This window comes from Malania oleifera, chromosome 1 (genome assembly GCF_029873635.1).
Source record: "Malania oleifera isolate guangnan ecotype guangnan chromosome 1, ASM2987363v1, whole genome shotgun sequence".
Classification (NCBI taxonomy): Eukaryota; Viridiplantae; Streptophyta; class Magnoliopsida; order Santalales; family Ximeniaceae; genus Malania; species Malania oleifera.
In genome coordinates this window covers 123923638-124067816 of record NC_080417.1, presented here as the reverse complement: position 1 = coordinate 124067816, position 144179 = coordinate 123923638, and the positions used below count along the sequence as shown (strand labels likewise).

The window sequence follows — 144179 nt, the reverse complement described above, 5'->3', positions numbered from 1 at the left end:
TCCGATCCTTATGTTTGGAGAGGGAAAATTAGAAAGCATTAATACAAATTTATTCAGTTCAAGAGATCTCTCTCGTTTTGAATCTTTCTTTCTATTCCAAACATTAGAGTGTGACGATTGAAATTCTGAGGAAGCCCAAGGAAGCTCGTCGGAGGGAGAGCTTGTAAAGGTTCCACATAGACACTAAGCACACTAGTGGGAAACGAAAGATTACCTGCTACAGCTTCGTTCAAAGTTACAGAAAGAGATCAGGAAAAGGTAATAAATTTGCTATTAATTAATTTTCCTTTTCCCTTTGTCACTCTAATCTCAGTGTTGAGTCTAGTAAGGATTCGTGAGAAATTGGTATTAGAAGGAACCAACGTATTGCTGAAGGGTTTATAGCAACAAGACATAATGTGCACCATATCTGTTCATTATCAAAGAGTTGCGTTAGCGGAAATCCATGTAAAGCAAAAAATTCAAACATTTCATCAACCGGTATATTCAGCATCGTGAGTATCCTCCAGCTATCTCTGAAGTCGACAAGAGAACCATTTGCAGATTGGTAATGTTTCAATTTACAGTCTCCTTGTACTTAAATAGGCAAGAAGATAAGCCAGATAAGCCAACAGTCAATTGCAAAGACCTAGTTTTTCTTCTTTTATTTATTTATTTATTATTATTATTATTATTATTATTATTATTATTATTATTATTATTATTATTTTTACGAAAATTTTAAATTTATTGATAGCCTTCACTTATAGCAGAGGAAAATCGTGGTTACAAACAAGCCACAAGGGATTTAGAAAAAAAAATACTAGCAAAATCATCCTAGGCAACAAAACCAATACACGCCTAACAAAACTTGTACCGATATCCAACTAAAACAAACTAAATAAGACCATATGGATAAAAAAAAACAAACATAAATAAAAATAAAATACCTGTAAACTGATATTAATTACTTGCAAAACAAAAATCTGAGGAAAACATAAGAGGGCCAAATGATGACATTTAAAAACGAATTCTTGGAATACTCATCTTGTCCATATGAATTAGACCTTTCATTTTACTCTGCAACACATCGTCTACAAAATATCTCTTCGTGTTGCTTCCCTTACCTTGATGAATCATGTAATCCGTATTGACTTTTTGAGTCCGATCTCTGTTTTGATACTGACAAAACATAAGCTTCTTATGTGTGTATTTAGCATTTGAACATGTTCATATTTTATATCACACATAAGGGACAGATTAATGGAAGGTGGATCTTAAAGTTTATATCTTGTGACGTATTCCATGGATAATAGATGAGCAAAAGAAGAAAGAAGAAGACAGTTAATTTTATTGTAATTGCATTTGGTATCCTGGTCTGTAATCATTGCATCTCATGCATGGTAAGGATTGAATTCTTAAAGGTTGTAGATAGACCCTAGGGACCCTACACCTTCACAAAAAACCTTTTTCTAAATAGATAAGATCTTACAAAGGTTTTCAAAATAATTTAAGGTAAAAAATAGGGCTTACAAAGACTTGGTTGACCGATGTCGGTTTTCTAGGTTTATTAAAAAAGCCCCGGTTGATCGAACCCTTCTAGTTATAATCAGCTCAGTTGACCGAACACTCCGTAGGCCAGAAAGTCAATTATTTGACTTGGTTTAGGCGACCGACCTATATATATATATATATATATATATATATATATATATATATATATATATATATGTTTTTTTGGATTACGCACCGGGTATCCACGTGTCCGTTTTACGGTCCACATGACTAATCCTGCGCCCCTTGAAGTTGACCCCACAACTCCAAAGGGAGGGTAAATTCAGGAGTTCAAGGGCGGAAATGAGTCCAGGAGGGTTTGAACACCTGACCTCATGAGAGGCACTCCCGCAGCCCACACTACCACCTGAACCACACCCTGGGGGTGACCGACCTATATTTGAACTAATCCTCCATGGTCAATCGAACCTTAAAACTGACTTTCTTTACCTACACCGGCCAACCGAATCTTTAGTTAAAAATCACCTTGGGCACCCAACCTTCAAAGACCGGTAGACCGAACAGTTGGTCAGGCGACCAAACCTACGAAGGCTTGGAAAATTGCTTTAGCTCGGTCGACCGACACTATCTATGGTCAACCGAATGCTTAAAATTTCAAAAGCATTTGTGAGTGCTTGACCGACCGACCAAAAGCCTGGGTCGACAAGACCTCTCAGGTTGGCTAGAATCAACTGCGGCAATTAGGGGTAAAACGCAAATTAAACAAATTCTAAAATTCCCTCCGTCTCCCAAACGATAAAAAATCATGGGAATTCTATATATAACCCCTCAGTACTCCAGATTAAAAGAGTGATTAGCAAAACATTCTCTCTCAAATTTTTGTGCTTCCATTGCTTATAAAAACTATTTTCCAAGCTTATTTTATGCACTCTTTGAATCCTTGTTGCATAAATCATTCCCGGAGAGTAACTCTTTGTACTACGGATTTGTAAAATCTTTGCAACTTTGAGAGAGATTAAAATTCTTGTATTGAGTGCTCATTCATATTGTGGGTAAAAGCTTAAACTCTCATCTTGCATAGTTTCTTTGAATATCTTTCTTGAGAGTTTGTGTAAAGACCCGAAAAATAATAATAACAAAGTAATAAGGAAAAAGGGAAATTTGGTTTGGTACAGGATCAAATCGTCGTCGACGGTTTGGGGGAGTCTCAAGAAAACCATCAATGGTTTTGAGTGTGTATGGTTTAGTGAGGCCAAATCGTCAACGGTTTTAGCAAGCTTAGGAAAACCGTCGACGATTTCGATTTACTGAGGGTCATAAAAGGTAAAAACGCTGTAAAACAGTTTGGTTAAAGACCAAACCATCGACGATTTCGCTGGAGACAGTAGCCTATAAATAAAACTTAAGTTCATTTTTTTGAAAAATTTCTCTCATACTCTCTCTCTCTCTTCTAGGGCTGCAGCTCTCACTCTCTCTCTCCTCAATTTTCTCTCTAATATTAGCCCCAAACAGCTGATAGACATCATTCTAGGATCCTGGAGTCAATTCTTAGCAGATTAACCGGAGCAGATTTATAGTTCAGGGATCCTAGGCACCACTCTAGGAATCAGGTAGGGGGAATAAATTATGTCAAGAATTTTGAAAATTAACTGATTAATTTAAAGCATTGAATATGAAAATATTGTATATAATTTTCTAACTTATCAGACATATGAAAATAGTGGTTTTGGATTATCATATATTTTTCTAGGTAATTATTTTATTATGAAATATTAGTTAAAATTTGTGTGGCATGAGAAATGGTTTTGTTTCTGTACAATAAACATATGAGAATATTTTATGATGAAATGTAATTTATACTGGTTTATGAGAAATATTGAAAATACGGCAGATATTGTGAAATGATGAAATATGATTTTATATTAGAATATGTGATGATGATTTTATACCGAAATACAAACATGATATTTTTGATACTGAGATATGTGATGACAGTATTATACCGAAAAATGAAATGATAGAAATGACAGTTTTTATACTGAGATATGGAAATGAGAATCTTGATGGACCAGTGATGTACATGAGAGCACGGTATGGTTGCTAGTGAATGAGTTAGTGCAACCACACTACTCAGGGAGAGTGTTGGTATTGGAAGTCGATTGGGTCTGCAGAGAGATGTTGACCACCCCTGGGTCCAGACCAGGTTGCGGTAGACCAATCGTACTACAAACGCGTACAATTTGACTTAGCCTCGTAGGCTAACCATGATTAAGTCCCACCTTTGGGTCGCACAACCCGGTCATGTGTGGTTATTACATGACGGTGATATAAGAATGTCCACTCAAGTTGGTTCCTCATTACAGACATGATGATTCTACATTAACAAACATGTTGTGTTTCATACATAGAGAAACTTATTGAGCATGAGCATTTTTTTTTAACAAAATTATATGATTGCAAATATATATGGTTATGAATACAATTTTCATGATTTTTCAATTAAATTAATTATTAAATGAATGTGTTATGATACATTAAAACTCATGTTGCCACACACTAACAATAATTTACTCCATCTTACTGAGAGGTGTCTCACCCCTATAATCTTAACATTTTAGGAAATACCAGAAATCAAGCCTAGGGAGCTCTAGGGCGGGATCTAAGAGGTGTTATTTAAAGAAAGTACCGGGGAGATATTGTTATGTATATAGGCAGATATGTTTTGTCTAGAGGATATGTAAAAAAATATTTTAGGGGAGTTAATTATGTAATTATGATGGTATTAGAAGTCTGGTATTGTGCTTTGGATTACATGTATATATATGATTCCGCTGCTTAGTTTATCATGAGAGATAGACAGGTCACCCTGGTACCCCATTTTGGGTTGGGGTGTGGTTATGGTATGGTATTAGAGATATATGATTATTATTAAAAAAAAAAAAATCGAGGTGTTACAGTGTGGTATCAGAGCATGATTATAGTAGTATTTACAGGGTTGTTACAATTTGCTTAAAGAATTTTCCCATTTTATTTCATATTGATAAATATCGTTGAGAAAATCTCATTTGCTTTTGAGTCTTTTGCATCCTCATTGCAAGATTTAAGAGCTAATCTTTGTGATTATTGCTAAATATTATTTCTTCAATATCTAATATCTCCTGCACTTGCTTTTGAAAATAACCTTTTAGAGAAATTTTTTTTCAAAGCACTAGATCTTTGAAGTGTTATTAATATACATATTGTGGTTATTCAAAGATCAATATCTCTCACATATTTCATATACATCTTTGAAGAGATATTTGCACATATTCTCTACCGAGCATTAAATCTTTATCATATTTGAGTGCATTTGTTGTATTGTGCTTATTGGTGTACTTATCTGCTTATTGTTAGAAGCATTGTATTGAACATGAAATTTATACTGGTTGTATTCTCGACGTGTGATCATCAGAAGAGGATTGCATTGGCCTAAGATGTGCACCTGATTGCTTAGACCCGATTAAGAAAGCACTAGATAGTTCAGACCTGGTTAGGAGGACCTGTTGCACCGTAAGGTGTGATTGTAAAGGTTATGGTCAACCCTGTTAATGTGACCTGAGGTAATACCTAGCCCAGTAAGGAAAGGAGGTTTGTAATCTGTGCCGCTCCACCCATAAGTGAGCAAAGCATTTAGTGTAATCCTCTTGCTTCTAAGCTTGAGGTGGGGACGTATCGTGTGTTGCTTTCTTTTTCCCTTAACTCTTTAATTTTTGCACATGTATGTTTAATTATATACTATGCTGATTGCCTTACATACATACTTAATTTGTTGGGAAATACTGAGATTGAAATATCTTTTTTTTATATTTGCTCAGGTTAATATTGTTGGGTAATTGGTATTCACTTGGATAGACCCCAGGTTGTGATATACTACTTGTGAACTTGAACATAACCTAGAAGAATTTTTAAAATCTCCAATTCACCCCCTCTCTTGGGATCACACCAATTCCAACAATCCGCCATGTAAATTACCTTCTCTAAATTGGTGCTTTATAGAGAACTAAAGGTCTTGTAGCTCCTCCTCTAACAATTCCCAAAAGTCCCATAAGTACCAGGAAGGGCAAATTCCAGATGTGATCCATCCCACCACCAATTTCGAGTTGCTTTCAATACAAATATTCTAATATCTCAACTCTTTACAGAGCCGAATATCACTAGTAAGAGCCTGCAAGTCCACTCCATTATTTGTACCTAACTCAAATTTTTTAGAGAAAGCGACCTTAATATTACCCAAAGAGTCGCAGATGATACCACCACCACCACACAAACTCAGATTTTCTCTACAAGAGCCATCAATATTTAGCTTCAACCACCCTACATGAGGCTTTTCCCAAACTACTTTTTGAGGAGTTTTGACCTTTGGTGTTATCGTTTTCACTTGGAACTTTTCCAATAAATTCTTATTAATAGAAGGTAGAGAACCTTTCAAACCTTCTGCAATTTTAGCAAGCCAAAACCTCATCGATAACCAAACTGCATTCCCCAACTCATACTTATCTTCCATGCGGGCTTTACAACGTCTGAGACAAAGTCTCCAAGAAATTATAGTAGGTAACAAACTGATGATCGTACCTTTTTGGATTGATTTTTTGGCATATCTGAACCATCTACTAATTTTCACCCTCCAAGGTTCATCATCAAAGTTTAGAATTCCCAAGACATGCACTGCTCTCTTCCAAACCATACTTGTGATGAGACCCGTACCCAAAATATGATTGAGGAATTCCTTCTTTTTATCCATGCAGTAGTTGCAACATGATACCATATCGATTCGCAATTTCCGCACTCTCTCATCTAGAGGAAGACATTGGAACATGACTTTCCATATACACATCGATACTTAGGTAGAATTATATGCCATACCCACTCCATCCACGGGTACTACTCCCATTTAATTCTTATCACCTCCCAAGCCGAGGCAGTTGAAAATTTTCCATTTATGGAAGGCTTCCAAATAAACACATCAGGCCCCAATTTGTGCTTTATAGACGACAACAAAATCTCATATGTTTTGGGGACCCCTATCAAATCTTTCAGCATATCAGTATCCCAATTCTTCGAACAACAATCATGAATCTTAAACTCAGGATATTGGACCGTATAGGGATTTTTCCAAGTGAATATTTACAGTGTGGAGGATTCTTTCAAGCGAATATTTTCATTTCTTTTCTTTAATATTCTCCAAGTTCCAAACTGGACCTTAAGGAAGGTACTCCATTATTATATTAACCATAATTGTAAAACGCCTTGAGAATGTATATACTAGTAGGTTTTTACATCCCTCATTCACACTTAATTACATTAATTAGCTTGCAAACAAATGTAAGATTGATAGAGTATTAAACCAGGACCAACACTCTAATATGAACAAATAAGACCAAATGTTCATAACAATTGTATATCATAAAATTGCAAATACAAACAAAAGTTATTTGATTAATACACGTTACTAAAATGACACCCTAATGATACTATAAGTAGATATTTTTCCTTTTTAGCAACTCATGTGCAATAAAATAAAAAGGCATGGGGCCACCCATAAAAAGAAATTATTAGGTATACCAAGTGTACCCCCTAGCATCCTGATGGTATTCTGGGACTAATATAATTTTATCTTGTGTATGGTTCGTTAGGCAAACAATAAATAAATTATACTTGCCAAATTAAATTATAAAATAGATATATGGTGAAATCATATATGTTTTGGTGCACCACTCAAAATACTAGGTGGTACACTTTTTGTATATAATATGGTGCACCAGTCAACATACTAGGTGGTACACCTTTTGTACCTAATATTTTCTCATCTAGGAGGCCGCAAAAATATGAAAGTACAAATTGTCAAACATGTCCGCTTAATAGAAAGACAGAGTACAAAACACCAAAGGTAGAATTAGTTCCCTTGGTAAAATCATAGAATACAAAGTACAAGAGGATGAATCAATGTACTTGGTAATAATAATATGACTAGGTATAAAAGGCCATAAAGGCTTACTTGGCAAAGTGGTATGCAAAAGGCTAATGGGCTCTCTTAGTACAATAATTAGGTACAAAAGGTCAAATATGTCCACTTGACGATATGCCCATGTACAATAGGAAAATTAGTCCATCCGATATAGTGGCTAGATACAAAATGCAAATAGGTCCATTCGGTAGAATGGTCAAGTACAAAAATATAATATTTTGAATAGATTCACATGGTAAAATGATCAAGTGAAAAAATATAAAGAGCCAAATAGGTTACTAAGCTGAATGACCAAGTATAAAAGGTAGAATAAGCTTATAAGACATAATAGACAAGTATAATAGACCAAAAAGTTCACTTGAAAGAATAAAGTACAAAATGTTAAGTCGGTCTAAATAAAATAATCAAGTAAAAAAGTATAAAAGGCCAAGTAAGTCCACTTGGTAAAATGACCCAAATACAAAAGTATAAAAATTTATATAGGTACATCTAGTAGAATGCCAAATCCAAAAGGTCAAGTACATTTCATGAAATGGCCATGTACAAAGAGTCATAAAACCTATTTGGTAAAAATGTCGAGTAAAAAAAGCTACTTGAAAATAATATATCTCTACACAAAAATAAACGCCACACTAGCTTATACGTTAGTGCATCCCTATCGTATTCTTTAATTTCTCTTTCTATTTTTTTTTTGTAACAAAAAAAATTATTTATAGACATCTCCAACGCTATTAAAATCCAAAAAAAATTGTAAAATGTGTATCATGCATATCTTTCAAAAGATGTACAATATTTTTTTTTGAAAAAAAAATATTTAACAAAATCTACCAAGCCAAATGTAAGAAGGAAGGAACCATGGTTGACAAAGAATTCCCCTTTGGGTCTAAAGTCATAGGACTTAGGTCTTGGACAGTGCAAACTCCAAAGCATAGCAAGAGTTCAAATCCTCATGGTTGCTCAAGGAGTATGAAGAGGTAAAATTTGAGTAGGTAAGTACTAGTTTGTCTCCAATTAATTGCATAATCTAGTCCTAAACACTACTTCTATATAACATATAAGTCTTTAAGGTCCTTCAAAAGGTAATTAAAATTTGATTCAGGATAAATTCTAACAAGATTTAAGAAATAAAATGAAAAATATTAAAAAAATATACTTCCTATTTTTACTTTTTTGTAGTAATATAAAGAGAGACTAAACCCAAAAGCAAAACTAAGTCTTAGGCTTAGTTTGATCACCTGTGACTTTTTAGACAGATCTTTTAAAAAGAAGTTTATTAAAAGAAATTTTTTAATATTATTTTAAAAACGTTTGACTTCTCTGTGAAAAAAAGGAGTTTTTAAAAGAAAAAACTAACCTTGAGTGTTTAGTAAAAAAGTTACACAAGTATTTTAAATGATTAAAATAGATATGCATTTTTAGGAAATATGATTAATGCATTAATAGTTATTAATATTTGAAAAAAATTAAGGACTCGAATGGAATTGAATACAGAGAAAAAGTTAACTTTCAACTTTTAAAAGTTTCAAATCTGTAACTTTTAAAAAATTACAGAAATACTAAAAGCCAACTTTTGGAAATTTGAAAAATTATTTACTAGGTTGAGCAAATTCGATTAAATTATTTTGTTATTTTTTAAATTTGGATATTTCAGTATGGATTTTGTAGGTTTTTGATTATTCAGTATTTAGTTTGGTATAAGCCTTATTGTATTCAACTAACCAAATTAATATACAAATATATAACATTTTAAAAAATTATCATTCAGTATATATGCATCGTATGCGCAAATGCTAATTTATATATTTGGTATATATATAAAGTTTTGTTAATCCATTAGGAAGTAGGAATGCTCAAATATCCAATAACCATTAATGCATTTTCATAATTAATTTGGTGTGAATCATATTTTGTTATGTTACCACGCATCAGCAAAACTTAAAGACCTTCAAATGGTTCTTAGAATTTGAAACTTTTATATTAAAGATTTCTGTTAAATTTTAATAAGATTTAGACCCTGTTTGGAATATATAATTATTAAAGTAAAGAAATGAAAATATAAAAGAATTCTCATTTTCTAATTTGGTTATTAAGGAAAATGAGAAAGAAAATAAAATATATATCAAATCTATAAACAAAAATTTGATTTTACACATTATTAATATTTTTTTAAACTTTTTTTGTCATATTAAAACAAACTTTTATTTTTTATAATAATTAATAGAAAAAAAATATATATATATAAAAAAGAGTTTCCTCCTTATTTTCTTTTTCATTCTTTTTCCTACATAGAATCCTAATCTAAACGGATCCTTAGGAAATGAAGAGAACATATAAGAAAATACATTTTTTATTTTACCTGTTTATAGTAATATAAGGAGAGACTAAGTCCAAAAACAGGAAAAATAAAATAAAAATAAACCTAAACAAAAAGTGTAAATAACTCTTCTAATTGTAATAAGGCTTTTAAAAGTAGTTGGGAGAATTCGTTGTGATTCATTTTTTATCTCATAACTCTTTTAACTGCCATAAGTCCTGACGCCGCCACTGCCCCATAACACGGGGATATGCCGACGCCGCCACCGCCCCATAACACGGGGTTATGTGGCAACTCTCTTACCATCACCGGCTAATATTTGATAGACTTCGTAATCCAGTAAAAGTAAACGAGAATATTTTGAAACTCTCATACTTATGAGGTAGTTTTTTTCTAAATATGGAAAGTAAAGCCTAACGTGAAGTAGGATTATAATTTGAATCGTTTTATGTTGGCCAATCCATTCATATGTAAAGCTACATATATGCGTGTACAAGCGTGTTAGTGTTTTAAAATCCTTAACTAGTTAAGTTATTGTTGAATTTTGTGGAGTGTAGTTGTGTTCGATCTGGATAATGACCCGACTTTTTTTTAATGAGAGATTTTTATTTTAAGGCTTAATCCATGGAGGGAAGGATTGAGCCGTAAGGCCCAAGCCGCAGCGGTCATGGACTAAGCGGCCCAAGTTGCACTCGTGAGGGTTGCCCAGGGGAAAATTTTTTGGGCTTGTTTTGTAGCCCATTTGGAACCCTATGCGCAACAAATAAAACGATTATTTTTTGGGTAATAAGGTCAAGCCGTCACACTTCGCAAGAGAGAGAGAGAGAGAGAGAGAGAGAGTATTGTACCGCTGCACTCTCTATATTTCTTTCCTAATAATAGTGAAATCCCTACAATTCCGTAGACATAGGAAAAATTGCTGAACTACATAAATACTGTCTTGTGCATGTGATTGATTTTTTTTTACGTGTATTCTTTCTCTATTTTGTTTCTTACATGTTTCGAGAATTTGTTGTTAATTCCCAACAGTTAGTAGTGTGTATCACTTATTAGCTGATTTAAATTGTATTGATCCGCAAGAGCTTTTGGAGATTTATAGCATCCTATCATATGTTTTTTAAAACTAAAACAACTCAATATTTTGTTGACATCGTACATTGATAGATTTACAATATAGTAAAAGTAAACAAGAGTATTTTGAAGTCACTTGTATTTATGTGTTTATGAGGTAATGTTCTATAAATATGAAAAACGATAATTAACATGAAGTGGATTTGTGTTTCTAGTAACGTTCATACACGAGTTACATATGCATAACAATTGAGCCAAACTAGTGTTACACTTTTTAAAATCCTAAACTATTTTAGTCAGTAATGTATATCACTTCTCTGTGAACCTAAACTATATAGATCCATAGGAGGTGCTATCAGAGATTTATAGCAACCTATCATGTACTTTTTTTGATAACTAAAACAACTCAACTAGTAAGCTAACATCGTACATTGATAGACATATATATAGTAACAGTAAACGAGGGTATTTTTCTTATAATCGTTATATTTATGTGTTTATGAGGTAGCCTTTTCAAATATAGAAAGTGATAAACTAACATGAAGTGGATTCATATTTCTAGTCATTTTATATTGATTAATGTCGCTATGTTCATATATATGTCGATTACATATTCATATCATAACAATTCAGCCCAACTGGCATATCACTATTTAAATCCTAAACTATTTAAGACAATAAAGTATATCACTTTTTAGCCGATTTAAACTATACAGATCCACAAGAAGTGCTATCGGAGATTTATAGCAGCTTATCATGTATTTTGGCCAATTTTACAATACATTGTGTTGGATGGACAAACCAATTAATTAACCTTAACATTATTTTTATTAATCCTCCTCCCCTTAAAATCTCTAATCTAGGTTTACTTGGGTTGAGAATTGAAGTGTGAGCTTTTGTTCATGGTGAGCCTTTCAAAACATTAAAGGGATTAGGACGTGATTACGCGCCTAGTTTTGGTTAGATTAACAAGCGGACAATGCATTTATGGTGCCTTGCAGTGTGAGTCTCCCTTATGACCAAGACCCTACATTCTATAAAGAGGTTGAAAAATAAGTTGTTCTTTGTTGGATAGGGAGAAGGACTAAGGTGTATATATACTTTGAGTAGAATGATCGATCTTGAATCTCACACTATCATCCGGAGAGTCTATTAGAGAAGAATGTCGAAGAGGTTTTGAAAGAAACAAGACTACCCATATAGAGATGTCAATTAAGTAGTCTTGGATCAATAAATCCAACTCTTTATACATATAGTTCTTGGGTGGTTAATATTAGGCTATTAAAAATTAAAAAAATTACAAAATTGGGTATGATGCATGCCTTCTAAAAGTGTATAATAGAATTTTTTTAATATTTGAAAAAAATTACAAAGCTAAATCTACCAAAAAAATAAAAAATTCTTTATCATATCTCCATTACCCAGAGCGCCCACTCGTCCCTACCCAAGCTCCTTAAAATATGAGAAACACACTTCCCATTTTTTTTTTTATTAGTAATATAAAGTGGGACTAAGCTTAAAAGTAGATCCTAAACTATTTAAATCAGTAGTGAATATCACCTATCAGTCGATCTAAACTATATTGATCCACAAGAGCTATCAGAGATTTACAGAATCCTATCATATACTTTTGATAACTAAAACAACTCACTGTTTTGTTGACATCATATTGATAGACTTTGCAATGTAGTAAGAGTACGCAAGAGTATTTTGAAGTCACACATATTTACGTGTTTATGGGGTAGCTTTTTCTAGATATGAAAAATGATAAATAACATAAAATGGATTCATATTTATAGCAACCTTCATACATCAAGTACACATACATAACAATCCATCCAAACTAGTGTTTCACATTTTAAAATCCTAAACTATTTTAGTTGATAATGTGTATCGCTTCTTACTAGACCTAAAGTATATGCTCCACAGAGGTGCTATCAGAGACTCATAGCGGCCTATCATGTACTTTTGATAATTGCAACAACTTGACTAGTGAGCTAACATCATACATTGATAGACTTTAGACTACACACACACACACACAAGCTACCTCATAAACACATAAATATGAGCAATGATAAAAAAAAAAAAAATACTCTCGTTTATTCTTACTTTGTGTATATGTGTATGTGTATGTGTGTATAAATAAAATGGTAACTAACTTTAAGTGGATTCATATTTATAGTCTTTTTATATTGACTGATGTTGCTAGGTCCATATGTCGATTGCATATACCTAACAATTCAGCCCAACTAATGTGTCACTATTTAAAATCCTGAACTATTTAAATCGATAATGTATATCACTTTTCAGCCAATCTAAATTATACAAATCTGCAAGAAGTGCTATCAGATACTTATAGCAACTATTTATGTGCTTTGCTCAATTTTATGATATATTGTGTTGGATGGGCAAATCAATTAACCTTAAAATTATTTTTATTAATCCTCCTCCCCTTATATAATGTAGGTTTGCTTGGGTTGAGAATAGAACTATAAGCTTTTGTTCATGTTCAACTTTTCAAAACATTAAAGGAATTAGGATGTGATTAGGTGTGTAGTTTTGGTAAGACTAACAAGCAAACAATGTATTTATGGTGCCTTGCAATGTGAGCCCCACTTATGAGCAAGACCCTAAATTCTATAAAGAGGTTGAAAAATAAATTGTTCTTTGTTAGATAGAAAGAAGGACCAAGGTGTATATATAGTTTGAGTGAAATCATCAATCTTGAATCTCATATTGCCATCCTGAGAGTCTATTAGAGAAGGACGTCGAAGAGGTTTTGAAAGAAAAAAAGGCTACCCACATAGAGATGTCAATTAAGTGGTCCTTGGATCAATAAATCCAACCCTTTATATATAGTTCTTGGGCAGTGAAGAATTGCACTCAAATGAGGCTGAGATTGGGCAAGAGCATGTGCCTACATCTCCAACAAAATTAAAAAAAAAAAAACAGAGCAACAACAGTGAAGTAATTAATAAACTATCTGTTAGCTTTACTGTAATCGCAAGAGGGGGGTGAATTGGTATTTTAAAATTAATCCCCAAGGTCAATCAACTAGCAACAGTATTACACAAACTTAAGATCAATCTAGTGTGAATAAAATAAATCAATATATATTCAACGAAAATTAAGCTGCACAAGTAATCTAATTAGGCATGCACAATAAAGTAGTAAAGAGAAATGACACCAGATATGTTATCGAGGTTCAGCAAACTACCTACGTCCCCGCCTTGGCTCACAAGTACAAGGATTACACTAAGGCTCACTTAACGGGTGGAGCAGCACCTATAAACAACCAGGTCAATTAGCACTGGGCTAACCTCAACCTTTACAATCAATCCTTCTGAACTGGATTAACACCTCTTCAGGCGACGCCTGGAATACAACCAATTTTCAATACAAGATGCATACAAATATTATACTTCTCAATCAAGCAAATTTGTACCAGTAATAATCAAAACACACCAGTAATGTAAGAATAATAAGCTCAATGATGTATATGTACAATCAACACTCAAAGTAATGACTATCTCAATTCAAGCACAAGAGTGTATTAACAAGTTAATCTTTGAAACTATGTAAAGATGAAAATCTCAATCATAGTTTAGGGTTTTAAAGATTTGTATCAAGAGTAATTAGAATATCTCAAAAATATTTTCTCAATATCAAAGCACAAAGAGATATTCAAAGATGAGCTTGTAAAAGGATTTTTGCACACACAAAAATACAAGCTCAATGAGTCGTGCAATAATAATGCAACACACACAGATTTATTAAATAAAATCGGGAGGAAAAACCTAACTAAACCCTCAATCTGAAAATCAAATATGCAAAAAACAAATGAGGGTTTTTAGCACACTAGAACAATGAATAAACACTCACAAGGCTTGATTTCTCAAAAGAATGGTAGTATATGAGTGTATAGGGTTTGTATGAAGAAGTAGAGCTTAGGAAATTTCAGATGATTTTTTAAAGGAATTTGGAGAATCTTGTTTTGGGGTTTTTCATTCCAAAAATAATTTTAACCTTTTTGAAATAACTTTTGACCTTATAAAAATATTTTTCAAGTATTTTAAAAGATATCTAGATCCAAGTAATTAACCTAAGAGCTTCAGAAATACTTACATGAAACCTAGTTTACAATACTCATTATAAACTAACTAGGTCTGATCCATCAATATAGGGAAGAAGCTAGAAGGAGTGAACTTCATGGTGATCCATAATATAGGGAAGACAATAGTGTGACGGATTTTTTTTGCTAGTGAAGGAGAAATGGGAAACAATGTCATCTACGAAGAACAACATCTTTTACCACGTTCTCTGAAAGGTATCCTTTGGATGGATCGATTGGGTCTCACTTCCTTTCGTCATTAGTTTAACCTCTCGATTTTTGTTTGGTAGGTTTAGATTTTTTTTTAATTTCTTGATTTTATTTTATTTTATTATTTTTATTTTTGATAGACCTGTTTAGATTTGTTTCTTAATTAGCTTTGTTTGGATTTGTAGTCCTGTTTTGGTTGGTTGTTGGTGTTTTTTTTGAGAGGCCTTTAATTTTTTTATCTGTAATCTTCCAATGCTTGTCTTGTAACCATAGTGTTTCTCCGCCAAAAGTGAGGGCATATTAATAAATAAATGGAGGTGCCGCCCTCCTTATAAAAAATATATATATAGTTCTTCATATCCTTAAGCTTGATCTTCATCCAAACTTTACTTCAATAGCTATCTTTGATATGCTTGTTGTAACGACAAGAAGAATAATGGTATTTAAATAATAAAGAGGGAGGAAAATGGAAACAGTAACAGAAGGAGCCAGTCAACTTCGATGACGTTGCACTTTGGGATGCAATGATCCGAGAAAATTTATCAGGTCCTCATCGACAAACATAGGGGATTCGTCGACGAGGGTACAACAGAGCCTCGTCGACGAAGACAAGTTTCGTCGATGAGAAGATACTGAGAACTATTTTCTAAACTCTGAAATTTGTCGACGAGGAGATGGTGTTCGTTGACGAACCTCCTTCGTGACCTCGTCGACGGGATGACGTGGCTCGTCGACGAAAGCTGCAATATAAATAGTACTAAACTCATTTTCTTGCACAGAAAACTCACCGAAACCCTCTTTATCTCTCCTCCTTACGGTTCCTCCCCCTTCTCTCTTTGATTCCGGCCCCATTGGTCGTCGGATCGACGATCTGAGGCCACCACGATGTTCCTGGGGAAGTTCTCTTCAAGTCTGCAGGAGCAGATCGTCGGTGGGACGAAGTTGAATTTCATCCCAGATTCAGGGTAAGAAAATTTTGTTGAAATTTGACTTTTCAGCAGTTGTAGGAAATGCTGTAGACGTAGAAATAGTAATATTTTGTTCTAGGATATATGGATTTTAGGGTGTTGAGTGGAGAACCCTATAAGTGTAGGACCCGTCATGGTAAGGGAAATATGCTATGTTAGGCAGCTTTAGAATGATTTTTAGTATGAAATGTACATTTTTACCATGTTATTATTCACAGCAGAACTTTATACAGTTTAACAATTATGAATAATATGTTTTACATTACTGTGTGGCTTGAGAATATAGATATAGTACAGAAGCATGCTTTATAGTATTTTTCAGAGTTATGTTTTACAGAATATTCAGACAGTGGATATGTTTTATAGTAATTACAGAATACCATGATTATATAGTTTACAATACCATGACATACAGTTTTACAGTTCATTTCTACAGTTGATACAAATATAGTTTATCATTGTCGCGACGTCCCGGGAGTGCGTGTGCCCCGAGCGGCGAAATTAAAAATCAATTTTAATATGGTGTGGAAAAACATGGATGTCGGAGTCGCCACTAACCTTTAGTGCGGTTAGAACACATGATTACAACCCCGTTAGGGGTAGAATCAGTCTACATTACCAGAGTTGGGGTCGGGAGTTCGGTTACGCGAGGGGAAGGTACTAGCACCCCCTACGCGCCCGTTCTTACGAACGGTACCTAATTAATTTGAAATTATCCCTAAGTTAATCTAATAATTCTTCAAATTACTCCTATTTTATGAATTTATAAATAAATGTGAAAAATAAATAAATAAATAAAGATAATATATACATATATAATCCCTCAGAGCTTAGGATACGTGAAGCCCAAAGGCTCATACCCCCGCAATAAAATCATAGGGATTATAAAATCAAAATTATTTAAGAAAATACGCTCCCGCATTTTAAAATTGTAAATAAAAGTTTTATAGGAAAATATTAGTATGGGAGGTTTTAATAATAGATATAATAATTTAACATAATAAATAAATAAAAAAAATAGTAATAAACTAGAATATTAGGATACCAAAATACGTACTAATCAACATATATATAGAAGCTAAAATATCTAACATACCAATAATAGTAGAATATAAACAATAATATAGACTAAGATAATGAGCAAATATTAAAATACTACATGTGCGTTATAAACAAAAATACTTAAACATACCATAATACACATAATTACGATAATAATAATAAATATCCACAAATAATATAATACGTAATAGATTACTATAATACTATATATACTAAACATACCATATAATAGCATGATACCAAAACACCAAAAATATTACCTAAAATATTAAACTTATCATAATAATTAATACCTTGTATATTACCATACTAAAAATATAATAATAATATATAATATTACCTAAAATGCTATATTACTAAATGTACACGGTCACCTAAAATACTAAATTAAATGTATAATGCTACTTACAATTCTAAGTTGCTAAATATAAATATCATTTATTCAAATAAATATTATAGCATTAAAAATTCCACAACAATGTTATGAACACGACAAAATGATAATACAATCGTATACAAGAAATAAATAAATAATAAACAATAATGAACATCAATATATACGCAATAGCAATATAAAGTAAATTAAATAAAACACTACTCAAAACCCTAATAACGTGAAATAGCCAAAACCCTAAAATAAAACAATAACCCAAAACCCTAAATGGTCGTATTATGAAAATAATGTAAATAATCAAGAATCCTAGATGTGCATAAATATTACAATCATAAATAATAAACAAAATCCCTAAATACCGTATGAACAATAAATATGACAAATATCCTAAATACATCAAAAGGCCTAAATAATGTCTACACGATAAAACATCCTAAATAATATGTAACAATAAAAATAAGTATATTACAATGATTACAAAACAAAAAAAAAAGGAAAAAGAACCCCAAACATTAGATATTAGAACAAATAAAACAATAATAATACAATATATATACAAAATAACATTAAGAAGAAAAAAATATATATAAACAAATTACAAAAACATCACTCGTGCATGTGTGTGTTTGTGTGTGTGTGGACAAGTTGTCCAAGAGATGAAACTCAAAGAAATTAATAAAATCAGTAAATATTAACAAGGGAGAGTTAGAAACAATCGAGTAAGGTTTCAGATTGATCAGATAAGAAATCACCGCTCGATTGGCTTCATCTAGTTGAATGCGCATACACCGACGATTCCACTGCTGCGGCGGTGAGACAGCTGTGTAATAAATTAAAATGAAATTGTAAAACTCAAAATAATAATCTGAATGGTGAGAATTAATATAAAAGGGTCAGAAACAACTTGATAAAATTTTGCATTGATCGGATAAGAAATCGCCACTCGATTGCCTTCGTCTAGTTGAATGCGCAGACGCCGATAACTCCACTGCTGCGGCGGTGATACGACTTTGCAAGAAATTAACACAAAGGGAGAAAACTCAAAAGACGAATCTGAACGGTGAAAATTAAGAAAAAAGGGTTAGAAAAGACCTCGTAAAGTTTCACATTGATCAGATAAGAAATCACCGCTCGATTGGCTTCGTCTAGTTGAATGCGCAGATGCCGATGACTCCACTGCTGCGGCGGTGATACGGATGTGCAAGAAATTAACACAAAGGGAGAAAATTCAAAAAAAGAATCTGAACGGTGAAAATTAATAAGAAAGGGTTAGAAACGACCGTGTAAAATTTTGCATTGATCGGATAAGAAATCGCCGCTCGATTGGCTTCGTCCAGTTGGATGCGCAGACGCTAATGACTCCACTGCTGCGGCGGTGATACGGCTGTGCAAGACATTAACACAAAGGGAGAAAACGCAAAAGAAGAATCTGAACGGTGAAAAGTAAGATGAAAGGGTTAGGAAAGAGCTCATAAAGTTTCGCATTAATCGGATAAGAAATCGTTGCTCGATTGGTTTCATCTAGTTGACTGCGCAAATGCCAACGACTCCATTGCCGCCGCACGAGACTGCAAGGTAAGGTTTTTCTTTCTTTGGTCTGTGCCTCCTCCCCTTTGGCTTGGCTATGCCCCCCTTTAATAAAAAAAAAATTCTGTAAACCCTAAAAAAAACTTCCTTTTTGATTTTATTTTTCTTTTTCTTTTCTTTTTTTTTGCTTTTACTATTATGGTAATAATGAAAATAGTAATAGTAATAATAATTATTATAATAATAATAATAAAATCAATAAGGTAATAATAATAATAATAATAAATAATTGTAGTAAAAGTAAAAATAATAAAGATACTATCAATAAAATAATAATAATAAGACTAGTAATAATAATAATACTAATAGTAATAGTAAAAATGACAATAAAATAATAATAATAATAATAATTATAGCAAAAAATAAAAATAAAAATAAAAATGAAGTAATAATAACAATGTAAATAATAATAATAATAATAATAATAATAATAATAATAATAATAATAATCATATCGGGCCTGGGTAAAAATGGGGTGTCTACAATCATAATGTCATGGTTAATACAATTATTACAGACTCATGGTAAAACAGATAGTTATATATAAAGATGTATTATATAGTATCAGACCCTGATGGATCATTATAGATACATTTTACAGAGCACGGTACCGTTATTATATATAGTATATAGTGCAACCACCTATTTAGATAATACGTGGTAAGTAGGTTGATCAAATGCCCACGTGTGGACAGGCTCCCCATTAGATGTGGGTTAAGGAGGGCTGATCAGACTGATGGAGTATAGTGGTTTACTCTGATCGGCCAGCCAGGATAGATCCCGCCTACGGGCCGCACAACCCTGTTATGAGGGGTTAAATCATAACATACAGTTATCCATCCAGGGAAGTTTTCAGCTATTATTATGTATGTATAGTTTCACAGAAACAGGGAATATACGTATATATATATATATATATATATATATATTGTTAAAAGTATTATGTATACAAACCTAAAATACAGATATGTTAAGCAACATGGGAAAGGTGGTGGTTATATTATTTGTACTATATTTACAAATTCAGTTATATATGATTATATAGAAACAGATCTTCATAGTATTGTAACTTATTTGCCACATACTAGCAATAGCATATTTCGTCTTACTGAGTGTCGTCTCATCCCATTACCTTAACATTTTTCAGGTGATCCAGGTAGGTGAGCAGATTAGGCTCGCAGGTAGAGGGGCTTCAGTACTGTCCTGTCAATAGAGTGAGTATTTTTGGGAGTATTTATGTATAACCCTAGCCCAGTTGAGGGCATTTTGGGAAATAATCATATATGTATATTTTGGGAAACATTTTAGTACTATGGTATTGTATATTTTCTTGATTCTGTTTATATGAATTTCGCTTCTCGCAGCTTAGGTTGATGGTTTGGTTTAATCTAGTAGGTATCAGAGCATTATAAATTTCACAGTATAAAAAATAAATAAATCAGAACTAGAAAATAAATAGCAGGTCGTTACAGTTTGGTATCGGAGCCTAGGTTCCTAGGTTCTATAAACTTTAGAGTGCAGCGGAAGCAATACCAGAGTATAGGAAAGGATTTGAGGTTTGTTCTGTGGTCTGGGTACAGGATTACCATGGTGGTTTCTGTGTTTTTACTGGGGTGACGATTTCAGAAAAACCATAGTAAACTATTGTTAGGTCGTGTGTTTAGGTGACAGAATTGGATATTGAGTTAAGGTCAGGGAAGGTAGTTAATTTTGAATTGGTATAGAATAGGTCTGTGTAGGAGATAAGGTGCTTAAATGTGTTTCTTATTTTTAGGATGAACCCAGGAAGTAGTGGCACGAATGCTGGGGGAAATAGGCCAGGACCTTCCAGCATAGGAGGTGGAGATACTGATGTCGTACTACGTAGCGTCACCCAACAGGTGATAGCTGAGATGGTCAGGAGCTTTGGGGAGCGTGGCTGTTCAATCGAGTAGTTTACGCGGATGAAGTCCCCATCCTTTGCTAGAGGAGATGACTCGATTGTAGCTGAGAATTAGTCCAAGGCATCGAAGAGACGTTGGCTGTGCTTCCTTGTTCGGATGAGCAGTAGTGTTAGTAGAATTTAAACTGACACGGGAGGCGAAGCTCTAGTGGAGATCAGCGCGATTGATAGAGGAGAAGAGGCCGATTCCAGTACCAGTGACATGGGACAGATTCAAGGAGCTGTTCTTCAAGCGATATTTTCCTTCTATCATTTGGAGCTTGAAGGCAGCATAGTTTATACATCTGGTACAGGGGCAGATGACCGTATCCCAGTACGCAGCTCAGTTTATTGAGTTGCCGCGTTTTGCTCCACATCTGCACCTGATGAAGAGAAAAAGGCAAGAAAGTTTGAAGAGGGACTGAGGCGGAATTTGTTTGAGCAGGTGATTGGCTTCAAAGCTCAGACATTTACGGAGGTTGTAGACAGAGCTGCGATCATTGAGAGTGGTATATAGAGGGATATAGCGGCTCAGAGTCAGAGGAAGAGGCTTGCGCCTCGGGGCTTTCATGTTGGCTCTAGTAGGGGTCCATGGAGAGGAGGTCGCGACAGGGGAGATTAGAGGCAGATGGTAGGACCTCGTGAGAATCAAGGTGCGCCAATTTTCCCGATATGTCAGACGTGTGGGAGACGTCATTTGGGGGAGTGCCGAACAAGGAGAGATGTGTGCTATTGCTGTGGGAGACCCGGCCACATGGCACATGCATGCTCAGGTCCACCAGACCGGGTCCCAGTTCCCAGGCTCTATTGGAGAGGATATCAGGCGCCTCGTGGAGGTCAGTAGAGGAATGTGGCCCCGACGAGGGTTTACGAGTTGATGCCGGGTGATGCTGAGGCTGCTACGGATGTGGTGACAAGTACTTTTACTATTTTATCACATTCCGTTATTATTTTATTTGATTCAGGTGCTACTTATTCATTTGTCTCTGCATCCTATGCTAAATTATTTGGAAGTGAGACCCAATTATTAGATATAGAATTGTCAATAGCTACACTGTCAGGGTTAGTGATACGATGTTGGAGAGTGCTCAGAGGTTATCCTATAGAAATTCAGGGGAAAGTGCTACCAGCAGACCTGATTGTGTTTGAAATATGTGGGTTTGATGTAATACTGGGTATGGATTGGTTGGCCGTTAATCACGCCAGTATTGATTATTCTCAGAAGGAAGTAATTTTCAGACCCCCAAGTGAGAAAGAATTTAGGTTTACTAGTTCACGAGTACATGTGCCGTCGCAGTTGGTATCCGCTATACAGGCAAGCAGATTACTCTGGGACAGAAGTTAAGGATTTGTGGCTTTTATAAAGGAAGCGTTAGAAAATGAATTGAAGCTCGACAGTACCCCAGTTGTGCGGGAATTTCTAGATGTATTTCCAAAGGAGCTGTTAGGGTTGCCTCCCGAACGCGAGGTGGATTTTTCCATAGATTTACCTTTAGGGATGACACCGATTTCTAAGGTTCCTTACCATATGGCTCCAGCTGAATTGGGAGAATTGAAGAATCAATTGCAAGACTTGCTGAATAGGGGATTTATACAACCCAGTGTATCGTTATGTGGAGCTCCAATGTTGTTCGTAAAGAAAAAAGACAGGTCTTTAAGGATGTGTATTGATTACAGGGAAATCAGTAAGATTACTATTAAAAATAAATATCCTCTACCACGTATAGATGATCTGTTTGATCAGCTCTAGGGTACACAGGTTTATTCCAAAATTGACCTCAGATCAAGGTATCATCAAGTGAGAGTAAAAGCAGAGGATGTCACGAAGACAACCTTCAGGATCAGGTACGGCCACTATGAATTTTTTGTTATGCCTTTTGGTCTGACGAATGCCCCAGCTGTGTTTATGGACTTGATGAATAGAGTTTTTCACCAGTATTTAGATCAGTTTGTAGTAAATTTTATTGATGATATACTGGTGCATTCGAGGAGTTTTGAGGATCATGAGGTGCATTTGAGACAGGTTCTACAGACACTCAGTGAAGAGAAACTCTATGCCAAGTTTAGCATGTGTGAGTTTTGGCTTGAGCAAGTTGCGTTTTTGGCTCATGTGATTTCAGGAGACGGTATTTCAGTGGATCCCAGCAAGATTGATGCGGTGGTTAATTGGGTCAGGCCAAAAAATGTGCAAGAAGTTAGAAGTTTCTTGGGACTAACAGGTTATTACCGTCGGTTTGTTGAAGGGTTTTCAGCTTTATCAAGGCCTCTCACACATTTGACCAGGAAAAATGCTAGGTTTGTGTGGGATGAAGAATGTGAGCAGAATTTCCAGGAATTAAAGTAGCGGCTCGTCACTGCACTAGTATTGACGATTCCATTAGGAGGTGATGGTTATGTGATTTACAGTGACGCGCCTTTGAGAGGACTCTTGTGTACTGATGCAGCATGATAGGGTGGTGGCGTATGCGTCCAAGCAATTGAAAGAATATGAAAAGAACTACCTTACTCACGATTTGGAATTGGCTGGTGCACGAACTAAAGATCTGGAGACATTACTTATATGGTGAGAAATTTTAAATATTTTCTTATCACAAGAGTTTAAAGTATTTCTTTATACAGAAAGAGTTGAATATGCATAAGAGGATATGGTTGAAACTCATCAAGGATTACAACTGCACCATCAGTTACCACCCAGGTAAAGCAAATGTGGTAGCTGATGCTTTGAGCCGTAAATTAAAAGATACAGCACAACTAGCAGCAGTAGTTCAGCACCCAATTCAAATGGACTTGGAAAGGCTCGGTGTGGAATTAGTAGCAAATGATTCTCGGACATTTATTGCCAGTCTGGTTGTATAGCCTACACTTTATGAAAGGATTAAAACCGCTCAGGGGAATGATCCAGAATTGGTAGAAGTGATAGCCAGAATACAGGATGGTTAGGGAGAAGAATTAAGTATTTTTGATGATTGGGCTTTGAGATTTCACACCAAATTGTGTGTGCCTGCGGATGACAGCATCTGGAGAACGATTCTAGAAGAGGCACACAGATCTCTATACACTATTCATCCTGACAGTACGAAAATGTATAGGGATCTGAGGGAGTATTTCTGGTGGAGTGGCATGAAGAGGGAAATAGTAGAATTTGTACAACAATATTTGACGTGCTAACAGGTTAAGGCTGAGCACCAGAGGCTGATAGGTCAGTTGCAGCCACTTTCATTCCTTAATGGAAGTGGGACCACTATCCATGGATTTTGTTACTGGGTTACCGCTGGCGCCGCATGGTCAGAATGTCATCTAGGTAATTGTTGATAGGTTGACGAAGACAGCTCACTTTCTACATATTAAGGTTTGCTACCCTATGAACAGGTTAGCAGAGATTTACATACAGGAGATTGTTCGACCCCATGGAGTGCCGATATCCATAGTCTCAGACTGTGATCTATGTTTTACATCGTGGTTCTGGAGGATTTTGTAGGAGGCATTGGGGACTTAGTTAGCATTCAGCACCGCTTTCCATCCTCAGACGGACGGTCAGACAGAGAGAACAATTCAGGTACTTGAGGATATGTTGCGAGCATGTGTATTGGATTTTGAGGGTAGTTGGACTCAGTATATGCCATTGGTGGAATTTGCTTACAACAACAGTTATCAGGCTAGCATAGGCATGGCTCCTTATAAAGCACTATATGGTAGGAAGTGTTGTCCCCCTCCATACTGGAGTGAGCTGGATGAGAGGTGAGTTTTGGGGCCAAAGATAGTTCAGTAGACGTATGATAAAGTCCGACTCATTCGAGATCGAATCAGTGCTGTATAGAGTCGGCAGAAAAGCTAAGCAGATACTCTCCGCTGGGAACTGGAATTTGAAGTGGGTGATCATGTATTTATGAAAATAGCACCGCTAAAGGGAATCATGAGGTTTGGGAAGAAGGGTAAGTTGAGCCCTAGGTTCATTGGCCTATTTGAGATACTCGAGAAGATTGGGTCAGTTGCCTATCAACTGGCTTTACCGCCATCTCTATTCAGGATTCACAACGTGTTTCGTGTTTATATGTTAAGGAAATACATCCCAGATCCTTCCCATATCATCAGCTATGTAGAATTGGAACTTAGTGGCGATCTAGCATAGAAGGAAGCTCCAGTACAGATCTTAGATAGAAAAGAACAGGAATTGCGCAGTAAGAAGATACCACTAGTAAAAGTCCTGTGGAGGAATCACGCGATAAAAGAAGCCTCGTGGGAGCATGAAGATGAGATTAGACAGAAATGCCCCCACCCATTTAGTGGGTTATAGCAAGGATGTGTAATTAAAGTAGTGCTAATTTTGTTTTGTACAATGTAATTGTAATGTAGAATATATAATATGTAATATTTAATTTTCTTTTATAATTGTAATCTCCCAGAACTACCCATGTAACCACGGTATTCCTCCTCCATAAGTGAGGGCAGGTAATAAAATAAGTAGGCCGTTTTACTTTTAGAGGATGATAAGTTATATGAATAGTAAATTTCAAGGACAAAATTATATAAGGAGTGGAGAATGTAACGATCCGAAGAATAATGGTATTTAAATAATAAAGAGGGAGGAAAATGGAAACAGTAACAGAAGGAGGCAGCTGACTTCAACGATGTTGCACTTTGGGATGTAATGATATGAGAAAATTTATCAGGTCCTCGTCGACGAACACAGGGGATTTGTCGACGAGGGTACAAGAGAGTCTCGCCGATGAAGACAAGTTTTGTCGAGGAGAAGATACCTAGAGATTGTTTTCTAAACTCTGAAATTCATCGACGAGGAGATGGTGTTCTTTGACGAACCTCCTTCGTGACCTCGTCGACGAGATGACGTAGCTCGCCGACGAAGGCCGCAATATAAATAGTGCTAAACTCATTTTCTTGCGTAGAAAACTCACCGAAACCCTCTCTCTCTCCTCCCTACGGTTCCTCCCCCTTCTCTCTTCGATTTCGGCCCCGTTAGTCACCGGATCGACGATCTGATGCCATCACGACGCTCTTGGGGAAGTTCTCTTCAAGTTTGCAGGAGTGGATCATCGGTGGGACGAAGTTGGATTTCATCTCAGATTCAGGGTAAGACATTTTTGTTGAAATTTGACTTTCTAGCAGTTGTAGGAAATGTTGTAGACGTAGAAATAGTAATATTTTGTTCTGAGATATATGGTTTTTAGGGTGTTGAGTGGAGAACCTTGCGGGTGTAGGACTCGTCATAGTAGGGGGATTTTAGTAGGAATCAGGTAAGGGAAATATGCTATGCTAGGCAGTTTTAGAATGATTTTCAGTATGAAATGCACATTTTTGCCAGGTTATTATTCACAACAGAACTTTATACAATTTAACAATTATGAATAAAATGTTTTACATTACTGTGTGGCTTGAGAATATAGATATAGTACACAAACATGCTTTATAATATTTTTCAGAGTTATGTTTTACAGAATATACAAACAGTGGATATGTTTTATAGTAATTATAGAATACTATGATTATACAGTTTACAGTACCATGACATACAGTTTTACAGTTCATTTCAGAAATACAGTTGATACAAATATAGTTTATCATAGCGTCATGATTAATACAATTATTACAGAATCATGGTAAAACAGATTGTTGTATATAGAGATGTATTATATAGTATCAGACCCTAATGGACCATTACAGATACAGTTTACAGAGCACGGTACTGTTACTACATACAGTATAGAGTGCAACCACCTATTTAGATAATACGCGGTAAGTAGGTCGATCAAATGCCCACGTATGGATAGGCTCCCCATTAGATATGGGGTTGAGGAGGGCTAATCAAACTGATGGAGTATAGTGGTTTATTCTGGTCGGCCAGTTAAGATAGATCCCGCCTACGGGCCGCACAATCTTATCATGAGGGGTTAAATCATGACATACAGTTATCCATCCAGGGAAGTTTTCAGCTATTATTATGTATGTATAGTTTCACCGAAACAGGGAATATATATATATATATATATATATATTATGTATAGAAACCTAAAATACAAATATGTTAAGCAACATGGGAAAGGTGGTGGTTATATTATTTGTACTATATTTACAGATTCAGTTATACATGATTATATAGAAACAAATTTTCATAGTATTGTAACTCATTTGCCACACACTAGCAATAACATATTTCATCTTACTAAGTGTCCTTAACATTTTTCAGGTGATCTAGGTAGGTGAGCAGATCAGGCTCGCAGGTAGAGGGACTACAGTACCGCCCTGTCAATAGAGTGAGTATTTTTAGGAGTATTTATGTATAGCCCTAGCCCAATTGAGGGTATTTTGGGAAACAGTCATATATGTATATTTTAGGGAACATTTTAGTACTATGGTATTGTATATTTTCTTGATTGTGTTTATATGAATTTCGCTTCTCACTACTTAGGTTGATGGTTTGGTTTAAACTATTAGGTACTAGAGCATTATAAATTTCACAGTATAAAAAAAAAAATATATCAGAACTGGAAAATAAATACTAGGTCGTTACACTTGTATTCTTCATGGCTTTCCATTATTTATCTTTCATTATGCTTTTCTATTGAAATACCTGTAAATACACTTGAAAGCACAATCAGATGTTTTGGTTTGTCATTATCAAAACGAAATTAAGTTTTTTTATGCCAACACCTTGTATGTGTAAAAATGAAAAACAAAAAACCTTTTACTGTTTCTAAAAATCTTTTGATAACTTGAACCGAGTGAGCTAACATCATATGTTGATAGGTCTTGGAATATAGTAAGAGTTAAAAAGAGTATTTTAAAGTCATCCATTGTTGCATGTTCATAAGGCAGCTTTTTCAAATCTGGACAATGACAACTAACTTGGAGTGGATTCATATTTCCAACCATCATATATTCACTGATATACCTGCATTCATGTGCTAGTTACATACGTGCAACAATTCAATCTGACTAGCTTGTCATAAATTAAAATCATGAACTATATATCTAAATCGATAATGTATGTTGCTTCTAAGTTGACCTAAGTTGCACTGAGCCATAGGATGTACTATTCGAAATTTGTAGTAGTTTATCATGTACTTGGGTAAATTCTTACGATATACTAAGTTGGAATATAGTAAAAGAGCTGAAACTAACATGAAGTGGATTCATATTTCCAGCAATTTGATATTGACTTATATCACTCCATTGATATGTCGGTTACATGCGTTTAACAATTGAACTTACTTGACTTGTTACCGTTTAAAATTCTAAACTATTTAAGTTGGTAATATATATATCACTTTTCAACAGATCTAAACTATATAGACCTGTAGAAGGTGCTATCAGAGATTTATAGCATCCTATTATATTCTTTGTCAAATTTTATGATATTGTGTTGGATGCCCTAACTGACATTAACATTATTTTTTATTAATCCACCTCTCCTCAAATTTATGATGTAGGTTTATCTAGGTTAGGGTTGAAAGCATAAGCATTTGTTCATTGTAAATTTTTCTAAAAAGTGAAACTGCCAATCATATAGTGCATTTTTTGTACCTTTTTGCGTTTTATGCAATTGTAGTGTGTGCAAGATGTCCACTTGCTCACTTTTTCTTGACTTCATTTTAAGTCCAAAATAAATGAATCATTGTCATTTTATGATCTCTTAATTATTTACAGATTCATTACACTAATATACAACTAGATTGTACATCACATAATTACTTTCATTTTTCCACCTCTTCGAACTATTCAACCTTGAATGCTATTTTGTGATATATCCCAACAACGTCCAGTGTGATTCTTGCTTGCTCAACTCAACTTTTTTATCACTTTAGTTATCCCTTAGCCTTTACACCTTTATTACTTAGCTAATATTTTAATATATACTTAATATTTTAGTATGTACATATGGGGTCTTTTTGTCTTATCCATAGCTTTAAGCACATTTCATCCTCATGGTCCCTTGTCATAATCAAACTGTATTATCTTTTAAGGCAAAAGAAGCTAGTTGTGAGCAAAAAAACCTATAAAACTATAATATATTGATATATTTTGGGATGCATAGATAAGATGATTAAGAGAAAACCATCTAAATTAAAGACTCTACCTCAGCAATCCAACTAACTGTTGTTTTTTGTCTCACATTGGTAGAATAGTTCCACATTAATATAAAAAATTGTTTTAAATTTTTTATATTATTTGTCGCACATTGGAGAGAAGTGTTTTTTGAACTTGAGGTTCAAGTTATATAAAGAGTTCAACTCTTCATTTGTAAAATACACCTCAAAGTTGTATTTTGTCAAGAAGTAGTGGATTGATCATCAGCGCCCGAGGACGTAGTAATTCTATACCGAACCTCGTAAATTTCTTGTCTTGTTTTTTTTACTGTTTTATTATTAGTTTCGGCATTACTTTAATTTCTTATATATTCAATAGCAATAGTTGTAGTATTGGTGTTTGGCACAAGTGGGGTGCCCGACACAACAATTGGTATCAGACCTAAATTGAATAGTGTTGATACGGAGGTGTTCCTCTGTTAGGATCCTTTATTCCACGTTTGATGCCTAAGAAAAACCTTATCTAAGTAAGTGCTCAGAGACCATTGCGGCTCAGTCGCTCCCTGGAGGTTGGCCTGGTCAAAGTGGAATTTCATAGGATAAAACAGAATAAACACAGTTGGTACGTACTATTCATCCTAGGTCTTTAGCTTTATTGGTTGCTATTGAATATATAGAAGATGACAGAAACTAGGGCAACAGTAGAAGAAACTCTGTCCACACGAACTCCAACCCCTTCAACTTCGACATCATCATCGAAGATGATAGTTAATGCTCAGTTTGAGGTGGAGAAATTTGATGGTACCAATAATTTTGCTATGTGGCAATGTGAGGTGATGGACATCTTGTATTAGCAAGAACTAGATATTGTTTTGGATGATAAACCAGTAGATATGGGTGACAGAAAATGGGAAAAGATCAATCGTCAGGCATGTGGTACGATTCGTCCGTGTTTCGCCAAAAATAAAAAATATTGTGTTATGAGGGAGACATCTGCAAAGAAATTGTGGAAGACATTGGAAGATACATTTATGACCAAGAGTCTGGAAAATCAGCTCTATTTGAAAAAGAAATTCTTTCACTTCCAGTATCAACCAGGTATTTCGATTAATGACCACATAAATGCTTTCAATAAAATTTTGGCTGACTTGTTAAATTTGGTTGAAAAGGTGAAAGATGAGGATAAAGCCATATTGTTACTGAATTCTCTCCTTGATGAGTATCAACATTTGACCACCACTTTATTGTATGAGAAAGATAAAGTTACTTATGATGTTGTTTGTACTGCATTGATTGGTACTAAATGCAGAAAGAAGGATTAGAGGGTCCATAAGGAAACAACAGAAGCACTAATAATAAGGGGACGTTCTCAGAGTCGTATGCTTGGAAGGAAGAGTAAATCTCATGGGAGACCTGCTAAAGATGAATGTGTCTTTTGTTGTGAGAGAGGGCATTAGAAGAAAGATTGCCCTAAATTACAGCAGAAGAATAAGGGCAAAGCACATTCTAATGCCAATATAGCCAATGATGATGGAAGTGAGTCAAATTTTTCTCTTGTTGGAATATCTTCGTCACATTATTTTGATGAGCGGATTTTGGATTCTGATTGTTCCTATGACATGTGTCCCAATAGGGAATGGTTTTCTAATTTTGAAGAATTAGATGGTGGGGTTGTTTTTATGGGAAATGATAATACTTGTAAAACAACTGAAATAGGATCAATACAGTTGAAATGTCAAGATGGAACTATAAAGACCTTGACTGATGTTAGGTATGTTCCAAGCCTAAAGAAGAATTTGATTTTATTGGATGCCTTAGAATCTAAAGGGTTCACTATCACTTTGAAAGATGGAACCTTAAAGATTAATCAGGTGCGCTGGTGGTGATGAAAGGAATAAGGAAAAATAACTTGTATTATTTACAAGGTAGTACAGTTATTGGCTCAGCAACTATTGTTTCTATGAAAGATGTAGGTTCAGATACAACCACGTTATGGCATATGCAATTAGCACATGCAGGAGAAAAATCTTTGCAACAATTAGCTAAGCGAGATTTGCTAAAAGGGGCAAAGGTGTGCAAACTTGAATTTTGTGAGCATTGCATTCTAGGAAAACAAACTAGAGTGAAATTTGGCATAGCAATCCACCAAATTGAAGGTATTTTAGACTACATCCATACAGATGTATGGGGGCCCACAAAAACGGCTTCGTTGGGTGGTATGCATAATTTTTTCACTTTTGTTGATTATTTTTCCAAAAAGAGTTTGGGTGTATTCTATAAAGCATAAAAATGAAGTGTGTGATATTTTCCTTAAGTGGAAAAAATTAGTTGAAACTCAAACTGGCAGAAAGATTAAACGGCTCAGATCAGATAATGGTGGTGAATACACGAGTGACCCGTTTATGAAGGTATGTCAGGATGAAGGTATTGCTCGACATTTCACAATTCGAGATACACCACAGCAAAATAGGGTGGTAGAGTGCATGAATCGGACTTTGTTGGATAAAGTTCGATGTATGTTGTCTAATGCTGGGTTAGACAAAAGGTTTTGAGCTGAGGCTGTTAGATATGAGTATCATCTCATCAATCGTCGACCATTATTTGTAATAGGGGGAAAAACACCTTATGAGGTATGGTCTGAAAAGTCTGCTAGTGATTATGATTCTTTACATGTATTTGGTACTATAACTTATTATCATGTTAAAGAATCTAAGTTGGATCCAAGAGCCAAGAAAGCAATATTCTTGGGGATAAGTGCAGGAGTCAAAGGATATCATTTTTGGTGTCTAGAGACAAAAAAAATGATTTTAAGTAGAGATGTAACTTTTGATGAACTTGTGATGATGAAGAAAACAATATGCAAGGAGTCACGAGTTGAAGAGAAGACCAGTGGGACTCAACAAAAGGTGGAGGTTGAGACAATTTTGGGAAACCCAGTGAGAAATCAGACTACACAAGGTAACTCTCCAGTTACGGTGGGGAATAATGTACAAGAAGAGGAGATTTCAATTTGAGAATCTTCACAGCAACAAGAATCAATTGTTTCTCAAAGGCCAAGACGAGAAATTCGAAAACCTACTCGGTATACTGATATGGCGGCCTATGCACTTCCAGTTGTGGATGATAATGTTCCTTACACTTTCAAAGAAGCAATGAGGAACTCTAAATCAGACAAGTGGAAAAGAGCAATGGATGAAGAAATGCAGACTCTTCATCAGAATCAGACTTGGGAGTTAGCCCAGCTACCCAAGGGTAAGAAAGTAATTGGTTGCAAATGGGTTTATGTAAAGAAATAAGGATTTCAAGATGCAAATAATGTTCGCTTCAAAGTTAGATTGGTAGCTAAGGGCTACGCACAGAAGGAAGGCATTGATTATAATGAGGTATTTTCTCCAGTTGTTAAACATTCTTCTGTTCGAATTTTGTTGGCTTTGGTAGCACAATTTGATCTTGAACTAGTTCAACTCAATATAAAAACTGCATTTTTACATAGTGATTTGGAAGAGGAAATCTATGTGACTCAGCCAGATGGATTTCAGGTTGCTGGAAAAGAAAATTGGGTATGTAAACTGGGTAAATCGTTGTATGGTTTAAAACAGTCTCCAAGACAGTGGTACAAACGATTTCATTAGTTTATGATGGGACATAAGTACATCAGAAATAAACATGATCATTGTGTTTATTTTCGCAGACTACAAAATGGATCTTTTATATATTTACTCTTGTATGTTGATGATATGTTGATAGTTTCAAAGAATAGGGAAGAAATCAACAAGCTGAAAAGTTAGTTAAATCAAGAGTTTGAGATGAAGATCTTGGTGAAGCAAAGAGATACTTGGCATGGAGATTCATAGAGACAGAATGAGAGGAAGAGTTAGTTTGTCTCAGAAACAGTATTTGAAGAAGGTAGTATAGAGTTTTGGCATGTCTGAGCAGTCAAAACCAGTAAGCTCTCCTCTTACCCCTTATTTCAAACTTAGTAGGGTTTTATATCCTTAATTAGATGAGGAACGTAAGTATATGTCACAGGTTTCTTATGCAAGTGTTGTTAGTAGTCTGATGTATGCAATGGTTTGTACTAGACCTGATATTTCACAAGCTGTTAGTATGGTGAGCAGGTATATGCATGATCTGGGTAAAGGACATTGGCAAGCTGTGAAATGGATTTTGAGATATATTATGAATACGATTGATGTTGGTATAGTATTTGATAAAAATAATACTATTGATCAACGTGTTGTTGGATATGTGGATTCTGATTTTGCAGGTGATTTGGATAAATGTCGATCAACTACTGGATATGTTTTTACATTTGCTAATGGTCCAGTAAGTTGGAGGTCTACCTTATAGTCTACCATTGCCTTGTCTACAATAGAAGCAGAGTACATGGCAGCTTCAGAGGCTGTTAAGGAAGCTATTTGGTTGCAGGGTCTACTTGAAAATTTGGGAGTTGTTTAGAAGCACATTGTTGTGTTCTGTGATAGCCAGAGTGCTATTCATTTGGCAAAGAACCAAGTCTACCATGCACGAATGAAGCACATCGACGTTCGATTTCATTTTATGCGGGATATTATTGATGGAGGCAAGATACTTCTTCAGAAGATTGCTACAATTGAAAATCCTGTAAATATGTTGACCAAAATTGTGACAACAATCAAGTTCAAACATTGTTTGGATTTGATCAATATCCTGCAAGTCTGACTATTTTTGGAAGGCACCGATGATGTGGAATTCCATAAAATGTTGGTGACTGAAAAATTTGTTGAATTTATCGTCAATGTGGAGATTTGTTGTTTTTTGTCTCACATTGGTAGAATAGTTCTACATTAGTATAAAATGTTGTTTTGAATTTTTTATATTATTTGTCTCACATTGGAGAGAAGTGTTTTTTGAACTTGAGGTTGAAGCTATATTAAGAGTTCAACTCTTTATTTGTAAAATATACTTCAAAGTTGTACTTTGTCAAGAAGTAGTGGATTGATTATCGGCGCCCGAGGACGTAGATAATTGTATACCGAACCTTATAAATTTCTTGTCTTGTTTTTTTTTACTATTTTATTATTAATTTTTGCATTACTTTAATTTCTTATATATTCAATAGCAATAGTTGTAGTATTGGTGTTTGACACAGGTGGGCTGCCCGGCACAACACTAACCCCATTGTGTACATAGTTGGGCTATATATCACCTTATTGGTGTCATAGAAGTTGAATTTTCAAACTATTATAGTCCATTTTGATCTAGAAACTAGGTTAGTCCACTAATTGCGGAGGTGTGTCTTTTCAAAAGAGAGACCTACTCTTTGATGGAGAAATGGGAGAATGTACAAGCTGTTAGACTTTGTAAGGAAGAAGATGATTGGCCTATTCATGGGCTTGAGGAGACTTTGGTCAAACCTTCTGGTTGTGGGCTCATATATATATTTAAAAAAAAAAACTCATTCGATAACTCAAACAGAGTTAACATCACATGTCAACTGATCTTAGAATATTGTAAGCATAGAAGAATATTTTAAAGTCACTCAAAATTATGAGCTTTTTTCAAACACGACAACTAACATTAAGTGAATTCATATTTTCAGTTGCTATATATTGATCGACATAGTTACATGCTAATGTTGGTTATATATATGTAAAAATTTAGCCCAACTAGCTTGTCTCGAATTAAAATCTTAAACTTTTGAAACTCAACAATATATCACTACCAAGTTGGCCTAACTATACTAAATAGTAGGAAATGCAATTTGAGATTGATAGCTAGGGTGGGCACAACAGGTCAATCAACCAAATTCAATTAATTTAGTTCAGGTACTTTTTTTAATCCAATCGGTTTGGTATGAATTTTATGAATTTTTGGTTATTCAGCATATAGGCCTTATTGTGTTTGAGTAACCAAATTAATATGCGCACACATAATTTTCAAAAATTTAAATATTCCATATGTATACATCATATGCATGTATGATAATTTACATTTAATCAATGTATATGTAACACACAATATATAAATTTTTGCTAATCCGGAAGTAGGGATGTTGAAATACCCAATAAATGCATTTTGATAATCCAATCAGTTGTAAGCAATTTGATGCTTAGAACAATTCAGTTTGGTTCAGTAAAAGATTTTTTTTTCTAATTGAAATTAATTTAAATAATTAAATTATTGTACCAACCAAATGCTTGTAACACACGCAATCTTGTGTTTCAGCTGCACTAAAGGTGAGCCATACACTAAAAAGTTATAGGGCGAAGCGCTACGGTCCCCGGCCTGAATCGGTGCAGCTTCTTCACTCCGCTGGTCGCTAGTGCTGACTTCCGAGCAGCCGTCATCGCTAGCTACTTCCTAGGAGCCTTCCCTTCCGTCAGTTTGCGAGTTGTCTGCTTCGTCCTCGCCATTGCGTTTGGCAGTAGCTGGGAGTCCTAGCTTTCGCTCGCGAATCCTTGACCTTCAAATCGCCGGACGAAAAACTACCAGGTCTGGTTTCCTCCGACCTCCTATCCAACGAGCAAAGAAGCTAAATTAATTAGGTATGTCTCTCTTCAACCATCGAATGGTCTAGGGTTTTGCTAAAGTTAGGCGCCTACGATGGTGGCGCCCACCGGCCCTGTAGTGGATCCTCCATCAGTGAGGCTTTTTTCAAAAGGTGGTTCAGGACTTTTGTCATATGCCCATGTAGTATCACATTCTCATGTTGTTAACCCGTCATCTTTCTCTTTCAAACTAGTCATGAGATATCATGTTGATGTAAATGGAGATATTGGATTCATTCTCTCTGAGACTGAGATGAACAAAGTGACGGAAGATTTTCGGTTTGTGTTATTTTTGAAATTTTTGCGCTCTAAATCATCCATTGACGTTATTCATTTGAATATCATAAAGTCTTGGGGGCCTTTTAGAGATCCCTTCTATTAGTTTCATGGATGATTTTCACGTACTGGTTCAGATGAATAATGAACGATATTTTCTTCATGGATGGTCTCGTGAAGGAAGGATTTTGGCTGGGTTTCCATTTCGTCTTTTTCGATGGATAAAGGATTTCAATCTGAAGCAAGAACCATCCTTGACCTCTCAATGATTATTTCTCTCTTGTCTTCTGATGCACATGTACAAGCCTGATTGTTTACAGATTCTAGCCACGAGGTCTAGTCGATATCTAGGAACTAACAATGTTACGCTGAATCGAACTAAGGCGCTACGGGTGTGAGAATGTGCGTAGAGGTGGATTTATTGGCAGATCAGGTGGATGTTTTCCCAATTGTTGTTTCTACAAATCAGAAAATTTGGCAGGAAGTGAGGTACAAGAAGTAAGGATTTTATTGTGAGAAATGTCATAAACAATAACATTCAAAGGTGGTATGCCGAGTGGGTGAAAGGAAACAGAAAATTGGGGATAGACGTAAGGATACGAAAAATGCTAGACAAGAAAATCGACAAGAAGTTTGGCGTGTAAAGCATTTGGATAAAAGGAAAGAAGCTCAGAGAGAATTGATAGATCCATATGTTGTTGAAGAACCTTTAGAGGTGGATCATGTTCAAAATGGTGCAATGACATCACAAATTTTGCTAGTGGTTGAGACAGTTGCGCAAATTGACATGGAAGAGGGGGAGTTTGTTCCTGAAGAATCGAGGCCTAAAGTGGAGATTTTGCAGATAAACACAAAACAGTATGAGATTGAGCAAAGGGAGGAGATTGTTGAACCAGTCCTAGGTGCTCCCGACGCTGATATGTTGATAGTGGAAGATGTTATAGTAGTGCGTGATCAGTTGATGACATCTTGTAACGTGGTTTCAAAAATCTTGGAACAAGAGTGTATAATCATGCCCAGTTATGTACTACATAATTGTGAATCGGATAGGGAGATGGAGACAAATACTTTGGAGAAACTCCCATTGGAAAAAGGCTATTGTTCGGATGATGATTTACATGTTCCGCTTGTTAAGTTGAAGGATATTAATTGGTAAAGTGAGAAGAAGTCTCAACAGGTTATTACCTGTCCAAAGAAACTTGATTTATGATTAATACAATTCTAGTGTGGAACATACGAGGTTTAGGCACGTCTAAAAATCGTTTACAAAAGTTAATGAGGAAATTTTCACCTTTTTATTTTGGTTCTTTCAGAGCCATTTTCTGATGAAAGTTTGATGTCGTAATGGGCTGGCTTTCTAAATTTTTTTGAATTTTTGTGCGAATGCATCTGTGGGGGGCAAACTTTGGATGTTTTGAGAAGAGGAAGTGCACTTTGAGTTACAACATATGCCTGAACAAGTTATTTCGGGTATTTTTAGTTCTGTGGACCAGAATTTCTTAGCTTCATTTGTTTATGCTAAATGTCGTCAAATAGATCGTCGGTAACTTTGGAATGATTTGGAGTTTGTAAAAAGGGATGATTTCCTTTGGTTAGTAGCGAGATATTTTAATATCATCCATTCAGATTGGGAACGTATTGGTGGTCCTACGAGGCCATTATCGGCTATGGAGGAATTTAATACTTGCTTGGAAAACTGTGGTCTTATGGATTTGGTTGTTACTAGCAGCAACATGTCTTGGTATAATGGTCACAGTGAAAATTCTCAGAGTTGGGCAAAACTGGATCGGGTCCTCTATAATTCGACTATTCTTCAACCTTTTCCAAATATTTATTTTGAGTATGGAAATATGAGGACTTAGATCATAACCCATTGATTATTCGGTTCATAGAAATTTGAAGCGGTATGGTCATTCTCCCTTTAGGTATTAGAATATGTGGAGCACTCATCAGTCTTTTAAGTCTTGCGTGGAGGAAGCCTGGAGGGAGGAATCCCATGGCATGAGTTTAGTTAGACTTGCTACTAAATTGAAACATATGAAAGTTGCAATCCGAAACTAGAACAAGCAAGTATTTGGACATGTGCATCAGAACATTAAAAAACTGGAGGAAAGTATGGAGGTTCTAGAGGCTCAGCTTCAGGAAGGGTATTCACTAGAAATTGAGGAAGATTTCTTCCTTTCTAAACTCGAGTTGGAAGCTTGGGAAAAAAGGGAGGAGATTCGTATTTCTCAGCTAGCAAAAAAGAAGTGGTTGGAGGCGGGGGATAATAATACAAAGTTCTTTCATGTATTTGTGAACCAAAAGAGGAAGAAGGCTATGATTCATTCATTAAAACTTTCGAATGGAGAAGTATTGGATTCTATGAAGGCTGTTTATGAGGGTGCAGGAAGGTATTTTCAAACTTTCTTAACAAGTGTAGGACCCAGTCAAACAGCTTACCTTGATGATCTTATATCTCCTATGGTTTCTGAAGAGGAGAATATTGCTCTTTGTCGTGCTCCTTCCGAGGTGGAGGTAAGGGATGCTATTCTTTATATTCCGAGAAATACTACCCCAGGTTTGGATGGTTTTGGTTCGAATTTTTTCCATGATTGTTGGGATATTGTAAAAGAAGAGGTGATCGATGCAGTTAGAGATTTTTTTGCTGGGTCTCCTCTTCCTAGATTTTATTCTGCTTCTTATATTGTTCTAATCCCAAAAGTTCAGAATCCCCACAATTTTGACAAGTTCAAGCCTATTAGTCTTTGTAGTGTTATCTACGAATTTTTTTCATAAATTACTGTTGCAAAGATGATAGGTTTATTTTCCGCTTTGATTTCTCCGGAGTTGGGAGCTTTCATTCCTGGTAGAAGTATATTTGAAAATATTACATTGGCACAAGAAATGGTTCATTCTCTACATAAAAAGTCCAAAGGTGGAAATGTAATGATTAAAGTAGACATGGCTAAGGCTTATGATAGGGTTGATTTGGATTTTTTAAACTTGGTTCTGAAAAGCTTTGGATTCTCCCAGAGATTCTATAGTTTAGTGGAGGAATGTGTTTCCTCTCCTTGGTTCTCCATTATGATGAATGACACTTATAAAGGTTTCTTTAAACCTTCTCGAGGGCTTCGCCAAAAAGACCCTCTATCTCCTTATCTATTTATTATTTTACTGGAAGTCCTTTCTCAGCTTCTAATTAAAAAATTTATGGAGAATAAGATAGGGGCTTGCTATCATCCTAGTGGGGCGCCTTTGGTATCTCACTTACTCTATGCAGATGACATTCTTATTTTTTTCAATGGTAGAAGAAGTTACATTCGAATGCTTATCAAGACTCTTAATAAATATGAGGATTGGTTTACCCAAATGATAAATAAAGACAAGTCAAGTATTTTTTCATCAAAGAGAATTGCTTATGCTTGGAAGCGATCTTTGTTAAGGATGTCTGGCTTTACGGAAGGAGGGTTCCCTACTACATACTTGGGTGTTCCTTTGGTATCGGGTCGTCTTACGGCCTGTAGTTTAGAGCCTCTAGTTGCTAAATTGAGGAAAAAGATAGCGGGTTAGAAATTTAAGCTTTTATCTCAAGGGGGTCACTTAGTTTCAATTAAGCATGTATTATCATCAATGGCGGTTCATCAATTGGCGGTAATTGATATTCCTAATATTGTCTTCACAAAGTTAAATTCTATGTTATCGAATTTTTTTTAGAGTGGAGTAAATGATAAAAGAAAAAGGAAATGGTGTTCTTGGCCTAATATATGTAAGCCTGTTTGTGAGGGTGGTTTGGGTATTAGGGATATTGAGAAAGTAAAAAATTGTTAGTTTTGGTGCAATCCCAAGAGGGGGGTGAATTGGTATTTAAAAATTGTATTCGTTAGGTCAATCCACTAATCAACAGTATTATACAAGCCTAAGGTCAATCTAGTGCATGTAAAATAAATCAACGCAAATATACAATGAAATTTAAACTACAATAGAAATTTAATCAAACATGCACAATAAAGCAGTAAAGTAGACGAAACCAAAAATGTTATCAAGGTTCAGCCAAATTGCCTACGTCCCCGCCTTGGCTAACAAGTATAAGGATTACCACTATAGGCTCACTTAACGGGTGGAGCGACACCTAAACAACCACATCAATTAGCACAGAGCTGACCTCAACCTTTAAAACCAGGTCAATTAACACAAAACTGACCTCAACCTACACAATCCTTACCGGGTTGGATTACCACCCCCTTAGGCCATGCCTGAAAATACAACAATATTCACTCAATCAAATGGTACAGTGATTGTGCTTTCATGTAAAGTAGATATGTACCCAGTTACGCATAGTATAATCAATTCACACCAAACATGTAGGAACTGTAAGCTCAGTCGTGTATATGTGCAATTTACACTCAATATAATAGAATTAGTATGATGCTCAAGAGTGTTCAATACAAGCAATATCTTGGAATCTAAGCAAAGTACCTCAATAGCAAATCAATATTCCAAAGATACGAATCAGATAATCAAACTAGTTCAAAAGGGTTTTTTTCGATGTAATATGCACAATACTAGTTTGAAAATTTTTTCTTATTTGAAAAAATATTTGCACAACAAAAACCAAACTATTGGACACTTACAACAAGATTCAAATATCCTAAGTTTACTTAGTTTATCCTTACACAAGATTTATCAAGTTAAATCCATTGGATAAACTATGCCAAACTCCCCAAAATCAATATCAAATATTCAAGCAAGACAATGGGAGTATTAGCAAACTATGATCAATAACACAACATAACACTCTCACGAAGATAGGATGTATCTAAGGAATGAATGTTTGAGAGTGTATGGAGTGGAATAGGCAAAAATAGGTTTTTGAGATTGAGAGGATTTTTGCTAATTATTTTGGCTAATCTCATGCTAATTATTTAAAATGAGGGGATATTTATAGACTTCCCCAAAAATATAACCGTTAAGAACATAAGTGGAATAATTAGAAAAGTTTTAATATTATTTAATTAAATTAACCCATTTAAAAAAGTTAACCGCTGTAAAAATTATGGAGCAACCCGAGAGCACCGGTCGACTAGGGCAAGTTCGGTCGACCGAAGTTCTTGAGGTTCGGTTGACCGGACAAGAAATGAACTGTGAGTTCGGTCGACCGGACTTATATGTCCGAAGCCCTTTTGTGAGGTTCAATCGACCGAGACTAAAATGAATTGCTCGTTTGGTCGACCGGACTTGTATGTCCAAAGGCGATTTTCCCTTTTGCGAGATTCAGTCAACCAGGCTAATTTTGAACTAAGTTGGTCGGTCGACCAGACCGTTGAGTTCCCACACGTGGGAACTCGATTAACTAGAGCATTGTAATGTAATTTGGGCTCGGTCGACCAGGTGGTCAAGATGTTGACTCCTAGGGAGTTCGGTCGACCGGAGTCAAATGAACTGCATGAGTTTGGTCGACTGGGCTATTGTCAACTTGTTGACCCGGTCCTGGTTCGATCGATTGGGGCATTTTGTACATGGGAGTTCAGTCGACCGAATGTGCACATTTTGTGCATTTCGATCTTATTTTAAGCCCTAAATCACCTATTTCAAATAATCATTCATATACGTGCATGAGTAAGTGTCTTAGGGTCATTTCTAAGTCCTTTTGAAGGCACCGAAAAAATCCGGTGTCGATCGACAGGTGTTCCCTAGGGTCTTTCTATGGTCATTTGATTTTCAGGAGATGTGTAGGGACCTAGAGTCATTTTATGGTCTTTGAGCTTTGTAGTTCTACATGCATGATATGCACCAATTATTACAGATCATTCCTACTTAAATATTACAGACACAAAATGATAAATATAAATTACAACACAAAACAACCTTTACAATCTTTAGGGTCTTTGTATTCTTCGAGTCCATATGCGTGCACAATATGAAACCTCCGATTGGTCCTGCTTACAAACTCATTAACCATTAAAATATCATAGTATTTGTCATAATCAAAACAGGATATGACCAATAAGGTCAACAAAAATCATTGCATATGAAGTTTGTGTGGAGATTGTTAATTATGGATAATATGTGGACTCAATTCTTTAAAGCCAAGTATTTGAATAATAGACACCACTTGAAAGAAATAAAGCTAGATAAAGGAACCACATTTTGGAGATCAATTGCTCGTGTGATACTTGAAGTATTAGAGCATGTTCGTGTTCAAATTAAAGAAGGGTCGGCCTCTTTCTGGTTTGATTGATGGTTAGCCTCCGGTCCCCTTTGTGCTAAGGTTTAGGAAATTAGAAACCATAAGCTACAAACACGAGATTGTTGGGATAGAGATGGGTGGAATGTTGATTTATTAGTGGATTTGTTGGGTGAAGAACAGGCTGAGGAAGTAATGAACTCTGCTATTTCTTGCAAGGAGGGTCCAGATACAGTAATTTGGGAACCTTCAACAGATGAGAAATTTACCACGGCATGTGCTTGGGAAATTATAAAGAAGCGTAAAGAGGAATTCTTAGTTTCAAAATGAATCTGGCATCCTATGTTGCCAAAACGGGTGTCAATTTATATGTGGAAGTCTTGGTTCACTTTTCATCCGGTTGATACTCGTTTTCAAGAAGTAGGTGTTCAGATGGCCTCTCAGTGTGATTGTTGTTCAAATGTCAAGATTGAATCTCTAGACCATGTGTTTTGCACGGGATCTTTTACTTAGGAGGTATGGAAACAAGCAGCAGTGGCTTTGAGTGTTAGTTGTATGGCAACGAATACATGGAAAACCAGAGTTAATTTCTGGTTTAGTTGTGCAAGACGGACCTCACAGTTAGGCATTTTGGTAGGTCTCACACCTAGTCTCATCATTTGGAGACTTTGGACTCGTTGATGTAGAGTCAAGATGGAATCAATCCATGATTCGGTGAGGACTGTGTGGCTTGATATTAAATATTGGCTGAGATCCATTTCGAACAAGTTAACTAAATGTGCACCTGCTTTTTGCAGGCATATTGCAGTCCTTCGTGATTTGGATATTCAAGTAAAAAATGTGAAGGTTCGTCTTCCTTGTGTAGTCAAATGGTGTAAACATGGGATAGGTTGGGTTAAGTTGAATGTGGATGGAAGCTGCCTAGGTAATTGTGGTGGTGGAGGCGTGATAAGAGATGAAAGATAATTATTTAAAGCAACTTTTTCTTCATTACTAGATTATAGAACCAATAATATGTCTGAATTGAAAGCGATAATTATAGAGATTAATCTGTGCAAAGATCTTGGATTTGATCAAGTGGACATTGTCTGTAACTCTATTTTGTTGGTTCAGTGGATTAATTATGGGAAGTGTTTGGCTTGAAACTTATGGGAATTGTGGGAAAAGCTTGTGTTAGCTTTGAGAGGCATACATTACAAAGTGGAACATGTTTACAGGGAGGCAAATCAAAATGTGAACAGGGTGAATATGATGTATCTCGATCATATAGTTGCCAGGATGAGCTTCCACAGCAAGTCAAGGGAATGATTCGATTGAATTTGTTGGGATTTTCTTCCTTGCGCTCATGATATTTTGTGCTGGTGTTTGTGAAGGTTCAAGTGGTTGATTTATTCCTCGAGATCTTCAAAAGTTTCGTTTGTTTTCCACTTATAATTGTTTGGTTCTTATTTATTTGTTGGTCATTAGTTTATTAGTTTTGAATAAATTGATTAAGTCAGTTTTAGATTCTTAGGGTTTGAATTTTCCCCTAATCTCAAGGTTGAAATCATGGTATTCCTCTGTCATAAGTGAGGAATTTTCTAATAAAAATAGAAAGTGTCATCCTCTTTTTCCCAAAAAAGAAAAAAAGTAAAATTATTCTAGCACCCCTTAAAATTTTTTAATCCAAGTTTACCTAGCAAGTTGGGAAAGAAAGTATTAAGCCTTTGTTTATGTTTAACTTTCTAAAATATTGATTAGAATGTGACAAGATGCATGACTTCAATAATACAGACTAGCATACACTTCGCTCTCGTGCACGCGAAACCCACTCGCTTGCTTTTGGTTGACATGCCACAAGACTTATTCACGCCAATATATAGGTTGTATATGGCATAACCTTCATTGTAAATTCAAATTAATTACAAGGAAGACAACATTTTTCAATTTCTCAAGAGGTAAATGTGTTCCATGGATGGAAATGAAAAGGCATTGTCCTGCTAAGCATCATAAAAGTTATCCTATCCATGGGTAGATTCGAGCAACTGCTGGCACAAGTTAATTATCCAGCACTCCAATATGGACGCTTAATCGAGTACATATCCATACGCCCATTCATCCTCCCCCAAAAACCCCCCTATAAAATACAAAAATATACATCTGTAACTATAACAGCTAGTAAATTTCACCCAACCTCCCTCACCTGTTAGTTCATGGAACTGCATGGGCGAACATGGTCAATCTCTCACCCATCTTCCTTCCTTCTACTCTTTCCTGTGACCCTGAACACAGCATTTTGAGGGCAAAGGCAATGCAAAATTTACCAAGCGACGGGTCTTGATTCAATCTGATTTCTCAAGCTCCCGGAATTTCTGGTCCCAATCTTGGGAATCGTAGTCTTGCTCAAACAAGTCCTTGTCAGTGCTATAAATAATCCGGTCCTGTCCAATAACTGTTCTTTGGGCCATATCCCGAGCACTAAGAATCTGAATAAATTACAAAGTAAATTAACTTAATTATGTCGTTGGTGTGAGTTTATGCAACCTGAACAAAATTAACTTAAACTCATCCAATGCAAGCGACACAAAAACTATCCTATAAGCCCAAAATCATATATAAGAGCACAATTGTGACTGATGCTCAATCCTTTACATTCGAGTTACTGCCCTTTCCAATTCTAACCCTATGTTTGGGCAAGGTCTTGAATTTGGATTTGTGTGGATTTGGGCAAAACGTAACATAACAGTGCATTGAAATTTGTCCAAATCCACGCAAATCCAAGACCCAAACACTAGATATGCAGCGTAACATAATTTTGAATCCCAAACACTAGATAATTAAAACGAAGGGAACCAAACACAAACATGTGTATGCAGGCTATTTAAAATCCATATCATATTTTAAGTGAGACTTATTGCTGCAAGAAAGTTCAACAGATACAATAAAAAATTATGGTAAGAACACTCGTACTATTTCATTATATGATTAAATGCAGAATGTTGTAAAGGTCAGCCAATGTTATTTAAAATACCAGTTAACAAATAAAATCAAAATAAAGTTCCTCAAGATGAACACTATATTTCATTATGATTAAATGCAGAATGTTTTAAAGGTCAGCCAATGTTATTTAAAATACCAGTTAGCAAATAAAATCAAAATAAAGTTCCTCAAGCTGAACACTATAGATGACACAAAACACAACAGCACTCCTGCATCCATAAAAGATTTAAGTACAGAAAATTAAAAAGTTAGCAATTGGTACTGCAACAGCTTTAAGGAAAGGTACGCTGATGTAATATGAACTCCAAATGCCATCTTTGTGCACCCATAAATTCCAATTACTCACACACATGCACAGATTATGTCAGAAAAATTACATGGCAACAGGATTTTCCTTTTGGGGGATGAACAGGGCCAGGTGAGGTCCTTGTTCATCCCTATCATTCTTCTCTATCACTAATGTGGGAGTGCTGAACCAAGTCATACCAAGTGTAGCATGCATGAAACTATGTTTCACATATGTACCGTGTCCATGTGTGCGCTTCCTATTATAAAGGTGAATTAAACACAACATCCAAAGCACAAGATTCCCACACCATATCCATGGCCTGACTCCATACTATATCAGCTCATCTCTCATATCCATCTCTATGTTTCCTAGTACAAAGGTGAATTAAGTGCTACATAACCAATGCACACAAGGCTCCCACACAACATCAGTGTCTGACAGTGGCATAGAATCTCTTAGTATGGACAAAAAGAAATACCTAGTGCAGAGCATCTATGACGAGCAGGATTAAGATTTTGGAATCACATATAATTCACATTATCACTTCTAATATCTTACAAACTCATGGTTTCTATTTCTCATAAAAATGAATGAATAAAATTAGAAAGCAAACAAAAAGCATACCATACAATCAAGTGCAATTGTTAATCCACATAATGAGGAATCAAATTCAAAATTCAAAAGTTTCAAGACTGCAAAGAACTCAATCAGAAATTATTAGAGGAAACCCAAGATATAAATAAGCAGTCGTTGATTACCTTTTGCCTTAGAGAAAGATCTGGCATTTCAAGTGCCTGAGCACATTGTTCCCGTATTTGGTTCCTCTTCTCTATTTCAGTATTCCTTTTGCGAAAAAAGAACCATCGGACCAAAGGAATTGCAAAAAAAGAACCAGCATAAATCTGAAAAATTAATGTGATAACTATAAATAATCAAAACCAATGCAGAAGCTTTGATTATTTTACTGATTTATTGGTGAAAAACGAACAATGACTAGGAAAATCAGGTAGTTAATGTGAAATGTTTCATGGTAGAGAGAGAGAGAGAGAGAGAGAGAGAGAGAGAGGGGGGGGGGGGAGGGAGAGAGAGAGAGAGAGAGAGAGAGAGAGAGAGGAGAATAGGGGGGGGGGAGGGGAATACGAGTTACCATTGTGGCAGCTCTTACTCTATATCATCAGATAATAATGCAATAATACCTTTGATCTAAATTATTTAACACACTCAAATCTGGTGCAAACATTTCCTATGTTCCCAGCTTGTTACAGAAAATACTCAACCAGAGGACATCATCATGAAGACTTTGTGAAAAAAAAAAAGAAGCTGATCCTTGATTCCAAGGAACTTCACATGGGCAGTGCTGATAAGTTTCTTTAGAAGTTTCTCTCTAACAAAGTGCCAATCAACTTTAATAACCTTTATCCTCTAATGAGTACCAAATTGGAAGCACCATAGGCTGCACCCTTAGTATCACATACTAACTCCTTAGGTGGTGTCAAGGGCATTTTTGAGAAGGAAGGAGAGCTTTATTGCACACCAGTAATGGACGTTCTGAAGAGGGCCTGGAGAGAACCAGGCAATTCTCAAGAAGCTCAAGCGTGGGTGAGCATGATTGTTCATAAGTGTCAAAAAGATCCCCCTTAAATAATAAACCCAGGGTGGGGGGGTTATTACAGGAGAGAGGCAAAATGTATAGGATGTCATCCACGAATAATAGACTGACATGTCATATCTCAATTAGTGAAAAAGATGGTTTTTTGAGCATATCTGATCATGGCATATGTTTAGGACAAGAGGAAATAAAAGGAAAAACATGTCACCAATGACACGCAGACTCAAGAGCAGCTTTAAGAAAAAGCTAAACTTTAAGAAAAGCTAAGGGGTAGGGACCCCCTTTAGCGAACCTTGTTTCAAACCCACAAACCAAAACTCTCCAGAATTTAGGGCAAACAGGTAATTTTATGCATTTACATGCGGTGAATGTGGAAATCCAAACTCATACAACATATTCTTCAACTGATTAACCCATGTGGTATATACACAAATTCTGCAGTAGATCTTGCAAACTACCTGTTGCTTCTTATTTTTCCAAGATATCAAATTTCTGATGTTCCACCAACAACAATACAACATGCTCTAGTAGACATTCTGTTAGATGAAGATGGAGTGTGTCCCTGAATCAAAGTATGAACATGATTCCACTAAAATAGAGCTCGAACCAATGCACATTTGAGACACTTCAAGCACAAAGACTAAACAAAAAGCCACACAGAATGCAAGGCAGTGTCTGTTTTGGCAACCATAAGATAGTCTAGCTTCCCAACTAATATCCTTCACAGTGAATCACTCTGTAGATTCCTCAACATTTGCTTTTAATTTAATGTCAGGAGATCCCCTATATCATGATTTGAATGAGGTTTTGAAGAGAGAGAGAGAGAGAGAGAAAGAGAGGGAGAGGGAGAGAGAGAGAGAGAGAAAGAGTGAGATTAGATAGAGTAATCAATGAGAATAAATTTGCTCTTTTGCTTTTCCCTGACATGATAAAACTTGAACTTCAACAGTGAAGCTGGTAGATAATTAATACGGCACTGCCTCAAATTATTTTAACTGTAATATATGCTGAATCACAAAAGGTGCCTCATTTCTAAAGTGAAACATCAAATCATACCTGAAGCAGGGGAAATATATCTGCAACAAACGTAATGAATCCACTTGGCGTAACTGACATATTCCTTCATATACAACATAAATAGGAAATTAGAAAGGTGAGTGAAAAAGAAAATCAAAAGTTAGCAAGCAACATTGCTTTTTTGTCCTGTTAGAAACAAGCAATGTGAACGGAACGTACTTTAACATGCTACCAAGAATAATAACCCCAAACAGATTAAGCCCACCCAATCCAATGACCATTGCTCTCTCAGAACTTCTAGTTTTACTGCGAAACAAACAAATATCAGGAAATTGAATCAGTTGTGAGAACTAATACGCTCAATAAAACAGAAACAAATAAAAAATAAATAAATAATCATCCTGATAAAAGTAAACCTGAATTGCCATTTCTTCTCCTCGAAAAACTTCTCAACCCCACCAATCCAGTCAGCCCATCTTCTCCCAACATATTCCTTCCTTCCACTCCTCTGAGAAGCAGCTGTACGCTGTAGCGATGGGAATCGATACAGAATGTTTCCCTGAATGATAAGCAGTTTGCAATAAATAAAATCAGCATATTCCAGACACAAAATTTGTGACATGACACAATACAGCCTAATCAGGCGACGAGATGAATTATCAGAGTTCTATTATTATAGCAAAATCAAGTGATGAGATGTAGCAGGAGCTTAATCAAAAAAAAGCTTTTGTGTACATGCGTTGCAGATGCGACCTGCATCTTGGGTAACGAGGAATGCAACAATCAGCTGGATGCAAATGTAAAAGTCAAAATGGTGAATCAAATATCTATTGGAAATTGGCAAACCCACCCAACTTGCAAGCCAATCCTGTGGAACCAGCGTAGATTCTTAAAAGTGTCAAAACTTGGGTAAAACACTATCCAAATCGTATTATGACTAATGACTTCCCCAGAAATAATATGAGTAAAAAAAGATTCAGCTGCAATGATGAAAATTTTGAAAAACATATATGTTTATTACAATTAATTAATTTATTTAATTTCTATATAAAACAGACTAAAAGTATAACAAAACCACACAGCACAAGAACACACATAAATTTTACTTTAAAAAAAGTAACGTAAACACTCCTGGTTTTACTTCCAAATTCTTGAACAATGTATATTAATAATCAACAAGGGATAAGATTGTTATTAACAATAAAAATTTGAAACACCAGTGCCTCCACAAATATTGCAAAGTCAATCTCATATTCAAATAGCATAAAAGCCACAAGGTTGGGGATGTTTTTCAATGAAATGAGCAAAACTTCCTTTTAATGGTCAAGATGAAATGAACCCTCTCTAAATGAGGGTTAAGGGGAAAATAGCAAGAATTGATTACTTGGCTCATTCCTAGTAAATTAACTGTAAACCATAGCGGAGCTTGTTTGTTTAAAATTCCACTCGAGCATTTGCCAATGAAGAATTGAAATGCTTCAGAAAATGCAAATATGAAAGCATACAATTTTGAAATCATTTAATTTAGATGCAAAAAGGAGCCAAGAAGAAACAATTAGCCCTTGAGCATAATCAGGGGCAATAAATTCACCAAAATCGAAAAGCATCAACGTAGGACCAAAGAGCATCCACAAACAAAAGAAACAGTCAATTACGTAATAGTCTATCAAAATGATCAAATGAACCCGAAAAAATATTGATAATTTCTGCATCATATTTTCAAAATCTTTGGATAATGAAAAGCCTTAAGATTGCAATAGGGAGACAAAAATAAAAAAATAAAAAAGTACGAAAGTACACACACACAGAGCCGGGGAAAAAAATCCGGAGATAGAACAAAGCCTAAAACTCATTCAACAAATGTAATTAATGATATACTCATATACTTGATTTATTAACTACAGATCCCATTTCTAGAGCAACATCTGGTCCTTTTATCCCTACTAACATTAAAGGCATCTACTAACAATCACACAGTACCTTAAAGACAATAACTAAACCTACAAAAAGACACTTGCAACAAATACCAAATAAACAAAAGAGGGGAAAAAAGAAACAGAAAGATTGATCTTTAAGAATCCACAAGAATCTCTAGAGGAGAAGGAAATGTCTAAGACAGATCCCCACTCCTGCCCTCCTACCTTTCCCTTTGGATAAAGAGGGCAAGTCTGTGTGGGTGCACAACTTTATTTTATTTTTTCATTTCTCAATTGTTTTTAAAGTCCATGGTGTGTGTCGCAACGTGCCTCCAGCGGGTGAAGGTGCCCCGGGACGGATTAGGGGTAATAAATGTTGGAAATTGAAATAGATTCGCCACTAACCTATTATTTACCTAGGTGCAGATTAAACACCTAATTATTGGTCTCTAGACTAATCCTAAGCCAATGAACTAGTAATCTCGGTCTGTTTTTACCAAAGTTAGGATCGAGAGTTCAGTTATTCGAAGGTAAGGTATTGACACCCCCTACACGCCCGTTCTAAAAACGGTACCTAATTAATTATGAATTATCCCTAAATTGAACTTGACAGTCTTTAATTAACTCCTTTAAAAAAAAACAAAACAAAACAAAGAAATAAGTAAAAGTTTAAAAGGGGAATGGAAATTAAGGTGCGATATAGCAATGTCTAATAAGACCTCTAGGGGATCTTGTTAGATAAACCCCCCTCGGAGCTAATACAAGTGAGGTCTGAAATACCTCTTTGCCCTTTTTTTTAAATCATAGCGGTACACCCAGACAAAAATTGGGAAATTTGTTCAATTTTAAGCAAAAGAGTCTTTAGAAATGTCCCCAAAATTTTCCACAATTGATAAAAATTTTCAAAGATTTTTCAAAATTTGTCTAAAATTTTCTGAGAATTTTGAAGACTTTTTCTATTTTTTTTTCAGCTGAAAAATATTTTTTTTTTATTTTTTCTGACTTTCAAAATATTTTTCCTAATTTTTCTCTAATTTTTTCCCATTTTAAAATTAAAAATTCAATTAAAATTAAAATTAAATTGAAAATAAAATAAAATAAAATAAAAGTGGTTCCAAAAAAAAAAAAAAACAGACCGATTCAGTCGATCTGGACCAAGTATGGTTCGATTGGATTTGGTGGGCCACATGTCCACCCACAATGAGGACACGTGGTGGCCTCTATTTTTCCTTTTTCAAATTTACTGTAGCATAGTGACGTCAGCATTGCGTAACCTGCCACATGTCAGCCCCTGATCGCTTTTTTTTTTTTTTTTAAATAACCGTAGCAGGGTGACGTTAGCATGACATCACTTGCCATGTGTCATCCTCCGATTGGTCTTAAAAGTTTGGCGTGGCAGCAATCCAACCGTCCAAAAAAAACACAAATCAGACGGCCAGGATTGTTCCATGTCGCCTCAAAAACACTCGGTCAGAGTTGTGCCACATGTCACCGCTCATGTGATGACACATGTCCCATTAAACCCTAGGTAACTCATTTTTCATTCTCTCCCCCTTTTCTCCTGTTCATTTTCTCTCTCCTCTCCCACGAACCCTCTCTCTCTCCTCTTTCTCTTACCCCTTTGTAAAATCATAGGGATGCACCCAAGCAAAAATCGTTCAATTTTGAGCAAAAGAGTCTTTAGAAATATCCTCAAAATTTTCCACAATTAATAAAAATTTTCTGAGATTTTTCAAAATGTTTCTAAAATTTTTCAAGATTTTTGAAGACTTTTTTTCATTTTATTTCAGCTCGAAAATATTTTTTTTTATTTTTTCTAGCTTTCAAAATATTTTTCCTGATTTTTCTCTAATTTTTCCCATTTTTAAAATTAAAAATTCAATTAAAATTAAAATGGATATAAAATAAAATAATAAATTAAAAAATGGTTCCAAAAAAATAAAAACTAGAATGGTTCAACTGATCTGGACCGGGTCTGGCCCGGTTGGATTTAGTGGGCCACATGTCCACCCACAGTGGGGACACGTGGTGGCCATTATTTTTAATTTTTTTTTCGAATTTGCTGTAGCAGAGTGACGTCAACATGGCGTCACCTGCCACATGTCAGCCTTCAGTTGCTTTTTTTTTTTTTTAATTTACCGTAGCAGGGTGATGTCACCTGTCATGTGTCATCCTCCGGTTGGTACTGAAAGTTTAACCAGGATCGCTAACGTAGTAGCAATCCGACCGTCCAAAAAAAACACAAATCGGATGGCCAAGATTGTTCCACGTCACCCCAAAAATCCATTTTTCATTCCTTCTCTCCCTTTTCTCCCGTTCATTTTCTCTCTCCTCTCCTACCAACCCTCTCTCTTTCCTCTCTCTCTTCTTTCTTTCCTTCTCTCAGTTCCTCTCTCTCTCTTCTCTATCTTTCATTCTCTGTGTTCTTATCTCAATTCTTCTTCTGTTCTTATTCTCTCAGTTCTTCTTCTCTTTCTCTTCTCTATCCCTCAGTTCTTCTTCTCTCAGTTCTCTATACTCTTTTTCTCAGTTCTCTGTACTCTTTTCTCTTACCTCTCTGCACTCCATATCTTCACTCTGTTCTCTTCCCCTATCTCTCTTCTCTATATTCTTACCTCTCGCTTTCTTGCTCTCGCAGGTTTGATTCAGGGGAAAGACAGGCAAAAATAGTTTGGACCAAGATCTTTCGAGTGATGAGTACTTCATTTTTGTTGTTTTTGTTTGTTCATTTATCTTCACTTTTTATTCTCCTTTGAGTTTTCTGTTGTTCTTTCTTTTGTTGTGTTTTATGTTGTGTTCAACTGGATTTTCTAGCCTTTTTTTGGGATTTTCTCAGGAGCCAAACAAGCTCCTGTGCTTGACCTCGGTAAGGGTAGGGTTAGTTTAATGGTTTAGGGTTTGGACTATGGCTCAATCAGGTTGGACTAGGGTGTGGTCCGGTTAGGTTAAGCCTTGAAGGGCTTGTGGCTGGGGTTAGGTCAATTAAGCCCCAGTGAGTTTGTGGTAACTTGGGCTGGGCGACATGGGTTAAGCCAAGAGGGCTTGTGGTGTCTTAGGCTGGGTCCAATGGGGAGCTCGGCCCATGATTGGGCCGAAGCTCTTAAACTGGGTTTGGGCCAAGGCTTTTTAAAGGAAATAGTGGGCTCTGGGCCCTTTTTTTAAAAAACATTGGGCCCTAGTCTTTTTCAAAATAGTGGGCTCTGGTCTTTTAAAACAGTTGGGGCCGGGGTTTTTTTTTGTTTAAAAAGAAACAGTGGGCACTAGGCTTTTTCAAAATAGTGGGCTCTAGTCTCTTAAAACAATTAGGGCCATGGCTTTTAAAAATATGTTCTTGGGGCTTCATGGGCTTGGACTCGGGGATTAGTTGCTTTTTGTGTTTGGGGGGGCGGGGGGGGGGGGGGGGGGGGAGGGAGAGCTTCGGTCTAGTTTGCCAAAGCTAGTCTATAACCACTTGTGCATTACGGAAACTGTGAACATGGAAGCGAAGCAACCTACGAATATAAAATGAAAGGCTAACCTTAGGGCTTCCACTCCTCCTGTTCTTCTTATCCAAGCTTTCGAACTCTTCTCTGCTTCTGCTTTGCGCCTCTAAGAACCTTTCCAGCAGCAGAGAACCCTCTGTTCTTTAGTCCTCCATCAGTATGAGCCCTTAGCTTGCTTAAGGTCTCAGTCTGTCCTTCACCATCAATATTCCTCACTTTACTCTCTCAATGTCTGGATATCTCTTTGAGAGACACCAAGTGATTGTGTGTATGGCCTCTCAATCGTGTGTCGCTCAATTGCCTTCTATTGTGTCTCTCAATTGCTTCGTGTCTTTTCTCCTCTTGCAGATGCCCCTACTTATAGGGTTAGGGCCTTGGCCAACATTAAAAACCAAATTAACCCATTAAGGCAGTAGATCAACCCCTTTCCAATTGCCGTGCTTGCCTTCCTATAGAAAAATCCCATCCAAGGCTGAAACTCATTGAAACCGGATTTCCCTTGCCGATTTCCTTCCATATGGGTTTCAAGCCGATCAATTGGATTGGGGAACAAATCACCCTTCTTTATTGCAAATCAATCAATTTTGAGAAACAAATCATTCAATTTAATTTGCACAATCGACTAATTTAAGAAAGAAATCCCCCATTTTTATTGCTGATTTTTCCCTAACTTTTTCTGTGTGTGTGTGTGTGTGTGTGTAGGTGCCAGCAGGGGCATTTGGGAAGATCCAAATATTCTTTGCATATTCCCCGTGAATTTTTATTATTATTATTTTGTATCACTTGTATTTCCCTATATTTTGTATTTTCTGATGTATCCCGGACCCCCATTTTTTGTATTTTCTTTTTGTATCCTCTTTTGTATTCTCTGCTGCATTTGTATAAAATAATAATAATAATAATAATAATAATACTAATAATACTAATAATAATGTGTTATTTAGGCACCGGACAAAATGGGGCGTCTACAGTGTGTCTAACACAAACCTAGATTCAAGTCCCCTATAGATGAACTTGAATGCCCACCTGAATCATCTTGTTCAGCAAAGAAAATGTTCCTAGAGATCAAATAGAACTCAGAAATTCATGTGTTTCATAAGAAGCATGTTTTCATAAGAAGCATGTTAAAACTCAAAAGTATAATTTTAACAATGCATAAGAAGATCAGCATCTAAGAAACATCCAAAATTGTGTATCATAAAGGGAAGACAAGAAACAATAAAGAGATTAAGGTTCTTAGATATTGTAACAACCAGATACCAACTAATGTCTTATTTCCCATGAGCTGAATAAAATTTCTCCAGTTGCATAAATATTAAATCGGAGTTTCTTATAAACAATCATTACTCAACTGTAGAGCGGAAAAACTAAATTTTAAAACCCCAGCTAGATGCACAGAGGGAAGGGGTGGCAATACTTCCATACAGACACACACACACACACACACACACACACACACACACACACTATTACTTCATTTCATTGGTTGGACTTCCAAATATATGCATTTTATAACAGACCTGTTCATCCACTTCTGGCTGACCATCAAACCGTAAAAGCACTGGCAAGATGTATGACTCATCATTCTGAAACAAAAAAGAAATGGAACCAAGTTTAAATAGCAGGGATTTTTAAAGAAAACGACATTCATGCAGTGCAGGAACTAAACAGGAAAAACTCCAATCCTTAGAAGTCCAGCGACTAATTAACAAGTGTGTATGCAAGGGTGTGGATGTGCATGTGCATGTGCATGAAGAGAGACACAACGTGAATACAGAGTGCAAATGTGAAGGCAGAACATTACAATTAACAAAATTTGCATACAATTCTGATAACTCTGCCAATCAAATGTAAACAAGAAAAGAACAGAAAGTGCATACAAAGTAAGATTTCTACCCCTCTGAGTACCAAACATTGAAGTTCTGAGTTACCATCCCAAAAGAACAATGCCAAAATTGCCCACCTCAAGAAGAATTATGAGGGTATAACATAAATTCCAATAAAGGAACTTGTTGAATAATCAGTAATGACCTAAAAACTTTAGATTGCATTGAACCATGGGCTATTAAAGGTCTAAATCTGATGCTTTTGAAACCTGAAAGACAAAGCACCATGCTACAAATGTTACAATAATGAAATCTAAATAACTTTTTTCTTTTTCTTCGTGAAATTAACCAAGCATATTAGTGGCCAGTAGGGTTTTCCATTTACTTGTAAAAGAGTATGCAACTGTATCCAGTTGAGGATTCAAATTTTAAAAATGATTTATCTTCTTTATAGTCAAATTATAATAAAATTGCCACGAACAAAAGTTATCTCAAATTTAAATGACAAGCTAAATTTTCAATGACAAACTAGACCACATCAAATGAACTGGAGGTAAACGTACATCAGTGGCATCCATTGACGATAAATCAAGATAGGGAGCAAGTTCTTCAGCTGTCACCACGCCACCATTTGAAGATATGTATTGTCCAATCTGTAGAGATGGGTCAAGGGACATGACTAAATTATCAAGTTTCCACTATTTGTTGATTAGTAACAAAATTAGAAATCCTAAAGCAAATCAATAAACAATTAAAAGATAACTTCTCTTAGGTAATTACGTGCATCAATATCATTCATGACTAAGGGTCCGTTTGGTATCACTGTCAAAAATAACACAAAAACTAAAAACTAGAAACAGAAATTAAAAACTGGAGACCAGCAACCTATTAGGTTAATATTTCTAAAACTAATAAAACTTGATTAAAAATGCTCATTTTTCCTCTAACCAATTAACAAATAAAAAAATATGGTTAAATAATAAAAGTGCAAAAATAGTACAAATTAAAATACTATAATTAAAATAAGATTATTATAATAATTTAATTTAATTATATACTTTAAAATTCACTTTATATACGAAAACTAAAAATTAGTAAAAAAAAATATTTTTTAAATGATTTTTTTTTATTTTTTTGAAAATTTATGGACATTTATTTTAATTATATTTTAAATTCATATGATCATTTCATTTTAATTTTAATTAAAAAGTATGTATAAAATGGATGATTAATCCAAAAAAGAGTTAAATTTGAATATCAAAATATTCTGGCAATTGCCAAAACAACTGAAAAACCATAAAATCTAGTTTTCAGTTTTTTTACAAATAGCTTAAAATCAACAACAGAAACAGAATACTAGCAAAGACAAACGCATTTTCACAATTTGTTTCTTCACTTAAAGAAACGAAAACAGCATACCAAAAAAAAAAAAATGATACCAAACAAACCCTAAGCTCATCTTATCATAACACCCAAAGAATCAGTAGAAATATGAGCAAAAAATAATAAATCCTACTGCGTAAGGTAAACCAAAACATTTGAATCAATATTTGCTGCCCCAACCTCAAAACAGTTTCAGCATAAATATTCAACTTAGAACACTTCCTAACATGGAAAGTTGCATCTTAAAAATCCGATACGCATTTATACACTTGCATCTCCAGTGTAATATAAAGTTCAGGAAATGGAACCTGCAATATAAGAACTGCAGATAACAGGGTGTATAAATCCATATTAGGAATTTTCTTAAAAACAGGTACACATTTATATGCTTGTGCAGTGCCCTTCTAATCACAAAATATGATTTTGTATTATACATCAGAAGTCTTGAACTAAGGCCTAAACACACATCCCATCCACCCTACCAACAGATTATCACAAAATGTGATTCAGAAAAGACAATTGCAACATAAACATTAAGCACCAGGCACCAATATGATCTAATTAAAAAATGACGTCACATTCTAATTTATTTAGATTTCTGTTTTGCCCACATATAACTTTGAAGTACTGAGTCAACTAACAGAAAAGCTATCCTTTGTCTGAATATGACCAAGCTAGTGGTGTTAACATTAGATAGTCTAATTTATAAAGGGTTGATGTCAACACACAAGTGACTTTCCAGAACTTTCACCAGAATCATTACTTTCAAATTCCAATTATTTTTAAAAATATAAATAGAAAGGTCATATATTTTCATTCTACTAGACAAATAAGAAGAAACATTTTAAAGCAATGATAAGAAAAAAAAAAAGACCAAAGCAAGAAAGAGAAATGATACCAACAATGGCTTTAACTGGAATGGCCCCTCCGTCTCTCTCTCTCCCTCCCTCCCTCCCTCTCTTTACCCCTTGCTATATAGTTCCTCTCCCCCCTCCTGTGTGTTTGCTGCAATGAAGATTTGTTTAGGTTATGACGAGCCAAATGATTCAGATCAAAGGAAAATCCTTCTATCTGTGTTTGGACAAGGGCGAGGGAGTTCATCTTTGCCCGTGGTCAACAAGAATGCAGTTCGTAACAGATGGGTTAGGTTATCGGAGAAGGCCGTTTCATGGTTCATTGAAGGGTTGTTGGTTTTTTATCAGATGGAGAGGGGGTTTGGAGTTTTTGCATGGGTATTACAAACTATTGGCTGTCGATTAGGTGGATGAAGGTGGGAAAGTTCCTAAAGTTAGGGTGGGGTTGGAAATGCAGGAGGTTTTCTGTGTTCATTCTCGGCGGTACAAAAGGTGAGGGATGGTGAAGCTTTGTGAGTGTTTTCTGTGACCTGGCGAAGGAGTTGCGAAAAGATTTGGGTGATATAGTTGCAGATGGTCATCCAAATTGCAGATCATGGAGGCAGGTCGCGCTGGAAGGTAATAAAGATGGAAGTGAGGGTGGCGATCATCAAGCCCTCTCTGGAGATCAAGGTATGGTGACTGATAGGGAAGAGAGGTGCTGTAGGTGTGGCGGTGGGGCTCAGAAAAAGAAGGCTGAGCTTCTGAAGTCAGCAGCAGTCGCCGTTAAACAGCAGGAACCAACCATCGGCAACCAGTCAGCAGCTTCCGAAGGCAGCAATCATTGCCAACAAGCCAGATTTGCCAGAGAAGGTAGCTAGGGTTCTGATGGAGGAGTCATTCTTCTCAGAGGTTGCTACGGCTGCACTCAGGGGGGTGAATGCGAAGATAAATGGGCTGAGAGGTATGTTTCTAGTTTTGGACCTGGCACAACTAATTGATAAGGGCATTTCTTTTTTATATAAACTGGGCCATTACTTAAGCAAGCCCAAGACTTAGGTTTATCTGAATTGGGCTCTATTGAGGAGTCCAAGGGTGGTCCTCATTCCTTGGGTTCTATTCATAAGGTAAACGGCGAAAGGCAGGATGCTGGATGGGGAAATGTGGAATCAGATAAGTCAGTACTGGATTTCAAGAATGGGGAGGACCAGATTTCAGTTTTTAGAGCTCAGCAAACCAACAGTGAGAAGGAGGAGGTTAGACTTCAAGCACAGTTTCCAGCACTCCAAAATTCGAGTCAGGCTGATCAAACTCTCGAATATACCCAGAATATTAATAGCTTGGAGCTAGAATTAGACGGTGGTATTAAAAATGTAACAAGCCTGGAAGAGAGTTCAAAAAATGGGGAGGTAAGAACTAAAAATCCAGGAACAATCATGGGGGAGATTGATGATATCTTGTGTCTGAATTTTGGCAGATTTGAGGGTAGTAAGGTGTATATGCTCACTGGAAGTTAGTTCACATGGGCACTGAGATGAGAAAGGCGTTCGATAAGAAAGAAATTATGGTGCAACAAGGGCAAAGCTATTAAGAAAAGAATCTAGAGGAGAAATTAGCAGTGGAAGACTCTCTTACAAAGAAGCAGGTTGGGTGTAGAACCAGGAAAGGAAAGAAAAGAAGGTTAAGAACTCGCGGGATTTTTCGGACTCCAAAAGTGATGATTTGACCTTATGTTTGAAGAGGTCTTGGATTTGGATTTGTATTGGATTTGGATAAGATGCAATATAAAATTGTATTGAAATTTGTCAAAATCCACCCAAAACCAAATCCAAGGTCCAAAATCCATGTTCCCAAACACAGCTTGAGTGAATTTGACACTTCTGATTATTGTGATGAAATAGGGGATTTATCTTTGTTCATCCTGCCCCGTTAGAAGGTTAGGAGGGAGTTTCTATTTTTGAAAATGATGGTTTGGTCAAGAATTTACAGTGTAGGCATTGAATTTTGCCTACTCTCATGGAGGAAATTCCCAAGGAGGATTTTGAAGATCCAGATCTTTTGGATAAGTTGGATTTAAGGTTGAGTGGTATTGAGAAATGAGGTTCACCTGGATGGTGGCAAACTTCATAAATTGAAGGTTCAAAGAGAAATAGCGAATTTGAAGAGTTCGGTAAATTATGATGGACAGGGTCTGAAAAGGGTGTTCTTGATTAATTTTATCTAGTATGGTGTGATCTTCAGTTTTTTTGTTCTTTGTTTTTTTTTTTTCTCTCAAATTTTTTTTTTCATGGACTCCTTGTCCCCGCACATTGTACCTTCCTTTTTCCCTATCTAATATACCTTCTTTTATTATCAAAAAATAACAGATGATGTATATACCTCTCTACAAAGTCTCAAACACAGTATAGAAAAGAAATTATATACATCGCAAGACATCTATACAAGTAGCCTGAAAGTGGGGTGCACAAAATCTCATAAAATTACGTTCACCAAACAGAAGAAAAGACAACAGAAAGGGAAATTAAATAGAGCCAACAGACTGAAATAAAAACACTGAACGGACCACTGAATTCAATGCTCAAGTATTACCAACTTCCACCTCTCTTCTTCAATTCCTTGATTAGGATCACCATCACCAAACACAAATGAAAAAACCTACAAAAAGTCATTCATGAAGTTAAAACATTTTCTCAGAACTGCAAATACAATACAACAAAAGAACTGATTCAGTTTTCACATACAGATTCAATGAAGTTCATCCCATCACCTTCTGTTTGTACGCGTCGCCTTCTATAGTAGTATGGATCCCAATACCTAAAAAAGATACATGAGATTGAGTAAAGATAAGATTGTCTAAAGTTTGCTTTGAATGCTAAGGAGAGGGGAGAGTGATGGAAATAACAAGAACACAGGTCAGTCATTCTAATATTTAAAAATATAATAATAAATTAGGAGATGAGCACGCGCAATGCATGCGCAATGAGCAAACAGGCTAAGTAAAACCCATGGCCATGCCTCTTTATCAACAGTAATAGCAAAAAAAACAAAGAAATGCATATTTGAGTCCATCATCTCCACATCAAATGTCGTACAAAAATATCTCTCTCAATCTACTAGAACAAAGACTATTTTTCAAAAAATCTAACGTCCACTTAAAATCCCTTTTCACAGACTAATCCCACACAAATATCTAACCACCTAACAAAACTAACCTCCTCAAGTCTCCCAAACTTACACACAGTTCTATTTCCATTGAAATCTCCAAACATATTACCTAACAAGCCAAGGTTAAATTCCCTGAAGCTCCTCAGCCCCAAGCCAGACTATAGGGAATGCACACCACTGTCGAACCATATGGTACTTGACCTCCTCTTCCATGCTTCCTCATGAGAAATCACTTCGGTGTTCCTCCAGTCTCTTCCCATTCAAGAGAGAATAGAAAACAAAGAGATGGATATAAGTAGGAAGCTTGACAAAGAACCTTTAGGAAGAGCAATCCAACCTTCTTTACAAAGAAAATGGCTTTTTCCCCACCAAGCAAGTCCTCCAAAACCCGCTCAATAACCCGCTCAATAATGGAATCCCATGCTGCCTGGCTCTTAAAGGACATAGGCATGCCCAAAGGAGCAGAAAGGAAGAACCGAACACACAGCCCAAGTTACTAGCTAACTGAGAATCAAATTCCACCTCTCAATGTAATTAACACACTCTTAGTCAAGATTAATTTTAAGTTGTCATATTGCCTTAAAACAAAGCAAAACACATCTCAGATGCCAACAGTTGTTCCATCTCAGCCCCCCAAAAAATAATACTGCTGTCAATAACAAATAAATGACTCATAAGAGTCACGCCCTCACGCCCTTCCCTTTTCACCCTCAATCCCTTTTTTCCATTCACTTCTCAAGAGATTAACTTTTGAAATGCTTCCACTGCAATTATAAATAGGAGTGAAAGAGGATACCATGAGCAAAAAAACACTAGAACTTCTTGAAAGTTCCACAATGCTTCCATTTACAATAAAATTGAAATTTTCACCAATGATATACTCATCCAAATTAATTTCCTCCATTTCTCCCAAAGCCCATCTTTCAAGAAAGATTAGGAAATACAAACGAACATCATGCTTCAAAAAAGTCAGCAATGAGGAAAAGTTTCACCAAAGAAAAGATGCCAAACGAACATCTTTGAAGTACAAAAGAAACTAAAAACAATTTTTTAGAAGTAGAAGTGCAGTACTGAAAGGCAACAATGGGGTACCAACCCATGTACAGAAAGGAGGATCTACACCTCCCAAAAAAAAAACATTAAATCAAACCATTCTCTGATGTCTGGTATAAAAATTCCCAATCTCCAGCAGAAAAGAGTACATTAAAGATTGTTTGAGAGACCAGAAGACTCTTTTCCGTCAAATGCTCTTCTATTCCTTTCTCTCCAGATGCATCAGAACAAACACAGTGGTGTCATTTGCCAAAATATCTCTCTGCTTTTTTCAATATTCGTGATCTTCTAGCTTTGAAGCAGTCATACTGCTTGGAATCAGCCACCTTACGCTGAACCATTATTGCCAGATCAACTCCCACAAACCCAGGCTTTGGGCAATGGAGAAGAGCGCGACTAGTATTCTCCCCTGATTCATAGCACACATAGTAGAGACCAATGTAAATTATCCCTCTCCCTCAGATTCTCCAGTGTGGCTATAGCTTCCTTAGCTACTACTCAAACAAAGAACACTTCACTCAGGAAGCCATTCCCCCAGCTTGTCGTGCTATTGACAATATCACAAAAGGGCTAGACAATGATAGTCGTTCCTTTCTCAGCCTTCCATTTTATCATGCTCTTGCCATTTGGCTGTCTTCTGATTGAGGTTCTGAACAGCACCATTTTCGCCCTCGGATAGAACATTCTCAACCAATTCCATCTTGTTTATGGCCAAATTAATTGAACAAGGCTAGATAGGAATTTTTATGTGTTTAATCCTTGCTCCTCATATGAGAACAGAGACCAACCCCATATGAGAATGTAACGAGCTTCATGAACCAGTCCTTTTTGAATGATCATACTTACACTTGACAAAATTCTTCTAAAGCTTCTCGTCCTCACTTACATATCTGCAAAGCCATTCCACCAAGAGAACCTGGTTGAAGCTATTAAGATTTCTCAGTATCACACCATCAATTATAGGCCTGCACACAGCATTCCACTTAACAAGATGGATCTTCCTTCCATCTTCTTTTCTACCCACCACCCCCTCCCCCACAAAAAAAAAAATCTGTAATTTTTCCTGTTTCTTAGCAATAGCTGATGGCAAAGCATACAGGGACATGACATAGGTTGGTAAGTTGAAATAATGAACTCCTGATGACTGTGTGTCTTCCCCCTTTCAGTGAGAGACATCCTCTTCCAACCAGCAAATTTCCTCTCAAATCTTTCAACCCCCATTGCATACCACCTTTTAGCTTTGAAAGCAGCACCAAGAGGCATTTCCAATTATAAAGAATCTTGACCCCTGACAATCAAAGGCATGGACTATCAACAGAACTAACAAAGTCTAAAATGTTTTGCACCTATGACTAGCAGAGCCTTCTTCCAAAAAATGAAAAGTCTTGATCAACTCTCCTTAATGGCATGGGAGATTGCTGCTTTCCCACAGAAATTTCATTGATTCACTTCTTCCTACAGAAGTCAAAAAACAGTAAGAGAGATTAAAAAAAAATGTTCCTTTTCCCTTAAATAAATTTTGCCAAGACACCCCTCTTGCACTGTTTTAGAGCACACCGCCCAAAACCTAAGATGCTATACACCACTCCCCAGAGACTCCTAGCCAGCAGGCAACAAAGAGGATGATTGACAGATTCCTCATTAAAGAACAACAGTTGACCAGTGTTTCTCATAGTCTTTCTAATCAATTATCAAGATGCATTCTCAAGTTACTTCCAACATATAAAAGGCAATCTTTTTAAGGGACTTTAGATCCAAATGGCCCTCCAGTGAAAATCCTCATTACTGATTCCAAGACCCTCTCCAAGAATAGCATCACAGACTTTACCGAAAAGCAACACATAGCAGCCAAAATCCATTTTCACTTTATTGGTAATTCCTTCGTTTATACTAAACCATGAATTGATTCCAAGACTCACTACGAATGACGCCATGGAAGGAATTTACCTAAAAGCAGCTCATAGTAGCCAAATTCCATCTCACTAGATTGTTAGGTCCTTCCTTGGAAGGAAAGATAAAACTCCTCCTGGTTTACATAAGCATCCCTTACAAACAGAGTTCCAACAAACACCAAGCCCCTTCTACATAAAATTTGGAAATGATTCTCAAAATGCCATTCAGCTTATTCCCTGACCCTGAATCAACAGCCTGGTCTCCACAATCATCCCTCATAAACATAGAGTTCCAGCAATTCCGAGAAAAAAGTCATTATTATCCCATCCAGTCTGAGAGCTTATCACCACAAAGCTCTTGCGTTATGCTACTACCATCCCATCCTTTTCAAATACAAATACTCAAAATAATTAACCATGCCAACTCCCACCCCTTCTTATACCCTTTTCTTGAGTTAAAAAACCTCAGAATTTTGTCACTATGCGCATCTCAAATTATCTCCCAGACTCTCTCCAAATCAGCATGATCATTACAACCATCCAAGGACAAACTTTCATTGTTTTCATTTGCATCAAGACTAACGTCCTCCGAAAATCAGCCTTTCATGGGCAAAATTTTTATTATACACAACCCAAGTACAAAATGACTGTCATGAACAAGAAAATATATCCAAACAAAAGAAAAAAGTACCGAATCAAGCAAAAAGCATCTTAAACCACCTAACCATAAGAGTCAGATATGACGTCTCAGACCTTTCAAGAACCCTCTGTTCATCTCCATCTATGCCACCCAAAAAATGACAGGGATCAAAGCTAAGACTTTTTCTTCTTTGTACAATTATTAAAGCCTCTTCAGGCCCCAAGCTCTTTTGACAGAGTAGGAGCTGCCCAAGAGAAATTAACAAGTAACAAAGCCAACTCTGACAAATTCCTTGTCCAAGAACAGCGTATTAAGATGTGGGTCACTGATTCAGGTGCATTCCAGCAAAGAAAACATCTGCTCACCAGTACTTTTCCCCTTTTCATGGTTCTCAATAACAATCTGTTCCAAGTTGCTTCCAAGGCCACACACAAAAAAAAAAAAGCAACTTTAATTGGAGTACTTGCCTTCAAATAGATTTCCCAAGGAAAGTTGGACCTCCTATTAGCAAGATTTTGTTTTTCAACATCTTGACAATAGGAATTAACCATAAAGTGACTGCTATTATATGTTATTCAACTTCCACCTCAGCCTATCTTGACTTTCCCTGTCAACCCCAACTCCATAAATCATATTAAAGAAATTAGAGAAGGCTTCCAACTTCCAGACTTGTGCATTCCTCTCAAAAGGAATGTTCTAGTTCAAATCAGCAGGGGAGAAAAAACAGCAGCTAATTTAAGCTTCTTTATCACAAGCCAAAGAAAGGAGATCCAAGAATTGCTTTTTATAATGGCATCACCACATCAGTGGTCATGACAAAATAGAATGCACCACCAGACCATGAACCATGCACTCCTGAGAGAATCTCCCAAAATCGCCAATATTTTTCATATATATCTATATATAGAGAGAGAGAGAGAGGGGAGGGGGGAGGGGGGGGGGGGTAACTCTCCCAAACTCCAAGTAGGTTTGAAAATTGAAACTAACTTTGCGCATGATAATACTACAACAAATTAACCTTTCTTTGCAGGGACCTTCACATGGTGCAATTTCAGGGAGGAACCTGTTATGTCCAGCATCCAGTCTCTACAGAGTGGGAGGAGCACTTTCTGATGCCATGCAACAATCTCTCTCTAGGCCAGCATCTGGGGCTGTGAGTAGAGGACCAATCCCATTTAGATTTGAAAATAAGTGGCTTGAACAGGTTTTAGTGATCATATGAGACAATGGTGGCAGAAGATGAGGGAGGATGGAGGAGGGCTTGATAGTTATGTAGCGGCATCCAAACGGAAAGGATAGAAAGAAAGCTTGAAGATCTGGAGCCCTAAAGTTTCTGGAGGCATCAAATTGAGGAAGGAGAACTTGCTCCAAGTCGTTAATGACCTGGATGATAGAGAAACTTGAATAGGGATTTCTTGCCCAGAAAGGGAGAGGAGATTTAGGGCAAAGAACAAATTGGCTGATGCTATTGGAATAGTGATTTTTGAAGGCAAAATTCTAGGGCTCTTCAACTTCAAACATTGGGTTTTTTCATAGATTGGCCAGCTACCATTGCAAAGGCAATTTCACTGGCAGGGTGGAGGCAGATAGTAGGGAAGTAAAATGGAATTAGCGATGAAGGGAACCTCATGTGATTTCAAAAGAATCTTTACTTGGAGACCTGTGCTGGAAGGTTTTGAACACAATAGAATAGGGGGAGAGAAGACCAAGCAGTTAGAGACTCCTTTCAATGAAAGGGATGCTTTTACCCTCGCTTCAAGAGAATCAAGGGTGCTTAGGATGACTACACGGTTTTCAAGGATTCAGTCATTATGGATAATTTTTTGAATTATGTTAAAACCAGTTTTATTTTCGATTCCAAGGAAAGAGATTGTTGATACCATGGGCTTTAAGCATATTAGTCTCATGGGTTGCACCCACAAATTTTTAGTTATGGACTTGGCCAATAGATTAAAGGAGGCGGGGACTAAAGTGCTAGGTGATTTTTTTTTTTTTTAAGAAAAAAAGAAATTCACTAAGAGAGAAGAATGTAGAGGATGGGAAATATTCAAATAGAAAATGAAAGAAACAAAACAAAAGGAAGCTATTACAAAGAAAAATAATAATAAAAATAAAGCTAATGGAGCCAGCCAATCACACAGGGTATCAGAGAGCCACACTACCAAAACATACTGTAGAGAACATAGTCAACTTACAAGGAAGCCACAAAAACAATTCTAGCCTAAATCATCCATAGAAACACAGCACAATGTTGAAAAATAAGTCCATTTTTCTCAAGCCAGATTACTCATTATAGCTTCTAAAACTGCAATTACCGCAAAACTCTCGCCTTCTTTTGCCAATCAAAGCCAATAAAATTGACCAACAAATCCAACACACTCACAACAAACAAAAGAGTTTGTTCCATAAGCACCAAGCCACAGAGCACTAAACAAATAAGTGAGGATGATCCTCAATACTAGCAAAACACAATGCACACATTGGGAAAGAAAGGCATGTATGGTCTATTAAGAATCTGCAACAAATTGTTAGTGTAAATCTATTAAGGATGGCCATCCACACAAAAGCCTTTACCTTTGAAGGTATTTTAGCTTTTCACATTAATTAGAAAGAGGAAAAGAACAAAAACACTAGTTTTGGATGAGAATAAAAAGACTTAAACAAAAAACACCAGAATTATTCAAACAACGAACTCTAATATCCCCACAGTGAGAATCTGAAAAGAATCCAAAAACCTAGGAGAGACCTCGGACTCCCTATCAGTAAGATTCCTACAGAACTAAAAATCCCAAGAAAACCCAGTGTCTGAATAAATTAATAATGAGAAAAGAAGAAATAAGGGCACAGGGACACATGGTGGAGCCTTCTCAGAACGTTTGTGTGTAGGACCATGAAATCCTTGATGCTCAAAATGCTTTGTGAAGAGCCACCAAATCCTTGATGCAGTACCTATTGCAAATGAAGTAGTGACTAGCAATATAAATGGAGGAATCAAAGAGGTGATTTGCAAATTGGAAATAATGAAAGCATGCAATCATATCTCATGGGGTTCCCTAATGAAAGCATCCAATTTTTCCACTTTTACAGGAGGATCAAGGCAAGGGGATGCTCTCTAACCTTTTCAACTTTGTGGATGGATGTGCTCAGCAAAATGTTGATTAGAACATCAAGCAGCATGGGACAGCAGTTTAATTTCTGGATTCACAGTGAATGGCAGCAACTGCAGCATGCTGGGTAGGAGAGTTTCTTACCTCCTCTTTTGCTGACGACAGCATTGTGTTTTGTGATAGTGTCTTAAAAGGTGTTTTAAAAGGGTCAATGAGACTTGCTTCAAAACAACACACGCCTAAAAAGCCTTGAGGGTCAGTTTAAAATACCAAATCACAAAAAGGCCAACACATTGCACACTAAAGGCTATGCATTTGTACAAAAGGCATGTTTTTCACAGCTAGTTATTTGAGGCTTGCACATTTTGGGTTTGTGAATCTCAAGTACTATTAGGCTAGAAAATATTAACATGTTTACACAAAAGGACTGTCCTAATATGAATTGATCATTAAAACTATTGAACCCATCAGTCTTTGCAAAATAATTGAGAGTTGCATGGTAGATCATGAAAAAAATTGAACTTAGTAAAGTTATAGTTATGTCTTGGCATGCATGATTTACTTTATGAATTCAAGTTAGTGTTTTTTTAATGGCCAACAAATAGTTTACAAATTATATTCGATTTTTTACATTATTTATTTATTTATTTTTAAAAATATTGTAACTTATTTACATATTAAGGGTTTATGCATCACACCATAAAGGTTAAAACACCTCACCATATGCCTTCACCTTTTGATGGGGATAAACCCCCTCTTTCTTAAATTAACTGTCAATCCTGAGACAGCTCCAAAACTTAACAAGATGGATCTTAGATTCACTATTTTATCCAGGTTACTCTCACACCATAAAGGTTAAAACACCTCACCTTATGCCTTCATCTTTTAAAACACTATGTGAGACTAACCTGGATAAACTTGTGAATCTAAAATCCATCTTGTCAAGTTTGGGAGTTATCTCAGGATTTACAGTTAACTTGAGGAGGAGGAAGCCTATTCCCATAGAGAAAGGGTTGAACAGTGAACTTTTAGACAACATGATGGCTTGCAAAGTAGGGAAACTCCCTCTCCCTTATTTGAGTCTATGAATTGGAGCTCAATCGAAGGATAAAAACAACTGGGATGTGATAGTGGAGAGGATTGAGAAAAATCTCACAGGATGGAAGATAAATTATCTAAGGGATGTAGGCTCAATCTCACTAAGCATACTTTACCAACATACCTGTTCACTGTATGTTTACTTTCCTATTCCTAGTTCGGTGGCAAAACAATTGGTGAACATTCAGAAAAAATTTTTCTGTGGCAGAACAGTATGGAGGAAAAATGGAAAATACTAAATTTCATTTGGTGAATGGGAGTTGGTCAGACAGCCAAACAAGGGGGCTTGGGTCTCAAGAGCCTTACCTTTTTCAATGAGGCTCTTCTAGGTTAGTGGCTCTGCATGTTCATCGTGGAGAAAGTGCAGATTCGGAAAAAATTATTGGAGGATAATATACCCTGAAGCATAATGGTTGGATCACACAGAAGCATATAGGTGCTCATAGGGTAGTGATGTGAAAAAACATCAGGAAAGACTGGGATTGCTCCAGATCTATTCTGAGGCTGGAAGGACAGAATTTATGCTTTGGCAGGATTTCTGGTGGGGAAATCCCAATTATAAGGCAGTATTCAGGACTGTTCAATCTGGTCAGTAATGAAGCCTTGATCAGTTCAAACCATATTTTTCCTGATGGGGAATAATTTAGAATGTGACCTGAGAAAAGCTCTTGAATTGGAGCTGGAAAGCTCCTCAATTTTCTTTGAATCATCATACAAAAGTCTGAAAATACAAGGAAGTGGGGGAGTGGTCAAAAGAAAGAACACTAGGAGTGGGAAATTAAAGGTGAGAATGTGAGATCCTACTGCCAAACCTGTAGCAAAAGAAACTGTGGAATGGGAAGGTACAACTTCCCTTGAAATGCCATTTGGAAGATCCTGGCTCCTCCCAAACTTTCTGTCTTCATATGGGAGGCTGCATTGAAAAGAATCCCCATTCTTTGCGTAAAGCAGAAACTGAGCAAGTGCACCATTTACTGATCAACTGCTGGCAGAGCAGATTATTGTGGGCCTGTACTACAGCCATGTTGGGAATCAAATCGGTAGCAGCTGGTACCTGTTCTATTAAGGGTCAATTGTGCAACTGGAGAGGAATTCAAACAGGTAGGTTAAGAAAGAAGTTATTTAGTACAGCTGAATCCTCATACCATTTCTTTTAGCCTGTTCGGAGGGGAAAAAATAGAATAACTTTTGAAGGTACAGAACTAGCAGCCAGTAAATTTGTTGATTATTCGTTAAAAACCTTGTAGTTTTTGGATCGATGGGCAGCATTTCATGCATATTCAAACTATCGCTAATTTTATTGACTCTATACACTTGTAAATTTATCTTTGGGCCGGATCCTCTAAGTGCCCTTAATAAATATACTTCCAGCTCAAACTACTTCTCACCTTCTCCATTTGTTCCACCTTGGACTTGGAGTTATCATTTATGAGAATAAGTGTTTAGTCTCACACTTATTATGAACTAGACCTGAAAATCCTACCATTGCTACTAGATCCCCTACTATTATTAGTGTTTCTATTAGACATTCTCCATATCTTCAGTAGATATAATATTCTATTTTTTTTCTAAAAGAAGAATTTCATTAAGGAAAAAAAAAACAAGAAAACAGAATTTTCTATTTATGATACAAATACTCATTATGGAGTAGGTTTTGAAAGACCAAAGAAATATGTCATTCTAGAAAGCATTACCAAAATAAATCCGATGGGTTGAGGTAAAATGTGAAACCCGAATCGTATGATCTGCCTCCCCGTCTTCCACGATTGTCCTCATCACTGTTAATAGTATATAAATATACACAAAAGCAATCCCCCAGTCAAAATCTTATCATTAAAATGAATAAGATAGCCAATATTTCACATGACTACCAAAAGGAAACATTTCAACTAGCTTGAGAACATGCAAGGGTTTGAAGTATCAAGGCATACAGATACCTTCTACTTGAGACAATAGCAATAATTGTAGTATAAACAAGAACAATTGAAGCAATCAGAGCTGTCCCAAAGGAAACTCTTATTAAATATTCAGCTGCAGACTGCAAAAGAATTGACAGAGTCATATTCAGTGGATAGTACAGGTTTTTATAACATTTATGTTTATTCTTGGAAAACAGTGTCCAGTACAACAAAAGTAAGGATCAATACCTTCGCCTTTTCAACCAAAGGTTCAGCTTTTATCCTAAATGATTTGGCTGCAAGCTTAGATCGATAATCCTTTGGAAAAACATAAAGAACATCACCTTCATCTGACACCTGTTGAAACCATCTTGAAAATGATTGCACTCATGAAATCAAGAACTTCAAAGATCCAGCAAACATTACACACACCGACGCACACACAAACACGCATACACCAGTATATATTATAGATGCACTCTTCACCTTTAATTCAACAAAAGCAAGAATTTCTAAAAATAATAAAGCAATTATCTAGTTTTTTCAAACAATATAAAATCAGCCTGAATGATAGACAAAAAAGCAATACCCATAAATATGTACTTTTTAGCAGGAAAACATTTCAATTTACAGTTGGGTATCAAAAGGCCTAGGGTTGCAACATAACAGCCTACAGAACATCTGGAAATTTTGCCACATGCCCTCATATAATCATATGCAATGCAACAGTTAGTACATAGTGCACGTGGATAAGTTATTATACCATCTTAATGAAAATCATCCTTATAATATCAAATTTTGAGCAGTTTAAACTAAAAAGAAAAAATAAAATAGATGCTTAGGAATGAGTGAGGATAATGAGACAAATAAATGGCAAAATTTACTTTTTCCAAGAAAGAAAATAATAAGAAAAGAAAGGATTCACTAATGGAGAGAAGTATAACCCAACCAATAAAACGGAGAGTACAACTTAAATATCAATAAAGTCTGGCTGCTTGTGTGTTAACAAAATGCTGCCCATTGAACCATACAAAGTTTTGATCAAACAATCTTTTACCATGTAAATTGAAACCTCACTATTCTATAAAGCCTTTCTATTTCTTTCTGTCCACAGTCCACGACAGCCAAAATATGGATTGAGAGATCAGCTAACAAACTTTTACCTTAACCAGTCACTATGTCTTCCACTCCAAGACCAGAATGCTCCTCAAATAGGCCAACTGCTGCCCACTTATTTCCTAGCACATGGTCCGACAAGTTCCTTCTCCACCTGCAGCAAATCATATGTGAAAAACTGTCGGGCTTGCTTTTACATGGAAAACATCTATTAACAACTTTAAACCCCCTACTCAAGAGGTTACCCATAATCAAAATTCTCACCCACACTGCTTCCCACATGAAGAAAGCCACTTTAGTCGGAATCATGGTCCTTCACACAGATTTCGAGGAAATCATTCACAATAGAGCAACAGTTATGGGTGCTAATGACCTAATAGAAGAATTTTACTTAGAAGAGCACACTTCTGGAACTCTTCCATTTAACTCCATCTTGCATGTCTTGGATAGCACACTTCCCATATTAAAGTTTATAGAAGCTAGAGAAATTCTCCTCCCAGTCCTGTGCATTTCTAAGGCACACCAGAAATTCCCATAATTTGAGGCTCGAGCTGACCACTACTTCTTTAGAGGTGCTTGCCAGCACCAGAAATCCCATAAGAAAATAGAATCAACCCCCTACTCAAGAGGTTACCCATAATCAAAATTCTCCCCCACACTGCTTCCCACATGAAGAAAGCCACTTTAGTTGGAATCATGGTCTTTCACACAGATTTCGAGGAAATCATTCACAATAGAGCAACAGTTATGGGTGCTAATGACCTAATAGAAGAATTTTACTTAGAAGAGCACACTTCTGGAACTCTTCCATTTAACTCCATCTTGCACGTCTTGGATAGCACACTTCCCATATTAAAGTTTATAGAAGCTAGAGAAATTCTCCTCCCAGTCCTGTGCATTTCTAAGGCAAATTCCAAAAATCCCTCCCAGCATGTCTGTAATAATTTGAGGCTTGAGCTGACCACTACTTCTTTAGAGGTGCTTGCCAGCACCAGAAATCCCATAATAAAATATAATCAAACCCACCCCCCCCCCCCAAAAAAAAAAAAAAAAAAAACCTCAAAACAGACTGATTGAAGAAGGCATCCATTCTTCTCTGATGTTTTTTCCACAGTCCACACCCCAACCCATCAGCACCTATAGCCTCCTTTGTGACCCAACCATTATGCTCCAACCATAATTGACCTCCAATTTCGACCTTTCTCTACCATGAAATTCCATAGGCACTTGCCCGATAGTGCCTTGTTGAAGTCCATAAGAGTCTTGATCCCTAACCCTCCTTGACACAGCGGTTGTCTCAAATTTCAAAGCATCCCATTTCACCAGATGGAATTTGAAAGTCTCCCTGTGTGATCCCCAAAAGACTATTTTGTCAATGATCTCTAACTTTTTACCATCGAATTGGGAATAAGGAAAAGAGAGTAAGAGAAAAAGTACACCAGGAGATTGGAAATTGTGCTATTGATAATAGCAAGCCTACCTCCTCCGCCCATAGACAACAAATTCCTCTTCCATCCAATTGGTTTCATCTCAAACCTCTCCACACCGAGTCTGGTATACCTTTATCCTGGAAATTTGCTCCAAGGGGCAGCAATAATGGAAGTACTCCAATGTTGCACCCCAACGCATCAACTAAAAGTTCCCCTCCCCCCTCCCCCCTCCTCCCCAATGGGAATAAGCTCACTTTTCCCAAAATTAACCTTCAAATCTGAGACCACTTCAAAGCATAAAAAATGGTTCTCAAAATCAAAATCTCAGAGAGAGTATTCCCCCAAGAAAATACATTGTCCTTCAGAAAAAGGGACATGAGTTACCTTTCTACCCTGCAACCAATTACCTACTGTGAACCATGTGTTCTCCATGTCCTCCACTCTAACTAATATTTTACTAAGCACTTCCGTCAGTAAGATGAAGAGGTAAAAGAAAGGGAATCCCCTTGTCTTATAGTTCTGTTCAGGGTTTGAAAAAGCAGCACCATTAATGACAATAGCGAACATGGGGAAGAAATGTGCCTTCTAATCCAATCCTTCCATGGAAACTCAAGCCCAAGCTCTACAAGACAGAAGAGGAACTACCAAGAGACTATCACATGTGTTCTCCATGTCCAACTAGAAACTCAGCCCTACACTACCTTACTTTAATTTACTATCCACCACTTCTTTGGCAATGAGAACTGTGCTAAAGATTTGGAAGCGCTCCATAAAGCATTTTGGAACAGCCCCACCAACTGTCCCCTACCCGTAGTATACTGGCAAGGAACTTGGTCATTAGTTCATTGATGCAACCTACAAGACTAAAAGGCCTAAAGTCACTAACTTTGACCGGATATATTTCTTAAGAATCAAGACAAAAATACTATTGTTAACATAACTAATGAAGTTGCCAATATCATGGAACTCTTCAAATATCCTCACCATGTCATTCTTTAACCAACATCCCCTTCAAAATGGAAATGCAAACCCTATTGTATTTTTTAGGTGGCACTCACCTTTTTCTTTATTGTAAGCTGGCGTTATATCTTTTGGATGCTCTCTTCTTGTATATCAGGGAGAAGCTTGGGTGGCTCATCAGAATGTGAGACATCTCTTGCTCATGAGTTTTGGGGTTTTGGCTAGCAGAAAGGGCTGCATTCTATGGATTGGGGCACCTCTGATTATCTTATGCACTCTTTGACTAGAGAGGAATGCGGAAACTTTTAGAGGGCACTCATCATGTCCATGTTTATTATAGGATAGAGGAGTTCTTGGCCTCTTTCTGGCCATATTTTTTTTTTTTGGGGGGGAGCGCGGGGGGGGGGGGGGGGGGGGGGGGGGTTGTTGGGGAGGTGGGGGATTATCACTGTCTGACCTTCAAAGGTATTAGAGGGCAGCTCTTTTTAATCTTTTTGGTTGTTGATCACTGCTCTTTGTGGACAGTAGACACCTTGTCCTCAGTCCATTTATCCCTAGTTTTGGTTTTTAATAAAATTCTCTTATCTAAGAGACAATTGTACCCCTTCAACCTATTTTTATAATTAAAAAATAAAATAAAAAAAGGTTCCCCAGCTACTCGGCTCTCTCCACACCAATTCTATCAAATTCCAAATCCTCCAGAAAAATTCCAGTCAGAGACCACTATAAAAAAAATTTTGGTCATTCACCTTCCTTTCCCCATCCACTTCCTGCCATCAAACTCCAACTTATAGATGAAACTAGTTTTGCAGTCATAATTGGCTATTCTATAAAGTAATTAGGTTTTTATACCCCCTCAAATCAAAGGACCCTTGACCTTTCGTCCATGAAAGGTTTACCCTATTCCTGTAATGTCGTCCAATTCATTCTTGAGCAAAAACTCTTCTCCCTCTCTTGGAACGAGATTCTCTGACATTTCTTCTTTTCATTCAATTCATAGATAACCAGAAGATAGTTCTCTTTTCTCACCCTGATTTTGTCAAATACTTATCTGTTCCACTTCCTCAAGTTGGTATTCAGTCCCTTAAGTTTATATGTAACCACAAAACTAGCAAATCCCTCCACCTTCATCAGCAACCACCATTGTGATATAATATCTTTGAAACCCTTACCTTACAGCCAATAATTTTCAATATGGAACGGTATCAACCCCTTCACGAAACCCCTGAATCAATTACGATAGTATGGTGGATAAATGTAGGTTTTGAAGGAAGATTTTGCAGAGTATTGGGAACAAGATCCTCCCAAGCCACAGAAAACAAGAAATTCTATTCTTCACATTACAGGTTCCTCCCTGAAGTTGGACAAAGTAAAGCACCTCCAGACAAAGGAAGGTCTATAAGGCCATTGACCCTCACGAAATCTATCATTCCTCATTTCCACCACTCCCTCCTCTTCCTGTTCTTTTTGAAAGTAAAAACTAAAAAGGGTTGAATTGAAGTCACCTACCAGAACCCAAGGGCACTTTGAAGCTCCTCTAGCCTGCTGCAGCTCATCTCAAAACGGTCTCTACTAACATCAACACTGGGACCATAAACCCCTACGAGAGCCCATCTGCCAATCCCTTGAATAAACAAGAATTGCAAAATCACTCATGATGTAGTCCTGCAAATCACTACAGAACATTTCCACATGAAACAACCCCCCCCCCCCCCCCCAAAAAAAAAAAATTTCTGTGTTTTTCCTGTAGAAAAATAAATTTTTCCATCTGCCAACCCTTGGTATGAACAAGAAATAGAAATGTCACCTATGATATGATCCTAGCCCACCCCACCAAGCGGGACTTAAGGCTTGGTTTATTATTTTTGTACCCATGAACTAATCCTGCAAACACACCATCATGGATTTCCACATGACACAAAACCTCACCACCACATCACCCCAATGGCCCCTTGCCATTAGAAACAAAATTGCAATCTATGATCCACCCATCTTAGTCCCCTGGATACACACAATGTTGCCATTCAGCTGCTCAGGAAGTTTTTTTTATTACTACCCTTTTTCCCGTGACTAATACAGTAGTACCCTTACACCCACATTCCATGATGCTTATCTCAACACAAAGTCAACAACCCTCATTGATGCAGGGGCAGCATCAAGGATCAACAGCCATGGGGAGAAATTAGAAGGAATTGATGAGAGGAAAGAAGGGGAAGAGAGAGGAGAAGAACAGGTAATCACATGTTTACTTTCTCAACTCAAATTCATCAACCAACTTCTACATGGCTTTCACACACTATTTATAAGAAAGCCTCTAATACATGAAATTACACATATAACCCCAAAACTACATAAAATTACAAATAAACCCTAAAATACACAAATATTACAAATAAGCCCCCAAATACACATAATCCTATACTAATTAAACTGAACACACAATTAATTGTTTAAACCCAACCATCCATTGACCCAATTCTTCTAAATTATTCTCCAACAAGGATCTTCCCAGGGTCTTGCTTCCTATCCTACATCAAGTCTCCCCCAATTAGAAAAAATTCGGCCACAAATTTTGAAATGTTAGAGGATTAGAAGTATGAAGGAAACTTGGACTCTTCAAAAGCCGGCACTTGAGTGATACAAGAAACCACTTTCCATTGACAGCACCATAGACTTGAATTAAGAATTGGTGTCGATGAACCATCATGAATGACAAACTCAATAATATAAATGTTTGGAAGACTTTGGATGTTTTCAAACACATGCAGTTCCTTGCTTGTAGCATCTTCAAGTTGAATAACTCCGGAAAATTCCTTGTCTTGGTTGGTTGGTAGAACAGGCTTCAAAATTATCTTCTCACCATTAAAATTGAAGATATATGTGTTCTCGTATCCTTGAGTCACACAAATCATCCAACCAAGTAGTACATGGCCATATTCATGGGTATAATATCACACCAAACATTATCAAATAATCACCCATCTGGATAGGAACCAAACATGGCTTTGCAACTGAAGCCAAACCAATCTTGTACCCATCTAGCTTGTTGGTTTACCTCGTATCCAACCTCTATAATCTTAAATGAGTGTGGAAATTTCTTTCACAAACATGTAAAGTAGTGTTATCAATCCAATATATGTCATAAGGCTTTGGATGGGGTTCCAAATGAAGTTGCATATAAGCATGGTCTTAAATTTCCGCAAAATTGTCAAAATTTCCGTCAAAATTTCTGATTTCGGTCACCCTCGAAATCAAAATGGCAGTCAATTTTCATTTTACATAATTTCCATTAAAATTTCAACCAATCATACAAAATTTATCGAAATCTTGAAAATTTAGCGAAATTTTCAAAATTTTAACTATAGAACGAAATTTTCTCAAAATTCAAATGAGAGATTTAGGAGCGAAGTAAAATTTCCATCTTAATTTATTTTATTTTTTACTAAAGCAAAAATATTATTACAGGGAAATTTGAAATTATGTGAAAAAATAAACTTACAACAACTTTTTTTATCAACGCATCCATGTGCAAATTATCATTATTTGTATGATATATGATATTTAAATGATTTAGGAATTTCATTTGTATTAACTGAATATTTTCAATGCACATTATCTTATGCACAAATTATATTACAACTTTTCCACCTCATACACATTATAGATGTATTTTACTTGTAATATATTAGTCCTAAAATTTATGTTAGTATTTGTAAATTTTCATAAAAGAATTCCATGATTTACTACTGATTTTATTATTTTTTCAAATCAAAATTGAAGTTGGCGTTGAAATTAAAATTTCTGTCGAAATTTTCGTACTTTTGGAGCTTCGAAATTTGAGTTGAAATCGAAATTTAAGATCTTGCATGGCAGTGAGTCCATTTCTAGAAATCACATCCATATGACAATATGACATCTTCCATCGATAATGAATTTGCAGACTTTTAGCCCAAACTTAATAAAAGTATGGAATAGCTTGATATATGCCCAAAGCATGGTTTTAAATAAAGGTCGCGACCGTTATGTAACGCTCACCGTGAAATCGGTGGGAAGAAAAATCATGGCTGTAGCGGCCGTTATGGACTGCAACCGCTACGTAAAGGCTGCTACGGCCGTTACGTAACTGCTACAGGACTATTACACCAAAAAAATTATTTTATTCTTTACTTTTTCTTCTCACTTTTTCCCTCTCTTTCATATATCATTCTCAATATACCAAGTGAAAAGAGGGGGAAAAGATTATAAAGAGGATGACAATGATACAAAATTTACTATTTCTTTAAATACTCACAATAGATGCATTAATTAACAATTTAAAAATACTAACTTGTTAGGAAATTATTTTATTTTGATAATATTAGTAATGTGATATTTATGTTCTATTTTTTTCAACTTCAACCTTATTTCTTTTCTAACTATTTTATATTTGTATTATTCGTATGTCTTATGTGTTTAATAGATTAATGGAGTGTATAATGCATTTTGTTTTATTAATTAATTTACCACACATAAGAATTTATCACAAATAAGAACAATGAGAAGTATAAATACGCGCACACACGTAATTTTTCTATCAATGGTGGTTTAAAACATATGTGAACTTGTTGCCCAAACCAAATAACTTAGTTACTCGAACTAAAGGATCTAAAATATACTAAAACTCTTTCTAAGAAGAGCTAAAAGCTTAAAACATGCAAGTACGCTAATATCCACAAGGTCGTGTGTGCTTTAAAAAAATTCACGGCCATTACACCCGCTTCCCGTTATGTAACATTCGCTACTCCCGCTTCCCGTTACACCCATTACCGTTACATTACGCTACCCGCTACGGCAATTTAAAACCATGGCCCAAAGTGTGACAAGAGCCATTCCTTTTTCCAATAAGTTGTCACCATTTTGCTAGATATATTTATATACATATTGCAACTATATATATCACCAAAAGCCTTAACACAATTTGCTCACAAGCCTTACTCCCAATTTCTCAAAAACTATCTTCAATTCATAATTTTTCCACAAGTACAGGAAATATGAGATTTTGAGAGGCCAATGGCTGGGGAATTTACCTCCGGCGCATGTGGCCACACAAATAATCGGGTGGTGATGAAATTTTGAGGGGAATGGTTAGAGTGGGGTTCTTAAAACAAGCAATAAAATTCAGAAATCACACACACACACACACAAAATAATGGGAAAGAGTGGAAAGAAGAAGAGGAGAAGAATAAGAGAGAGGGAGAGAGCAGAAGAAGGATAGGTAAGGACAGAATAAAAAGATTCAGAAACAGAACAGGGGAAGAAACAGAATTAGAGACAGAATAGAGAAGAAAGAAGAAGAGAGGAGGAAGAAGAGAAGAGGGGAGAAGAGTTGAAGGGGAAGATAGGGGAATTGAAATGCAAGAATGGAGATCAATTTTGGGCAGCAATACCAAATGATGGAGGGGAAGCATCAAGGATCTGCAGCCATGACGAAATTAGAATAAATTGAAGAAAAGAAAAAAGGGAAGAGCGGAGATAGGTGATACAAAGGGGAATCACACATTCACTTTCTCAATTCAAATTCATCAACCAACTTCTACATGGATTTCACACACTATTTATATGAAACCCTCTGATACATGAAATTACACATGACCCTAAAACAACATAAAATTACAAACGAACCTTAAAATACACAAATATTACCAAAAAAAAAACCCAAATACACATAATCTTATACTAAATAAATTAAACAGCAAACACGAAATTAACTATTAACTAAACCCAACAATCCTATGACCCAATTCTTCTAAATTATTCTCCAACGAGGATTTTTCCATGGTCTTGCTTCTTGTCCTACATCACTTACCTTCTTCAATGGTAATCTAATCCCTTGCTGATTCTTCACCCATGACTTTTGCAATTGCTTGAAATTTTTTACCTTTTTAACTCCCTCTTACTGTTGCTACTGCTCACATTTGTCCTTCTGCAGCTCTTCCCCTCTTCTCTTTCGTCACTTCTCAATAACTTCAAAAAGTTTGAAGACCCTCTCCTCAACTCCTTCAAGGGGCACCCCCACTTCCTTGCTCAGCGACTGAACCTTCCCCAGACGTAAATTGACATCTGATCATCAAAGAAATCTTCTATCTGGTCTATCCCCATTTTTCCTATTGGACCCACTTGAAGAAGTTTGCAAACCATCACTGCATTGTTGTCGCATCATTCCCCACTGTCATGTTCAAGCTCTTGTTCCTTGGGAATGATCTCATGGCCCTTCCCCTCTGGCAGCCCACCCCTCAGCTGGCTGAAGTTCAAGAAGGGAGACCCCTCATTGTCTTCCTATTCTCTGTTGCCAACACTTCTTCCAAGCTCTCTCCCCCAATAGTGCTCCGACCCAGTGGAAACCCTCGCCGGCCTTCTCCTTATCCTTCCTTTAAGTTATGTTCAACCCTTATTCATGCGTCTTGAGACTTGAAAGCTGCAAGACTAACAGATTCCCTCTCATGGCGGCTGCTTGAGCCTTCATCATTGTTGAGTCTCACCTCACTGATGACCTCCAAGGGTTTTTGCAGCATCCTTCAGTCACCATCAAGGGTTGTGCCTCCAAAGACACCAAAAAAATAAATTGCAGAGATACTTTAAGTGGTTGAAGATTTTCAACCAACCCTTAAAAAAAAAAACCCTTCTAGGAAAATAATCAACCTCAAGCCTCTTCAGTTGATTTCCGAGAGGAGTAGCATTCTTGCATGGTCCATGCTCTTCAATTTGAGTGTTAGGGTTCAAACATTGCTCCTTAACCTTCTAACCTACAGTACCTGCCCCTTCTTTTTACTAGAACTCCACCCATGCTTCATCTGTCAGCTCTCCTCCATTCCCAATACACCATGTCACCAACACCGTCTACTTCCTTACATTTCCCATACAGGCAATTATCACCTTGTATCTCCAAAACCAAGTTGAACAGTTTCCTTTTGATAGCAACAAACTTTTTACCTCCAGCTCTCACAACAAGAGAGGGGAGTGAGAGTACAGAAGAAATAAATGGATACATGATAATAGAGAGTGAAAATACAGACATGTTAAAGAGGACATAAGACATGTGGTCATGTGTAACAACGATTCAGGACTTTTTACTAGTCTAAACCAGCAACATTGCTCGAATTGAAATAGTTAAATAAAAATGAAAGTCACAAGGACATGGAAGGATCTGGTCTTGTCTTCAGGAAGGACATCAGCTGACACAGAGACATAAGGACATTATGTCCTGCTAGTGACTGCTACACAATAGAAAATTATAGCAGGTATCCAGGATATATAGGGATGCTTAAGCAATGAAGCATGAATTGATGCGGCCAAACCCAACTAATTTAAAAAAAAAAAAATGGTTCTTGAGCTTTTGGTTTATATTTCCATTTAAATCTGGTCATAACTACTCTTGAGAACTTTTTTCAATTAATGGCAAGCATTAAACTTGAGCAGCACGCGCTAGCAGGATGTCTTCTACCACCATGTTAGCAGATGGCATAATAGCAATTCTTAACGCTACTATTATACAAAAAATTCAATACTCAATAATCACGAGTTACATAATAAATAAATAAAAAGTATATAGATGAATATCATAACAGCATAAACTCAGTTCAGATGCTCGCTAAAACCCAATAAACCCATCTCGAAACCCAAAGTTCCAAACAATTACCTCCAAGAACCCATCGGTATCCGCAGCAAGCGCCTGCAGAGCTCTCTGAGCCTCACTCAACTTGAGCCCGGCCCTGCTGGCCACATCCCCGATTGTAACCCTCCCTCCGCACGCATCGACAGCGTCCATGGCCCGCTTTCGCACATCTGACGGCAGTCTATCGCTCTCCACACTGCCCCCAGGTTTAATTGCGTATGGAACATCAATACTCGCTCGGACAACGGGAGCATAAACCCTAGGGCTCCGAACCCTGGAGAAGTTTCTTGATGGACGGAAAGGTTGGAGTCGCCGATTCCGGTAGTGTGGCGAGGAAGGTTTTAGGAACAGCGAAGGCTTTATAGAGATGCAGGTGGATACGGAGGCCATTGCATTGGTTTGTGAAGAACCCTGTTCTTGTTTTCGCAGGCTTTTTCCTAGATTTACGCCATGGAAGGGTGCTGTGCAAATTGTTTTAGATTATCTAGTTTTCGGCGAGGGTCAGCGAACGGATCAGGATTTCAGGCTTGGAGCAGAGAAGTGGTGGGAAAGCAAACGGCTTGATGCTCTGATAGGATACAGTATTTTTTATTTTAAAATAAGAAAAATAATTTTTGAGATTAATTTTTAAAAGGTTTAATTGTTTAAATATATTAGGTTTATTTTTATTTTAAGAAAATAGATTAAGTTGTGGGGGAAACTTTTACACAAATGTAAAGCTGCGCTTCATTTTAATTTCTATTCAAATTTATATTTTTCAACGTTCATACTTTTATGTGTGAATCGTAGAAATTGCGAAAATTCCCAAAATGTTCAAGTGATGTATTTAGATAAAGGAATAATATTCTCCATACCAATAATTTTTTGAAGCCTAAGACATGAGAGTAATAAAAAATTTTGAATCATTCTGCCCATAAGGCTCAAGTTAATAAGTAGGGGGAAGAAAAAATCCGAAAAACAAAAAAGAAAGCACCAAAGATGGTGTCAATAGTGCACACAATATCCAATGTGGTGCCAAAAATACCTACTAGGAACAAGTAGGTGCCTACCACAATAACAAATGTGGCACTTTTGTCTCTTTCTAATTTGTTCATAATTTGAGCCTTTTGATAATTTTGTTCTAAGATAACCTTTTTTTAAGCCATTTGATCAGCTAATGTCCCAAAGAAAACTTTCACCATAGGACCCTATAAGGGAACCACAGGGGACACTAATAATAAGAGAAGAGGTAGAGGAAATGGCATCAAAAATCACTTGCACTATGTTTGGAGTATGAATTTCAGATCTTGAATTTGAATTTGGATGGACTATAACAAATTTCAATACAATTTTTATTGTATTTCATTTATATTAAACATAAATCCAAGTTTAAGATCTCTCTAAACATAAGTTAATGATCAAAAGAAATATCGGAGTTCAATTAAATTGGCAAATTAAAGAAGGAAGAGATAGAGAAAGAACATGTAAAGCATCTTCAATTCTCCTATACTCAAACTAAGGGGGGCAAACTTTCCCAATCTTAAACTCGTTGTGATGACGTGTGATTGGAAACACACTAAGGTAAGTTTATGCGAATTGGGAATATGCTTGCAATTGAAGTTTAATTTTTATGCATTTAAAATATTTTGTAATTTATGTAGATTGAATCATTTTATCTTTAGTTTATCTTAGTTATGAAAAGTATGTATAGGCACTTAAATAGGTTGCTTTTGTGATTGCATTGCATAATCCATTGATTGTTGGATGTGTTAAAAGCATCGCATGACCTATGTTTTGGCTGCCATCTTCACCCAAGTTTGGATTATTAGGGAATTAAATATAATTAGGTAACTTGACTCAAAGCATCCTTGCATGTTTCTTAATTGTTAAATTGCCGGTGCATTTGATTTCTTTATGATCACCTCTCTTATTTCTTTGTGACTAGTTCTCTCTGATTGTCTAACTTGATTTCCGCCTCTCGACTTTGTTGATTACGCGCCGAAACTGCGTAATTGGACGTTTAATCCGGGTTTTACGGTTTATATTTTTAATTAAATGTCCAAAATTATCCAATATTTTAATAAAGTGCCAAAATCATCATTCTTGAACTTTATTGCACTATTTATGAAGTTTTGGTAATTTTTTGTTTCAGGAAAACTCCCGGGAACCAAAACCGACACCTGTTCGTATTTCATGCATAACTTTTCTGTCTGAGCTCCGATCGAGACGATTCAAATTTTTGAAGAAATAGGAAAGGATTATCTACAACTTTTGTGTTTTGAGTTTTGTGAGATACGGGCTCCAGAAGAGTCAGATTTGCGATGAACAGATAATGAAAAAAATGAAAAAATATAGCAATTCGGGTCAACTCCAATTGGGTCAAGTTGCCGGGTCGGATCTCCTATCCAGGTCTAGGGCTTTCCCCCCTATCCTATTTAACCCTTCTCTTCCTTTTCCTACAGAGGCAGCCCCGTGGGGGTTCTCCTCTCCTCTCCTCTTCCTCTTCTTCTTCTTCTTCTTCTTCTTTTTCTTTAGTTTGCTTTGTTTTTTTCATCTTGCTCTCTTCTCTTCCCTTTACTTTCTCTCCCTCAAACTCTCATTCTCTTCCCCTATTTTTTCTCTCCCTTACAGCTCTCTGTATTTTCTATTCTCCATCTTCCCTCTGCAACTCCCTTCAGCCATTACACCAGCAACACTTGTGGACACAAGCACAGCCACTCCACAGCACTACTACATCTCTGCACGTTCAGCAGGCAGCAAACACAGCAACAGAGCTCCTTTGCAACCTCCACACAGCAACCATACCAGCTCCATCACAGCAGCTCCACACAGCGGCCTTCCTCTGCAATCCTGCTGCGCAGCTTCTCCAAGAGCACCAGAACAACCACCAGCCGAGGGCCATCACAAGACAGCAAACCAGCAACCGTGGCCTCTACTGAGAACACCCGAGAGCAACCATTATCCCTTGCAAATTTCTCTCTCTCTCTCTCTCTCTCTCTCTCTCTCTCTCTCTCTCTCTCTCTTATTTGCTTTTCTTTCTTTTATTTTTAAAATTGCAATTGAATATTTCTTTTCCTTGATTTAGTTATCTATTAGAGTTTTTGAAAAACTTGTTTGAATGAGTAATAATTAATTTTAATTTGTTTTAGTGAAGTTTAATTTTTATTTGTTTATGTTTCTCTTAATTAATGTTACCATTAGATTTGAAGAATTTAATTTAGTTTCTTTTATTTATTTATCGTTCGATTTAGTTAGGGTCAGTTTCGTCAAAGTTCGTATTTTTCAGTTTTGTTAAAGTTCTTATGTTTATTTTTTGGTATCATTCAAAGTTTAGATTTTTGATGTGTTTGCATTTTTGTTCGAGTTCTTGATTTGAATTATTGATCCATATTAAAGGTTTGATTGTTAGTGTGTGTGTGTTTGATTAAGTTTCCATTGCATGTTTTAATTCCTTATTTGTAGTTGCCATATTTTATAATGCATGTTTAGGTATTTCCTTAAGTAGACTAGGATTTCTATTCTTGTTTTCTTTTATTTGGTGCATGTTAGTTTAGAGTTTTAAATTACATATCATTTAATTCATCAAAAGTGAAATTGAACCATCTTGAAAAACCCCAAATCTGAACTGAGTTCAGTGCATTTTTATTTTTGATTGGGAGAACGTGAAGTTGAGATTAAAACGCATTCCCTGAGGAGACGATCTAGCCCTTGGGCTTAATATTATACGATAGAACTTCTATACTTGGGATAGCTTTCGAGCTGCTCATTTTTCGAGTAAGTCATTTGTCAACTTGAATCTTTCGCATATGACTAAGCATTTTTCCCCTTTCATGTTTGCTTTGAAGTAGGATTAGAGTTGCATTGTAATATTTGATATATATATATATTATATCTAATTATATAATAATTAATTTTTATAATAATATCATTATAGTCATGTTTTTATATTTTATCAATATATAATTTATTACATTTAAATAATAATATGAGATATTATGTATATCCTTGCATATAAATTATTATTTAATATAAAATAATATAGAGTAAAACAATAACCATGGCATTGCAGATCCCAAGTTTCAAATGCTTCCAATCTCGTGTGGTATCAAAGCCATGGTCTTTCTTGGAATCCATGAGAGTTAAGATCATAGAAGTGATTTTAGAAGAACGAGATATAAATAGTTTAGGGGAAAACTTCACCCATGGATTCTCACCCTCAAAGTACAAAAATCACCCCAGTCAGACTTTCTTCTTCGATTTCTCTTCCTCCTTCTATAAAAAGAACCACTTCTTCCAAGATCACCAACTTAGTTGAATATTCCTATATTTCTGATTCTACTCAAATTTAGGAAACCTCTTTCCCTTTTGTAAATCCTTACAATATTTTTAAAAGGAAAAGGTCTTTAGTCAGTCAAGTTCGGACTATCCTTGCTTCTCACAAAAGACCTCATGTGAAAGAATATGTCCAGACTACAACCCTTGATAAATGTCTCATCCCAGCCTCCTCTAAAGAACAGTACGTTGATCTTGAGCTTAACTAGGATCTAATCTATCAATGGATCAGAGAAGGTTATCCTCATCTTCACTTTGGTGCTGTCAAACTCCTTCTTACCCTTCATGGCCGAAAAAGACTTCTAGTTACAGCCAGGATTACTGTTCTTAATACTACCTACACTCAGTATGAACATGCAGCTATTGGAACTTCGTTTACCACTCTTCAGGCTGGTAGCGTTTGTCTCACGTTCTTTCCTAATTTTAATATTCCTCTAAGAGGCAAAAATCTAAGGAATTGGATAAAGGTTCAACTTCAGATTATTGGTGCTCCGCAGATTTCCTCAGCCTATATGGCTACTCTTCACCACCAACTGGTCTATAGACTTCAAGATCATGCAATAGATCTTCCCTTTTCGAGACAATCTGAAGACACAATCCTGATCACTACTGAAAGAGAAGATGATGTTACCACTATTCTTTAAATTCCATGGCAGATTCCCAGAGAAGAATTAAAGCAACTTATTCATCTGGAATGGATTACCAGTTATGAGCAACTTCACCAGAAATCAACACTCATCCATCTTGCAGATCCTAAGTTTCAAAAGCTACCAGATGGAACTGTAAAAACGGTGTTCAATCCAAAAGATACGGCTTCATCTAGCACTCCTCCAGTCTTCCAATCTCTGATGATAACGCCAGTAAATTTTGAGAAAGATATTCCTTTAACCAGCGTTGCAGCAGATGAATCTCTCATATACACTGACAAAAGTAAAGGAAATTTTATTTGGGATGTTGATCCTTCCATGTGTGACCCTGGTTGTGCATGTCATTCTCCTCAAAGCAATGGTACTAAGGCAACATGCAGACCTCCTACTATTCACAAAAGGCCTGATGATCCAAGCAGTCCATGGATAGGAATTTGGAAGCCATCCACTAAACCTAAACCTCTATGGATATATAATCGAGCGCTTGAAATCCTCAAAGAAGAAGGCTTAATTCCTCCATATCCTCCATAAAATCCCATTCTAAAACCCAGTGTCATCCAGACCCATTCACAACCAATTCCCTGTTTCATGGCCTCCTCATATGACAAACAATTTCCTCCCTTAGAACCAAGGTCATATACAGACTTCAACCTTTAGTCCAGACCTTTTATCCAACCATCTAAAATTCTAACCAGACGGTTCCAGAAAGCTTCCCTCATAGGCCGAACAAGTCCTGAATTGGCAAACTCAGAATGTCAGGTCCTAGAATACAACTTTATTTGCCATTGATCACAAGGTTAATAAACTTATACATCATGGCACTTAGATGGACCAACGATTTGGCCACCTTGATTTTAGAATCGAGGCTATGTATTATGACCTCAAGAGAAGAATTGATAATCTTGATACTGAGCTTAAGCAATATATTTCTGCAGGATATTATGGATCCATGTTTAATGAAAAAGAAGCAGAAATTAGAATGCTTAAGGATCAATTATCTCAGATAGAATGAGATCATAATCCAATTCCCCCAGCTACTTATATTCCTCAAGCTTTTCCTTATACTCCTCCTTACTCTTTGATTCCCCAGTCACCACCAACTCCATCTTACCTACCATATTATTCCAAACATTTCAAATCCACTGCTAAGATTTTTAAGAGACACTATCTTATCCAACAAAACCCCATTTCTCCAAAATCTCCAATCCCAGCAAAACCTTTGCCCTCTGAGCCTATTGATCAAAAACTAAAAAGGCCCTTATTTCCATCTGATCAGACTCCATCTTTGCTTGTTGACTTCATCCCTGAGATACCTATTGATGATGACAGTAACAGTAATGTTTCCACTAAGACACTGTCTTCCTTGGAACAGAGATTACTGATCTCACCAATATGTTGATGGCATCTCCTACTAATCCCACATCATCCAAAACACAAGAATTTCATGAAAAATCTGACACCACAGTCCCCATTGTGGAGGAACCTACTGAGGCTACTTCAACTACTCATTATTCTGTTCCTCATCACTCAACCAATGGAACTTGGTTCTCTTTTGATGGATTACCTCCGATTAAATGGAGAGACCGAATTGGTGAGTTTGGTGCATGGATTGATCTCCAACTTTCTAAGCCTGGGAATAGTTTAGAAACAAATCTTATTGAATTCACATCCAGATTTACTGGAACGTTAAAGGACTGGTTTCAAAGTTTTGGTGAATATAGACAGATAAAATTCATTAAATCCCAGACTCCCTCCTATGCTCTGGGAACTCTTTATCGAGAATTTATTGAAGACCCAGATGCTCATACTAATGAAGTTAGACAAAAGTATTTTGAAATGAGATGTTGCTCCTTGAAAAGAAAAGATCTTGATTTTCACTATCAAAGAATGTCCAGGCGATATTATCTTCTTGGTGGATTTAATGATGAAAATCTCAGACAAGTTTATATTAATTCTTTACCAGAAGACATTCAGCCAAATTTACAGAGAAAGATTGCATCTCTCTCACGACTACTTAAAGATATCTCTATAGAAGAGATTCATTAGTTGGCCCTCTCTGCTCTTGAAAAGCTATGTGACACTCACCAGTTGTTCTAAAAAATGTTGAAGCAGAATCATAAGTTTACAAAGCAAAGCAGGAAGCCTTATTTGCAGATCAAATGCAAAGAAAAGGATTGCATCTGCAGTCCTAAAAAGAAAAGGCACTTCAAAAAGTTCGACTTAGATAAATCCAAAAGGAGTTTGAAGAAATCAAAGTAATTCAAATTCTTCAAAAGAAAATCAAAACAAGGCCACAACAAATCCTCTCGATGTTTTATTTGCAAGAAGAAAGGCCATTATGCAAAACATTGTCCTGAAAATAGAACAAAATCTGCAAAGGTGGCTCAACAATTGCAAACTGAAGATTTTGAAGCTAATATCGAATCAATATTATCAGGACAAGAAGAGATGACTGAAGAAACAATCCTTGCTATCACTGATTCAGAAGCATCTGATTCTGAAGAATCTTATTCAGAAGAGATTTTTCAAGTTCAAGCTTTGCCTACCCCTGAGCAAGCACAGATAAGTCCCCATGTTCAAATTCAGCTTCTCCCTAGAGTATGATAAACTCATATATGCTATTGCCTATATTGATACTGGTTCTTTTAAAACCATGGTTGATCCAAAGGTCCTTCCCTTAGACTACTGGTCTTCCCATACCCAATTTTTCAGAGCTGCAAATGATCGAATTTTCACCACAAACCTGATTTCAAAGAAGGGATTAAACTTCTCCCTAATTGCATCATTTGGACTCATGTTATTGGCAGTCCACTTACTTAAAAGGATGTTTTATTAGGATTGGATGTATACTGTCTTTCAAAATCCCTGAGAATTCTTCCCATAGGAATTCGGTGCAAAAGAGAATTCAAAGCCTTTACCCCGATAAACAAAATCCATTCACTTTCCCATTCCTCCTCTGATTTCCTACCCATTCAAAAACAATTATTGTAATTATGTGCTGAAAGTCATGACCAGTTCGTCCATAATCATCCCCTCTGGAAGAACCCAAACTTTTTCATTCACATCCCTTTCAAGCTAAATGAAGATGTCAGCCCAACCAAAGCCTCCCATCCGGGAATGTCTCTATCAAACCTTAAACTCGCCAGAGAAGAATGTCATTCTTTGTTAAAACATTTTGGGCATGCCAAGCATTTTATGTTGAAAAAAGATTAGAAAATATCAGAGGAAAAAAAAGATTGGTTATTAATTACAAGCCATTAAATGTGTTCATTAGGGATGATAAATTCCTTATTCCAAAAGCCAAAACAGAATTCAACCATCTTGATGAAGCAATAATATTCTCCAAATTCGATCTGAAAGGAGCTTTTTGGCAACTTGGAATTCATCCGGATGACAAATTCAAAATAGCTTTTTGTATTCCAAATGAACAGTTTCAATGGACTGTTTTACCCTTCGAGCTGAAGATTGCACCATCACTGTTTCAACAGGCAATGACTAGGATTTTCAATCTTATCCTTCACAGTACATTGATCTACATTGATGATATTTTATTATTTTCTAAAATTCATGCAGATCATCACCACCTTCTTGAACATTTCCACCAGCTGGCATCACAATACGAGATAATGCTATCAAAAAAGAAAAGCATGATTCGACAATACGAGATTGATTTCTTGGGAATGAAAATATCTCATGGGACCATCTGTCCAGGTCCCCATCTTGCTGAACAATTATTACAATTCCCTGATGATAATCTCTCTATCAAAGAAATCCAGTAGTTTCTCGGTATCATTAATTATATCAGAGACTTTATTCCACATGCAAGTCGGTTTACCAGTGCTTTGTCACAACTTTTGAAAAAGAAACCACCCCCATGGGGCCCTGACCAGACACAAGCTGTCAGACATCTCAAGAAAGCTGCAAAGGATCCACCGCCTCTGACTATTCCGTCTATAGGAAAGCTTATACTGCAGTCAGACTGTAACAACCTGCTTAATTAATTGGGTATTTCTTTTTCTTTTTTTCTTTTTATACCATAACATTCTACATGCTCTGATACCATACTGCGAGTAAACCTAATCAATAACCTAAGCAGCGAGAAGCATAAATCACATAGACATAACCATATGAAAATATATACAATATAACACCATTACCACACAATACCAATACCAGAGTACTAACATGATTCCCAAAACATATACATATCACTGTTCCCCAAAATACCCTATACTAGTTAGGGTATACAAAATCATTCCCAAAAATGTACTCACTCTCTAATAGGGCACTACAGACACCCCTCTATCTGCGAGCCTGGTCTGCTCGCCTACCTGGATCACCTGAAAAATAATTCAACACTGGGATGAGCCAACGCTCAGTAAGACGAAATATACTATTACTAGTGTGTGGCAAATGAGCTACTATATCATAAAAATCTGTTCCAAATAAACATGTATAACTGAGTATGTAAATAAAGCACAAGTGATAAAGTACACCCCCCTTTCCCATGTTGCTTAACATAACAGTATCATAGGTTACTAATCAAAATACTTCTATTATACATAGGTATATTCCCTATTTCTGTAAATATGTACATACGTAATAGTAACTGAAAATGTTCCCTGTGGCTATCTGTGTGTCATGACTTACCCCCTCATGATAGGGTTGTGCGGCCCATAGGCTGGATTTACCCTAGCTGGCCAACCAGGAATAAATCACTATACTCCGTCGGTCGATCTGCCCACCTTAACCCATATCTGGATGGGGAGCCTAACCTCTTCAAGGGCCTAGGTGATCGACCTTACCACGTATTATCTAAATAGGTGGTTGCACTCATAAAGTAACATAGTATCTGTAGCAACGGTACCGTGCTCTGTAGCTGCAAGTCCAACAGGGTCTGATATCATATAATATATTTCTATATATATATATATATATATATGATTTACCATGATTTTGAAGTACTGAAATAACCATGATGCTACATAAACTGTAATTATAGTTCATACGTAATACTGAGAACTATATAATCATAACACTGTCATCTGCATAATCATAATATTGAAACTACATAATCATAATACTGATATTCTTGTAATCATGGTACTGGAATTCATAAAATCATGGTAAAACGTATTCGTAAAATCATAATTTTGAAAATCATAAAACTTATTTCCGTACTATTTTCATATTCACAAGTCACACCATACTTAAATACATAATTTTTATAATTAAATAAATTGTATAATATTTCAAAACTTCCTAACATAGCATATTTCCCTTGCTTGACTACTGGAAAGCCCCTAGGGAATAATAGCCTAACACCCGCAAGGCCTCCTACAAAACACCTTGAAAATAATATATGTCAGAACATAATATCGGTATTTCTCTGCCTACATCATTTTATATAACTATCATAAGGCCAAAAAGGAACTAAAATGCCTTACCCTAAATTTGGGATGAAATCCAACTCGATCCCACCGATGATCCGTCCTAGCAAACTTGAAGAGAACTCCGCCAGGAACGTCGTGGTGGCTTCGGATCATCAATCCGGCGTCTGGCGGGGCTGGAAACGAAGAGAGAAGGGAGAGGATTCGTATGTGAGAGAGAGGAGAGAGAGCGGCGTGAGAAATGAGTAAAAATCTGGTTTTTAGCTATTTATAGGGTGGGATTCGTCGACGAGACACGTCACCTCGTTGACGGGTCCTTCATTAAATTCGTCAATGAGATCCTGTGTTCATCAACGAAATTAAGAGTAGCCAAAACCGTCTCTCGGTATTTTCTCATCGACGAAGCCCTGTATTCGTCGATGAAATTCTTCAGACCTTCGTTGACGAAGTCTATGGCCTCCTTCTGTTTTTGTTTCTATTTCTCTCCCTCATTATTATTAAAATGCTATTATTTTTCGTGTCATTACACAGACGCTAGTGACCACTATTGGGGTGCCTTACTACTTGAAGAAAGGGACCACAAGAAATCCTATTGTGGACACGATAACGAAGAATTCAAAGATTTCCAGAAGCATTATCACACTGTCTTTAAAGAAATACTTGCAGTAAAAAATGGAATTCAAAAATTTTACTTTTATGTCAGATCAAAGCATTTCACGATTGAAATGGACAATTCGTCTTTCCCCAAAATGCTTGAATTTCGGAACTAGATTCTCCCAGATCCACATATTCTTAGATTGAAAGATTGGTTTTCCATATATGACTTCTCTGTTAAGCATATCAAAGGCATTCACAATGTTCTTGCTGATATGCTTTCTCACCCTCGGAAAACTACTCTTCTAATCTCAAGAAACCAGGCCATCCCTTTGATCCTTATGGCCTCTTCCTCCTCCTCCTTCTCTTTCATAGATATTCTTCACCTTGGTGCCTCCACTCAGATGACCTTCCCGCCTGAATTTCCTTCACAAAGTCTGAACACAGCCCAGCTGATATCTTTTGCCCTAACCCACATACGATCTTATGATAATAAGATTGGACATCACCTCATATTTCCATTTTATCCCTTCCTGAATCCTTACATCATCAAACCATCATATTTTAATACTAATGATATATGGTATATTTCTGTTTTACAGGTCCATGCTATATTCATACCTTTACAAGAAGTCTATGCACACCTCCATGATCCAGCCAATCATAATTCCCTGCTTTGGACTTTCCTACAATGGTTCGACCCTCTTCTCATATGGAGAAAGAAGTTAACCACTCTCATCGGAAACCATAATGTTTGGAAGCTCAACCCACAACTTGCATCCTCCATCCACAATATCTTCATCCTGCATAGGCCGTATTTCTACAACTCCAACAGAATCTCCTTTGGTCCCAAAACCAATCTTATGAATGGGATACCCTTTACGACTTCCCCAGTTCATGGCCAAGATACAAACTTCCATTACTTAAGTATCTTTGTGAGATGAATGATTTCAAGTTCTGTTATGAAATCCTTCATTCCATCCCGGACATTATCCCAGCTCCTAAGCCACCATCTTACAAGGATACTATGCAAGACACCCAGGATCCAATGGACACAGATGATTATCCTTTTGATCCACCGACGTATCACCATCCGATTCATGGAGATATTACGGATGAAGATTACATCAACCTCAACCTCTCACCATCACATCGCATGTAGCCCCACATGTTTCCTACTTTATGTATTATTTGGAAAAGATGTTTGCCATCTAAGTCCACTTTGGTGGGTCGCTTTGATGTTTGCGTGTAATAAGTATGGTTGTTGGTCGCTAAAGTCAAAAGTTTCAGCTTGATTGAAAGATGGTGGGTCACTCCCGCACAAATGCAGCCGCCCATGTGCTGTCACCTTTTCCAGCTGTCTTTTTTAGTGTGTCTATAAGTCAAAAGTAGTAGTTTTATGTCCCTCTCAGTTGTGTGTAAGATTCTTGCTTAGCGTGTAAGTTTTGGGGTCTCAGACCTCTATTTAATGGACTGTCTTCCTGTTTGTAAGGCAAAGGATGGAACAAGCTTAAGAAATAAAATCCCTTGTGTGTTCTTATCTATGGATCCCTTGTGTGTTCTTATCTATGACTTTCTAAGTTCTCTCTTTCCATATAGCTATTTGTCCAAAGGGCTTCCAAGCCTCACTTCTATGAGCTTGTAATATTTTTCATAATATTATGAGGGAAAACTTTACAGTGGATACCTGTAACCTGCCGAGTCATTTATGGCGCAAGGCTAACCTCAGGTTTAACGAAACTATAATGGGTACCTCTAATGTTCATGACATGGCACCAAGTATGTTCTGTGCTTGCCTCTAAAAGAGGATCCTGCACATCAGAGAGGTTGTACGGTCCCCATTGATCTCCTTTGGTAAAGCATTGGTTGAAAGACTCAAGTTCTCCGTTTGAAAGGCCATTGGAAGGCTTATGTTGGAGAAGTGGTCTTAGATTGGTTGCTTTCTTTTGGAAGGTCAAGGAGCTCCCGACTCTCATGTGGTGTACACAATATTAATATTAATGATATAAATGATTAATAGTTAATTATATATTGATATTATAAAAAATATTATGAGAATCAATAATCATACCACAATTATATCAAAGTCTTTTATTATTTAATGTTTTTCTATTACTTGTGACATGTTATAATATTACCATATATACCAATAATAGTAAAAATTATCATTATTATATATTATATTTAATGATTTCATAATATCAATATTATTTTTTTTATATTTATGTAGCATATGCAATATAATAGTATATAGTATGTATGCTTTTGGTTGAACAAAGCAACATATATTGTGTTTTTAGGAATTGAAATTTGATTTTAGGTTTAAATAACATCTCCTCAAATACATCCACATTCCAAGGTTGTCACTGCATCAATCCCACTGCTTGTTAGGCACAGAGATGGCTCACTTTTTGGTCCTCTGCTAGTTATAGAATATATAGTCTAAGAGAATCTTACAAGTGGTTGATTTGTCTTGGAAAGGAGTGACTTTGGATTTGAAAGCACAAATTCCCTCAAATGTTTAATTGTTTCTTTGTGCATATTGTGGTAGGCTTCTCACAAATGAATATTATGCAAAACTAAGGCAGCGTTTGGTAATTGATATTAATTATATGAATTGGAATCAAAATGTCTTTTATGGTAATTTCATTTTGAATCCTATTCCACCCAAAAATGATATTTCCTCCTTTGATCCATTTTTTGATTCATACCTCCCATCCTTAAAGGAGTCCAAAACTCTTTATTATCGAATGCCAAATATGTGATCAAGAGGCCAAGGGATACAGCCCTCGAGCACAAGGCCAGGTGGTAAGGGCAAGGCTAGCTAGGCCGCTTGACGGTATAAACCCGGGTTCGATTCTTGCTTTCTGCACTGCATATCCGGATTTATCTCCTGTGTGATGGCTATGGGCTCAGTGCAGCACAAACGAGGGACTAGTCTGTGGAAAGGGTCAACGCCCGATGATCTCAGGATACCCGCTCGCAAGTAAAAGAAAAAAAGGCCAAGGGATATGAGAAAAAAAATATCATCTTCTTTCAAATAGTCAGTTTTCATTAGACCTACCTAGGATTTATCAATCTTTAATAGGATATCCTGAGATAGTTATCCCAACAATGATCCATCATTAAGGTGAGTGCTTTAAACACCCAATCCCCCATCTTTTTTTCTTTTTTTTTGGACTTCATAATCGAATCCCAACTAACAACATGAACACCTATTTGATACTTTGTGAATAACTAAATGAAATTCATTTGTAATTTGTCACCAATTGATTAAGTAAAGTAATGTACATTAAATCTAGACTATATATAAAAGTATAGAAAGTGTACTGCACCATTTTATGGATATAAATATCTTTATCTTTTTATAAAAAAAACACTAAAACTTCTAAAAATTATAATTCTAAATTCATTTGTGGACAAAAGTATCTTTATTTTTAAAAGTAAGTTCTTATAAGGCCAGTATTTTTTAAAGAAGTAAATATCTCTATTGTATAGAAGCATGGATGGTATAAATTATTTTATTAACAAAAATATTGTTAGCTTTACTGTAATCCAAAAGGAGGGGTGAATTGGTATTTTAAAATTTAATCCCCTAGGTCAATCCACTAACAACAGTATTACACAAGCCTAAGGTCAATCTAATGCGTGTAAGATAAATCAATATAAATATTCAGCGGAAATTAAACTGCACAAGTAATTTAATTAAGCATGCATGATAAAGCATGAATGGAAACGACATCAGAAATGTTATCGAGGTTTGGCAAACTGCCTACGTCCCCGCTTTAACTCACAAGCACAAGGATTACACTATAAGCTCACTTAACGGCTGGAGTGGCACCTAATACAACCAAGTCAATTAGCATAGGGCTGACCTCAACCACACAACCAATCCTTTCGGGTTGGATTACCGCTCCCTCAGGTCACGCCTGAAATACAACAATATTTCAATACAGGATGCGTACAAATAATATGCTTCTTAATCAAGAAAATTTGCATCAATGATAATAATCAGAACACACCAAATATGTAAGAATAATAAGCTCAATGGTGTATATGTGCAAACAACACTTAGTATAGTGATTATTCTCAAGTTAAGCACAAGAGTGTTTTTATAGGCTAATATTTGAAAACCAAGTATACCAAATCTCAATGAAAGATTAGTGTTTTAAAGATGTTAGCAATAATATTCAAACAAACTCAAAAGTATTTTCTCAAATGTAGCAAGCACAAGAGTTGTTTCAAATCATGCTTGTAAAATATTTTACACACAAAAATAATGCTTAAGGAATCTTGCAATGTCAATGCAAAGACCCTAAAGCCAATGAGTTTTCCCACACAAGATTTATTTATTCAAATCAATGAGAAATACTCTAGCCTAACTCTCAAGATAAAAATCAATCAACACAAATTTCAAATGAGAGTTAAGGGCTATTTAAAATGGAGCACAAATAATTTAAACACTCTCTCTAGGCTTGAATAATCAAGGAATATGAAGTAGGAGAGTATTTGGGAGTAGTATGAATAATATAGGCTTTGGAAATTTTCAAAGGATTTCTCACTAATCAATTTGCTAATTATTTTCTAATCCATGCAAATGAATCCCTATGTATAGAAAAGATGAAAATTATAACTGTTGGGGACATATAGGGTATTATTAAATTTGTTTTAAAAAGGTTTAGCAAAATTAACCATGTTTAACCTTCTTAATTGCAGTAAAAATATAAAACAACCCAAGAGTTTCAGGTGCCTGATCCATGGTTTGGTCGCCCGAACAGACTTAATGAAAAAAATTATTTCTCGAAGTTCGGGTGCCCAAGTCAAGGTTCGGTTGGCTGACTGAAGGCGATTTCCATTATGTCCACATTTCGGTCACCCGATCTTGAGTTTGGTTTGCCGAACTCATACGTTTGGTCGCCTAAGGCCTTTTTGAATGTATAAGTTCGGGCTGCCGAGTTGGTGGAAAAAGTTACAATCAAGATTTGGTTGACCGAGGATGGTACGTTTATTTTTTGTTCGGTCATCCGAAACCAAGTCAACCTTTTGACTAGTCAAGGGTTCAATCGCCTAAGGTGTTTTGAACACCAGGGGTTTGGTTGCCCGAAACCACACAAATTTGGCCCTTTATGCCCTATTTCAATTCAATTGTTTCCCCCGATAATATAAGTGATTATGGGGACTGTCTTATATGTTTGTGCAAGGACCTAAGGTCTTTTGAGCTTATTAGAACTTACATGCATGATATGCAGATTATTACAGACCTTTGCCTATGTTACTATTACAGACCCGAATAGAGCAATAATATAGATTACAATAAAAAAGAAATCTTCTGGGTCTTTAAACTTGGAGTCTTCATATGTCATCAAGTGATATGCTCATATGAACCTGCACACAAACTTGATAAACATTAACTACCTGAGTATTTGTCATTATCAAAACCAAGTATGACTTATAAGGCCAACAAATATTCTTACCATTTAAAAGTAAGATCATATAAATTTAAAAGAAGTAATTTTCTATAGCATGCATACATGAAAGTAAATTCAACTAAAATTAAATTAAATTACATTTACAATGTCTAAAAGTTAATATTTGAACTTAAAGAAAAAAAACCTTCCCTTTAGTTAACAAACAAAATAAAATAATAACAATACAACTTTCTTTTTAGAAACTACTAATTCATTTGTTTAGATTATTTTTATGAAAGTATTTAGATGTTTGAACTATTTATCTAAGTTTTCAAAGAAGACTAAAACATCATCAATATAAATAATTATGAAATCTACATAAGGGTAAAATAATTCATGACATTTTGGAACTCACTTGGCGCAATTTTTAGACCAAAAGGCATTACGTTCTATTCATATTGTCCAAATGGGATTATAAAAGCAATCTTACATTTGTTTTCTTTAGCGATCTGGATTTGCCAAAATCCTAATTTCATGTCAATTTTGGAAAATATTTTTGCATTACAAACCCATTTTAATAGGTCTAATTTGTTTGGAATTGAGTATCTTATTCATAATGGGGCTCTGTTTGAAGGTTTCTAGTTGAGTACCAGCCTATGAGCTCATTTTTCCAGTTCGGAAGCCTTTAAAACATAGAAAGTTGAACAACTCTATAAAGATTTTGACTTTATAATGAGTTTTTTTTTTGGTCAAGAAGGTCTTGTATTTCCTTTTCATAGTAGTCTAAGATTTCTTTAGACATTTGTATTGGTCTCGTTTTGGTTGGAATGTTTTTTCTGATTTTTTTTCATAAGGTAAGTTTATTATATGTTTTTTACTCTCCCAAAAAGCATTAGGGAGATCAGAACATATTTCTTTATTTAATTATGTTTTAATATCTTCAACTTTGTTTTCGAAGATTTTATCTATGAGTCTTTGTCTAACATTTTCATAGCCTACTTCTTCCTTTAAAAAGTTCACATGATTCTCTTCATCTTTAACTATGATGGAATGGTCTTTGAGTGTATTAATTTGTTTGTGTATTGGAGAGTGATCAAATTTGAACAAAATTTCTTTGTTTCCAAATTTTGTCTTAATTCCACTTTGTGCAATTTAAATGGAGTAACAAGATACAGGAATGGTAATCTTAGAATTACAAGATGCGAAATTGTCTTAATTAAGATAAAACTTATCTTAAAACATACTCTTTCATTACAAATTCTTGCTATTGGTATTTTGTAATTTATCTAACTTTTGTTTATTTGCTCCATATGGTGCTTTGGTGGTTTTTTCAAAGTATTTGGTTGGGATTAGTCCTTCTCTTATATAGTTTAAGTCTACTCCGGAGTCTATCAAGAGAATATCACTTTTGAATAATTATTTTGTCAATGATATTTAAATATTCTCCATTTCCTTCTCTAGATTCATTATCCTTCTTGTTTTCTTCTTCTTCCGAGTTAGTGATTGAGATTTCTTTTACATTTTTTATTTCTTGTATTTTTGAAGTCATTTGTTTAAGTTTTTTTATTTATAGTTTTATGTCATTTATTTCTTTTTGTAGATCTTGAATAGTAGTTTGTGTAGTGCTGTTTGTGGTGTGGCTCTTATACTTTGGATTTCATAAATAAAGAAGAAAGAAAAACATGAAGGGGCAGCACAACAGGGGTTCGTCAAGAGACCCAAAAGTTCAGAGTTTCTGACATACCAAGAGCAAAAAAATGGGATCATCAACGAGTGGAATGATTCGTCGACGAGTATTCTTTTTTGTCTCGTCGACGAATCCCTTGTTCTCGTCGACGAGAAGTTCTGGGCTGCAAGCAGTTTTTTTTTTTTTTAATTTTGAATTTGAACATTGGGGTAGTTGGGTAATCGGAGGGAAACCTCTGAGGGACTATTATATATGTCATTCCGGGCATGTATTGATAGAGAGAGTGATCATTTAAGAAGTGTATTGTGTACTTTATGATTTCCATAGTGAAATTTGTGTGTCATTGCTTTCGTGGATGTAGGTTTTGCCAAACCACGTAAATCTTGTTGTTGTTATTGTTCTGGTTGTGTTTCATTTGCTTGTTGTATTTATTCTATTGTTCTTCATATTTATCCCATCCATATCATAACAAATTGATATCAGAAAAGGTTGTTGTTATGACATCGAGATCGTCTTCTACAAGATTTGACGTCGTCAAATTTGATGGAACCAAGAACTTTGGTTTATAGCAGAGGAAAGTGAAAGAAATTCTTGTACAACAAGGAATGGGAAAGGCATTACTTGGTGTTCAACCGGATGGATTGGATAAGACAACATGGGAAGAATTGCAAGCAAAGGCCGCTTCTACAATACGGTTATGTTTTGCCAAAGAAGTACTCTATCGAGTGATGGAGGAGGATTCTCCAGCGGCTATATGGTGAAAGTTAGAGAGCTGGTACATGTCCAAATCTCTCAATAATAAAATTTTTCTTAAGTAACGTTTGTATTGGCTTAAGATGGTTGAAGGATCGAACTTAGATCAACACATTAATGCTTTCAATCAAATTATTAGTGATTTGATGAGGGTTGATGTTAAGTTTGATTAGGATGACAAAGTTTTGATGTTGTTAAACTCTTTGCCCTTGACTCATACCTATGAAAATCTTGTGACCACTCTTGCGTGGGGACAAGAAACTCTTGATCTAGAAGAGGTAACAAGTGTCTTCCTAAATTTCCATCAAATATTGAAAATATGTGATGAAGGAGAAGGACTTGTGGTAAAGGATAATAACGAGCGAGGCAAGGAAAAATCCAAACATTGATCAAGTCAGAAATCCCAAAATCAATCTAAGAAGAAGAAAGAAATCCAGTGTTATAAATGTGGTAAAAAGGGGCATGTGAAACCGAAGTGTCCAGAATGGAAGAAGGGAAATTCTGAGAAACATGAGGGTACTTCAAAATCTATGAATGTTGTTTAAGAAAGAAGTTCAGCGTGTAGCGATTGTGATGTTCTATTAGTTTCAGCGGGATCAGACAATCTAATGGACTCTTGGATACTTGACTCAGTATGTTCTTATCACATGACTCCGAACAAGGAGTGGTTTAGAACTTACAGGTTAGTGAATTCTAGATCAGTGCTTATGGGTAATGATGCTTCTTGCAAGATCATTGGAATAGGAAATGTAAAAATAAAAATGTTTGATGGTGCAGTGAGAACGTTGTGTAATGTAATACATATACTAGAGTTGAGGAAGAGTTTGATATCACTCGGTACTTTGGATTGTAATGGCTTTAATCACAAGTCCAAAGGTGGAATTTTAACGGTATGGAAAGGTAATCTGACTGTAATGAAAGGACAGAAACTGGATGAGAATATCTACACATTTCAGGGAACTACTGTTGTAGGTGGAGCTGCAACCATAGATGTTGAATCAAATGAGACCATCTTATGACATATGTGCCTTGGGCATATGGGGGAACACGGTATAAAAGAACTACACAAGAGGAAACTTTTAAAGGACTTGAAATCATGTTAGCTAGAATTTTGCAGGATTTGTGTTCTTGGAAAATAGAACAGGGCAAACTTCAGATCAGCTGAACACAAGACAAAGGGTATTCTTGATTATGTGCATTTAGATGTTTGGGTTCCGGTTAGAGTTGCATCAAAAGGTGGACGTGTATTATGTGAGTTTCATTAATGATTACTCACGAAAGGTTTGGGTTTACTTCATATGTCACAAATCAAGTACGTTTGCCAAGTTTAAGATTTGGAAGGCTGAAGTGGAAAACCTGACAGGGAGGAGAATCAAATACTTAAGGTCGGATAATGGGACCGAGTACGTTGATTCTCGGTTTATGGAGTTTTGTGCAGAGCAGGGCATCAAGAGACACTTTATAGTTTTTCGAACACCTCACCAAAATGGTGTGGCAAAACGGATGAATCGGACTTTGTTGACTTTGGTGTATTCTCAAGAGGGAGGTTGAATTGGGTATTTTAAAAATTTATGCCTAGGTCAACTAACCAACAGCAGTATAACTCAACCTAGGGTCGTCTAAGCATTCCCCAATAACATAGATAAACTACTAAGTAAATATTTAACCTGATAAACCAATCTCAGTATTACTCAATCATTCACAATAATAAAAACATAAACATTTAAGTGTAGAAAATAAATTGCGGAAATTAAAATCAAGCACAATAAATGTTATTGGGGTTCGGCCAATATTGCTTACATCCCTACCTCAAGCTCACAAGTAAGAGGATTCCACTAAGTTGCTCACTTGCGGGTGGAGCGACACCATTTACAATACCTTATCAGGATGGTGTACCTAGTTCTCATAATCGGGTCTGAACCAGTCTGATGCTCTCCTAATCGAGTATGAGCAAGTCTGGAACTATTCATCGGGCTAGTCCTCGTCTTCTAACAACTCGTTGGGAATACAACAGATAATCAATAATTTTGTGTACAAACAAATGTGCTTCTAACACTAAGCTGATAATGTACAACAATATGCTCAATACACTCACTTATGATATGAATTAAAGCTCACTGTGAGAATGTGTATTTTTCACTCAAAAATATTTCTCAATAAAGACCAAGTGTGAAAAATAATTTTCTTACTAACAAAGAGTAAGAGACCTTCCAAACAAAGATATTAAAATAAGAATATGCTCAAGGTACTCTTTTCAATATGTCAAGAGTTTTCCCAAAAACTAGTTTTTCAATAAAGCTTAGGAGAACTAGGATTCTTGTGCAAAAATAATTTTGTAATGAAGAATATATGAGCCTTTGAAGTCTTGCAATATGTGTGCAAGATTCACAAGCAATAAACAAATTTTCTCTAAAGATATATATCAATGAATATATATGGAGAAAACTTTGATTTACTCTCAAAAATGAGATATGAAACTTGAATAAGATATAAGAGTAAATATGATTTTTATTTGTAAAACAAATGCCCAAAGGAGGTTTAAAACAAAGCTCTCTTGAAAGATTTTTCAAAGTAATAGTGAAGAGATGATAAAAAATTAGCTTAGGAAGATGAAAATATAATATAAAAGTTTGAGAGAATTTTCTAACTAATCATCTTGTTTAAAAATGTGTAATGGAGGGGTATATATAGAGTTTGAGGGAATTTTGACCGTTAGGGACATATTAGGAATTTTAGAATTTTTTTAATGAAAAATTAACCCTAATTATCACGGTAAGAATATGTGAACCCGAGAGGTTCGGTCGCCCAGTTCATAGGGCCGGTCGCCCGAACAGACTCACAGACAAAATTGGGTTCAGTTGGCTAAGCAAGACACCAGTCGGTCGAGCTAAGGCAATTTTCCAAACCTTCGTAGGTTCGATCACCCATTCTAAGATTTGGTTTTCCGGCTCTTGACCTTCGATCACCCGGTGTGATATTGAACTACAGGTTCGGGCGGCGGGGGCAAATAAGGAAGCTCACCTTTAAGGTTCGGTCGACCATGGGCGTATTAGTTCAAACAAGGTCGGTTGCCCGAGCATTAGTCAACTTGTTGACTTCTGGCCCGCAGAGTGTTCGGTCGACTGAACTGAGTATAACTAGAAGCCATATGCTTCACCATCCCCCTAAAGGTAAACAGTCTACTTATCTTATTACTTACCCTCACTTATGGCAGAGGAATACGTGGTTACATTCAGAGTTCTAGGAGATTACATATACAAAATAAAAATTCTCCCAAAACCAAAAGACTACTTACTAACTAAACTAATACATACACTGACTAACTTGCAAAAGAAACATTACATAATTTACGTACACTTTACTTAGTTATAACTGAACCCCATGGATCAATTGTGGGTATTTCTGCCTTATCTGTTCTTCGAGCTCCCAAGAAGCTTTTTCTATTGCGTGATTTCTCCACAGGACTTTTACTAGAGGAATCTTCTTATTACGTAATTCTTGTTCTTTCTTGTTCATAATCTGTACTGGTACCTCCTCATAAATTAGTGAATCACTGAGCTCTAATTCACCATAACTAATTATGTGAAAAGGGTCTGAGATGTATTTTCTCAACATGGAGACATGGAATATGTTGTGTATACTGGACAACACAAGTGGTAAAGCTAACCTGTAGGCAACCGACCCGACTTCCTCTAGAATCTCAAACAGGCCAATAAACCTAGGGCTAAGTTTACCTTTCCTTCTAAATCTCATAACCCCTTTTAACGGAGCTATTTTCAAAAATACATGATCACCAATATCAAATTCTAATTTCCTGTGACAATTATCGGCGTAACTTTTCTGTCGGCTTTGAGCTGCACTAATTCTATCTCTAATGAGCCGAACCTTATCATACGCTTGTTGCACTAACTCTGGTCCCACAACTTGCCGTTCACCCATTTCATCCCAATATAAAGGAGAACGACATCTCCTACCATAGAGCGTCTTAAACGGTGCCATGCCAATGTTGTCCTAATAACTATTGTTGTATGCAAACTCTACCATCGGCATAAATTGGGTCCAACTGCCCCCAAAGTTCAACACGCATGCTCGAAGCATATCTTCTAATATCTGAATCGTCCTCTCAGTCTGCTTGTCTAACTGACGATGGGATGTCATGCTAAAAAATAACTAAGACCCTAAAGCTTCCTACAAGCTTCTTCAAAATCATGACGTGAAACGCAGGTCCCAATCTAACACTATAGACATAGGCACACCGTGAGAATGGACTATCTCCTGAATATAAATCTCTGCCAGGAGGTTAAGGGAGTAGCTGATCTTGATAGGAAGGAAATGGGCGGTTTTAGTCAAACGATCTATAATTACCCAGATCACATTCTGGCTATGCAATGTTGACGACAGCCCTGAAACAAAATCCATGAATATATGATCACATTTCCACTCTAGGATAAAAAGTGGTTGCAACTGACTTACCAGCCTCTAGTGCTCAGTTTTTATCTGCTAGCATGTCAAACACTGTGCTACATATTCAACAATCTCTTTCTTCATACCACTCCACTAATACGACTCTCGCAGATCCCTATACATTTTCGTACTACCGGGATGAATTGTGTACAAAGATTTGTGAGCCGCCTCTAGAATGGTCTTCCTGATATCAGCATCCTTAGAAACACATAATCTAGAACAGAACCACAGAGCTCCGTCATCTATAATACAAAACTCCTCTCCCTGACCACCCTGTACTCTAACCATCACCTCTGCTAATTTTAGATACTCGTTCTGAGCAGCTTTAATCCTTTCCTGCAGAGTAGGTTGCACCACTAAACTGGTAATACATGCATGAGGGCCAGTCTCAACTAACTCAATGCCGAGTCTCTCCAGATCCATCATAATCGGATACTAAATCTCCATAGATGCCAACGCTGGTCCCACATACTTCCTGCTTAACGCATCAGCTACCACGTTTGCTTTCCCTGGGTGGTAATTGATAGTGCAGTCAAAATATTTAATAAGCTTCAACCACCTTCTCTGCCTCATGTTCAGTTCTTTCTGAGTGAAAAAGTACTTCAAACTCTTATGGTCGAAGAAGATTTCGCCTCGCTCGCCATACAGGTAATGCCTCAAAGTCTTCAATGCATGTATTTCTACAGTCAATTCAAGATCAAGGGTAGGGTAGTTCTTTTCATATTCTTTCAACTGTCTGGAAGCATACGCTACCACCTTACCATGCTGCATCAATATACAGCCAAATCCCTTCAAGGACGCATCACTGTAGATAACGTAACCCTCACCCCCTGACGGGATGATCAACACTGGTGTCGTGACAAGTCTTTTCTTCAATTCCTAAAAGCTCTGCTCACAACTGTCGTCCCATTCAAATATGATGTTCTTTCTGGTTAGTCGTGTCAAAGGCCTTAATAATGTTGAGAATCCCTCAACAAAATGATCGTAATACTCAGCTAGCCCCAAGAAACTCCTAATATCTTAGACGTTCCTCGGTCTAACCCAATTCACTACCGCATCAATTTTATTGAGATCCATAGAAATTCCATCCCCTGAGATGACATGCCCCAAAAACATAACCTTCTCAAGCCAGAATTCACATTTGCTGAACTTGGCGTACAACTTCTTTTCCCTAAGTGTCTGCAAAACCTGTCTCAAATGCGTCTCATGCTCCTCACAGCTTCTTGAATAGACCAATACATCATCTATAAAACACAACAACAAACTGGTGTAAATATTGGTGGAAGATTCTATTCATCAAATGCATGAATATTACAGGAGCATTTGTTAGACTAAAAGGCATAACAAGAAACTCATAATGCCCATACCTGGTCCGAAATGCTGTCTTCGATACATCTTCTGCCCTTACCTTCACTTGATGATAGCCTGATCTGAGGTCAATTTTAGAATACACTCGTGTACCCTGGATCTAATCAAATAAATCATCTATATGGGGTAGAGGATACTTATTCTTAATTGTCACCTTATTAATTTCCTTATAATCTATACACATTCTCACAGACCCGTCTTTCTTCTTCACATATAACACTAGAGCTCCCCACGGAGATACACTAGGCCGTATAAATCTCTTATCAAGCAAATCTTACAACTGATTATTTAATTCTACCAAATCAACTGGCGATGTTCGATAAGGTGCTTTAGATATCATCTTTGTACATGGAAGCAGATCAATAGGAAAATCTACCTCACGATTAGGTGGCAAGCCTGGTAGCTCATATGGAAAAACATTTGTAAACTGTTTTACTACTGGCGTACTAGTGAGCTTCAATTCATTCCCTAACGTTTCCTTCACAAAGGCCATGAATCCCTGACAACCACTCAAGAGTGGTCTCCTCACCTGAATGGTTGAAACTAGCTGAGGTAGGGATTGCACTCATGACCCTATAAACCTGATTTCTGGTCTTCTTGGAGGCCTGAATATCACTTCTCTTGAACGAAAATCTATACTGGCAAAATTAGCTACTAGCCAATCCATGCCGAATATTACATCAAACTTGTGCATGTCCAGTACAATCAAATTAGCAGATAAAATTCTCCTTTGAATATCAACTAGACAGCCTCGGAGCATCCTACTACACCTCACTGCTGTTCCGGTCAGTATAGTTACTAACAGTTTAGTGTCTAATAACTATGTTTCTGCCCCACACAATTTAATACATCTCATAGACACGAACGAGTGTGTGGCCCCTAAATCAAATAATACAATAACTTTAAATGAAAGCATGCTAACCATACCGATCACCATATCGCCAATTGTCTCAACATCACCAGACGTCAAAGAAAAAACTCTAGCTGGAGCCATATTCTTCTACTGACCTCCATGTGGCGCCTGATAGCCTCCTTGAATAGGTATAGGAATGGGAACAGTTCCAATCTGAGCCTGACAGTCCCTCATCATATGCCCTGGCTTCCCACATCGGTAGCAGATACCTCGCTCGACATGACACTTGCCCGAATGTCTCTTCCCACAAGTTGGGCAAGCTAAAGAAAACTACATACATTGAAAATCACGATTCCCTATAATAGCCACCTCTCTTCCACGAACCACGACTAAACCCCTGTTAAGAACCAGAAGGCTTGGATCTTTTCTTCTGTCTCTGCTCCTCAGCCTCTAACCGCTCTCCAGTTTCTGCCATAGTTGCCCTATCTACCAACTTGACAAAATCTTGCAATTTCACTATCGGCACTTGCTTATACAATTCTCTCCTCAGAACTCCTTCAAACTGTCGTACCTTCTTCGTCTCGTCTAGAATAATGTATAGGGCAAAAGCGAGATAACTCAATGAACCTCGCCGCGTACTGCTGCACTGTCTGCTATCCCTACTTCAGATTTAGGAACTCCTCAATCATAACTTCCCTGGATGAGGCTGGGAAATATCTATCGAAAAATATCTCCTTAAATCGCTCCCATATCATCTCTATAGGCACTATCCTCTGTTGCTCCAGAAGTTTCACTGCCGTCCACCATCTCTTGACTTCTCCAATCAGTTTATATGTAGCGAACAACACCCTCGGCTCCTCAGTACACTGTAGCACTGCAAAGACATTTTCAATTTCCTGCACCCAGTTTTCAACGACTGTAGGATCAGTTCCTCCTGAGAAAGCCGGAGGATTCATCTTAATAAACTTCTCAATCAAACTACTGTGACTTGTAGATGGACCACCCTACTCTCTGGAGTTCCTTGCAATTTCAGTCATGACTTGCTATGCCATGCTGCGCAGTACTGCGCCTGAATCACCACCCGCAGTGCCTAAGGGCCCAGCACCCTCATTACCATTGGCATGGGTGCTACTACCTCCAGGGTCTATTCTGAAAAGACAATAAACTTAGCTTAGGACCCTATTACCATAACATATCATCTAACTACTATATCATCTAACTAGTATATTATATCCTTAACAAATTCATCACCCCTAATCTTGATTCAAAGTTCAATCCTACAACCTAGATACCCAACCCTTCAATAGTTTACCATGGCTTTTCTAAAATCGTCACCCCAGGAAATACACATAAACCATCACGGAAGTCCTGCATCTAGACTACAAACCAAACCTCAAATTTCCTTATCCTATACTCTAGTATCATTACTGTTGCATTCTAGAGTCTACAGAACTTAGCATCCTAGGCTCTAATACCAAACTATAACGACTTGCTTAATTTACCATATATCAACCATATTAATTATCATTAATTAAAAACCATAATAAAGTCAGCCCAAACCCGTGGGTAATGGGGACACACCTATCATACACAGCGGAAACCTAAGCAACAGTAAACATAAATTTCATTCACCAAACCATAAAATACATTATATCAGAGATACCTACATTCCATCATAATACTGTATACATATACAATCCCCAATATCATCAAAAGATATATCTAGGATCTAATATCAAAGCCTACTGACCCTAGTTCAAAAGACTCACCCTCCTGGTGGGGTGGTAAACACTACCTCAACGGCAACCTCAATCCGCCTGTCTTTCTGAGTTTCCTGAAATAATTTAAGCTCGGGTGACACACCTCTCAGTAAGGGAAATAAACTAAATACAGTTGTGCGACAACATGAACATTTACATGCTATAATAAATATACAATACATATTGCATGCTTGAAAACAGATAATATCATAACTGAATAAACATATCATTTCATAAATATACTAATTCATATTGCATTTCACAGTTTATAAAATCATCTGATATAACTAGTAATTTTGAAATTTACCCAGGATGAATAACTAGCTGATGTCATGTATTACCCACTATGACAGGTTGTGTAGCCCAAAGGCGAGACCCGACAATGGCTGACCGACCACTGCCGAGTCAAAAATGTCTGTAAGTACGATGGGCCCATCGCACCCTGGTCCGAACTGCCAAGTGGACATCTACAACTCTACACTGAAAGTCACATCGACTATCCATCTCCCACCCCTCTACTAGCAAGGGCAGTTAGCACAAGTCTAAACTAAACTGAACTGTATAGCTACGGTACTGCGCTCTTGAAACTAATATGAACTATAATCCTGGTTCTGATAACAGATAATACATAATAATATACTGTTAGAACTTAAATAGATTGATAGCATTTTCTGATTTCTATAATAACATAAATAATTACGGCCTTGCACCGATTACATTCATAACTGTGGCCTTGTGCCGAAAACATACATAATCCACGGCCTTGCGCTGAACATATCATACATACTGATTTGAATGAATGTATTCTTTATCATGTATTCTGAAATCATAGTGTATTGTATTATCCTGTTATTCCTGAAAATCACTGAAACATGTTTTTTCTGTAAAATTGACTTAACATAATACAATATGTGTAAAATAATATTCATGCCACACAATATTGAATAAAATCATAAATTCTGTTTTGAAATCATATTTCCTGACATTTCATACTAAAAATATATATTCCAGTGTAACAGTAGTATTTTCCCAAATATACATCTTTACAAATATGCTTATATCTAATACTTACTTTCTAAACATAAATCTACTAGTAAATAATAATAATAATAATTTTCATGAAAAATTACTGCTTTAGTTTACTCCCTTACCTGACTACTGAAAAGCACCTATAGTGTCTAGTCCTACACCCGCAGGGTTCCTCGTTCAATACCCTGAAAATAATATCTCCCTGAAAAAAACTTCAGTATTTCTTTGAGTATTACATTTTCTACAACTGTGGGAAAGTCAAATACTAAATAAAAAAGCCTTACCTTCAATTTGTGATGGAGTTCAAGTCAGCCCCACCAAAGATCCACTCCAGCAAACATGAAGAGAACTTTCCTAAGAGTGTCTTGGTGGCCTCGGATTGTCGAACCGGCAAGAATCCGGCCCAAAATCTTAGAGAGAAGGGGAAAGGATGAACAAGAGAGAGAAAGAGAGGGTTTTCACGTAATTCTATAGAAAAAATTCGAGTTTAGACTATTTATACACCTGCACTCTTCGACGAGGCCACAAAGGAAGGTCTTCGAAGAACACCTATTTCTCGTCGATGAAATTCAAAAATGAAAATAGCCTCTTGGTACCTTCTCATCGATGAGACACGTGTCCCCATCGACGATCCCAATAACCCCTTTACAATTTCTTATTTTTTTCTCTCTCTCTTTTATTGTTTAATTATTATAATTTCTTCGGGTCTCTACACCCTAGGTTGTGAAAATACTGCTAACATCTAGTTTAACTTAGGAATAAGTTTAAAATCCAATTCATCACCCTTCTTGGGAATACACCAAAGTCAACAGTGTTCTTTCTTTCATAGTCATCTCAAAAGTGAGAAGTGATCCTATGAGTTCTTTCATCTAGTGAGGTGTTTTTAAGATTTCTTCCTTCTGTTATGGTTATGGCTGTAATGACCCGAATAATAATGGTATTTAAATAATAAAGGAAGGGAAATGAAAACCGGAAACAGAAGGAGGCCGTAGACTCCGCGTTCGTCGACGACATTGTATTTTGAGGGATAACCATAATTTCAAGGAAATGGCCAGGACTCGTCGACGAGTGCATCAAAAAATTCATCGACGAACACAGGGCTTCGTCAACGAGAAAATACCGAGAGAGGTTATGGGGTAGCCTGAATTTCGTCGACGAATATAGGGTCTCGTTGACTAATTTAATGAAGGACTCGTCGACGAAATCCCCTGTTCTATAAATATGAAAATTCGGATTTTGACTTCCTAAAGAAGCTAAGTTTTCCCTCTCTCTCTCTTCTCTTCGGTTTTCTCCCCCTCTCTCTTCCATTTTGGGCTCGTTTCTCGTCGGATTTGAAGATTTGAAGCTACCACGACGCTCCTGGTGAAGTTCTCTACGAGTTTGCCGGAGTGGATCGTTGGGAAAACGAAGTTGGAAATCATCCCTGAGTTGATGTAAGACTTTTTAACCTGAATTTGACTTAGTGGTAGTTATAGAAAATGTTGTACGTACGAAAATACTGAACTTTAATATTGGGAGTTTTCATTTTCAGGGTGTTGAGTTAGGAACCCCGCGGGTGCGGGGCAGTTTTATTAGGGGCTTTCCAAGAATTAGGTAAGGGAATAAACTAAGCTAGTTTGTTTTGAGAAAATGCATGTAATTATATATATATACCATCTGGATTCAGGAAAAATTATATACATATATATATATATATGATTTATATTTGGAAAATACTGTTTAAATAATGTTATGTTGAATACGTGAAAAATATGTTAGTGTGGCATGAGTATAAAACGTTGGAAATACTGTTTTCTGGAAATGTGAATGATACAGATTTTTACGATGAAAAATCGGCGTACGGGCCGAGGTTTTTATATGTTTGCCGGCGTACGAGCCGTGCTATGTGACTGTGATTTGCCAGCATACGGGTTGTGCTATGCTTGCCGGCGTATGGGCCGTGCTATGTGACCGTGATTTGCTAGCGTATGGGCTGTGCTATGTTTGCCAGCGTACAGGCCATGCTATGTGACTGTGATTTGCTAGCGTACGGGTTGTGCTATGTTTTGCTGGCATACGGGCCGAGCTATGAAACATGTGTAATACCAGCGTATGGGCGGATGATTTCATGACATACGTGTATATGTAAAATGATATGATTAATGTGAAAATTAATGATATGAGATATCCATGTATCATGATTTTAGTATATGTATATGATATCAGAACCTGGTTGGTTTTGTCTAAGCTAGCATTTACACGGTATCGTTGCTATGTGTCCATGGTCTTCGTGATCATGATATTTGTGTTAACGCCGCTGTACAGAGTGGTGTGAGATTGGATGGTCGATGTGGTTATTAAAGAAGTGTTTTGTGATCGCCCCTGGTGTACGGACGAGGTCTGGCAGACCCATTGGACCCACAAACTACTGTTTGACTTGATAGTGGTCGGCCAACCATTGTCAAGTCCCGCCTTCGGGCCACACAACCCAGTCATGTGGGGGTAATACATGACAACAGCCAGCTAACCTACCAGGATGGTTTTTATGTTATTATTATTATGATATGAGATGAGATATGCTTATGAAATGCAGTATGTTCTACCATGTTTTTGATATACATATGTTTTCCAGATTTGACGAAACAGTGCTGAATATGTATGTATGGTATATGTAGAACACAGAATACTCATGTTGCCACACACTAGTATTAGTTTATTTCCCTTATTGAGAGGTGTCTCATCCTTTAATCTTATAAACTTTTCAGGAGCCCCTGATAGAAGAGCGGGATAAGCCCCGCTGACCTAGTGTTGGATATCTGCCCTTTTTGAAGGGTAAGTTTCTTTTTGTAGGGATAGTTAGATTTTGTGGGAAATGTCCCTAGATTTATTTTGGGATGTATATATGGAAATACTGTGGACTATAGCAACTCTGGTATATTGTAATATATGGTATTGAGATGTACATTATTGTATGTTTTCTGTTGTTAGGGCTTCTGCTGTATGTTCTAATATACCCCTGGTACCCATGGGTCTAGGTGGATTGTGATTTACTGAACTGGAATATGGGAAATGTGCTATTGATATTATCATTATAAAAAAAAAATGTGGAAAAATGAGCAGGTCGCGACAATGGCTTTTGGTTCCCAAACGGGTGGAAGTTCTTTAAGGGTTTTACGTATCATCTCATAAGTGGAACAAGTTTTCCCTAAAGCATTTAAGGAGTTCATGATATGTGTAAACCTAGTATACATGTTTGTGATGAATTTGTCCTAAAAGCTTCGTATTCACTAGTCAGCATATTAATTCTATTGTCTCTAACATCAACAGTACCTTCATAGGTTACCTCAAGTTTATCCCAAATTTCCTTCGACATTTTGCAAGCCATGACCCTATTAAACTCATTTATATCAAGAGCACAATATAAGACGTTTATAGAACTAGAGTTGACTTGTCACATTTTATGACCAATTTCGGTCATGTATTTTTCTTCCTTAGGAACTTCTTTTCCATCTACTAATTTTGTAGGAATTAAGTCACCATGTGTGACAACCTTCCAAGTATTTCAATCCATGATTTGAAGATAAATTCTCATTCATTATTTCCAAAATGTATAATTGTAAAATAATTAGGAAATATAATAAATGAAATGAATTAATGGATAATAAGGAAAAAATAAGGATTTTTAGAAGGAATAGCGGGCCTTGTTGATGAATGTCTTGTCCTCGTTAATGAGTGTCCTTCTAGAGATCGTCGACGAACTCCAGTTCCTTGTCGACGAAGGAATCCCGAGAGAGTAATTTTGAAACTCTGAATTTGGTTGATGAATGTATCTTCTCGTCGACAAAGTCTCTTCAGTGCCTTGTCGACGAACCCACGTGTCTCGTCGACGAAGCCATGCCTATAATTTGAGTTTTATTTCATTTTCAGCGAGAAATTCGGGATCCTTCACTCTTTCTTTCTCTCTCTCTAAAAAAGGTTCCACCAGCCTTCTCTCTGCAATTTCGAGCCGGATTTGACCCGGTTTGACGATCTGGAACCACCATGAGATTTGTAGGATCGTTCTCTATAAGGTTGTAGGAGTTGATCGTTGGTTTTAGAGGTTTAGGAAACATCCCAAAATCAAAGTAAGTGAATTATTTTGGGATTTTCTTAATGAATAATGTTATTTTGAACATAGGAAGTAGTAAATAAGTGTTTTTTTAAGATTTGAGTTAGTTAGGATTTATTTTAATTAAATTAGGATTTTTGGATTCAGGGTCCAAGTGAACATCGTGGGTATCGGTTCGGGGATCCTACAGGTGTAGTTCAGAAGTCAGGTAAGGAGAAATTATATATTAAATCAAATTTTATGAAATTAAAGATAATAATTTATGTTATATTATATGTATATTTTGGTGTGAATTATTAAAATGCCAACCATGTAAAACTATGATTTTTGAGCCTAGAACCACTTATTTAGCTATGTATACATGGAAATGAATTGAGGAAAGTACAATGAATTTTTTGGATAATTATGTAAGAAATGGAAATTGTATTTTTGATAATTAAATGCTAAATGTGGGTCGACCTATTTTACAGGAATATGTATGAATTTTACTGTTAAATTGTGTGGCATGAGTAAATGTAAGTTCTGTGCAAATATATGTTAAATGTATGAGATGCAGGTTAAGTAAGTAAAGCATTATGAATAAATTATGATATGGACTATGTTGCTTGTGTATGTTAAATGCAGCCATGTAAATGTAAGACAGCTGAAAAGAGTCATGTTAGCAGATTCTAAAGCTAAAAGGAGCTGTAGACTAATCGATAACAGCTAAAAGGAGCTGTAGACTAACTGATGATGGCTAAAGACCAGTTGTAGTATGAATGAAAGAAAGGAAAATGCAATAAAATGACAAATGTGAACGATATAATATTAAAAATTACGTAAAGTGAAATGCAATGCAATGTTTAAGCTATGAACATAAATGAATGTGAATGATTGAATAATGACAGAAAAAATAACATATTATGATATTAGAAGTATATATGTACGTAGAACTTGTTATGATTGGGCGGGGCGTATTCTTCATCTAAGGGCTTGCTAAGTAAGGCGAGTACGCTAGTAACTTCAGATGTGGCAGTAGCTGCATAACGTATTAGGGCAGAGGAAACCTACTTGTATGGGCGGGTAGATTTCCCTATCCTTAGGGCTTTTGCTGGTAAATCATTGTTGAACTGTGTGAGTATGAAATCAATTTAATACTTGAGGACTTACTGAGTAAGGTGAGTGTTCTGGTATGCTTTAGTAGCGACCTAGGGTTGCCTAAGTATTAGAGCAGAGGGGTTCTACTTGTATGGGTGGGTAATCACCCTTATCCTTGGGTAATCTCGTAGGTTAAATCTTTGCATGTGATTGATTAATTTCAGAGAATGATTTCAATGTTTATGATAATGTTTTACAAATGTTATTAAAATGGTATTTATAATCTCATGTTAGCCACACGATGTTTTTAATATATTGTTTCTTCCCTTACTGAGATGTGTCTCACCCGAATATGATTATTTCTTTTCAGGATATCCTTAAGGTTGGGCTTAGGGAGCTCGAGGGTTTATAATCTTTTGAGAATTGTAAAGAGAAAGGGTATATTTTTTATATACTATGGGATTGTATTAAGTTTAAGTATATGTTCTATGTTTTATGTATTTATGTTTTAAGTTTGTTGAGAGAGGAATGATTGTGAAAATACTGGAATGTTTGGAGATGTGTGTATTTATGGAAATGCAGGTGATGGATGTATAATATGGATTTTAGATAGGAGTAGTAAACTCTGGTATTATTTATTATGATTATAAAGATTATGTTATGTTTTCTGTTGTGTATATTATGGATTATGGATTATCAGGTATAACGCACCGGACCCGGGTTTAAGGGTTCGTGGCGTTACAAATTGAGTCCATAGAAGATTGGTGGTCTGGTTGAGGATTGACCCTCTCCAAAGAGAGCTACTCCTACGTGTGCCATTTAGATATTTATATAACTTCTTTTAAAGATTTGTTATAACCCGACTCTGATACCAATTGAAAGTTAAGGTGTAGTCCCACGAGAGGGGGTGAATTGGGTTATTAAAATTTTCTTTATAAATTATTTATGAATTCACAACATTTTTGTTAATTTATCAATCACATAATAATGCTTAGGTGTTAACCAATCCACAAACCACACTCAATCTCAACACAAGCAAATAACAAACGAATAATCCAAACAAAAACAATAAACAAGTTGCAACACTTTTTGTTGATTCCAAACACTCAAAGTAGAGATTGGTTATAGCCGTGTGGATATTTGATTCAAGCCCTATTAAAAATGAAATTTGATTGATTTCTTTCAACTAAGATTTCCGCAAACGATCAACGTACTCCCTTTAAGGTTTTCGCAAAGATCAATGTACTTTCTTAAGTCAAAAATCTTCTCAATCTCGGTTTTGGCTTACTGCACTTTGAATACACACTACACAATTTATATATGCAAAAAATAAAGAGAAAGGTTAAGAGTGAGACCGAGATTTTTACGAGGTTCAACTTATCCCCAACCTATGTCCTCGCCTTAGGCCAATACCACATAAGGTTTCCACTATATCGTTCCTTTTCAGGCGGACAAACCGTTACAAGCCTCCTTAAGGGTAGAGCCCCCTCTCCAAGCGATACCCCATGCTTGGTCCAATGATCCAAACAACCTTGAACTGTCAAAAACTACAAGAAGAAGATCAAATATGTGTGTACAAAGAATGCTCTCAGATAGAGCTGGTTAGTACAATATGAAATCACTAATATACTTCAATCAAAATATCAAAAGGATGAAGAATGCAACTCAAGAATTATATCATCGATATTCTTCTCTTGATAAGAGTCAAGAACTTAGCACTTTTGCTCAAAGAAGAAATCAGTAACTCAGAATAATTTCAGTTGATTAGCAGCAATTCAATAAGCAAGAAAGCTTTGAGAGCAAGAGAGCAAGAGAGCTTTGAGAGATGTTTTTCAATTCTTGGTTAAATTTTGATTTCATAAACCATGTATTTATAAGCTTAGTAAGAGTCAAATTCGTGGTGCCCAAGATTACTTGGAGTGTCCCCCAAGTTTTTAGAAAGTTTGGGGCGCAAGTAATTTAAAGTTGAACTAAAAACATTTAAAAAATATGACCGTTATTGAGATTCGGTCGCGTAAACTATAAGTTCAGTCGCTTGAGCCTTCAACACACTATTTTATTTTTTTCTGTTGAAAACGGGGTTAGGTGCTTGAGGTCCAACTTCAGTTGCCTGAGGCTATACTTCCCCTCAAGAATTCTTTCAGAAAAATCTTCAACCGCCTGTACTTAATTTTTAGTTGCCTGAGGAAATTCTTCAAATGCCCAAGCTTTCACTTCGGTTGCCTGGACGGATAAAAACCTTTTTTTTGTTCAGTTTTCAAAACTCCTGACTTTCTTGCTTTCTTACATCTAAAATATATTTTTTGGGGTTTTTAAAATAAGGTTTCTAAGTCCATTTTATCTCCTAATGAATTTTATCTCATCCAAAATGATATTTAGAGTTGAAGTACTTACATGTAGCTTCCTAAAACTTAAAAACTCTTTTAGTCTTTGAAGTCTTCATGAATCTCCTTTCCTTTTCCCTAAATTTGATCATTCTTTGAGTTGTATTTGCTTTAACTATCTTGAGTCTCCTTGAGCTTCTACTTGATCACTTTGTAAATATAGTATGACTTTAAGTACTTGGTGATCTTTGGTAATTATTTCTTGATCTTTTTGAACTTGTCATTTTAGAGTTCCTAAAATCTCATCACTTGAACACAAATTAGTTAAACCATCCTTTATTTGTTACCATCAAAACAAGATATGAAAGCCTTGTTAGGCCAAGAGATGTTGATATATGATTTTGAAAAATAAAAACTTATGAAAACATATTGACATATGAATATGAGAAACGATTTGAAAGCTTATGAAACTATGATATATATATATATGAGTACATATCTGTATATTTTACCTAGTTGATATATTTATTAATGATGAATGTGATACGATATATTAAACTCATGTTATCACACACTATGAATAATTTATTCCGTCTTATTAAGAGGAGTCTCACATAAAATTTAAACATTTCAGGAAACTAAGATAGATAAGCAGAGAGAGTTCTAAGGGAGAGGAGACCATAGTACCCTAGTAGTCAGGGTAAGTGTTTTTGAGTTGTGGATGTATTTCGTATGACCCCAAGAGTATTTTGTGGATGTATGGATGTATAGAACTCTGATATTTGTATTTGGGATGGTGAATATATTGACTTCCGCTGTTTGGTATACTTTTATGAGATGGACTGATCACCCGATACCTTATTTCGGGTCGAGTCATGTTGATATGGCATCAGAGATAATTGACAGCTATTTGATAGATGTGTGACATATTATTGTTTATTTATATAAAAAAAATTGGTAGAAAATCGAGTCGTTACAAAAAGTATTCATATTTTCATTGGAAGAAATAATATATTGAGAATTTTATAAAATAAAAAAAATATTGAAAAAATCTACTAATTATTATTATTATTTTTGTCTATAATGTTATTTAAATATTAAAATATAATATTTTCATACTTTTAATTAAAGTATTCATGTCATCACGCCATATTATGTTACTAATATCTCATACAAATATTTTTTATTTTATATTATTAATTAATTTTAAAAATATATCCAAAATTTATTCAAAATTATAAAAAAATATATTTTATTGTAAACACGTGCAATATACTTGACATATTGACTAATAAATATAAAAATTAAAGTTGTCTAAGCTAAAGCCATACAATTGATAAAAAAATTTAGAAAGTTTGCCTTACAAGTCGAGAGTTGATTCCACATTCTATTCCCACAAATTCATAATAATTTTTTTTCCCCTATTTAGTCGAATTAATCTCCACCCCCAAAATATAATCTTCCAAACAAGCGCGCCGTCGGGACACTTGAGAGTTGAGATTTGAGGTGCGCCTGCGCTTGCTTACGTCATCGGATTTCTTTTGCCTCCGAAGTCCAAACTGCTGCAATATGAACGCGCTCGCGCCCCGGCCCCAAGCGGAAATTCGAACCTCGAAGATTGGAGAAGGAGAATTGCGCTCTGCAAGCCTTCGATGCTCGCTCGATTTCCATTTCAGATTCTAATCTCAACGGCACCGAGGAGCCATAAGAGACCATGCTCCTCCTCCATCACCAAGTCGATGGCGTCTGATAAAATCGCCGCTCCTCCGCAGAGAAGGCGAACCCTGTCGCCTCTCGAAGTCCGATTGTCTCTCGTCCTGGCTTTGGCCTCGCAGACCTCCTCTCTCTCCCAGCGGCGTAAATGTTCTGAGTTTGAGAGCCTCTTAAACCCAATTTTCAAGATTTGATACTTTTTGAGTCGTTCGGAGTCTCTTCAGTCAAATTGAGTTTTTCCCTTTTTTTTTTTAATTTTTTTGGTATTGTCTTGTTGTTTTTCAGTTCTGGTGGATTTGGCGAGTGATACTGCGAAATACGTGTTCCCGCGGAGGTTTGAAAGTCGTAATTTAGAGGAAGCTTTGATGTCAGGTAGTTTTTTGAAGGTTTTGATTGATTTGATTGAGAGGTTTTTGGTAGTTAGGTCTTTTGTGTGATGGCGTGACGGCATTTGATTGTAAGGTTTTTCTTGTTCTGTTCAGTTCCGGATTTGGAAACTGTGAAATTCAAAGTCTTGAGTCGGAAGGATCAGTACGAGATAAGAGAAGTTGAGGTCTGAATTTGCTGTCAATTTCCTCTTTCCCCTTTTTTTTTTCGGGAGGTTTATGTTACAAGCATAATCGGACTGTTGGACTGAATTTATTCTTTGTTTCTGGCAAACTCTTTATTTGAAATCGTCAAGATCTTAAAGGCCATTTGGCATCACTGGTGGAAATTCTGAAATAGAATTCAGTAAGAGAAACCAAAAGTTAAAAGCCAGCAACATATTTTGGGTGGATTCCCAAACTCGAGACAAAATTAGAAGACCCGATTTTTTGCATGTCCATTTTTGTTCTTGGATATGACCGTTAGTTATCACACAACAGTTAAATCACCATAAATCCTCAGCAATTTAATGGCAGTATCGCACCACGTACTAAACCTTGTAAACCCAGCGTTTAGAAATAGGTTTGAAGCCTTAAATCAATTACAATATGATTAGAAAAATAAAATAAAATGTAGAAGCATACAAATTAAAAGATATTGTAATAAAATAGAAATTACTTAATAAGCATTTAAAATTCACTCTTTAATACTCCATGAATAATCTTATCAAAAGTTAGAAAACTAATGAAATATTTTTGGGATGAATTTTCTTATTTTTCATATTTGCAGAAATTTTAGGAATATTTTGAAATTATATTTTAGATTCACATGGAAATTTTATTTTAGTTTTTCATTTTTAAAAAAATACATGAGGATTTAATTCACAAAGTTGAATTCTGGATATTAGAGTTGTTAAGGCTTGATATGCATTGTCGGTTCACAACCTAACAATATAAGCTTTTTGGTAAAATAATAATCTGACATGGTACCAAGGGGTCCTGGGTTCTAGTCCTGTTGCCCACATTTATTGTGTGGGCTTTAGCTTTCCTACAGCTGTGCCATGTTAATCACTTCAGTAATATATCTGTAGACAAATTTGTTTGTAGTTATATTTGTTATAATTCTGTATGTGCACATGCATTGCTAGTTGCGTTTCTTCACATTTTTGTCCTTGTAACTATCTATATATTATACATCTAAATTAGCATTATGACTGTGGAGCAGCCCTACTTTATCGCAGAGACTATGATGCCTGGCAAGAAGGGATTTGATTTTAATGGTGCATCTCAATCCTTCAATGTTTTAGCTGAATACCTATTTGGGAAGGTAGGGAGGAATTTCCTGAATGAATCAATCCCATGCTGCATTTTTCACAACGTATACCTTCATTCATGTGTTTGTTTTGCCGCTTGCAATGTTTTTAGAATACAGTAAAGGAGAAGATGGAGATGACTACACCTGTTTTTACTCGGAAGACTCGCGCTGATGGGGAGAAAATGGAAATGACAACACCTGTGATGACAAAGAGGGTACCTTTTTTACATGGATAATTTCTTACTAATGTTTGTAGTCCTTGTATCAAAGAGCTTCGCTTCCAGTGATATATGTTTGTGTTACAAAGGCAATTACTGTTGATGTTTTGTATTGTTTTTTAGTTTCTCCAGGGAGTACCCTGGATTTTTTTATTTCTGTGTGGCATTAATTTAGGGAGTGGCAGAGGGCTCAAAATTAAGATGTAATAAATGAAAGTTCATAAATCTTATGAAGTTTTCATCTGGTTAAAAATTTGAGGTTGGAAATTGAAATGACAATAACAAAGAAAGGAAATCAAAGTTGAACCTTCTGACTTTTTAAATGTTTTAAATGGTAATTTTTTTTAAAAAAACTTTTCTTTGCAAATCAAACCATGAAAGGATGTATCTATCCCATTCTTCTGGTCGATGACAAGAAATTGTAAAAGGATTCCTTGTCCATAAATTCTTCTGATGGTTTTTAGCTATAACCCATAAGTTGTCTCTGTGGTGGTTCAGCTTGGGAGGTGACTAACAGTTTTGAAATTATCCATGGACCATCAAGTAGGTCAATGTGGTGGTTGAATGTGTGGACTATGCCATTTGGTTCTCATCCGAAGTTTTCTAACTAAATGCACATTTGATTAGGTTAAAGATCTGGATAAGTGGCAGATGTCTTTTGTTATGCCCTCAAAGTATGGTGCCAACTTGCCCTTGCCTAAAGATCCATCAGTAAGAATCAAAGAGGTGCCAAGTAAAATTATGGCAGTTGTTGCATTTTCAGGTTTGTCCTTCTCTTTGCATGAAAGTCCTTGAACATGAGGGTATTGAATTTGAATCTATTGATGGTCTCTTAATTATCTATATCTAAAATGTTGGATATCTACTAATGAAAATGGTGATAAGGATGTCTAATGATAGGACAATGAATGTCACCAAGAAAAATTTGTCAAAGACATGTAACTATGGGCGCAGTTTTAAATTCACTTAGAGTACATTTGTCATTTGAGTGTCACTATGCCTTTACTATTCATTTTTTGTGAAGTTTTAGCTGTTTCCTATGCATAGAATAATTTTATGTTTTTACATATGGTTGTATGTTTAATTTATTCATTGCAGTTCAGAAAACTGACAGAGCACATGGATTTATTAGAATGCATGCATCAACAAGTGTGGATCATGACATTGCTTATCATCTTCTTGACTTTATGTCTTGGACCAGGTTTTGTTACAGATGAAGATGTTGAACACTGGGAATCAAGATTACGTGATGCTCTAAATAGTGATGGAATGTTTCGAGTAAAGGAGGGTACATCAGTGGAGGTTGCACAGGTAAGATTTTTAACGAATTATCAATGAGAAGGAAGTCTCTAAATAACTTTATTTTATTGGCGGATTTTGTTGAGAATGATACATTGAAAGGTTATCCACCATATGTGCATGTGGTTGCAGTACAATCCACCATTTACACTTCCATTTACACGTCGCAATGAGATTGCCCTGGAAGTTGAAAGGAAGCCAGAATACTCCTGACTATAACAAGTAGCGATTTTAGTGTATTGGAATACTAAAGTTACAGTCTTTCTACTGCAAAAAGCATTGAAAGCTTTGTGATGCATGTCAGCCCTGTAATGTACAATTATGTAATATTTTATGTAAATTCCTTGCGGTTGATTATATATTGTTGAATAACTTTGAATATGTTTGTTGTGTGTCATTTTTTTGTTCAAAATAAGAAATTTTAAGAGTTTTGTGATAATATGATTGCCTAATGGGATTATAGAATGAAAAGGAAATATTTAACAGTGTGTTTTTAATTTAGAAAGCAATATCATACATGCTTATACTATGTAACCATATTACCATAATAACATTTGGATATTTTACTGTAAAAATTACATGGAAAAAATTTGGAACTTGAAGAACTTTCATTGTATTGGGCGTATTTGTGCCAAACTTGGGCAAAATTAGTGTTTCAAGTCTCTGTCAGCTGCTGTATTTGTTGCTAAAGAGGTGGAGTGGGGTTGGAGTTTATGCTGTTGGTGTAGTCTATGGTTGGAGTCTTTCTTGCAAAAAAAAAAAAATTGTTTTTGTGGGTTTTTTAGATTTAAATCTTCTAGCTAGAAACTTACAATTCTTAGTGATTTTTAGCAGACTTTGACCCAAAACCTTGAAACTTATTCTTTAATTGCTTTTTACACTTTGGGAAGTAACTGTTCCTTTCGTCCAGGAAGAAGAAGAGTGAGATTGTGCTTCTCATCTTGACATACTATACAAGTAGTAGTTTAATTGTGTATTTTCGTCATCTATATTTAGAATATTTTTATTTAGCATTATCTTTTGGATTTTAGAATGCACGCGTACACATATTTTCGTAACCAATGTGATGTAGGACATGAACAGAAATCAGAAACAGTAAGAGGAAGAAAGAGAATTGAAGGGAAAAATTAGAAAGAAGAAGAGTAGAAAAGGAGAAGAATAACTGACAGGCAGCAGGACAGAAAAATAGAACAGGGACAGGACAGAGGATGGAACAGAAGATCAGATTCAGTGAGAAAATAGAAGCAGAACAGGGAAGAGAAGGGAGGGGGAAGAAGAAGAATGAAGAAGGAGAGGAGAGGGCTGTGCAGAATGGAGAGAAAGGGAAATAGTTTTAGAAATCTGGATTCAAAATGATAAACTTGCTTCATACATTACAAAAAAAGTAATTATACATCTAACATTACAGCTAAAACAAATATTTACAAAATAACCCCAAGTAAAGCAAGAAGTTACAAAACAACGCCATAGTACTTAAAACACACAAAATAACCATAAATTAACTGAACTTCTACAATAACCTGAATTTTCCCCAAACTAAAAAGATTAAAATCCTAGCTACAATATAAACATCTAAAGCTCTCCATTGGTGATTCTCCATTAAAATGGTATCTAGGTCCTTTTGGGGTCGAACTGATCCATGGGGTGGAGGGTCCACTCTGTAATTCTCACCCTCCTATAGGTTAGTAGGCGTGAGATTTTGAACCCCTAACCAACAGACGTTGTCCATATCTTTGCAGTGGGACAACACATGAGGGGTTGGATTTTTAGGATATTATTATTTATGATAAAATATTAAAGGTATTTTAGATTATTTAGTTTTCTAAACTTATTTTTCTTCTTGTTGTATGTATTGGTTTTATTTAAAGTTGAATTAGAATGAAATTTGAGCCACGTTTGTCCTGCATCCAGTAGTATAAAGCAGCTTTGATCCAACATGGCTGTCACTGTTTGACTGGATTTTCTCAACTCAAAACTTATACTGCACCAACACCATTGCAGAGCGAACTCCACTTGGACTGACCATTCTATCATCACCGCTCCAGGAATCAAAAAAGGGAAAAAAAGAAAGAAGTGTTATTGCTGTGGACAAGTCAAGTCCTAACTGCAACCTCTCCAGTTGAAGGTTGAAGGCCCTTGCTTTTCCACATATACCCACTTTGCTGAGACAAACTCCACCACAACATTGCCACAGCAGCCGAAGTTCTGCAATCAAATTCATATTCTCAGTCTCAATTGCCATTGCGTCCTTTTATCTCACTGCTGAATTCTTCACTGTCTCTCTAATTCTCTCATCCTTGTTGGATCTTCAATTCTTTGCATTGTCACCTTCAAGCCTGTGCTTCCCTGCCACCAGCGTGACTAAAGAACTCCTGTGCTTTGCCCCCATTTTAACCTTTATCCTTGTCATTGCCTCACGCACTTGGCGCCACTGTGCTTTGTCTGGATAGAGTGGGATTGATTGAAAGATAGGAAGAGAAAGAAGCCCTAGTCTCACTTTCTCATTGACTGAGCAAAGAGCATTTAAAGAAACCATGTTCAACTGGATTTGAGGTGGATTCGACGTGATTCTGAAACTGGATTTGTCTGCAAAAGTTACGCAATCCTTTCTATTCTCTGAACTAGCTGGTCAACCCACTGGACTCAGCAGTGGCACTAGTTGAGTTGTACCAGTCTGAAAATTGTTCATTAATTGAAAAACAGTATTGTCTGAACTATATCCAGCCAAAAAAAAAAGTGACGAAGGACCAATTTGATCATGTGGCTTAGATTTTTGAGTGGAAGGAATGGTGGAAAAGCAGTTGAGTAAGTTAATCTCTCAGGCAGCTTCTCTCAATTACCAAATCATCGCTTCCCAAAACTAACTTGCTCCTTTGATCAGAAGCAGGTCTGGCTCTTCACAATATGGGGCCCTAGGCGAATGATTTAATCAGGGATCCTTAATATTTTCTTTTTCTTTCTTCATTTTTCATATCCGGATTCATATTTTCTCGTTGACATAATTAAATTTCAAAATTAACACTAACTATAAATTGATAAATTATGTAAACAAATAAAAATAATTTTAATAAATCTATAGAAATAATAGATTGAAAAAATATAACCTAATAATTATTATTATTGCAAATCGATCGGCGAGCGAGGTTTTAGAGATATCGGATTCTTGCCGGATACAACGCTATAGCCTCAAAGCTTCCAAAATCTAAGAAAAAATAGGAAAAAAAAATTTAGAGTGAAAATAATAGAAAAATAATGCACAAACATTGAAATCAAAATTAGGGTTGATGAAAATTATAGAGAATCGGAGGCCCGAAGATGATGAACACAAGAGCTGGAGCAAAAATCATAGAGAGACCGAGAGATGAGAGTGAGAGAGTGTGAGAGATGGAAAGATTTTTTTCGAAAGGCTAAGAGAAAGAGATGAGAGTAATAGATAGTTAGAAACATAATAAAGTTGTTAGTTGGGAAGTCAATGTATGGGAAGAGAGCATAATAAATAATGTCAACATTATTTAATTAAAAAAAATTTGGGGCCCCAAAAATATATTATTATATTAAAAAAAAATTTGGGGGCCCCAAAGGCTAACATCTTAGCCGCCTAATGGTTAGGTCGGCCCTGATTAGAAGTTTGATAGTGATGTTCCTTTTAGTACCCCAGCAGCTGTTTGTATGCATAGAACCATTGCTACCATGCAAGCCATAAACAAATTGGATTATAAGATTAGGATTACTTTGCTTGAGCATTGGTGAGGGCGGTCCAAAGATGTTATTCAATTGGTTCAACCAAGTAAAAAATATCTTTACACATCGAGGCATCAAATCAGAAGAGAAGGTTGGCTTGCCCGTTATTTGTTTGAAGGGCCTTGTATGTACGTGGTGGCATGTGTAGTTCATCAATGATGACTTTATTGTCAAGCTCCAATAATTGAGAGGAATCTTATTAGCCATCTTATTGAATAATTATCTTGATCTATTATGAGTGGGACATGTATGAAGTTGTCTGCACTGGCTCAACATATACAGATATCGAAGCTCATATAGTTGAGTTTAAGTTGGTCTCTGAATGTTCTTAGGAAGATGAACAACATATTATTTGTTATATTGTGGGAATCTACTATGGCTTATGAAATGAGTTGCAATAGTAGAACTTAGGCTTTGTTGACCAAGCCACCACCCCGCTGCGCCACTACCTTTGCTAGGTCTGCTGAAAAGAAAAAGCAAATATTGAAAGGATATTTGCAAGAAAATATAAGCTCTACATGAGCCACTTCATCTGGCAAACCACCTGACTCAAAGAGGGTTGAGCACTTTCCACTTGATAGTTGTGATTGCGGACAAGGACAGTCTCATTGGAGTTGTCTTAAGATGACTTGTCTCACAGTAATTGACTACTAAAGATAAAGAAGATGAGTCTGAGTTTAAAGGGCATTATTTTGAGGATTAGATTGTGAATGCAGTTGAGTATTCTAGACATAAGGATGAAGAGGGTATTAAGGTAATGCTAGCTATCACATTTCTACTTCAACTCGAGGTTGATTCTTTTTTTCTTTCTTATTCGAGGGGACATTGTCATAGTGTACAGGGAGTTATTTAATTGTATATATGCTATTTTATCTAGTGTATTTTGTTAGCACAAGGGGAGTCTTTGTATGGGCTTGATATACATGGATAATCACCAACTTGACCCAAAAGTTTAAGCCTACTGGGTTTTGGGCCTAACTATGTATATAAGCACCTACCTTTCACTTTATTTTTTCAATGTGGGACAAGCTTACAAGTCGAATTCTCAACAATCTCCCCCTCACTTGTGAGTTTGAATCACTCTCCCTTGAACGGAAGCCATTCAAGAATCAAGATTACTCAATGTTATGGAACTAACTAGGAGCCATTATCACTCCCTATTGAACGGAAGCCATTCTTAATCACTCAGTATCATGCAACCAACTAGGAGCTATTACTAAACCTTTGGAAAGGGTATGAAACCATGGGAGTTCACTTATCACAGCTCCTCTTTCGAGTATCTACATCCGTAGAAATACATACATGAACACTCAAGCCCAATTTGAACTCTCCCCCCTTGAGAGCAGAAACCATCTCCCACATGGGAGCAAGCCTGTCATGTGTGTCTTACCCTTGTGCATTACATGCCTTGAATTGCATTTCATGTGCTTCCAAACTAATCCTACCTCCTTCATATTGACCATATTTGGATTCATCTTCCAAGCCTAGATGATCCTTAGTGGCCTCGGTCACACACTTGGTCCTTCAAGTGTTAGCACTTTAGTAGAATTAGTTTCACACCTTGACTTTACAATGTTGTTCGTCCAGAGTAATGAATTATTGGCTTTGATAACATTTGTTAGGATTGATAAATACAACAATTGAGAAAATAAATGAATAATAAAAGAAAAATGTAAGAAAATAGGCACAAGATTGATGTGGTTTGGCTTATGATCGACATCCACGAGTGAAGATGACAAAGAATTTCCCCCTCTAGTCACATATGTATGATAATTTTCTTCTTGCATATTCTCCATATTATGTCCCCATGAGCATGTTTCACAAATTGCAAATTCCAATCAAACCCAAACAATGCTTGAACTTAGCTGATGCTAGAGACTTTGTCAACATATTTGCAGGATCATCAGCAGTACTAATTTTATTTACATTAAATTTCTTTTGTGAAGTAACATCATGAACAAAATGATACATGACATCAATATGTTTTGTTCTTGTATGAAACATTTGATCCTTAGTCAAATGAATAGCACTCTAATTGTCACAATGAATTATACTCTTATCCCAACAAGATATAAGCTCACTAATAAAACCCCTTAATCAATAGCTTCTTTGACTACCTCAGTTATTGCCATTTTGTCTCAGTAGTGGATAATGCAACAACATGTTGTAGACTTGCCTTCCAACTCTTACAACACATCCTCCAAGAGTGAACTTATAACCTGTAATGGGTCTTCTCTTTTCGAGATACCTAAAAAAATCTAAACCAACATAACCAGTAGCATTGGAACTATGTCTCCCAAATTTTAAACAAGCATTAGAAGTACCTCTTACATATCGAACCATCCATTTTACCACTTGCCAATTCTCTTTACCTAGGTTAGCCGTGTACCTCACAACACTAACGACATGTGAAATGTCCAGGCGGGTACAAATCCCACATACATTAGACTTCCAATTGCGCTAGAATAAGGAACATGTGACATGTGGAGAAAAAAAAAATTGAAAGTTGGAGATGAGCAGCAAGAGTGCTAATTGGTGTGGGATTTGTCATGCCAAATTGCTCCAAAAAATTTTTCAACATATTTCTTTTGTGTCAAATACAACAGTCCTTCCTTTCAATTTTTTGAATTTTCATGCCAAGAATCTTCTTTGCCGCTCATAAATTTTCATTTTAAATTCCCCGGCAAGCTGGTCCTTTAGTTTAACTTGTTGATCTCAAATTTATCTTTAGAAGAAATAAGCATATCATCAACATATAACAACAAGTAAATAAAAGAATCATTTTATGTTTCTTAAAGTACACAACTATCACACTAACTCCTTGAATACCCATTGTCCAACATTAATGAGTCAAATCTTTTATACCACTATTGAGGAGATTGCTGCAATCCATATAACCATTTTTTAATAAACGGGCTTGGTCTTCTTTTTAATCAATAATAAAACCTTCAGGAGTCTTTTCCTCAAGTCTGCTATGTAGAAAAGCTATTTCAACATCTAGTTGTTCCAATTCCAAATCATGCATAGCAATGAGGGATAATAATACATGTATAAAGTTATGTTTAACAAGAGGAGACAAAATATAGTTAAAATCTACTCCTGCAATTTGACTATAACCTTTCAACTAACCATGCCTTATATTTTGTGTTCTTAAGTCTTGAAATACCTTCTATTTTCTTGAAGACCCATTTGGAACTTACAATTTTTATTTTTTTTTCCCTTGGGTGGCTTTACTAATTCCCAAGTGTGATTCTTGTGTAAAGACTCAATCTCCTCTTACATAGTCACTAACCACTTAGCGGAGTTGACACAAGAAAATGCTTTTGAATATGTAACAAACTAACAGGTTTTCCACTTTCATTGGTTTCTTGTGCAACTGCCAAAGTATAGCCATTAGAATTAGAATGATAAAACTATACAACAGTACTGTTCCTTGACGGTAATACGATATCTCTTCTAAGCCCGTGTTTGGCAATGCTATATGATTTCTTATGTTGCATCTCTTGTACTTCATTAGTGTTGACAACTGAGCTAGTCTGATTAGGAGTAGTCTCTTGCAAATGGATAGTGTCATTTTCTATATCCACTTTCTTGATGTTATTCTTGACTTGGTTAATTTCTCCAATAGTATCTTTCTCCTTCTTTGAGTTAAGCATTACCGAATTATAAAAAATAACTTCTCTGTTGGTAATAAAATTAGGTGACTTGGAATCATGATACCAAAGTCTATAACCCTTCACTCTGATTGCATAACTTATGAAAATAAATTTCTTGGCTTTTGCCTCTATTGTTCCTTCACTTACAAAAAATTTTCAAATTAGAATAATTAATAGATTTACCAAACCGTACCTCTTATGGGGTCTTGAACTCTAAAAGAGAAGGTTGGAAAACAATTTATTAAATAGCAAGTACTAGCAATAGCCTCTACCCTAAAATCCTTTGATAAGTTGGCATTTGAGAGCATACAACGAACTTTCTCCAAAAGGATTCTGTTCATGCTCTCAGCTATCTCATTCTGTTGTGGTGTATGTTTGACTATCTTATGCCTTAGAATGCCTTCATTTTGAAAAAATTCTTCAAATTCGAGTGAACAAAATTCCAATCCATTATTAGTTCTGAGCTGCTTGACCATCTTTTCAGTTTGTTCCTCAATCATTGCTTTCCACTGCTTGAAATATCTGAACACTTCGTTCTTATGCTTCAAAAAAATGCCCAGATCTTTCTTTAGTGGTCATTGATGAAGGTAAGCATGTATCAAGATTCACCTTTAGAAGGAACACGGGAGGGTCCCCAGAGGTTAGAATGTATATAGTCTAGAGTACCTTTGGTTCTATTGGTGCTAGTGTTGAAAGTGACTCTCTTATGCTTTCTAAACACACAATGTTCATAGAATTCCATCTTACATGTACTTTGGCAGCAAAGAAGACCTATTTTGCTTAGTAATGTTAGCCTTTTCTCAGTCATGTCCCAACCTTTTATGTTATCACTTGGTAATATAAGAATATAGCTTAGAGGATTGAGGAACAGCAATAACACTTGAAACTATAGCACTTTGCAAGACATATAAATTAGGAGGTAATTTGTTTGCTTTAGAATAACAATGGTACCATTGCTAACCTTCATAACTTGACTTTTAGCAGAGTACTTGTACCCTTTGGAATCAAGGGCTTCGAGAGAGACATGATTTTTTTTTTTTTAAATCTGGAATGTGCTGAACTTTGGTGAGAGTTCTCACAACACCATCATGCATTTTGATTTGTATCATTCCAATCCCAGCAATTTCACAAGTTGCATTGTTGCCTATCAGTACAATCCTACTAAAGATTGATTCATATGTGGAAAACCAATCTGTATTGGGACACATGAAATGAGCATGCTGAATCCATCACCTAGTGATTTTTAACATGCATCATTGGTAGTGTGGAAAGAACAAATTTTATGCCTTTGGATTCGTTATCAACAACCTTTGCTTCGACCTCCTTTTCTTTCTTTCTTTGATTTTGACCTTGTTTGTTCTCTTTATTCTTGTTCTTCAACTTGTAATAGTCAACCTTGATGTGCCCTTTCTTCTTGCAATAATTGCAAAATTTATTTGCATGTTTTGATCTTGATACGAGTTTGTGATATGAATTTCTTTCCATGGCTGTCCCTTGAATCCCTCTAGCTACCAAAGCATCTTCCTGTATTTCACTATTAGTTCCTGTAAAATGCTTCTCAAGCAATTCTTTAGGGAATAATGAAAGCTTTAACATCCTCTAAAGAAATATTATCTCTAGCAAATAAGAAAGTTTCTTTAAAATGCTTGTAGGAAAGGGGTAAGGAACATTACAATAAAAGGGCTTGATCCTCTTCTTCAATTTTGACATCAATTGATTTCAAATCTATAATAATGGAATTGAATTCATCTTCATGGGTTTTCATAGACATACCTTCTACCATTCGCAGCATACACAAGCGGTGCTTCTAATATAATTTGTTGGTGAGGGACTTCGTCATGTACAATGACTCCAATTTGAACCATAAAATGGTTGTGGTTTTTTTGAGAGGACTTCTCTCAGGACAGTGTCTGAAAGGCATAATTGGATTGCTGTCAAAGCTTTTTCATCCATCTTGTCCTTCGGATCATTTGTCAAAGTACTCGACATTTCTTTTTTCCCAACAATGCTTTCACTATACCCTTTTGAGTCAAGGCAACATGCATTTTTACTTGTCAAAGATTAAAATTGCTAAAACCATCAAATATCTCAATGTCATATGGTGTCAAAGCCATTGGGAACCTTGCTCTAATACCACTTGTTAGGATTAGGGGAGTCTTCACGTGGGCTTGATGTACATGGTTGAGCACCAACTTGACCAAAAAGCTTAAGCGTATTGGTTTTGGACCCAACCATGTATGTAAGCACCCATCCTTCACTCTATTTTTCCAATGCGGGACAAAGTCACAAGTGGAATTCTCAACATATTTTTGTTTGGGCGACACCTTTTAGTGTTTACAATATTATAGTTTAGGGAATATTTATAAAATTATTTTTCTCATTGTCTAGCTATTGTCAACCTAAAAAAGGCTTTGCTTATTAATTTTATTTAGAGTTGAATTTGAATTTAACTCGAGAGTCTGCAGAATGGCAGAAGAGGGTTGGTTGTTGAGTAGTAGGCGACCTTACCCGGTGGGACTTAAGGGTTGTTGTTCTTGTTGTTGAGTTGAATCTGAACTGAAATTTAGGTGGATGTTTGTCCTGGATGGCATCTATACTTAAAAGGCACATATTTTATTTTATCGTGAGAAAATGTGAACGTTTATCACTCATATTGGGTGGCTGTATTAAGAATCTGAAATTCTAAGAATGGGCACTGCAAAATTTGATGTGTGATATGTTACTTTCAGTTTCCGTCCATATTTGTTGTCTATCTATGCATCAGGCTGTTTCTAGTTCTAATAAAAGCTGATACTCTTTGTGTAACGCCCCAACCCTCTACTCGAGCCCGGAGTGCTACTAAAACATAACATACACATTTCTCTAGTACCATAAATAGATATAACCCACTTTAACAAGGGAAAATAGGTGTTCCATCCTGATCATCACACACATACAAAGCAGAAAAATTTCTAATACATCAAATACTTACCAGAGTTTCTAACTGTTCCCAACTACATACCAAATCCATATCATAATATTGCAAACCCCAAAAGCATAAAAACTGTTATTTATGTCTCACAAGCTTTGACAATATCTAACAACTGTCTAACACTAGCCCGGCGGTACGTTGGACTCGATCCCTTGAAGGACCTGAAACATGATTTGTATGATAGGGTGAGACACCTCTCATTAAGACGGATCATATTATTATTAGTGCGTGGCTAGCATGAGATTTTGTGTAAACATATTACTGATAACATTTAAATATATTTAACTGGCATTTTAAAACTGTACTGAACTGTATCTCTGAAAATACATAATTTCTGAGTAATATACTGCTGGCTCAATATAGCCCATTCTATAGTAAATATGTCCATATATGCCTGGAAGATACAACATGGATTGCTGAATTAGCGTCGTCACGCGTTCACATACTACTACGACATGCTTCCCCCATGACAGGTTGTGCGGCGCGTAGGCTGGACCTACCATATAGCCGGCCGATTATAGTTAAGTCAAACTAAGTAGTAAGTACTTTTGTGCCTACCCTATACTCGGAATTCTGCATCGGGAGGGTCACTCGGAATTCTGCATTGAATGGGGCCTCAGAATTCTGCATCAGGGAATACTACCCAGGTCTCTAATCGACTGTCCAATACCAACACTCTCTCTAAGATGTGTGGTTGTACTATCTCCCAACATATAGCTACGGTACCGTGCTCATAACATAACATTATATTCACAGGGCTCTAAAATCATATATGGCAATTTACATCATAAAACTGAAATCATAATTCATTTTCATGAAACTATATAAAACATAAACTGTTCGTAATTCTGTGGAATATCTGTTATATACTGTTTACTAACATCGGCCCCCGGCTGTCATATCTAATCTTGGCTCATAGCCATTACAATTCAGTATTACACAAAACCTAATCATTCATACCAATTAAAACGGTACTCATGCCGCACAATTTTTCACTTGGTAAATCATAAATAAAATAACTGCTTGAGAAAATAGACACTGTGCTGAAAATAGGGGTATGGGTATCTCCAAGTTGTTATTTTACTAAAATATAGATACGTAGTTAAGTACAGGAATATGGAGATAATCAACTCTACCGCCTTTGGTTCGTATTAAAACACGCCTACGGTTTGAAATCACAAATTCCAACCGGTGAAAACGTTCAGAAAGCCCAGTACTTTAATCCAAAAATATCATATTCGAATTTAATCGATCGATTTTGAAAATAATATCGGTTAATCAAACCCTAGGCTCAGAAACCCTAGAAAAGCTATAACTTTATACATATAAACATATCCTGTATTTTCAATCGGTTAAAACTTGCAAAAGTAACTGACATAATATAATCCCCTTACTTGATTCCTGAAAAACGACCCGGAACTCCCGAAAAACGAAACCCTAACTTTTGGAGTGGGACCTAAAAATGAGATCCCACAAGCCGAGAGGAGGGAGAGAGAATCGAGGAGCACTTGTGAGTGGTCCGGGGGGACAGAGAGAGAGAGTGATACGTGAGACAGAGAGAGAGAGAGAGAGAGAGGAAATGAAAGTTATATAATAAAAACATAACTTAACCCTTAAGTAACTTAAAATATCTCCTCCAAGATATTTATATATAAATATCTAAAAATATTTTCTCCAAGATATTTATATATATAAATATCTAAAAATATCTCCTCCAAGATATTTATTATTATATTTATTTATTTATTTATTATTTTATTTTATTTTATTTTATTTTATTTTCGAGTTACTACACTTTGCCCAGACAATTCTCACTGCACCTAGTTTTTACTTTCCTTATGAACATATATTCCTTATTTTAATATGAGGTGGGAAATTTTTTTTTTTTTCTTTCCCTTTTTCCATTGAGCAAGTAGAGGCTCTCAATTTCTTAATCAAAATTCTACTCCATAGTCTCTAGCATTGTGAGTATTTATTTTCTGACACAGCAGTCAATTAAGTGATGTAATATGTGGGAGTGTAAACCAACTATGGAAATACATAAGGTCGTGCATGATTTTGAATGGAAAAATCTTATGCAAAGAATCATATTTTCATGAACTCTTTCTCTTGCATAATGTAAAAACAGTTCATTTCTTTCATATTTACTACTGCAGCATACACTTTCTGAGAGGTTGATCACTCTGGATTGTGGAATGTGATTATGGGCCTCTTGTCCTTTCAATAGATTCTTTCTCAACTCAAGCTTTAGTATGTTATACCCGCACTTTGATGTTTGTTGAAGGGCTTTATTGTACATGGACCCTCTTCTAGTTTCTTGCTCAATCAAGGCAGTAGCTTTATTTCAGTTAATGCCATCTATTTTTTTCACATAACCTGAAAACTGAAGCATTGTTCTCGTCAAACGTGGATACTTCTCCTAACTGGTGTAGTTGGTCTTTGTTGCTTATTATCATACCATTGAAGTTGATTTTTTGTTTGGGGTCATTTTTGCTTGTTGCTACTGCAAATTTTTGTACAAATAAATTTGTATGCTTTCCTCTCGTATTATGCCAATCATTTATCTCAACTTCCTCATTTAGTCCTGATAATATGATGGAAACTTGTTTCTCGAACCCCCAACATTGCATCTTCATGAGTGTAGGTGACAATCTTGACTTGGATTCTTGGGCTGGGGGCAGCGGGCAGGTTTGTAGAAGCCACACTCCAAAAGGCATGGAGGTTACCTTTTTATTTCATAGGTCTTGTGTTGCATTTGATCACAGGATGGTTGTTAAAATAGTATGACTTGATTCAACTCAAGGAACCAATGATTCAGTTGATTATATGAATCGGATGCTGTCATCAGAAATAATGCCTGAATTTCTTTTCAAGAGAATTTTCGGAACACTCCTCTGGTTAGGAATGCTTTTGACTGAGAAATGGACTGACATACTAATTTCTGTAATTGCTTATACAAAAGCCATTGTAGTAACACCAAACGTGATCCCAAGTGGACCTCAGACAATGAAGGCATGTTCATTGTCAGATCCTCCTATAGGTAAGTCACTCTTAAGAGAAACTCTTGACAACTTTCCTTGGAAGTCCATTTGGCAAACAATTGGGAAAAGTCTTACCGTGGACAACAGTCAAAAGGGGGGCTGACCCTTGTGAACAGGTGCATCTTGTTTTTTTGAGTGTTCAGAATCTATCGATCATTCTCTTGCACAGTTCTTGGACCAGAGCCCTTTGGGACTTGGCCATTTCCAAAATGTCAGTGGCTTATTGCAAGAACAGTGGCAGGTGGGCTATGGGCTTGGAATAGAATCTGTGCTAGTAAGGAGAGGAAGAAACCCTTGTCCCTCATTCCCTTTACCGTATTTTGGTTGTGAGGAAAGGAATAAGAGAGCTGTTTTGAAGGAGTGGCTACACCCTTCAATGTTTTTAAAAAACAATGAATTACGACTGTTACTAGATGACATAGTGGTTTGTCGTTGGTTGACTCACTTGTAATTCTTGATTTTTTTGATCCTGCACAGAAGGTAAGAGTTTGCTGTTTTGTACATGGGTGGCACCCCCTTGATGCTTTTTTGCTGATCCCAAAAATAAGGTTTTTGTGGGTGGGCTGTCTAATAATAGACTTAAGGCCTCTATAAACAACAAGAAATTGGACCGAAGCGAGAATGGAGAAGATCTGGACAATCCTCTAGTTGTAAAAGCTCTAGGTTCTATCATTGAGAGGGCTACTAGTGTTATGTGGAGAAATCAGGGCTGTAGCGGTGGGTGAAGTCAAGGTCAAGCAAGTTTGTGGTTCTATGCGTATGTATGTGCAGGTGTGTGTGTTGAAGTGATGCTTGTTTGAGTTTACGGGAGCATGAAACATTTTCTTTTTCTTTTTCTTTTTTCAGTTGAACACAGGAGCAAGAAACTTAAATGATGATGAGAATGGAAAAGGGAAAGAACTCGGGGATGAAGGGATTGAAGTAATTGAGGATGATGGTGAGCATGAACTGAGAGAGGAAGAAGAGATGTATTGGAGGATTTTAAAATCACTACACTTTGGTAATAGCAACAGTATCAAATCACTTTGTTGGATATGATAGATGCCTACACACTCATAATAAATAGGAAAAAATAGCACCGGGCAAACTCTGTTATTAATCTAAATCAATTTTTAAAATGCAAACCCTTTTATTAATCTAAATGAATTCTTAAAATGCTAAGGATTGAGGCAAGACATTTTACCCTTAGTAAGGCAAGAAATAACCCTTGAGGTGTTTGAGAAATGAATATGATTTCACAGAAGAGAAGGAATATATAATAAGCAGAATACAACAAAACAATAAAACCAAGCCTTAAGTCCCACTAGGTGGGATTGGCTATATGAATCATTTTTCGCCAATTTATGCGATCATGGACCATCTTTTTTGATAGATTTGGGGATATTAAATCCTTACTCACTATCTCCTCTCAAGTTATTTTAGGTCTACCTCTACCTCTTTTACTGTCCCCCACAGTAGCTAACTCACTCTTCCTCACTGGTTCACTATGTGGCCTACGTTACAAATGTCCATACCATCTGAGTCATCTCTCCCTTATCTTATCTTCTACAGGAGCTATACCTAACTTACCGCGAATATGTTCATTCCTTAATTTATCTTTTAATATTATACCACTCATCCATCTAACTTGGATAAGCCGTTTGGACCCCCTTTGTGGCACTAAGTTGGGGAAGGACATGACTGACCCCTTGCCTCCATCATGATAAATAAAAGATTAACCTTCATGTGAAATTGAAACTAATACTTGAGGAAGCCTTGCAGTTTGCCCATGTTTCACTTGAGCCAACCTTGGGGACATAGAGGTTTGGGGTTGAATGCTTGAGGCCTCTTCCGCATTTTACCCACTAAGCCCTAATTTTTGTTTTGATAAAATTTTTAAGAATTTCATCTAAAAAAACTTTCACGTTTCCCTTAATAGTGCATAAAAGTGATGCCTTACCCAAATTATATGCCTTGATCGAGTATGTGTACAAGTTTTGGGAAAAATGCACCTAAAGTAACACCTTGATTCTTTTCTTTTTCCTTCTGCCTCAAGCTGCGCCTTATGAATGCCTTTTAAAGGACCGAGCTAAATCAAATTTATATGACTAGAGTCTTACACTCAACTAATCCACCAAGATGATAGGTCTGCTCCTCTACCTTTCTTCACTTAAATACCAAGAATAAAATGTCATAGTCCTTCAAGACTCAAACCTTGGTCATTTAATCAGAAGAGTCTTGAGTTTACCACCTGAGTCACCCTTGGGAGGCCATACAAGAGGGTCATTTTAGATGATGAGGATGGTGATATTTAATAAGGAGGATTCCTTGATTGAGTTTTGGACTTATGGAGGTTTCTTTTTTCTCATTGGATCCTCACAATGCCATTAAACACTCAAGGGTATGCTGTTTTCTTCATTATAAAAGTAGGTTACTCATATTTTGTAAGGTAATTGTCTTTTCAAAGTTGCTTTTGAATTTGTTACCAAATATGATTCAATTTACAATTCAGAAAATGGGGATTGAAAGACTTGACATGCCTCCTCTCTTCCCAAACCAACAACATGCCTCTCTAAAACAACCAAACAAAAAGAAAGTAAAATATTATGTTTCAGTCCGCAAACTCTATTTTGCTAAAATAGATCTATTAATTTGCGTGAGGCTGGGTTCTAAACTGAATTAAGTCTTCTCTTGGTTTACCTCTCTTTCATCATCATCTTCTTCTTATTTTATTTTATTTTATTAATTTTTTGTCCTTTTCTTTGAGGTTTCATAGCCTTTCACCCGCAAGAGAATTTTTTTTTTTTTTAAAATAAAATGTGAACTTTTCCAAATTTCTTGATTAAAAATTAGGCAGTTGAAAGGTTGACTTGTAACTATCCTAGTCCAAGCTTTCCACACGGCACTAAAATTCTCTATTTCCCCCTTGAATTTACAGAAATATTAATCACTAATTTTCCAATAATTTTCACAATTTTTAGTATTTTCTCAATTAAAGTCAGATGAAAGTCCACCTGATTTCTAATCAACACCTCTTCCTTCTCCTCATCCTTTTTCCCATTTAATTTCGACAGAGCTTTTATTAATGACTTGAACTATATCACATGAACAAATGAGTTTTTTAATGAAATTTTGAATGGGTGTGATAATGTGAAGGATTAAGGTGCGCTAGATTGGAGCAGGTGCCTCAACCACAATTCCTCAGTCAACCACTAGGCCCTAAAGTGGGGATACCATTCATGGTGGATTAAGAATTCATCAGCAGCCCATTAAGACCCATAATGGATTTTGTTTGCCTTCTAATTATCCTTTGGTGCCTGTGAATAATAAGCTTCAGTATATTGAAACAAGAATAGTATGCTTGAACAGATGTAATCATTTTTAACTTGTACTAACCATAAGACTTTGAGGTCTACGTGCAATGGCTTTAGACATGTTGGGTAGATGTTTCGCAATTTCATCTATTCCTTTATTTTTTTTTCTCCAACAAATTAAGAATTGTCACAGTGCGGAATTATGATTAGCTGACATGATCAGATAGGACAGTCAAGAAAAATTATCACACGGGGTGATGAGAGCCCACAAAACGATAAATTTGGGGAAAAGAGCTGAATAAAAAAAGTCATTAATAACCTATCACTACATGAAGTGTAACACAAGCATTTCTTAGAGCTCAGGTAATTCCAGCCAACATGCTGGGTTCTCCTCGATGCAAATTGAGATATTTTTTCTGGTGATAAGAATATAATTACAAAATTTAGTGTTGATCATTCCCACCCAATTTCCCTAGACTTAAAGAAAAAGTCATTGAAGTTTTAGTGGCTTGTCTATCATATGGAAGATTTAGTCAGATACATTGTTGTATTCAGTCAGTTTATTTTTAGGAGGTTTCCGTTTGTTATTGATGTTTATAAATTTATAAAAAGTTAAAGGAATTTGATCTCAAACTCTTAGATTTGGTTGTACCGCTTTCCCGTTAGGCTAATAAAGGTAGCGTTCTGAATTCAATCACTACTAATTGGTATCTTTGTTTATGCATCAATGACGATAGATGCATTCGCCATTAGTATCGTTCTATGAGAATCATGTGTGATAATCATCCCTATGTACCCTGATCCTTTTTTCCTTCCCGTTCATTCTCATGTCCTAGTTTCCCCTGTTTTCCTTTTTATTCTGACCTGTTTCTTTATCATTCTGATTGTCAATTTTCAGCTGTGATTCTGCTTGCAAAGATTCTGGACATTAGAATTTTCCCTGCATTCATGAATTTTACTCGTAATTTGTTCAAGAATTTATTTGGGATCCGAGTTTTTCTGAGAACTTCAAAGGGTACATGCAAAACTTATTGATAAGGTCTAGATTACCATAATAAACAAATGAGCTTCTCTCAGAAACATATATCAACTCCTTTGTGGTATGATGTAAACTCATAACTTGTTCTGCAACACCTGCAGGTTCATGTGTTGGCCTGTCGGGGAGGCACAGGTGCCCACCATGAGTGTTTGTTGCTCATTGCTCTAGGAACAGTGGGTGTATGGGGCCTCTCGCAATGTGAACGCATTTCAAAAAAAGAAAAATAAAAAATGAAAAAAGGAAGTGCCATGTGGCTTCTATTCCCCAATATGGGGCTACCACAGTTCAGAACAGTCTACTTGTTTCCAAAATAGAAATTTGAATTAAACCGAAGCAGTTGGAGTGGAACTAACTTATTTAGCTTAGGGTGGGCTTAGATTCTGTATAGGTTTCAAGATAGGATAACAATTTGCAGGCTAGGGCAAGAGAGAGAGCCTAAAATATGAGCAAAAGCACGAGATAGACAAATTTAAAAGTATCTAATTAGAGTCCAAATTGTGTACAAGTGGTTATCTGTACAAATGCAATGGCCCGGGTGGGGGGGGGGGGGGGGTGGCAATTGCCCATCATATAAAATCTTGATTTGCTGCAAAGAATTCTTTTTACATTGCTCTTGGAAAATTGTACTTGGGCATACAGTTTTTTGAGATATAGGAAGTGGCTCTATTTTGATCTCCAGAGAGATTCCTAGCTTTGCCGCAGTAGATAAGGATTAATGTTATTAGAACAAGTTCATGTCTAGTGTGTTGGTTGGGATGATGCATTCCTGTTCCATGAGCTCGAGTCCAGTAGCAAAATCTACTAATTTCAGTTAACAATATCAATGACTGGTATAATTCTAGTCAAATTAGTGGTTTGAAAATTCACATCCATGATTATGGGTCTCCAAAAAACTTGTGGATTGGAGAGCAATAGGTGCCGAAGTGGCAGGGATTAGGTATCACAGGCTTCATGCCACCCCAAATAAAAACAAAACAAAGAATCAAAATTCGTAAGTATGATAAACTGCTCTCTTATCAGAAAATGAAAGGTGAAAAATATAGTGAAATGATTAATCATAATTTATATTCGTTAATGAATTAATTAGCTGCATGAGGAAAGTAGGAAACATAAGGTCTGTGTAATTGAAAAGTATATGAAATTTACATGTTGTTATGGGTTTGATTCTTATATTAGTTTGGGTAAATTGAAACTCTTCTTAAGAATCTGGATCCAAATCAGAGAGTGAAGCAAAAATTAATCTATTGGGATTGAGTTGGTTGATTCTTGAGTTGACTGAAACTGTTGTGCTGCTCTACAAATCAGTTAACTAATGGTATACTATTTTAACTAGCGGACAGTCCTGTGCATTTGTAGGACCATGCTTTTTAGGGCATGTGTAATCCTCAAGGATTGGCTATTTTTGAAATTTCAAAATGGAAGAAAAGAGGAGAAAATTAAAGACCCCTGGCCCCTACTGCTGCTCCCGTGACCTAATTCTTGTAGATAAACTAATAAGATCCTCTTGCAAATACTATAGCTGGATAGATCCCAGCATCAAACATTTGTTGCCTATTTCTTGTATTATGGATTAATAGTATATTATGACTGGCCAAACTGCAGAATGGATGAGTATTTTTTTGATGTATCAGAGATAACATGCTTTTAGAGCACTGGATATAAGAAACGAAGTAAAAGGTTTTGGCTCAGTATCTACCATTACATCATGAGCTCCTGTACGTCAGAACTATAGTAACAGAGAGAGAGAGAGAGAGAGATATGCTAGTTTACTTCTGGTATGCTTTCTAACACAGGTTTCCACACTCTGTTTCCTTTCCTATCATCATCAACCGTGTCAATCTGACTCTTGTTTTGTTTATCTTGAAGATGAGAAGTTATGTCATCAATTGAAGCCCCTCCCTTTCTTAACATCTCCTTCAGCTCTTGCTTACTGATAACCAGCTTAATTCTTACCACTGCAGTTCTTTGTCCGCCTTCTGTCTCTGTATTTAGAAACCTCACCTTCTTCTTTTCATCGTCTGGTGAGGGCATTGACAGGGGTAGAAGATAGTACAAGTGGCTACTGAGCATTTCAGCGTCCGGCAGAAGATGTCGTAGGACTGGAAGCCTGTCAGCAACTGCATGGCCTGGAAACTCTTGCAATACTTGGTGAACTTTCATGGGTGCTTTGTATTCAAGGACTTTTCCGTCCATTTTCACAATCTTGATAGTTTTCTTTTGCAAAACCAAGCAATTCCCCATGGCCTTGTCTAACACTGCTTGCAGCTGGGATTGTTTTTGAGTGATGGACCAGTGCTTGAGGAATGGGTTGGGTGTCTTTGTATTTAAAAGCAACCCCCTGTGGTCTTGGAACTCATGTGTCATGGGTCATGACCACCTCATTGAGGTAATTATACTCTCTTCGAACTCGGAAATCGATCCACGCGCTCACCGTCCACAGACAGGAGGATTAGCAAGTCAATCGATGTTGAAAGGTAATTAAGCATGAAACTTAATCCCAGTAGGAAAAATGCAAGTTATGATTGCAGTTCTTTTTTATTACAGCAATATAATATCATACTTTTAGAGCATGTAAGAGCATGTTATCCTCTCTCTCATTGAGATGTTGACAACATATGAACTAGTGTCATTGTCACAACTCACAAATGCTCTCATCCCATCTGCTGCTAGTGGATTTGCACCAGAACAGTTAAATTCTGGCTAGAATCCTGTAGGACCACTAAAACCCTTGTTAGTGGTTTGACCACTATGCACCAATCACCGTGGATTGGCTTGCATAGTTGACTAAGCCGGTGCAACATTGACTATCTGCTCTCGTAGAAGTGACATCAGAAACATTCTTTAAGATCTCTCAGCAGAGGTCAGTAGGGCACCAAGGCAAGTTGAGCTCGTGTGGCCTAGTGGGAATGTCGGGAATTCCTCCAATGTGAACAGGCTCAAATCTCTATTACTATTGCACACATCTTCAGTGCTGAAAAACACATGAGATGGTTTTTTCCTAGAAAATAAACTTCAGTTCACATGTCCTATGTTTGCATGCGCCTGCGCTTATACATGTGAGGTGTGGTTATTTTGGCTTGTGAGATCATAGTTAGACGAGATGTGATTATTCTCCACTTTTTATGTGCAATAGTTGATGCAAAATTTTAATCCCTTCTTCCATACAATATCACTACCTCTGCCCATCCTCTCTCCAGATGGCACCCCCGACTCATGTGAGGCGGTGTTTGTGAAACGCCTCGAACCCTTAAACCCGGTCCGGTGCATTATTTCCTGATTAAATCCCGACAATCCATTAATAATTAATATGTACGCAGCGGAAAACATAACTATGATCCTCAATCATAAAAATAATACCAGAGTTTACTATTTCTACTCATAATCCATAATAACCATTCGTCACCTATATTATAATATATACACATATCTCCAAAAACATTTAGTATTCACAAACACCAGTATGTTCCACAACCATTCATAAGATCCAGAAGACTTAAAACATAAAACATAACTTATATACGTCCCATAATATCATCAAAATGTTTATACCATTTTTTCTTTCTATAACCCCAAAAATGTTATATCCAGCTCGAGCTCTCTAAGCTCGATCTCGTGGTGATCCTGAAAAAGATAAATTTGTATTTGGGTGAGACACATCTTAGTAAGGAAAGAAACAATATATACTAAAACAGCGTGTGGTCAATATGAGATTTGTAAATAACATAAGTATACATTTTCATCATTTGCAAATCATTAGCATAATATCTGAAATTATTTCCTGATCCTATTCAAACACATGCAAAGTATTTACCCTCGAGACTACCCAAGGATAGAGGTGATTACTCGCCCATACAAGTAGCACCCCTCTACTCTGATATATTAAGCAACCAAAAGGTCACAACTGAAGCATACCAGAGCACTCACCTTACTCAGTAAACCCTTAAGTGTTACATAAATCTCGTACTCACACAATTCATACGAAACTTTATTAGCGAAGGCCCCCGAGAATAAGGAAATTTACCCGCACATACAAATAGTTTTCCCTCTGCCCTAGTGCGTTATGCAGCCTACTGTTACATCCGATACTACTAGTGCACTCGCCTTTATCAGCAAGCTTTCAGGAGAAGAGTTTGCCTTGCCCTAACGTAACATGTTCTACTAGCATACATGCTGATAATATCATAATACATTATTCTATCTGTCATTATTCATTCATCCATAACTGTTCATGTTCATAACTTTAGCATTTCATAACATTTCATTTTATGTAACCTTTCAC

At 36.3% G+C, this 144179-nt stretch overlaps 3 protein-coding genes across 4 annotated transcripts; 1 reads left to right on the top strand and 2 right to left on the bottom strand.

The window, feature by feature from the left end:
* Positions 1–44012: 44012 nt before the first annotated feature.
* LOC131152984 (uncharacterized protein At5g03900, chloroplastic) lies at positions 44013–82067 on the bottom strand. The gene is made up of 13 exons (XM_058104988.1): positions 81522–82067; positions 70590–70697; positions 70380–70480; positions 70137–70220; positions 60229–60301; positions 60077–60142; positions 55835–55924; positions 54966–55031; positions 48464–48606; positions 48267–48353; positions 48087–48150; positions 46180–46323; positions 44013–44618 (listed from the first exon to the last, which is right to left on the bottom strand). Exons 1-13 carry the CDS (start codon positions 81885–81887, stop codon positions 44475–44477), a joined length of 1536 nt encoding a protein of 511 aa, XP_057960971.1. The 5' UTR covers positions 81888–82067; the 3' UTR covers positions 44013–44474.
* Positions 82068–118597: 36530 nt separating this feature from the next.
* Positions 118598–122540, top strand: LOC131152975 (heme-binding-like protein At3g10130, chloroplastic). 2 transcript variants are annotated; one of them, XM_058104973.1, is made up of 8 exons: positions 118598–119106; positions 119248–119334; positions 119445–119515; positions 120553–120654; positions 120753–120857; positions 121488–121623; positions 122062–122171; positions 122292–122540. In XM_058104973.1, the coding sequence occupies exons 1-8, from the start codon at positions 118902–118904 to the stop codon at positions 122370–122372; spliced, it is 897 nt and encodes a 298-aa protein (XP_057960956.1). In that variant the 5' UTR covers positions 118598–118901; the 3' UTR covers positions 122373–122540. The 2 variants fall into 2 exon arrangements, with proteins under 2 accessions (XP_057960956.1, XP_057960948.1); XM_058104965.1 differs by having other exon boundaries at positions 118720–119112.
* Positions 122541–141497: 18957 nt separating this feature from the next.
* On the bottom strand, positions 141498–142258 carry LOC131152967 (uncharacterized). Its single transcript, XM_058104955.1, has one exon. The coding sequence runs from the start codon at positions 142139–142141 to the stop codon at positions 141662–141664; it is 480 nt and encodes a 159-aa protein (XP_057960938.1). The 5' UTR covers positions 142142–142258; the 3' UTR covers positions 141498–141661.
* Between the last annotated feature and the right edge of the window lie 1921 nt (positions 142259–144179).

Bases quoted from the DNA above. Each gene is read 5' to 3' on its own strand.
- LOC131152967 (XM_058104955.1), bottom strand. From the start codon at position 142,141: ATGGGGAATTGCTTGGTTTTGCAAAAGAAAACTATCAAGATTGTGAAA.
- LOC131152984 (XM_058104988.1), bottom strand. From the start codon at position 81,887: ATGGCCTCCGTATCCACCTGCATCTCTATAAAGCCTTCGCTGTTCCTA. The intron at 55,032-55,834 runs GTACGTTTACCT...TTTTTGTTTCAG, and splicing joins CGTCAATGGATGCCACTGAT to AATGATGAGTCATACATCTT. The intron at 46,324-48,086 runs GTATGATTTGAT...TTAATTTTTCAG, and splicing joins ATATATTTCCCCTGCTTCAG to ATTTATGCTGGTTCTTTTTT.
- LOC131152975 (XM_058104965.1), top strand. From the start codon at position 118,902: ATGCTCGCTCGATTTCCATTTCAGATTCTAATCTCAACGGCACCGAGG. The intron at 119,335-119,444 runs GTAGTTTTTTGA...TGTTCTGTTCAG, and splicing joins AGAGGAAGCTTTGATGTCAG to TTCCGGATTTGGAAACTGTG. The intron at 120,858-121,487 runs GTACCTTTTTTA...ACATTTGATTAG, and splicing joins CACCTGTGATGACAAAGAGG to GTTAAAGATCTGGATAAGTG.